The sequence below is a fragment of the Mobula hypostoma genome, chromosome 4, assembly GCF_963921235.1.
Source record: "Mobula hypostoma chromosome 4, sMobHyp1.1, whole genome shotgun sequence".
Classification (NCBI taxonomy): domain Eukaryota; kingdom Metazoa; phylum Chordata; class Chondrichthyes; order Myliobatiformes; family Myliobatidae; genus Mobula; species Mobula hypostoma.
The window spans coordinates 166,346,726-166,454,551 of record NC_086100.1 but is presented as its reverse complement, the minus strand read 5'-3'; the positions used below and the strand labels follow the sequence as shown (position 1 = coordinate 166,454,551).

Sequence of the window (107,826 nt, the reverse complement as noted above, 5' to 3'; positions counted from 1 at the left end):
ATCCAAGGATAAAAAATACAGGAAGTCCTCAGGATCGAAGAACGTTAAGGGTTGAATAAAGAGAATAAAATAGGTATGTACACACGAGGAAATTTGCAGATGCTGGAAATTCAAGCAAAACACACAAAAAATGCTGGTGAAGTATATAAGCGTTTGGCAGGTATAGAGAACTAAATACCATTGAAGAATATAAAAAGTAAGGAGACCTTAAAAATGAAATAAGAAAGCAAAGAAGGGTCACAAAATATCATTAACAGATAAGTTGCCATCCTTGGACAACTCATTCAGTTGATTAATATCCTCGTGTCAAATTTGATAACTTTCTTCATTGTCCACTATACAACCTATTGAAATGTCATTTGCAGATTTACTAATCATGCTTTGTACTGTACATATATGTTCTTGATATCTACTTCTTATTTATTTACTTATTTATATTTTTCTTTCTTTTTGTATTAGCACATTTTGTTGTCTTCTGCACATTAGTTATTGGTCTATCCTGTTGGCTGTGGTCTATCATTGATGTTAGTTTTTCTTGTATTTACTGTGAATGTCTGTAAGAAAATGAGTTTCAGGGCTGTACATGGTGACATATATGTACTTTGATAATAAATTTACTTTGAACATTGAGGTACAGGCCCAGAGCTCCTCATACATTAACCCTTAGTCTCAGAGTCCTCTCCAGTAGCTTACCTACTAAAGATGTTAGACCTACTGACCTATAGTTCTCAGATTTTTCTTTGAGCCCTTCTTAAATAAAGGAATACCATTTGCTATCCTCCAGTCTTCTGGCAGCTCACCTGTGGCTAATGAAGAATCAAATCCTAGCCAAGATCCAGCAATTTCTTCTCTAGCCTCCCATAATGTTCTTGGATTTACCACTCAGGCCCTGGAGATTTGTCTACTTTCATATATTTTATGACATCCAGCACCTTCTCAACTGTAATGCAGATTATCTCCAAGACCTCCCTATTGACTTTTGCTAGTTCTGAGTTCTTTGTCCGCAGTAAAAACAGGAGAAATATTCACGAAGGACCTCGCCTATCTCCTGCAGCTCGACACAAAGGTCACCCCTTTAGCTCGGAGGGGCCCTTTTTTCTCTTTAGTTACTCCTTTTCCCTTAATGTACCGATAAAGTCTCTTGACTTTCTGCAATCTTCTCTACCAAAGTTACCTCATGTCCCCTTTTGCTCTCTTGATTTATTTCTTTAATACATTGGTCCCAAAGTGCTCAGTCACTGTCACCTCAGTTACAAGAGTAGGTCGAAGGGGGTCTCTATTTATTGCCCAGGGAACTTGAACGAACGAGTTCTGCTCCATCTAAGCCCCTAACAGTACAGCAGCCTATGCTTTGAAATGTAAAATCCCTCACGTCTTGACCCAAAACAGCAACTAACCCTTTCTCCGACAGATGCTGCTCAATCCGCCAAGTTTCTTCACCAAATTATGTGTCGCTCCAGATCCCAATATATGTAGTCTCCAGTCTCCGGTCTCCTCGTTCCTATCCCCTCAATATCCTAACTTCTCTGCTCGTGACCGCAAAATAAAACTGCAGAGTCGTGGAGAAACGGAGAAAATGCTGGAGGAACTCAGCAGGTCAGGCGGTATCCCCGGCGAGGAATAAACAGTCAACATTTCGGGCCGACACCCTTTAACAAGACCCTTCATCACGGCCCGAAACTCTCCATGGATTCTGCTTGATCTGCTGAGTTCCTCCAGCATTTTGCGCGTGTTTCTCTGGATTTTCAGAGTCTGCAGAATCACTTGTGTTTAGAGAGTTGTCGACACATCACGGAAACCAGGCTCTCCTGTGTGGATTCTGCATACACTTCAATCTGCCTCGGTAAAGCAGCGGAGGTAATCACAGATTACACCCATCCTACACATTCTGTTTTCTCCCCCTCCCATCGGGCAGAAGATACAGAAGCCGGAAAACACACACCTCCAGGTTTAAGAACAGTCTCTGCGCCGCCTTTGAAAGCCTCCTTGTAAGATGGACTCTGAACATCACAATCTACCACGTTATGACTTTGCACCTTATTGTTTATCTGCATTGCATTTCCTCGGCAACTGGAACACTTTATTCTGCCTTTTGTTATTGTTTTCCCATGTACTATCTCAGTGCACGGTTGCGATGAAATGATCTGCATGCATGGCATGCAGAACAAAGTTTTTCACTGCCGCTCGGTACAAGTGACAATAAAAAACGAATTTACCAATGTATCCCTTCGCCTTTCTCATTCCACCAGTCCGTTATCTCTTGCTCCATTCTCCCCTCCTCTCTCGCTCCCTTTCAATCACGGTCTCCATCAATCTATCTCCATCCAGTGTTGGCTTCCAGCTCCCTCCCCCGGAAGTCCCGCCTTTGCTTATCCCGGAGATCCCGGGCTTTCCTGAGTCCTGCTCGCAGTGGGCGCTGGAGATCAGTGACAAATCGTGCTTTACATCGCTCCTCTCTGCTATATTGTGTCGTTGCCGCCTTCATGAGCAACCCAAGATGTCAGGGAAACATTATAAAGGGCCTGAAGTCAGCTGCTGCATCAAGTACTTCATCTTCGGCTTCAACATTATATTCTGGGTGAGTGGTAGATCGCAACAGTGCTTGTATCTTGCTACAACAGAGGGAAGTCTGTATGGTGCTGGGATGCTGGAGAGATGAGCGGGTAGAGTCTAGGAAACACTGGGACTGACAGCAAAATTTACAGCAATTGTTCAGAGACAGAGAGAGAGGACAAGAGAGTCTTTGTGTATGTGTGTGTGAGGAGAGAGAGGAACTGCGGGGCCTGGGAGTGAACCTTGCTCTGAGACGGTTAGTCGCGTTGGCAGTTTGGCATGTAAAGAAAGTTAAGTTCTTTTAAAATTACTGTATTGTATCAGCTGGCCCTCTACCGAATGTTAAAGGTGATTTTTAAAATCAATTACCATCATCAAGAACGCATACCGTGTTATCCCACGCCACATTTTGGGAAGCCCGATCACCTGGCTGTACTTTCTACTCCCAGTTTATAGGCAGAGCGGCAGTGGTGAGGATCAAAAGGGATGGTCAGGGGAGGTGGAGGAGCCCTTACAGGTGTGCTTTAAGTCGGTGGACTGGATAACATTCAGAGATTCATCTTCCAAATGAATTTGCCACAGTTGTCACTGACTTCTTGTGAATGAGTGTGTGCCTTGTGGAACATACTGGACATACCCAAATCAAAAGCCCTGGATGGACCAGGAGATTTGTCGTCTGCTGGGAGCTGGCATAGTGGTATTCAAAACCAGTGATCCAGGACTGTACAAGAAGTCAGGGTATGACTTACTGAAGGCTATTTCAAGAGTAATAAACAATTCCGATTGAGGTGAGACAGAATCGGATACACGTCAGCTCTGGCAGGGCTTGCAGGCTATTACCTCCTACAAAGACAAACCTAACATCATGAATGCCAGTGATGCTTCCCTCCCCGTGGAGCTCAGTGCCTTTTATGCGCACTTTGAAAGGGAGAATAAAACAACGTCTCTACAAATCCCAGCAGCGTCTGGCGACCCTGCGATCCCTGTCCTGGAAGTCGATGTCAGAGCACCTTTCAAGAGAGTGAACCCTTGCAAGGTGTCACGTCCTGATGAAGTACCTCTGAAAACTTTGCCAACCAACTGGTGTTCAAGGACATCTTCAAATTTTCAGTGCTGCAGATTGGAGGCTTCTACCTGCTTCAAAAGGGCAATAAAACGAGCAGGGTGAGCTGCCTCAACAACTGTTGTCCATTGGCACTTGCATCTACTCTGATGAAGTGCTTTGAGAGGTTGGCCATGGCTACGATCAACTCCTGCTTAAGTAAGGACCTGGACCCACTGCAATTTGCCTATGGCCTCAGAAGGTCTACTGCAGGTGCAATCTCACTGGCACTTCACTTGGAACACCTGGACAACAGTAATACCTACATCAGGCTGCTGTTTATTGACCACAGCTCAGCATACAACACAATTATACCCTCTAATCAACGAGCTGCAAAACCTGGCTTCTGTACCTCCCTCTGCAACTGGATCCTTGACTTCCTCAGCGGGAGACCACAGTCTGTGTGGATCAGAGATAACATCACTTCCTCGCTGACAACCAACATAGACTGGCACAACTCAAAGATGCATGCTTAGCCCACTGCTCTACCCTCTGTACACTAATGAGTGTGTGGCTAGCCACAGCTCAGATGGCATCTATAATAGGTACATTCAATGTCAGAGAAATGTGTACAATATACATCCTGAGATTCTTTTTCTTTGCAAATATCCATGAAAACAAAGGAGTACTCCAAAGAATGAATGACGGATAAATGTTAGAACCTCAAAGCCCTCCCCCAGCTCACCCCCAGGCGTAAGCAGCAGCAAAGCAATGACCCCCCCTCCCCCACCAGCAGAAAAGCAACAGCACCCCCACCAAGCATTTAAGCATGCAGCAAAGCATCAGCAAAGACACAGATTTGCAGTACCCCAAAGACTACTCATTGACCCAGTATTCGACATACCACAGGCTCTCTCTCTCCCTAATAAGGGAAAAAGAGGTGTCCCCGTTTCACAGCGAGAGGGGAGACATAACAAAACAAGTTGCTGACTTATGGTGTTAAAAGCCTGTTGCATCGGTTCTTCCAAGCCCTGTGCCCAAAGAACTCGGGTCTTGGGTCTCTGCTTTCGATGCTTTTGATCTTCCGTCCCCCGTGACACACTAGTTTTCTGCAGCGGCACCAACCTCGAGTCTGCCTGCTTCCAGAGCCACAAAATCCCGGAACCTTGAAGGAGTGCTAGTCTTCTAGGCCGCATCCTTGTCTTATCAAATAGTGTCTAGTCTCCCGGAGAGTGGGTCCCATTTCTATAATAAGTTTGCCGGAAGAATTTCAGATGGTGACGGGGAGGCGTACAGGAGTGAGACTGATCAGCTGGTTGACTGGTATCACAGCAACAACCTTGTACTCAACATCAGCATGACCAAGGATTTGATTGTTGACTTCAGGAAGGAGAAGTCGAGGAAACAAACACCAGTCCTCGTTGAGGGATCAGAAGTGGAAAACGTTCATTGGCTATATTTAAGAGGGAGTTAGATATGGCCCTTGTGGCTAAAGGGATCGGGGGTATGGAGAGAAGGCAGGTACAGGGTTCTGAGTTAGATGATCAGCCATGATCATACTGAATGACAGTGCAGGTTCGAAGGGCCGAATAGCCTACTCTGGCTATTTTCTATGTGAGCAGATTCGAGTTCCTGGGTGTCAAAATGGCTGAGGGTTTTTCCTGGGCCTAACATACCGATGCAATTACGTGAAGGCATGACAGCGACTATATTTCATTAGGAGTTTGAGGACTGGTATGTTACATAATACACTTGCAATTTTCTGCAGATGTACTATGTAACTTGTTGCATCACAGTTTGGTATAGAGGGACACTGCACAGGATTGGAAAAAGCTGTTGAAAGTTGTAAACTCGGCCAGTTCCATCATGAGCTCTAGCCTCCCCAACATCCAGGACACCTACAAAAGGTGATGCCTCAAAAAGGCGGCATCCAGCATTAAGGACCCCCATCACCCAGGACACACCCTCTTCTCATTGCTACCATCAAGGAGGAGGTACAGAAGCCTGAAGGCACACACTCATCATTTTAGAAACAGCTTCTTCCATTCCGTCGTCAAATTTCTGAATGGACAATGAATCCTTGAACACATCCTCGGTATCTTTTCTTCCCCTCTATTTTTGCAATACTATTTCATTAACTTTTTGTGTGTGTGTGTGTATGTATGTGTGTGGGTGTGTCTATTATATAAATAAAATATACACACACATATATACTTACTGCAATTTATATTTTTATTATTTTGTATTGCAATGTACTGCTGTTGCAAAACAACACATTTCACAATATGCTATGCCGATGACATTAAATTTGATTCTGATACTTTTGCGGATTCTGAGATAAAATTGATCTGTAGTTTACCCATACTGTCTTGTACTTTTATATTAATTATGTGCGGTCAAACTCTATGTCTTAGCAGGAATTAATTCAATGATAATCTAAAAGATAAATAATTCATTGATATTATTTAGAATGATATCATTTATAACCATTCAATTATTTAGAAGATGGAGATTAGACGGCAATTTTCCTGTTTGACATGTCATTCTGAATGTGGGTTGGGGAGTGGGATTAACTAATGCAGAACTAAGTGGGTCTGATGGCACTCTTCTGAGAGCTGTTAATAAGTGACTGGGCTGAATGACCTATATCACCTTATAAGCTTGTCTGATCCCTTTAAACCTGTCTTTATAAATATGTCTGTGTGACCATTTTTCCTGTGATGCTACTCTCTACAAACTGGGTCGGGAGCTATAAAGAATCTAGTGTTGTGTGTGGTTGTATGTGTGTAGCCCTGAAGGCCAAAAATGTGAATGTTTCCTGGAATGAACATGTTGATTCTATTATAGTTATTATTCTATTATAGATTTATTGAATATGTGCATAAGAAAATGAATCTCAGGGTTGTTTTTGGTGACATATTTAAACTTTGATAGGAAGTAAGAGTGATTTTCCTTTTGACACCTCCGTTATGAGTTTCTGCATGAATAAATGGGATTTTCCTGGGAAGGTTGATCTGATTTGCAGCTAGGGTGTGGATGTAAGTGTTGTAATAGAGATGAGAATTGGCCTGTCAGTTTACAGTGCCTGTAAATGTATTCAACCCCCATACCTATTTTCACCTCTTACTGTTCCATTTTCTAAATTTTATATATATTGAAGTAAGATTTTTTTGAGTTAATCTACAAAACATGGCTCATCATGTCAAATAAAAAGAAAATTCCAAAACCTGTCAACAGTTTACTAAAAATTAAAAACCAAAATTGTGAGGCTGAAAACTTATTCATCCCTGTTGTAATTACTATGCTAATTTTCCTCAGGTTCAATACTGTACATCACTAATTCACTCAATTTGATGTAGAAAATTGGAGGATCACCTGCTTTTGATGTATTCCTAAGAATAAACACCCTCTCTCTCTGTAAGGTCCAATAGTATAGTAGATTTTCAACAGGCCAAACCAAAATGAAGATAAAAGAGCATTCAAGTCAAGTCAAGGAAATGATAACAGGGAAGCAAAAATCTGGGGGAGGGCACATGAGCATCTCAGAGGCAGTGAACATACCTCAGAGCTCAGTGCAATCCATCGTGAAACAGTTGAAAAAATATTAAGCCACAGCCACAAAACCTAGGTCAGGCCGTCCCTCTAAACATAGTCGCTGGAGAAGAATGGCACCTGTAAGAGAGGCTACTGTGATGCCAACAGTCACTCTGTGTGAGCTGCAGAAGTCAGTGGCTACAACTGGAGATGAAGTTCACGGCACCACAATCTCTAAGGCCTTGCACAAAAAGGCTATTTATGTAAGAGTGGCAAGGAAGAAGCCCTGGCTTAAAAAAAACATACCCTTGCCTGTACAGACTTGGAAAAGATACTGTAAATATGTGGAAGTAAGTCTTGTGGTCAGATGAGACTAAAGTGGAACTTTTTGACCTCAACACTAAGGGGAACATCTGGCGTAAACCTAATACTGTGCATCAGCCAGTTAACAGCATCCCTACTGTAAACTCTGGTGGAGATAGCATCATGCTATGGGGACTCATTTCAGCAGCAGGGATGGGAAATCTGGTCAGGATTGATGGGAAGATGAATACAGAGAGATCCTAGATTTAAAAAGCTGCTACTCTCTGCCAGGAAAATTAAATTAGGAGGTTAGTTGTCTTTCAGCAGGATAATGACCCAAAGCACACTGCCAGAGCAACCATTGAATGGCTTCAAATGAGGAAAATTGATGTCCTTCAGTGGCCCAGTCAGAGTCCTGACCTTAACCTGATTGACCATCTCTGGCAAGACTTCAAGATTGCTGTGCACCACCACTCCCCAAATAAGCTGGCACACCTTGAGCAATTTTGCGAAGAGGAATGGGCAAATATTGCTCCACCATGTTGTGCAAAGCTAAGAGAGACTTATCCAAAAAGACAACTGGCTGTAATAGCTGCAAGAGGTGATTCAACTTAGTACTGGGCAAAGGGGATGAATACTTCTGAACTGCTGACATTCCAGTTTTTGAATTTTTAGTTTTTCATACATTACAATTTCCCCTGTTTTTTGGGTTCTACTGTGAAAAGTGGAGTATGCGATTCACAAATAAAATTCTCAGTTAAATTGATCAAAATCCCTGGTTGCAATGCTCACTTATGTGAACGAAGGTTTTGGGGGCTGAATACTTTTTCAAGGTGTGTAAAGAGCTCTGTTATAAGTTATTGTTTGTTTGGATGCAAGTTTATGGCTTTTTGCAGCTCTTTGAGAAATGCAGACAAGGATTAGGGCCGGAATTAGAATTCAGTCAGACAGGGGAATGAGTTGAATTAAAAACAATTGATGGTCTGCACTAAACTGTTCCCCAGTGTGTGTGAAGGCATTTGTTATGTACTGCAGGTGTAAGTGAACAAAATAAATGTAGAAATACTGGAAACACTCAGGTCAGGTGTTTCTGCAGAGAGTGAAGAACTGTTAATGTTTCAGGTCACCGACTCTGTGGCTGCTCCGTCTTTCCACAGGTGCTGCCTGACCTGTGCTTGGCTTTTATTCCAGACCCTTCTAATCTCTGATCATTTACCACAAGTGAAGAAATACAACTGTATCTTAAAAAGGACAGGTACCTTCAGGATAGAACTGTTAAAAGAATGATTGATCAGCTGGTACTTTGGAAGATCAAGCGTATACCAGTGGAGATCTACTAAGATGCTGAAAGATGTTTGATTGGCTAGGCACGGGGCAAATTCTTCCACTTCTCAGGGCACTTGATCCTTCCTAGGCTGTCCTGTTCTTTGGAGACACAAGAGACTGCAGATGCTGGAATCTGGAGCAAGAAACAAGTTGGCGGAAGAACTCAGTGGGTCAAGGAGGATCTGTGAAAGGAAATAGACAGTCAACATTTCAGATGGAGACCTTCATCTGGACTAAAATGTCAACAGTCTATTTCCCTCCACAGATGCTGCTTGACTTGCTGAGTTCCTTTGCATCTTGTCCATTGTACTGGTCTATGCTCGATATACTATATGCCGGTATCAGTAATCCTAAATAAATCTTTCATGGGGAAGCAGGAGAGTATTGTGAATGTGAGGTTCACTCCCACTCAGAGGGGTTGAGGACAGAAATGCTGTTAAGGATAATATGGATGAACAGATAAGGGGAAAAAGGAATGAAGGGATCAAATATTTGGAAGAGAAGTAGGGTTGGAGTATGCTTGAACTAAAAATATCAGCACAGACCACTGGGATTAACCATTTGTACTGTGTAACCAAATTCCTATGTTTATCAAGGATTCCTAGAACCCAGAATAATATCTATTGAGGTTTGTCACTGGAGTTCAGGATTGAACTCTGGGCTAATGATTGATCTTCCCTCCCTCCAATATAAATAAGCTTGGACTTCAGGATATTGATCATTCCAGTTAATATTCACTTATAATTTACAAAAATGTTGCCAGGCATTGGAGTGTTATTTTATTGCAGGTATATGTTATTGTGTTGTGACAGAATACTTGAAGCAGTATTCATTTTGTGAAAGGGTTTTGGAACGTCACAGTGATTTCTTTAGGTGGTTGGATTAGGCACCTTGTGACTCCACTTCAACAAATAATGATGCAAAAGTGTTTAAAAGAAAGTTGGTGGCATTTATTGCAGTAACTTAGAATTCAAAATGGTGTCGGTCTGATTGTTGATGTCTGTGTTGTCAAGAGGGTGTCCATTATTATGGGGAAATGCGGTTCATTCCCTGCAATTCAGTGAGATGATCCAGCACCAGTGTGTAACATTTAACCTGTGAGAACATGTCTCAGGTGCGATTGCCACCACCGCTGAAAGAGTTGCCATCAGAGGCTGCCTGGAGCTTGAGGCTGTGGGAGGGAACTAGTTTCATTTTATGAACGGGCCCATTGTTAAGTTACTTGGGAAGAGGAGCAGCTGAGATTGTTTTACTCAAGACTAGAGAAGTTTGTGGAGACTAATATGTTGCAGGTGATAGGACTTTGACAGTGAAAAGAATTTGTTCGGATGCAAAATGAGGGCATGTCCTTAAGATGCTTCCTGAAGCTATTGGAACATTCCCTGGGTTCCCTTTCCCATTAGAGATGATGCTGCATGTCTTCTGCCACCTACAAGGAATGTGACATGGAACGCTCCCCTTTCCTGCATGAGTACAGCTCTAGCAGCACATGGAGTTCAACGCCATCCAGGACAATGTTTGATCGCCACTCCATTCATCCTTTTAAGTCAGGCCCTTCTCTTCAGGATCACTGTGACTGCAGTGTGAACCACCTGAAAATGCATCACCACAGCGTCTCCCATTACTGGTAACTGGTTTACTTTTGTCTCATGTACCTAGAGTGAAGAGCTTCATTGGCGTACCACCCTGACAGATCAGTCAATACATAAATACGTTAAGTTAGTACAGAAGGGGAAAGGGCAATAACAATGCAGAATATAGTGTTACAGTGACAGTGAAAGTGCAATCCAGCTGCACAAATAAAGTGCATGGGCCCTGGTGAGATAGGCTGAGAGATCAAGAGTTAATCGTACAAGATGTCCATACAAGTGTCTGATAACCGCAAGATAAAAGCTGCCCCTGAGTCTGGTGGTGTGTCTTCGCCAGCACTTACATCTGCTCGATGGGAAAGGGGAGAAGAGAGAGTTACTTTCACCACCCAGTAAGGAAGGCTTGCGTTTATATAGCACCTTTTATTGATTTGGGTCAGTCCAAAATGCATTACAGCCAATAATCAGAGAAAAAGGGCTGCCATCTTCATGAGCAGTTACATCCCACAGGCAGACATGAGGTAATAGACCAGATAATCTTTCTTCAATTAAATAAAAGTTAAACTTTAGCCATAACCCAGAAATTACTTCCCAACATTTCTTTAAATTCATGGGGGTGCATGGATAAGGTGGATGGCCACAGATTTTTCCCCAGGGTAGGAAGTTTGTAACCAGAGGACATGGGTTTAAGGTGAGACATGAAAGATTTAAAGGGGGCAACGTTTTCACACAGAGGGTGGTGGGTATATGGAATGCGCTGCCAGAGGAAGTAGGAGAGGTACATGGATAGGAAAGGCTTTGAGGGATATAGGCCAAATGCAGACATGTGGGAGCAATTCAGTTAGGCCCCTTGGTTGGTATGGACTAGTTAAACATAAGAGCCTGTTTACCATGCTGTAAGTCTATGACCTTGTTTTTACATCTTATCCTCAAGAACAATGATGACTACCAGCACTTGCAGGTTCTCCAACCATCCCCACAACACCCTGACTTGGAAATTATCCCTATTCCTTCATCACTGCGTCTAAATCCTGGAGGTTCCTCCCAGACAACAGTATAGGAGCACCTTCACCAGAGGGACTGCAGTGGTTCACAAAGGCAGCTGTCCACTATCTTCTCAGTTGGGACCGAATAATAAACTTAGATCCCGGAAAATGGATATAGGAAACATTGCAAAATAGTACAGGCTGTGGAAATGTTGAAGAAGCCATTAACCAAACCATGACTGGAGTGTTTCTCTGATAATAAAAGACAAGTAGTGATGCGTTTATCGGAGGAGATATTTCATTGTAAATTACTGATCCTTCAGCAGTTCAGTGTGTGGCCAGCACTAGAGATGGGAGGAGCAGTGTGAGAGACTCAAGCGATCTCTATTGAGGTTTTGGCTCAGGATTGGATTTGGTGTACGTGGGTAAGTGAGAGGGAGGAACGGGGCTTGTTTCACATGGTACGTTCTGTATTGTGCCAAGCATTGTGGGCATGCTGTGTTGGCATTGGAAGGTATAGCAATACTTGCAGGCTGCCCTCAGCACAACCTTGTTGGCTGTTAACATAAGTGACACATTTCACTGTATGTTTTGATGTGCGGAGTCAGGGAGAGAGGATGAGGATTGTAGCTTTATGAAATCCTGGTAAGGCCCCATCTGGTGTATGGGATTAAATTTTGGTTAGCCCATTATAGGAAGGATGTGGAGGCTTTGGAGAGGGTGCAGAGGAGGTTTACCAGTCTGTGACATAAGGAGAGGTCAGATATAAGGAGGGTTGTTTTCTCTGGAGTGGCGAAGGTTTAGGAGGGACCTCCTAGAAGTTTATAAAATTTTGAGAGGCTGAGATGGACAGCCAATATCTTCCTCCCAGGGTAGAAATGTCAAATATTAGAGAGATTGCATTTAAGGTGAGAGAGGAAAAGTTCAAAGGAGGTGCTTATGTTGTTTGTATTTTACACAGAGAGTGGTTGGTGTCTGAAATGCCCCTCCAGGGGTGGTGCTGGAGGCAGACATAACAGAGGCATTTAAGAGGCTCCTAAATAGGCCCATGGGTATACAGAGAATGGTGAGTCAGAGACCATGTGCAGGCAGAAAGTAATTAGGCATCATAAGTTTAATTAGTTTGTGCAACATGTGGGCTGAAGGGCCTTCCTGTGTTGTCATAGAACATACAGGTCAGTACAGTCCTTACTCCATGATCTGTTTGATGCTTTCCTTCCAATTGGCTCTCCATTTTCTTTCATCCATGTGCCTATCTCTGAGTCTGTTAAATGTCCCTAATGTATTTTCCTCTACCACCACACTTTGTAGCGTGTTCCACATACCCACCGCTCTTTGTGTGGGAAAAAAAACGCAAAAACTCCTGCACATCATGTTATATGATTTTTAATTTGTCCTCCTTGGGAACAGTCTTTCTCCTCTGATCTCTCATTAACAAGGCATTTTCGCCCACAGAACTGCTATTCACTGGATTTTTTTTTTGTGTGCTTTTCTTATCATTTTCTGTAAACTCTCGAGACTGTTGTGTGTGAAAATCCCAGGAGATCAGCCGTTCGTGAGATGCTCTGGCGCCAACAATCATTCCTTGGTCAAAGCCACTTAGATCCCATTCTGATGTTTGACCATGTTTGCACATGTTTCTATGCACTGAGTTGCCACCACATGGTTGGCTGATGAGATACTTGCACTGGTGAACTGGCGTCCCTAGTAAAGTGGCTACTGAGTGTGTATTGGAAGTCAAAGAGGGAATGTCAGAACTTGGAGCCCAAGCAGGAGTTAGCAATGCTCTAGCTGTTCTGATCTCTTTGCACTAAAGTGGACTTGTTTTTGTTCAAATTGTTTTTCCTCTTGTAAATAATTGTGCATCATTTATGTTTAATGAATATTACGTTTTTCTTCTGAGTATTACTTATATGATGCTACGTGCCTGTTGTAAATAAGCTCCCATTGCACCCATGCATAGGAGTATGGCCATATTTCAGTAAACTCCACTTTGACTTTAATCAAGAGGGCCACTTCCCAAAATGCAGGATAAATTTGAGAAGAAATTTCTTCACCCGGAGAATGGTGAATGTTTGGGATTCTCCCCACAGGCAGACTGTGGAGGCTCAGATGCTGGAGCATATTGGAGATGGAGGTCGAAGAGATTTTAGACACTAAAGATGTCAAAATACATGGGGTTAGTACAGTAAAGGATCAGCCTTGAGGTTTCGGTTCCTGGGGTCCATATACCTCAGGGAGGGACTGGAGGGGATTAGAAAACAGGATCTGATGAGGATACAAAAGTAGTGGGAAAACGAGGATGAGAATTTTGAGAAGCTTCCTGTTACCCTGTATTTGATTGTAAATGCGGGAGGCATTGGGATTTGAGACAGCTCGCTTGTTGCTGACTCAACCCAGCACTGCCTTGTGTGCAGCGTAAGGCTTCAGGGTCTGGTAGTAGTTTGCAAGTGCATTGTGCTCTTGCATTAATGAGGATATTAGCAAAGCAAGCATGTACTCATTAACATTGGATTCAAGACTGTGCCACTCTGTGGTGCCCTGCTGACTGGAACAACAACCTCTGCAGCTCTGGGAATTCGAATTCTGATTTAACCGTGAGGGTGGATAACAGGAAGCCAGTTGCACAATCTGCATCAGCAGCCCTGACCCTGTATGAGGTTGCAATCATTACTGCAGCTTGAGGGCACACAGAAATCACGCTGGTGCCCATGTTCAATAAGAACAGAAGAGGAGGTAGGCTATTCGGCTCCTTCTGTCTCTTCAGCCTCTCAGCAGGATCACAATCTTTTGCTTCAGCCTCTCTCTCAATGTCGCAAAAACAAAGGAGCTGGTTGTGGATTACAGGAGGAATGGAGATGGGCTAACCCCTATTGACATGAATGGATCTGGGGTTGAGAGGGTAAACAGCTTTAAGTTCCTCCGCATGCACATCACCGAGGACCTCACGTGGTCTGCACACACCGACTGGGTGGTGAAAAGGGCACAACAGTGCCTCGTTCACCTCAGACAATTGAGGCATTACCTTAAACAGCTGTGATGTTTCTGCAGCTGGACCATTGAGTCATCAGCTGGGTCCATCCGTCTTTAAACGCTTCATCCCCTAACCCGGAATACCCTCGGGATGGTGGGACCACAGAAGGTGATCGGTCTTCTACCCCCGACGGTCAGACATCCAGCTACCATCGTCCCTTCACAGCCAAAGCCAACTGGATGCTCTCTCTACTGCTTGGGCCATGGTGTTAACGTCTCTCTTCCTCGTTCTCTCTTCTATCCCTAAAGCTGCCATCATCTTCCAGCATGACATGGCGGGAAATCCTCTTGCCCCCACTTCGACAGGGAAGTTCTACGTCTGCCAGCCTTGCCATCTGCAGTCTGCCACCAGGTCTTCGTACCTGACAAGCTTCCTCTCGTGAGCCTCTCAGCATCGGGTCTCCCATGGTACTGTTACCCCTATCACCACGAGCTTCTTTGCACTCTCTGACAATAGTAGAACGTCTGGTCAAAGTGTGGTCTGTACTATTGGTGGGACACCAGCCTCTTTTCAAGATCGACCTTCATCTCCCAGTACTTTGCCATGCTCAGGTTACCGTCTCTACACCTGTTTGTTGCTGCAGCATGTTCCCAGGTCCTGATGAAGTTGATGAAGTTTGGTTGGCTGTCCTTTTTGTGGTCCTTTTCCCTCTCTGTCTCCAAAGTGTAGGCGAGTGTTCTCAAAACCTGGTCGTGTCTCCATCTGTACCGGCCTTGGGAAGGGGCAACCTGGCATGAGGAAAAGATATGCTCTAGGTTGGCTGGTTTCTGGCACAGATGGCACGTTGGGTCTTCTGTAATTCCCCAGTTCCATAGGTTTGTTGGAGTTGGTAATACATCACACACAGCCCTCAGTAGGAACTGAAGTTGGAAAGATGTATATTTCCATATGTCATCCTGTGTCAACACTCTTTGTTCTGTTTCCCACTTTGTTCAAGTCCCTTGGCTCCCTATCTCCACTGCCCGCACATATCTAGCCTCCTCCTCTTTCTTTCTTATCTCCTGCTGGACCAAGTGCCGTCTGTCCTTAGGGTTGGCCTCCCTCCACCTGATTGTTGACTCCCATCCCAGGCCTTGTCTGTCCTTACTCACTATTCCGACAACGTCTCTGTGGCGAAGTTGGGACTCTGCTTCTTCTACTGCCTCTGCCGCCTTCCTAAGAAATTTCTACAGGGGCACAACTGAGAGCATCCTGACTGGCTGCATCACTGCCTGGTATGGGAACTGTACCTCTCTTAATCACAGGACTCTACAGAGAGTGGTGCGGACAGCCCAGTGCATCTGTAGTTGTGAACTTCCCATGATTCAGGACATTTACAAAGACAGGTGTGAAAAAAGGGCCAGAAGGATCATTGGGGACCTGAGTCACCCCAACCACAAACTGTTCCAGCTGCCACCATCTGAAAAATGGTACCGCAGCATAAAAGCCAGGACCAACAGGCTCTGGGACAGCGTCTTCCACCAGGTCATCAGATTGATTTACTCACGCTGGTTTGAGTGTACTCTATATTTCATTGACTGTTCTATTTATTATAAATTATTATAAATCACTATGATTGCACATTTAGACAGAGGTGTAACATAAAGATTTTTACTCCTCATCCTTCACATACATGTAAGAAGTAAAGTCAATTCAATTCAAAGTCATGTTCCTGCTCTAACCTGCATATCTCGTACATCCAAAAAATCTAACTCAGTTTTGCAGAAATCATTAACGGACCTGAACAGTTGCTGGGAAAGAAGCTCACAGAGATTCACCATCGTTTGGGTGAATGAAGTCTTAAAATCTATTCAACCTTTCTCCATAACTCAGGACCTTGATTCCCGGTAACGTCCTTGTGAATTTTCTCTGTACCCTTTCAATCTTATTGATATCTTTCCTATAGGTAGGTAAGTACACAATACTCTAAATTTGGTCTCACCAATACTTTGTTCAACTTCAACATAACATCCCAACTCCTATGCTCAGTACTTTGATTTAAGAAGGCCATTGTGCTAAAAGCTCTCTTTGTGACCCTATCTTCCTGTGATGCCACTTTCAAATAATTATGGACTTGTATTCCCAGATCCCTCTGTTCTACCACTCTCCTCATTGCCCTACAGTTCACTTAATGTCCTACCCTGGTTTGTCCTCCTAAAGTGCAACACCTCACACTTGTCTGGACTAAATTTCATTTGTCATATTTCAGCCCATTTTTCCAGCTGACCCAGATCCTGCTGCTCTAATGGCCTTCTCGCTGTCCAGTACACCCCTAATCTTGATGTCCTGCACAAATATGCTGATCTAGTTTATGACATTATCATCCAGATTATTGATATAGGTGACAAACAACAATGAAACCAGCACTGCTCCCTGTGGCACAATGCTAGTGACAGGCCTCCAGTCAGAGAGGCAACTATCTACTACCACTCCCTGGCTTCTTCCGCGAAACCAATGTCGAATCCAATTTACTGTCTCATCTTGAATGCCAAGTGCCTGAACCTTCTTGACTAACTCCATAGTGGAACTTTGTCAAAGTCTAATATTGGAAAAGTTCCCAATGTTCCACCTGCTCTGCTAGTTTTTCAACTGGTTTTTCTTCTCAGTTCCAAGAAACCTGAAATGTTACCAGCCTCTCTTTCCACAGCCTGACCTGCTAAATGGTTCTCTGTTTTTTTTTAAATTTCAGATTTCTAGCATTTACAGTTTTTTTTTCTCTTGATTCTTCCTTCACTGTTGAATAGACTAAGCCTATAATTTCTCAGACTTAGAATGACTGGGGATCCAATTGAACTTTGAGGCTGATGTGGGAGGATGTTTTCCCCAGGGTGAGATGTCGCAAACCAGGAATTACTATTGCAAATCAGTTAGGACTGAGGTGAGAAGGTATTTCTTCAATCAGTGGAGGTCTGTCTGTCTTAAGACCATGAGACCATGAGACTATGAGATATAGGAGCAAAAGTAGGCCATTCAGCCCATCAAGTCTGCTCCACCATTCAATCATGGGCTGATCCAATTCTTCCAGTCTTCCCCACCTCTCTGGCTTCTCTCCATACCCTTTGATGCCCTGGCTAATCAAGAACCAATTTATCTCTACCTTAAATGTACCCAATGACTTGACCTCCACAGCTGCTAGTGGCAACAAATTCCACAGATTTACCACCCTCTGACTAAAGTAATTTCTCTGCATTTCTGTTCTAAATTGACATCCTTCAATCCTGAAGTCGTGCCCTCTTGTCCTAGACTCCCCTACCATGGGAAATAACTTTGCCATATCTAATCTGTTCAGGCCTTTCAACATTCTGAATGTTTCTGTGAGATACCCACTCATTCTCCTGAACGCTAGGGATTACAGCCCAAGAGCTGCCAGACATTCCTCATACGGTAACCCTTTCATTCCTGGAATTATTCTCGTGAATCTTCTCTGAACCCTCTCCAATGTCAGTATATCCTTTCTAAAATAAGGAGCCCAAAACTGCACTCAATACTCCAAGTGTGGTCTCTCGAGTGCCTTATAGAGCCTCAACATCACATCCCTGCTCTTATATTCTATACCTCTAGAAATGAATGCCAACATTGCATTCACCTTCTTCACCACTGGCTCAACCTGGAGGTTAACCTTTAGTGTATCCTGCACAAGTACTCCCAAGTCCCTTTGCATCTCTGCATTTTGAATTCTCTCCCCAACTAAATAATAGTCTGCCTGTTTATTTCTTCCACCAAAGTGCATGACCATACACTTTCCAACATTGTATTTCATTTGCCACTTCTTTGCTCATTCCCCTAAACTACCTAAGTCTCTCTGCAGGCTGTTTCCTCAACACTATCCACTCCTCCACCTATCTTGGTATCATCAGCAAACTTAGCCACAAATCCATTAATCCCATAGTCCAAATCATTGACATACATCGTAAAAAGCAGCGGTCCCACCACTGACCCCTGTGGGACTCCACTGGTAACCAGCAGGCAGCCAGAATATTATTATTCCTACTCTCTGTTTTCTGCCAGTGCTCCCCCCATGCTTGTAACTTCCCTGTAATTCCATGGGCTCTTATCTTGCTAAGCAGCCTCATGTGCGGCACCTTGTCAAAGGTCTTCTGAATATCCAAGTACACCATATCTACTGCATCTCCTTTGTCTACTCTGCCTGTAATTTCCTCAAAAAACTGCAATAAGTTTGTCAGGCAGGATTTTCCTTTCATGAAACCATGCTGGCTTTGACTTATCTTGTCATGTGCCTCCAGGTACTGCGTAATCTCATCCCTGATAATCGATTCCAACAATTTCCCAACCACTGATGTCAGGCTAACAGTTTCCTCTCTGCTGCCTCCCACCCTTCTTAAATAGCCGAGTAACATTTGCAATTTTCCAGAAATCCGGTACAATGCCAGAATCTATCGATTCTTGAAAGATCAGTACAATGCCAGAACCTACTGATTCTTGAAAGATCTTTTTTTCTGATCTGCCATTGAGTCAGTCAAGGGCATCACAAGGGCCTACTAACCTATTAGAACTTCTGTATGCTGTGACCTCTGTCAGGACCTGTCCTGTTCCCCTGGAAGCCCTGTTTTCCTGTACTCCTTGATTTGTTCAATCGGAATAATCTCATCTTTGTGATCCATCACCTGATGCTGCCATCAGGTAGAATGTACAAGTGCCTCAGGACTTGCACCACCATTTTTTTCTTTATTCTTCCTTCACTGTTGTATAGACTAAGCCTATAATTTCTCAGGCTTAGAATGACCAGGGATACTTTTCAACTTTGAGGCTGACACGGGAGGATGTTTTCCCAGGACAGTTACCATCAGACTCTTGAACAGAAGTGGGTAGCCACAGTCATTTAAGGATTCTTTTAAGGATCCTGTTATATTGTTATTTCCTGCACGTTATTTATTACTATTTATTTATATCTGCATTTGCACAGTTTGTTTACAGTTAACAGTTCCTGAGTTTTACTGTTTACAGTTACTGTTCTATAGATTTGCTGAGTATGCCTGCAGAAAAGATTCTCAGGGTGTCCCTGAGGTTTGGCAGGAGGTGGTATTCAGACAGCATAGGACCCGGGGGCAGCACGGTAGTGTATTGTTTCTTTTTATGCTCTGTAGTACCAACAATTGGAAGATTGGGGTTCAATTTCTGCTGCTGCCTCTAAGGAGCTTGCACAGTGTGTCTTCCTGTGACCACATGGATTTCCTCCAGGTGCTTCAGTTTACTCCCATTCCAAAAGACTTGCGGGCCAGCGTTAGTAAATTGTGGGCATGCCGCCACTTGCGGGCTGCCCCCAGCACTTCCTCGGACTTTGTTGGTTGTTGGTGCCAGCAGTGCATTTCACTGTGTGTTTCGATGTACATGTGAAATAAAGCTAATCTTTAATCTTCAGAAGAGGAATTGGTGATCTATGATGCATTCCATACACTGTCATGCATGTACTAATGCAGGGGTGGGGGGTGGGCAGAAGGGATCATTTCAGGAGCTCACTGGAAAGTAAATGGTTGCTAGGGAAACTCGGCATATTGAACGTGGCCATGTTGAGAATTTGGTTCCTAACAGAGTTATTTTCACTTCATTGAATATATGATGGTAAATATTTCTCATTAGTAAAGGCCTTGATGTCTCCAGGTCTTGTCTTCTTTGTTGCTATGACAATGAATTGCTAGGTAAATACTTTTTTTCTGGAGGATTTCCTCTTTTCTACCCCACAACTGGTGATCTTTGCTTGTGGTGCTGTGGAATGAATGGAGATTGGCTTGTAGTCAGATTCAGGAAGTATGTGGATAGTCCATTCATCCTCGTGCCAGATTCTCTCTTGATCACAGCACAGCAAAGGCCCTTTGGCCCACTATGTCTGTGCTGAACACAATGCACAATTAAATTGAATATCTTTGCCTGCAGATGCCTCCTGTAATCTTAAAACATCTGACAGGTCTCCCCTCGCCCTCTGATGCTGCAGAGAAAATCCAAGTTTGTCCAACCTCTTTTTAGACTATACTCTAATCCAGGCCACATCGTGGTCACTTACTTTTGCACCCTTTCCAAAACGTCCACATCCTTCCTGTAATGGGGTAACCAGAATTTCACACAATACTCCAAGTGTGGCCTAACCAAAGTTTTATACAGCTGTAATATGATTTCCCAACATTTGCACTAAGCACCCTGATTATTGAAGGCAAGAATATTGTACCCTGCTTTTCCAACCTACTAACTAGTATGGCCACTTCTAATGAGCTGTGGGCTTGGGCCCCAAGATCCCTCTGTATATCAGAGCTGTTAAGGATCCGAACATTAACTGTATGCTTTGCCCTTACATTTGACCTGCTGTAAACTAAGGTGGGAAAGTCACCTTGGAACAGCACCATCTATACGTTCCCTTCCAGTGTGTGCTTTATCCTGACTTGGAAATGTATTGCCGTTCCTTTATCATCACTGGGCTTAAATCCTGGAACACACTCCCCGTAGCATTGTGGGAACACCTTCGCCAGGAGGGCTGCTGTGGTTTAAGGAGGCGGCAGCCCCAACTTCTCAAATGTGAGAGTGGTGAACCTCGTCAGTGGTCCCCAACACCCTGCGATTGAATAAAACAAAACCTGACCAGGGAATGGAGTTTAACTGAACTAAGCTGTGCTGAACACGAAGCCCAATTAAACTGACTCTCTCTGCCTGCATGTGATCCATATCCCTCTGTGTCTTAAATGCCACTGTCGAATCTGCTTCTACTATTAACCCTAGCAGCCCATCCCAGGCACCCAGCGCTCTCTGTGTGTATAAAAACAATATTGCCCACACAACTTTCCTTCTTTCACCTTAAATACATGTCCTCTCGTATTTGGCCTCTCTACTCTGGGGAAAAGACTCTGACCGTCTACCTTATCGATGCCTCTCATAATCTTAAACACATCTCTCAGGTCTTCCCTCACCCTCTGAAGCTGCAGACTGAACAATCCAAGTTTGTCCAACCTCTTTTTTTAAAAAAATACTGGTACTCTAATTTGATCTGACGCCCACATTCTCTCCAGTGAAACATAGAAACCAGAAGTAGGATGGCAAGTAGACCGTTTGGCACTTCAAGGCTCCTCTTTCATTGTGATTGTAGATGATTCTTTGTCTAAGTCCCATTTTCTGACCTGCACACTATACCCTAGATACTTCTTTGTGTTTGATCTATTGCTAACCTCTCGACATGGCTGTTATTTAACTGTTAGCTTGCTGTACCCTAAACATGTGCAAATGCATCATAAGATGCTGGAGGAATTTACCATATTAGGTAGCACTGTTGGAAGGAACTGGACAGTTGACGTTCCTCCACAGATACTGCCTGACTGGCTGATTTTCTCCAACGTCTTGTCTGTTGCTGAAGATTCCAGTATCTGCAGTCTCTTGTAGCTCTATGTACGAATGCAGGATGTTTTACTGTTAGGTCAGCCTTCTTTTCCGTTCCTTCTCCTGATGCTTGTGCACACCATCTGTTCCTCCTGTCTGATCTACGTGGGGACCTTCACCTTGTCAACCACATGCTTGTACACCCACATCGTTTTGCACAGTGAGCCCTTTGCCTTACCTGGAAGCTGAACGAGAACGTGATGAGCCGTTGTCAGGGAAAATCTACAGCCAAAATCTCTTGTTCGGGCTCTGTCAGGGCGAAGAGGTGGGGGGGGGGGAAGGAGGTGAGTGTGTAGACTAAGGGAGAGGCATAAAAATGCTTTGGGGCAAGCTGCCGCAGGACTGCCAAATGCTGTAACCGAATACTATTGGGAGTTTAGGATGATGTGTAACTCACTCAGATAATCTGACATAGTTCCCTGTCGTCTGAAAGAATAGCTTTTGGGTGTGAGGCAGATTTGTTTTGCCTTTTCAGAATGAAGAAGAGCATTGGACTGTATAAAGAGATGGATTAACTTCCTGTCTTGGAGACTTATAATAGTGGTTTAGGACAACTAGTGTACTATATTGCACTGTGATAAATGTAGTGTGGTGCATACACACAATGGTGATTCATCATGATTCAAAGAGAGCCCTTGGGGAATTGGATTCATTTCAACCACTTGACCAACTTTATCTGAAGTGCCTCGGAGAGCCTTGTAGAGATACTCTAGATTCTGTGCCAGCAAAACTTCTTGGTTTTGCACCTTCTGCAAAGTGAGCTTTTGCTAAAAATTGTCATTTATTGTCATATGCTCAAGTATTTGTATGCACAGGTGGCATTTAGCAGCAGCACCGTGGCACGTAACATCATAAAAGCAAAATTCACAAGAAAATCACTCCAGTTTAGTAACACTAGAACCAGTTTGAGCACTTTGCACTAAAATGGACTTTCTTTTTGTTTTTATTGTGTTCTTTCTTTCAAAAATGGTGTTTAACTTTTGTTCAATATTTAACAATAAACTCAACTTTGACAAAGCCTAAATTAAGTATAAATTTGTCATACATCTGGAAACAAAAAATTAAGTTTGTTCTAATTGTGTTTTTTTCCCCCTCAAGGAAGAATGACAAAATCAAGTTCCATTGTAATGCAAAGTGGTTAAGTGTTCAAGGTGTTCTCATACTGAGTTAATGATTAAAAAACTTTTAGTTCAAATCTGGTTATGGCTTTGAGTGTGTAATCCAGACTGACATTCCTGGCGATGATGCACTTGAATAAATAACTGGCTTCACTTTCTTGAGAAAGGAAAATCAGTGTAAGGGTTTATTATTGTCACATGTACAGTGAAAAGCTTTTGTTTGCGTGACATCCATTTGGATCATTTCATTACAACAGTGCATTGTGGTACTAGAGAAGGAAGGTAATAACAGAATGCAGAATATAGTGTTGTATTTACAGAAAGTGAAGTGCAGGTAGACAATAACGTGTAAGGACAGTGGTGAGGTAGATTGAGAAAGCACACTTCATCTTTTTTGTGTTCAGTACTCTTATAAGAGTGCAATAGAAACATGTGGACATTTATTTTGAGACTTGCTTTGTGAATATTTTTCTTCTGCTGCCTTCTATCCTTTCCATCAAGAATTAGTGTGCTCAAGTATAAAATGAATATGCAACCTCATAGAGTCATAGATTCAGTATGGAAACAGGCCATTTGGCCCACCAGGACCATGCTTACCATCAACTAACCCATTTGCATTAAATCTTACTGCAATGACACTTTCTGTTCTTCCCATGTTCTAATCAACCTCCCTGCTTAAACCGGGGAGCTTAGTACCATGGAGCACTAACTGGTAGGTACTTGCAGAGTGAATATTGATTACTTTTATTTGCCTCCTTCTTTATAAAGTTTTGGAATAAAGTTAGGCATGACAAATTGGGCATTCCTTGATACAACGGTGATGAAGAAGGTGTATGACGTGCTTGCTTTCATGAGTTAAGGAGCTGAGTACAAAAGTTGTGAAGTTACATTATAGTTCTATAAGCCTTGGTTAGGCCACGTTTGGGAGTATTGTGGGCAGTTCTGGTCACCAGATTATAGGAAGGATATGGAGGCTTTGGAAAGGATGCAGAAGTAGTTCACTAGGATGTGCCCTGGATTGGAGAGTATGATTTATGAGCAGAGTTTGGACATGCTTAGGTTGTTTTCTCTGGATGATTGGAGGCTGAGGGGAGGGGCAAAGATGGAGGAGATCACCAGTGCCTTTGTCCCTGGGTGAAAACGTCAAATCATAGAGGACATAGTTTTAATGGAGAGGCAGAAAGTTTAAAGATTTATTAGGGAAGATTACTTTTATACAGAAAGTGGCAGGTGCCTGGAACTGCCTGGGGCAGTTGTGAAAACAGATACAATAACAGTGATTGAATCATGAGCAGGCAGAGAATGGAGAGATAGAGACCATGTGCAAACAGATGGGATTAATTGTATGGCATCATGGTTGGCACAGACATCATCGGGGCCGAAGAGCCTGGATCTGTGCTGTATTGTTCTAGGTTCTTTGCAGAGGGACATATTTTCCCGCTAACTGTGTGTAGAAATGCAGAGCTGAATTCCTGAGTATTTTCTTGGGAACTGCAGTTCCCAGAGTTAGACTCCTGGCCTTAAATCATATGATCCTTGCAAATCCAAGCGAGGTCCATATGTTTCTGATTTGACCAGCCAGCTGGGGCTGTAGGTTCTTTTCCTGCCAAGTATCGAGAATGGAGCATGTGGAAAGTTTATTTGCAGAGGTTGACAGATCATGCATAATCATCATCTCATTTCTGTCAGCATTGAACCGTGAAGTGGAATGTTTAAAGCACGCATTGTGCTGATTCAACCCAGGCATAGAGATTGCTGAAGATTCAAAGATGAAATGAGCTAGTTCCAATAAGATGCTGACTGGCAGGCTGAGTATTTTCAGAGTTTAGTGCGAAGGAGATGTGACATTTCAGAGGATGATGCAGAGGAGGATTGCACTGTGAAAGGCATGGCCTTCTGGAAGAAATGGTAAACTGTGGTCCCACCTTTCAGACCGATGTGAATGATCCTGTTGCAAAGAAAAGAGAGGCATTTTGGCTAAGTGATGCTTCGATCTACACTTTGTCTTGTTTGTCATGTTGTGATCTGAATGTTGGTTGTGGCGGTTTGTTGTATGTCATGATCCCTGTGTTGCCTCGAAGTTCAAAGTCGAGTTTATTGTCAAAAGCACAAGCGCACGTATGCATTGGTGCAATGAAAAAATTTACTTGCAGCAGCATCAAGGGTACATTGCATCATATAAGCAGCTTTCACAAGATAAACATAAATTCAACAAATATTATACACAATTTTTACAAGAAAATAAAATTAGAACGAAGAAAAATAAAGTTAATTTTAGCGCAAAGTGATCAAAGTGACCATTGTGTTGCTAAATTGGAGTGATTTGAATTGGGCCACTTGGTTCAAGAACCAAATGGTTGAAGGGAAGTAGCTACTGTTGAGTGTGGTTGTTTGGGACTTCAGTCTTCGGTACCGAGTAGCTCCTGTCTGATGATAGTCACGTGAAGATGATGGTCGGGATAGGAGATCTTTGATTATGGATGTTTCTTCGAGGCGTTGCCTCGTGTTGCTGGGGAGAGATGTGCGCGTGATGTATTAGGCTGAGTTTGCACCACTGTGCAGCTTCTCACATCCTACATGTTCAAATTACCAAACTGGTCCATGATGCACCCAGCCGGGATACTTTCAACAGGACGTGATCTGTAGATCTGGGGCATCTCATTGTCTCCTTCAATCTGGAAATTGTGAGAGGTTATCTATACATTCCCTAATGTTAACTTATCAGATGACCTGCCCAGCATACAGATGCGATCAAAAGTGAGATTAAGGAGGTTCAGCTGGTCACTGAACACCCTAACAAACTTCTACAGATGTACTGTTGGAAGTATCCTGGCTAGTTGCACTATGGTCTGGCGCGGCAATTCGAATGCACATCAACATAAGAAGGTGCGGAGAGTAGTGGACCCAACCCGTCACCTCACCAGCACACTGCTCTCTACTGTCAGAAGCATCTTGATACGTGAATTCTAGCTGAATCTGGAGCTTGCCTCTCCTTTGGTTTGCTTTTGTGCTTCCCTTCAGCATGTCGGGGCCAGCTGTTTGTAGAGGTAATGTGCAGCCATAAACTTGTTCCCTTCACTGTGTGTGACTGGGCTGGGTCCAGACTGTCTCAGTGACTCTGGGAATCAAATGAGTGTGCATAATGAATGATCCTACTGGACTACCCTCGACGGTTGGAGTGGAGCAGTTCTTGGCAAGTTTGTGCCTGAGCTGGTGTATTAGGTTACACAGACCTTGTCGTAATCACACATGTTAACTAGGCTGCTGGCAGGTCTGAGGAGGAACATTGTTCAGTAGTAGGCTGAGTACCAATGGAGCATCGGTATGGAGCCTAGTGCTGTGGATACTGCGTTCAGCAGCTCCACACTGATCTGGTGCCTCCAGTGGGGTTGATGCTTCCGTGTATTGGATCTGGGCTACAGCTTCCAGGTAGTATCGCAGAGGGGCTGTTTTGTGTCCAGAAAGCAGAGTGACTGTCACTATCCCCTGTGGCTAATGGATGAAGACTGCTCAGGAGGCAGTGTGCCCCAACGTGGAGCTACCACTGCTTTTCACAGTGCCAGAGACATGGTGCTGCCTTGACTTTGGATTCCGCCTGCATAGAGTGTGCACGTTCTCTCTGTGGTCAGGTGTGGTGTTCCGGTTTACTCCGCCCTCTTGAAGACATGTAAGTTGGTAGGTTACTTAGCAGTTGCGGATTGCCCCTAGTGTGTAGGAGGGTGGTGGAATCTGTGGGGAACCGATGGAATGGAGGGAGATTAAAATGAAATAAAAGTGGGATTGGTCCAGATGGGTGATTGATGGTAAGCGAGGCCTAAATGGGTCGAAGGGTCTGTTTCTGTGCTGTATATGAATCTCTGTTCAGTACCACAGGGGCTCCGGTATGGAGTGGAGTGCTGCGGATATTGTGTTCAGCCGCTCCACACTGATCCGTGCCCAACAGCCATGCTTAATGGCAACTTTTGAAGCATTTCCAGTAATCCCCTGTTTGCAGCTTGAACTTCCTTCTTTTGGGATCTTTATGAGGCTGGTTATTTATATTTAGTTGCACTTCCTGAAAATTTTGTGTCCTTTCAGAATGAATTTTGAAGTGGTCATCTGGATTCGGAGCCTAGAAGCACAAATAAGTTAGTCTGAGTCCCCTATCAGTCAGAGCTGACCATGGTTATTGTGACCTAGCTGTTGTTACGTACCCCGTAACTGGGTTGCCAAACCAGCAGAAATGGATCACTCAGTTGGAGTCTGGAGTACTAGAACTAAGAAAGTTTTATTAAAGAAACAAGCAACACAGTAATCGAAAGGATAATAAATGCAACAGTTCAGCGATGATAAACACACATGTGCACAGAATTAAGATAACAGCATCAATCAAGCTCTATCGTTGTCTAGGGGTAAATGACCAAATTTCAAAATGACTCAAAGTTCAGTCCAGTTCAGTTCGCAGTAATCGTTGCCATGGCAATGGACAACGTGGGGGAAGAGAGAGATGGAACAGGAACAACTGATCATTCAGAACACTGCTTCACTCACAGACCGGCGAGATGGCTCACAAGCAACTTTTGGGCGGGTCCTTGGTGATGTCACCTGAGGTCACCGACTGTGACCCCTCCTCCAGATGCGGTCGATCCTCTGCAGTGAACCCGGCACCCAGGCAAGGGCGGACACACACCGGGTTCCCGCTGATCGTACCTTTCCACCCTGGCCGTTGTCTGGTACTTCTCACCCACTCGTGAGAGGCGCACCGCTTCCAGGGTCTCGTTACCTCGGGTGGCGTGTGTGTGCTGCCTTAGCGAACTGGTCCCTTTTTATCCCCCTGCTGGGGTATCGCCTGTCCATCACTTCAAACAGTTCAAGGTTCAAAGGGGGGAGCCGCTCCAGACAGCTCTCTCTCCCACGTCCCTTCATTACACATCTCCAGACGCTGCTCCATTGTTCCTTATCTCTCCTTCCCCTGAGGGCAGGTGGCAGACCAACTGCTGATGCCACTGATGCTAGCCCAGGCCAGCAAACATCTTAATTTTTATGTGTATTCTCGTCACACTGTCTAGATACGGAGAGCAAGCTGTTGCCCATGTAGCAAGCTCCCCCTTTCCACGCATCCGATAAACCCAAAGGAACGGCAGAGACCGATACATTTTGGTACCAGAAGTTGCCAGTCAGTGTTGAACTCAGTGTAGGACTGCCTTAGGGACTCCAGCTCCAGATTTGTCCCTTGGAGTTTACTCCCAAAGCCTTCCCCATGAGTGCGTTTAGCCACAAGGCAGCGGAGGTTTGAGATCAGAATTTTCCTTCTCTTAGATGAGCTGCCAGCCACTGCTGACAAGCACCCATCTGCCAGAAGCGACTGGTTTTAAGGCCCTAGTAACCCGCCTTCGCCCCTTATCCTGTCAGTAGAAATGGTTCTGCTGGGCTTAGTAACTAAACCACATGTGAAGGCCAGGACTTGGTTGTCAGGGGCTATTTGAGGTGCACGCCATTGGGAGCATTTAATAGGTAGTGGGAGCTTGTCCCCACTCTCACCCCCAGCTATGACAACCTGATAGGACTGACTGTCTAGTGGGCCATTTGAAAAGTGGCATGTTGACGGTGCGGCGTTCCCAATGGAGTGTTGAGCAATGTATGGTGCTTGAGTCTCTGGAGGTGAGCTTGAACCCACAGCCTTCTCAGGGTCCCCTACCCACTGATCCACATCTCTGTCAGCTAGGATAGAAGGTATCATAGATACCACTGTGGTCTTTAAGAGGCTGTTAGACAGACACATGAATATGCAGGGATGGAGGGATACGAATTGCGTTCGGGCAGAAGGGATTTAGTTTAATTTGGTGCAGACAATGTGGACCGAAGGGCTTATACCTATGCTGTACAGTTCTGTGTTGTATCTAGTGCCAGTACTGTGTCAGATGTACGTTTGTAGAATGCCAATACAATATTTCATGATGCCTAAGCCCATCTGTAGCTTTGACCCATCTGATCATTATAACAATTAGTTGTGGTGCTAAATGACCTGATGCTACAAAGCATGATTTGCAGAGTGTACAGCTGTTGAGGAAGTGTGACTGAATTCCCCAGTGTCACTATATAAATCTGCATAATATGGTTGAATAAAAACTGAATACATTTTACTCCAAGTAGTTTTAAAATCCCCAAACATAAGCTTCAGTGCAGCATTGTGGTCTGTGACGTGGAGCAAGAAAGGAGAGGGGATAGATTTATATTTAAATTTTACCACATTACTTTGAACTATTGTGCGTTTTGTTTACATGCATCTATTGTCTAACTGCCCATTAGTCTTTGGGACACACTCTCTCCAGAGGCCTTTTGGTAACGGTATATGTTCTAGCCTGAGGTTGATGAATATTTGTACCACTGGTGTTGAAGGTAGTGGAGTGGGTGGGTGTTGTGAATGGTTCAGAATCACTCTCTGTGTCTCTCAGTGGTCTTTCTTTCTCTTTAACCGTAGCTTCCCTTTTACCGTCACCAATCGAGATCCCAACCATGCTTCATCCACTTTCTGCTCCTTTATTTATTAGCATTAATAGTTATATCTGCATTGAAACATGGAGTGAAATGTGTTGTTTGTGCCAACGACCACCACAGTCTGAGGTTGTGCTCAGCACAGCCCACAAGCGTCTCTGTGCTTCCAGTGCCAACATATCATGCCCACTACTCATCAACCCTAACCGGTACATCTTTGGACTGTGGGAGATAAATGAAGCACCTAGAGGAAACCCCTGCGGTGGTGGGGAAAACGTACAGCTCCTTACCTTTTCCTCTGCCTGCACCCTTGAAAATGATGGTGTTTCCTTGGGCCCATCAGCTTCTGAATTCAATGGCTGATACCTTTTGCAACTTCTCTCACCTTCGAGGGATTCCACCACTAAACCTGTCTTCCTGATCCCTCTTGTCCAGCACTTCAAAGGCTCCTTGCCCTCGACTTCTTAATCTGCTCCTCAAAGTGCTCTCCTCTTTGAGTACTCCCCATGCAACCACAGGAGATGCAACACTGCCTTTTCATCACTCCCCTTCTCACCTCCTGGATAGTTCAATAGTCATTCCTTATGAAACGATGACTCATCTGCATTTCCAATCTGATGTGATAAATCTGATTTTCACAATCTGGCATCCTTTCCATTGGGACATCTGTGCTTGGGTTTGAAACATGTTTGAAGTGGCTGAGGCTAGGTTGGGTTTTGTATCACTTTGTACTTTTAGTTTCACCTCTCTAGTGCTAAGGTCAGAATCCCACAACCCCTTTGAATTTTCCTTTAACCCGTGTCCCTCTATGTGTGATTTCCTCCCTGGCATCCACTGGGTCAGTCCAAGTCGAGCCAAGTTTATTGTCATCTGCACAAGTCTGTGTATGCGTAGGTGCAATGAAAGCCTTGCCTGCAACCGCACTACAGGCACATAGCAGCTTTCACAAGAAACACATAAATTAATCATAAATGATAAATGATTTTTTTTACAAGTAACGACACAATTTGAACAAAGCAAAGCCCATTTTAGTGTAAAGTGATCAATAAGAATTTATGAAATGGGAGTAGGAGTCGGCCATCTGGCCTGTCGATCCTGCTCCGCCATTCAGTAAGATCATGGCTGATCTGGACTCATCTCCACCTACCTGCCTTTTCCCCATAACTCTTAATCTCCCTACTATGCAAAAATCTATCCAACCTTGTCATAAATATATTTACTGAGGTAGCCTCCACTGCTTCATTAGGCAGAGAATTCCACAGATTCACCACTCACCGGGAAAAGCAGATCCTCCTCATCTCCATTCCAAATCTACTCCCCCGAATCTTGAGGCTATGTCCCCTAGTTCTAGTCTCACTTACCAGTGGAAACAACTTTCCTGCCTCTATCTTATCTACCCCTTTCATAATTTTATATGTTTCTACAGGATCTCCTCTCATTTTATTTATCATCTCATTTCTATCTCATCTGATGTTCAAAGTGTTCATTGTGTTGGTAAACTCAAGTGATTAAGATTGTGCTGGTCACTCCAAGAACCGAATGGTTGACGGGACATAGCTGTTCTTGAACCTGGTGGATTTCAGGAGTCTCTGCTCTCTACCCGATGGTAGCTGTGAGAAGGTGGTGTGGCCTGGGTGTTTGGAATCTTTAATAGATGACCACCATGTTAGTGATCAAGACACTGAATTTACTTCCAGCCTGTTGATGAGTTAGGGGAAGGCAAAATTTGCAAGGTACTTCCCAGCCCTGACAATACGGGCGGTACTGTGGCGCAGTGAACAGAGATGCTGCATCACAGTACTAGAGACTCACGTTCAATCCTGACTTTGGGTGCTGTGTGTGAGGAACTTTCATACTCTCCCTGTGATTCCTGGGTTTTCCCAGGAAGCTCCGGTTTCCTTCCACATCCCAAAGATGAGCGGATTGGAAGGTTAACTGACTACAGTAAATCGTGCTTTGTGTGCAGGTGAGAAGAATAAGTTGGATGAGATAGAAATGAGATGATAAATAAAATGAGATTAAAGTGGGGTTGTAAATGGATGTTCACTGCAAACTTGGTGGGCTGAAGGACTTGTCTGCCTGTTATCTATCTCTCTCTCCCTGATTCTAATCTGCTCTCACTACTTTAATCTTGTGCCATCATGGCTGAGTTATCATGTGAATAATGTGAGACTGCCATCATTGAAAGTGTTAAGCAAGGAATCGTTTATAGGATTTGCCAATGCGTAGCTTCTTCAAATCAACGCTCTTTAGATAACAACCTGGCTGGATTCTTAATCATTCTTGCTTTATGATTTATTTGGTCAATCAGTGTCTTTGTAAACGTAGCTGAGCAAGTTGAAGCTATTCTGCTGTGTTTTGGGAGTGGGGATAAATCTGCACAATGCGAGTCACTCTTATGAAAACAGCACTGCTCCATGTCACACGTGGTTATAGAATCATACAGCCCTTTGGCCCAACTGGTCCCTGCTAACCAAGACAGGGACAAAACTGCAGGTGCTGGTATCTCGAGCAACACACAAACACTGAAGGAACTCAGCAGGTCATACAACATCTAAGGAGGGAAATGGGCAGTCGATATTTTGTGTTGAGACTCTTCATCTGACCTGAAACGTTGCCTGTCCATCTCCCTTCATGAATACTGCTTGACCCACTAAGTTCTTTTAGAGTTTGATGTGCCATGCCAATCAAAATGTCCATTTAATTTAGTCCCACCCCCAGGATTTCTGTGATGGTTACAGCTGGGAGCGGCTGTCACGTGTACTAATTCTGATTCATCCAACCAACTCTACAGCACCCTGGATTGAATCCAGATGAGTCTATTCACCACCTTTCAGAAGATTGTTTCATGTTGGCCTTTGGTCTCTGCTAGTTATGTCAGAGAACACTCTCTATGTGCTTTATGCTTCTGTATCTGTGCTGCTATGTGATCAACCACTCTAACAAGGAAAAAACTCCCATAACAGCTGTGTTGATGGTGATCAGAGAGCTTTAGACATTGAAAATGTTGAGTAGAATAGTCCTGTTGTTTTGTTACAACAGTATGTGTAGGGAGCTGTGGAATAGATGGTAACAGAGTCGATATTTACATCCATCCTTTGGGCCGGTGTATCACATTAAGTGAACTGATTAGAACATAGAAGCGGGGTTAGCCATTTGGTCCCTTTTCATGCTCGGCTTTTCTTTTATTTTTAAATGTAGCTACAATTTTCTGACTTATCCCTGTACCTATTTCCTTGTTCTTCAAAAATCTATTGAACTTGAATACACTCAGCTGATCTAATTATAACCTCGTCCACATTCCTGTCCATCCCTAGTAACCTTTAACCTTTAACTCCCCAACCAAGCAGAGTCCACTGCCAAGAAGGCCCACCAGCGCCTTTACTTCCTGAGAAAACTAAAGAAATTTGGCCTGTCCCCTAAAACCCTCACTGATTTTTATAGATGCACCATAGAAAGCATTCTTCTAGGGTGCATCACAACCTGGTATGGAAGTTGTCCTGTCCAAGACCGGAAGAAGCTGCAGAAGATCGTGAACACGGCGCAGCACATCACAAAAACCAATCTTCCATCCTTGGACTCACTTTACACCGCACGCTGTCGGAGCAGTGCTGCCAGGATAATCAAGGACACGACCCACCCAACCAACACACTTTTCGTCACTCTTCCCTCCGGAAGAAGGCTCAGGAGCTTGAAGACTCATATGGCCAGATTTGGGAACAGCTTCTTTCCAACTGTGATAAGACTGCTGAACGGATCCTGACCCGGATCTGGGCCGTACCCTCCAAATATCTGGACCTGCCTCTCAGTTTTTTTTGCACTATCTTACTTTCCATTTTTCTATTTTCTATTTATGATTTATAATTTAAATCTTTAATATTTAATATTTGTAATCCAGACAGCGGGAAGCACGGAATCAAATATTGCTGTGATGATTGTACATTCTAGTATCAATTGTTTGGCGACAATAAAGTATAAAGTAAAGTATTGTTTTTCAAGAATCCACCTATTTTTATTGTTACGTACCCCGTAACTGGGTTGCCAAACCAGCAGAAATGGATCAGTCAGTTGGAGTCTGGATTACTAGAACTAAGAAAGTTTTATTAAAGAAACAAGCAACACAGTACTGTAATCAAAAGGATAATAAATGCAACAGTTCAGCAATGATAGACATACATGTACACAGAATTAAGATAACAGGATTAACCAAGCTCTATTGTTGTCTAGGGGTAAATGACCAATTTCAAAGTGACGCAAAGTTCAGTTCAATTTAGTTCAGTTCAGTTCGCAGACAGTGGGGGGAAGGAGAGAGAGAGCAAAACGAATGAATATTCAAGGCTTCCACACACAGACCTTCGCAGTCAGCTTTCGTGCGAGTCCTTTGTGATGTCATCTGAGGTCACCGACCGTGACTCCTCCGTTTCCAGATACGATCGTTTCTCTGCGGTGAACCTGGCATCCAGGCAAGGGTGGACACACACCAAGTTCCCGCCGATCGTGCCTTTCCACCCTGTGCGTCTATGGCTTGATCCCGCGACTAGCCGTCCAAAAACTTCCCACCGACTTGTGAGAGACGCACCGCTTCCAGGGTCTCATTACCTCGGGGTGTCGTGTGTGTCCTGCCTTAGCGAACCTGTCCCTTTTTATCCCCCTGCTGGGGTATCGCCTGTCCATGACTTCAAACAGTTCAGGGTTCAAAGGGGGAGCCGATCTTGGCAGCTCTCCTTCCGTTACTCTCTCCCATCCCTTCATTAACATCTCCAAATGCTGCTCCATTGTTTTCCTTATCTCTCTCTCTCCTGAAGATAGGTGGCAGACCAACTGCTGATCCCACTGGTGCCAGCACAGGACAGCTAACATCTTAATCTATGTGTATTCTTGTCACACTTCCCCCCTTTAAGGATTTTTACTGGGGTAAAAATTACAAACATGAATACATTATTTGATACACACAAATACACATCTTTATCAGCTATTTGGCTAATACAGCGAACTTGAAGTTGTCAACACCTGACAGACAGTCAACCATCACATTTTCTGTTCCTTTTATATGTGTTATTAATAATCCCTTAGACCAGGCTCCAATTTAGCAAACTTCATAGTGGCCAAAAACACTGATGAATTGCGATCTACGTAACCTCTCATTGGGTTTCGTCCCGGACCACAATAACAAGGGTCGTCCCATTCCGACTTAGTTTTCTCTAGCAAGGGCTTAGTAGGGGGGGAGGGGTAGTAACCGCAGAGTTACTGCAAAACTTCCTGCAGTACCCCACCATCTCCAAGAGCCTTCTGAGGGCCCTCTTGTCTGTCGGGGTTGGGATGTCAGAGTTAGCCCGCACTTTAGCCTGCATCGCTGCCAGCTGCCCCTGTGTCACCACAATTCTCAGGTAAGTGACCTTCGTGTGGCCGAACTCATTTTTTTCAAGGTTCACTATCAAGCTGGCTTCAGACAGCCGTATTACATTGCCACTACACACCTCTGTGTTCGTCAGCCCTTTCGTCACTGAATTACTCATTCTATAGGAGTGTTGCTTGCTAGGCTGACCTAGTGTAACAAACACTACCCAACGTCCCAGTTCTTTGCATCGCCTCGGGACAATCAAACACACGTGTGCAAGTTGTTTAATTACTTCTCCTAAAGAGTCGCTTTGTTCGGGGATTAAGGGAGAGACTTTATCAGCAGAGCTGGCCAAAACAATAGCCTTCTCCTATCTGGTCGATACCATACTCATTTTTTCAAAATGGTTTTTTTCTCTTATCAGGGGGACCCTAGCTTCATTGATTTCCGCGCTAACACCGACTAGGTTTGTTAGCATATCAAAAGCCTGTGACCGTCTCAGTTCGCGTCGGCCATAATCAATAACATCCTTCCTCCTGGGCAGCCGGTAAACCTCTTTCATGATTCCACCAACTGTTTCCTCCAGCACCGCAAAATGTCCACCGGGGGGTACCTTGTGGGCCAGGTTAAAAATCTCATCCCCATAACTCTTTTGCACCACCCCCCATTCCTCATCTGCGGGTACGGTACTTGGTTTCCCTTTCTTCCTTAGCACTTCCTCCTCCACGCAATAGCCTACTGGTTCCCTTGTTAATTCTGCGTCAGAGGGAGCTGTCTCTGCCAAAACCATCAGCCCCTCGTCTCGCTCCTGCGCCTGCGCAAATTCCTTCCTGGCTAATGCTAAGTCTGTCTCAGCTCCCTCACTACCTCTTGTTTCACCACACTCCTTCTTTTCACTTTCTACCCCCTTCTCGTACAAGGCTGGCAGAAACATCTCAGCTAAATTTACTACCACAGTCCCGTGATGAACCTGTGAGTCCATGGGCGGGGCCTCAATGCTGGCAGGCAGACCTGTCAATCTCACGGCTGGGAACACGATTCCCCCGGCGAGGTCATTACCGAGCAAGACTTCCACGCCTTTCATCGGTAATTTGGGCCTCACCCCGATCGTGACTAGTCCAGAGACCAGGTTGCTTTGTAAGTGTATCTGGTGCAAAGGGACTGCCTCTGTCCCTTCCCCAATACCTTTGACCTTGACCTCCCCAGTTTGGGTCTCTGAGCTAAACTCTAATACACTCTTCAGTATCAGTGACTGACACGCTCCGTGTCTCTCCAGATCCGCACTGGAACTGGTTTTAACCCCTCCTTCACTGACACCAATCCGGCCAAGATAAACTTCTTGCGCCCTTCCTGAACTTTGGCAGACCTGTCCTGTCCTAGCGGTTTGTTTACCAGCTCGATACAGCCAGTCAAAATCGCCGTTTTTCCTTTTCCCGTCTCCTTCTTTGGGGCAAAGCACCTGGATGCAAAGTGTCCAACTTTCCCGCAATTATAACAGATGACCCCAGGAGACTTCCTACCAGACTGCTCCCGGTCTACCTTATCCTTCTCACTAGTCCCCGGCTTACTTTCTGACTTTTCTGGCGGACTCTCCCCGCCGTCCTGACTACCCTTCTGGTAGCCTTTACTCGAGGCAAACTTCATTTTATGCGTCAACGCATACTCATCCGCTAACTTAGCAGTTGCGGCTAACGTGGCTGCCTCTTTCTCATCCAGGTAGGGTCTCATACCCTCAGGGACACAACCTTTAAACTGCTCAATCAGAATCAGCTGCAGCAGTCTGTCATAATCCCCCTCTACCCCCTTCGAGGTGCACCAACGCTCACAATATGTCCGCATCTCACGGGCAAACTCTAAATACGTGCAGTCCCACTGCTTCCTCGCATTCTGGAACCTCTGCCGGTATGCCTCCGGGACCAACTCATAAATCCTGAGGATGGCCTCTTTCACCACCTCATACTTCTGGGCATCTTCCGTGGACAAAGCTGAGTAAGCTTGTTGGGCTTTCCCTTTCAGTACACTCTGAAGCAAAACAGCCCACTTATCCCTCGGCCAGTCCTGACTTGTAGCAACTTTTTCGAAATGGAGAAAGTACCGATCTATGTCGGTATCGTCAAATGGGGGAACCAGCCTAACCTCCTGGGTCACCCGGAACCCTCCACCTTGGTTCGGCACGGGCCCCTGCTCTGCCCTTATCCTTAACTTCTCCAGCTTGAATTCCCTTTCCCTCTGTTTCTTCTCTCGCTCCAACTGTCTCTCTCTCTCTCCTGCCTTTCTAACTCTTTCTCTTTCTCCCGCCTTTCTAACTCTCTCTCCTTCTCTTCTCGCTCCAACTGTCTGTCCCTCTCTTTCTCTTCGTGTTCTAACTGCCGTACCCGGAACTCGTGCTCGAGTCTCAGTTTTTCAAGCTGCACCTGTACCGCGTCTCCAGCAGGTTTTTCAATAGACACCACCTCCAGCTCGCCTTGGGGAAACACACCTTTAGATACATAGTGCTCTACGATAGCTCTGTGTATCTCCTCTCTCCTCATTGTCGACTTCCCCTTAGCAAGATTCAACCGTTTGGCCACAGCTACCAGTTCCGATTTCCTGGCATCCTCTAATGCCTCCAAGGTTGGCGCCTTTATAAATTCCTCAGCCTCCATTTCTGCTGTTTGTCTTTTCTTCCTTTCGGGAATTTTGACCCAATCAATTTACTCCGCCCCAAATTTAGCGTTCAAAATCATGGACGAGAACCCCACTTATGTTATGTACCCTGTAACTGGGTTGCCAAACCAGCAGAAATGGATCACTCAGTTGAAGTCTGGATTACTAGAACTAAGAGAGTTTTATTAAAGAAACAAGCAACACATTACTCTAATCAGAAGGATAATAAATGCAACAGTTCAGCAATGATAAACAAACATGTACACAGAATTAAGATAACAGGATCAATCAAGCTCTCTCGTTGACTAGGGGTAAATGACCAGTTTCAAAGTGACGCAAAGTTCAGTTCAATTTAGTTCAGTTCAGTTCGCAGACAGTGGGGGGAAGGAGAGAGAGAGCAAAACGAATGAATATTCAAACGGCTTCCACACACAGACCTTCGCAGTCAGCTTCCGTGCAAGCCCTTTGTGATGTCATCTGAGGTCACTGACCGTGACCCCTCCGTTTCCAGATACGATCGTTTCTCTGCGGTGAACCCGGCACCCAGGCAAGGGTGGACACACACCAGGTTCCCGCTGATCGTGCCTTTCCACCCTGTGCGTCTATGGCTTGGTCCCGTGACTAGCCGTCCAAAAACTTCCCACCGACTTGTGAGAGACGCACCGCTTCCAGGGTCTCGTTACCTCGGGGTGTCGTATGTGTCCTGCCTTAGCGAACCTGTCCCTTTTTATCCCTCTGCTGGGGTATCGCCTGTCCATGACTTCAAACAGTTCAGGGTTCAAAGGGGGAGCCGACCTTGGCAGCTCTCCTTCCGTTACTCTCTCCCGTTCCTTCATTAACATCTCCAAATGCTGCTCCATTGTTTTCCTTATCTCTCTCTCTCCTGAAGACAGGTGGCAGACCAACTGCTGATTCCACTGGTGCCAGCACAGGACAGCTAACATCCTAATCTATGTGTATTCTTCTCACATTATATAGAAAATATTCAAAGACTCCACTAGCCTTTGATGAAGAGAATTAATACCCAGGGCCTGGTATTGTGATCTGACCTCTTCTACACTCACTCTGTTGCAATCATATCTTTCCTTGCAAAGGGAGACCTGGCCTATTCATTCTTGATCCTGAGGGACTGTTGGACACAAAAGTGACCGTACCTGAGAGCACTTCTGATGGTCAGTGAGGCACTTTGAGGTGGCCCAAGAGACGGATATCAGTGTGTTGGTGCTAACTTGCTGGCTGCCTGGTGTGATGGGACCAATACTGGAACTCTCATGGTCAAAGACTCTACAACTCATGTTCTCAGTATTATTTATTACTTATTTTCTCAATATTATTATTGTTTGATTTTTTTTTGTATTTGCTCAGTTTGTCTTTTGCATTTGGTTGTTTGTTGATCTTTGTGTATAGTTTTCATTGATGCTGTTGTGTTTCTTTGTATTCCTTTGCAGGAAAATGAATCTCAGGGTAGTTTATGATGAAATATATGCACTTTGATAATAAATTTACTTTTAACTTTGAATACTGGTGAGCTAGCAGACACACTTGGGAAGCCAAAACTCCTGGCTTTGAGAAGGTCTTCACACACACAGTCAGGTCCGAATGACTGCTCAAAAGAACACACACGTTATCTTTTTTCCATTAATTGTATGAGGGGGAAAATGATTCGAGGTTTGTGGTAGGAGGAGGCTTGTTGAGCCAAATGATCTGTTTCTGTGCAACACACACAAAATACTGGAGGAACTCAACAGTTTGGGCAGCATCTGTGGAGGGGAATAAACAGTCGATATTTTTGGCCAAGGCCCTTCAGGACTGGATAAGAAGTTTGCAAAATCCAGAACAGAGAAGTCGGGGGAAGGAGTGTAAGTTGGCAGATGATTGGTGAGACCAGGTGAACGGGAAGGAGGGTGAATTGGGGATAAAGTAAGAAGCTGGAAGGCGATCGTTGAAAGAGGTAGAGGGCTGAAGAAGGAATCTAATATGAGGGAACGGGAACCAAGAAGGAAGGGAGGAAGTGAGGAACCAGAGGGAGATGATGGGCAGGTAAGAAGAGAAGGGGTGAGGGGGTAACCAGAATAAGGAATGGAAAAGGGGGAAGGTCAGAGGATTTCTTACAATTCCACACAGAGTAACGGTTTCTTATTCATCTCATGAATGTTAAATGGAAAGAGGGAGCTGATGGAAGTTTTGAGTCTCTAGCTTTGTGTTAACCAGATAATACAGAGGATCATTTTTGGGATTGTTGCCAATGAAGGAAGCTTGAAGAAGCAAGAATCCTTCCTTTTTTATTGTCGTTTTGGCTTTGGTCCAGAGAGGAATTCATATTTTCTAAGTTCAAAGTTGTCCCTTGAGGATGTACAAGTTGGACACTCTTTGAGCTTGTTGTAAACTCGAGCTGACAAAATGCTAATCATCAGGGATGAGAGAGTCGGTGCTTTACTGAGAGCCTGAAGACCACTTGAGGTGTCTCAATGTCTACAGTGCTATATTGTGTGTGAGATTAATCAAGTGTGCCTTTTACGTGCAGTGCAGGACGGAATGGAAGCCTGCAGATCTGTGTTTGCAGCCTTCACCGGTGAGATTTGTAGAGAGTTTCAAGTTACTTTCTGAAGAAAGGAAGATTGTCCATCTAACAGAGCGTGCCTTGAGCAGCTGTAGACAATGTAGGAATAAAGTTTTTTAAAACAATTTTCCATTACAGATGGAATTGGAACACTTTCGGGGAAAATACAGTACACTGCCTTGTCCGCAAACATTTACTGATGCGACGTTTACTGTCTATCCAATTCTACAACTCATTAAAGGTAATTAGTTTGTAATAGCGACAGGAACTACATAGTTGTTTGTTTTGAGGTAATGTGTATCACTGAAGTTCAACAGTGAGGAGGAGTACTTGGTCAGTTGGTACAAATGTAATTAATTCCTAGGAATTTTGTAAGTCCCCCTCGGATAGCTGTGGTGGGAAAGCAGTGGCCACCCACTTCTTTGCATACGATGAACTTGATAAGAGCGTGTGCGGAAGGATGCAAGAGTCCTTGTCTTTGTTCATCCACAGCAGCTGTAAAACACTCTGATCAATGGGCTTGCTCCCAGAGACACACTGAGATAAACAACAAGTGATGTTGGAAGATGGTCATCTTAGTGAAGGATGTCCTTCGGTCTGCCCACCTTCCAGCACAGGGAGATGTCCATCGGGGAATGCTGACTATTGACACACTACAGACTGCAGAAACACATGCTGCGAGATGTACTGAAACAGCGTACAGCCATTGCAGAGGCTTTTTGGGGAAGGATTGCAGTCTGGGCTCCTTCTTCTACTGCACATGAAGAGCTGAAGCCTGTTAAACATTGAAGTTGTCCATCACCCTGGGTGGCCATAGAAGTGGCAATTTTGCTATGGTTTAAAGAAATGAGTTAACACCACTTCATGTAGTGCATAGAACTTAGAACAGTACAGCACACTACAGGCCTTTCGGCCCACAATGTTGTGCCGACCCTTAAACTCTGCCTCCCGTATACCCCCCCCACCTTAAATTCCTCCATATGCCTGTCTAGTAGTCTCTTAAACTTCACGAGTGTATCTGCCTGCACCACTGACCCAGGCAGTGCATTCCACACACCAACCACTCTGAGTAAAAAACCTTCCTCTAATATCCCCCTTGAACTTCTCACCCCTTACCTTAAAGCCATGTCCTCTTGTATGAGCAGTGGTGCCCTGGGGAAGAGGCGCTGGCTATCCACTCTATCTATTCCTCTTAATATCTTGTACACCTCTATCATGTCTCCTCTCACCCTCCTCCTCTCTAAAGAGTAAAGCCCTAGCTCCCTTAATCTCTGATCATAATGCATACTCTCTAAACCAGGCAGCATCCTGGTAAATCTCCTCTGTACCCTTTCCAAAGCTTCCACATCCTTCCTATAGTGAGGCAACCAGAACTGGACACAGTACTCCAAGTGTGGCCTAGCCAGAGTTTTATAGAGCTGCATCATTACCTCGTGACTCTTAAACTCTATCCCTCGACTTATGAAAGCTAACAGCCCATAAGCTTTCTTAACTACCCTATCTATCTGTGAGACAACTTTCAGGGATCTGTGGACATGTACCCCCAGTCACAACCCTCCAATCCGAATGTACTCCCTCTACCACGGCTCTCTGCTTTCTGCAGGCAGGCCAATTCTGAATCCACCTGGCCAATTTTCCCTGGATCCCATGCCTTCTGACTTTCTGAATAAGCCTACCGTGTGGAACCTTGTCAAATGCCTTACTAAAATCCATATAGATCACATCCACTGCACTACCCTCATCTATATGCCTGGACACCTCCTCAAAGAACTCTATCAGGCTTGTTAGACACGATCTGCCCTTCACAAAGCCATGCTGACTGTCCCTGATCAGACCATGATTCTCTAAATCTCCGTAGATCTGATCTCTCAGAATCTTTTCCAACAGCTTTCCCAACACAGACTTAAGTATTGCCTGTGAATGTAAACGTTTTACATCATTTCTTATTTTGTATATATTTTTATTATGATTAAAGTTTATTTTTGAATAAAAATAGTTTATAAATCAGGAATGCAGCCACCCATTAATATATTTATCAGAATCAAGTTTGTTATCACTGACGTATATCATCCAATTTGTTTGCAGCAGCAGTAGAGTGCAAACAAAATATACTATAAATTACAATAAGAAATATAGACGTAAATAAATATTGAAAAATGAGAACAAACGGACCGTTCAGAAATCTGATGGTGAAGGGGAAGAAGCTGTTCCTAAAACTTTGAGTGTGCGCCTTCAGGCTCCTGTACCTGCGCCCTATAGCAGTAATGAGAAGAGGGCTGCTCCTGGATTTAACGAAAACTGTGGGCTAGTAAAGGGCAAAGTACGTATACTGAGTCCAGGGTGTTTAACTCAGCCATATATACTCAGATATTGTTATGGACCCAGTTCTCACAGTGGAAACCCCGCAGTAGCTGGCAAATCCAACCTACCAGTCTCCCAAGTAGTCATTCGCATGAATTGCTAATATGTAAGTTGTAAATGTAAGTTGTAGAGAGACACAACAGTGTGTTTGTCTAAACAGATTCCATATACACAGAGACCTCATTTTCTCCAGGAAAGGATTTAATCATCACTAAGTTAAATAAGGAAGGAAATTAGTTGACAATTTGAATATCGGGCTGACAGGAAAGTTGCCAGTTGTGATGAATTATTAAGGCTGAGTGGTGCCACAGCAGCAACCTTGAACTCAGCACATACTCAATGCTGGAAGAACTCAGCAGGCTAGGCAGCATCTGTGGGAAAAAAGTACAGTCGATGTTTGGGGCTGAGACTCTTTGGCAGGACTGAAGAAAAAAAGATGAGTAGATTTAAAAGATGAGGGAGGGGAGAGAGAAACACCTGGTAAGAGGTGAAACTGGAAGGGGGAGGGATACAGCAAAAAGCTGGGAAGTTGATTGGTGTAAGAGTTACAGATCTCGGGGGGGCGGAATCTGATAGAGGACAGAAGAGCATGGAGGAAAGAAAAGGGGGAGGAGCACCAGAGGGAGGTGATGTGCAGGCAAGGAGATAAGGTGAGAGAGGGAGAAGGGGATGGGGGTGGAGGCATTACTGCAAGCAAATCAGACAAATTTTAACACCATGGAACATGAGCTATTTTGGCAGGAGAGGAAACTCATGGCTGTTGAGAGGGGATTTGAGGAGCACCTTAAAGAGGAGAGGGATGGAGAGGGGTCAGAGTAAATTCTAAGTAAATTCTAAAGTTTGTCACCTACCCTAAGATCCAAATTATTGGTGGGCCCATTGCCCATTTAATAATAAGATTGAAATTATAGCAGTGGGTGAATAAAGTATAGCTCACCCAACCCACAGATCCCCGCTCCGCTGGTCTTCTACATTATATTGCTGCATCAGGGCATTCATAAACTACGAGAGAGACAGATGTCTTAAAATTAAATAATTGCCTTGCTTCATGTTGGGAATTCCAGGGATTGATTGCTCATCAAGTACTCCCTGATGGATGGAAAGATGACAGGTTTGGCAGCTACCATTGGAGATAACTGTTCATAATAAAAATTCTCAACCCATCCAATTCTGTCTTACCCGAGCAAGAACTGGACGAGACATAATTATATTAGCCTTTGGCAAGCTGACTGGATACAAGTTGATTTATGAGTCTCAGCATTTGGCCTGCTTTTCTTTAGAGACTGTCTTGTTTCAGAGAAAGGGTGAATAAGCATTTCAGTATAGGGGGGACTTGCTGAAGAAGCTTCCATCCAACCATTTTGCTTTCGGCCTGTTTCCAACTGTGAAAACTGGGTATAGTGAATAAGCAGGGTATTAGCAGATACTGTAAAACACTAGCATGAGAATAAAGAAGCACAAACTATCTGCAGTATTTCATAATTACTGCTTTGAAAGCCTTTAGTGTGATTTTTTTTCTAGTTTTTTTAATTGTTTTCAGCGATGCTGAGTTTTTAGACGTGATACTTAGTCAAATCCATTTTGAAAGCCCATGAATGCACTATCGACTGTGCTCTCTTGCAAGGTTAAGGATCAAGACCGACTGCGCATGCGCAGTCAGTCTTGATCCTTAACATTGCAAGTTCCTTCTCAAAAGTATTGGGACTGGTGTATAAATTGTGAGAGATCCCCTTGGACCAGTTGAACACCAGCTAGATTAGTCAGAGGAGACACAAGAAACTGCAGTTATTGAAATCTAAAGCAAAATTTACCTGCTGGAGGAACTCGGCAGGAAGTGCAGCATCTGTGGGGGGACGAGGCAAGGACTTGTTGATGTTTTGGGTCCTGATGCAGGGTTTTTCACCAGGAATGTTGATGATTTCTTCTCCCACCACTGTTGCTGCTCTACCTGTTGAGTTTCTCCTGCAGATTGTTTGTTGCAGTTGACCTGGTGATATTGTTGCTGCCTCTTAGCTTTGCAGATAATGATGAGTAGTTTCCTCCTCCGCAGCCCCTTGCATGTTTTGTCCCACCAGCACAGTTCACCGGAGAAGATTAGGCACAGTGGTGTACAAGTGGAGGAAGCCCTCTCTTAATTACTATCTCTTGCCCATCCTCAGGTGTTCTGTTGGGGCTCCACCAAGTGTAGTAAAATCAAACAAAAGTGTTGTTACAGGAATCCTGAAGCAAAAACTCAAAATGTTGAACATTAGAAGATAAGTTTCTGGAGTTGATTGACATATGCACAAGTGCAATGATAAACTTACTAAGCATAATTTACAAGAAAAATGTAAAAATTGTATATAATTTATACTTAATTTACACAAATAGAATAGAAACGAAGTTCATTTCAGTGCATAGTGATTGAAATGGTCTTGGTATTGCTAAACTCTAGTGATTAGCATTGTGCTGGTTAGTTCAAGTACTGGCTGATTGAAGGGAAACAGCTGTTCTTGACCCTGGTGCTGTGAAATTTCAGGCTTTTGTACCTCCCTTCTGATGGCAGCTGTGAGTCAATGGCATGGCCTGGACGGTAGGGATCTTTTGATGATGAATGTTTCTTTTTTGTGCAGAGTCCTCAACTCTTTGCAGCTTCTTGTGTTCCTGCATATTCGAATTGTCATACCAGAATACAATGCCCAACAAGTCGGGCAGCATCAGCAGAAAGAAAAAAAGATTTGCCATTTCAGTTTGATGATCCTTTGTCAGAACTGGGAAAGACGAAAACAAGCTGGTTTTAAGATGCAGAGAGGGTGGGAAGGATGGAGAGGACAAGAATACTTCATAAGATGGGGCCAGAGTTGCTCTGGTGAAAAGATGCCGATGAAGCCATCTCATTGACAAGTTGAAAGAGCAGGTAGTGTGAGAGCAAAATAAGTGTGAAAGCTATTAAATGCAGAGCTCTCGGAATGGCCCACTCGTCCGGCCTTAGCAGTGAAGAGAGAATAGTTGACCCAATGTTGCATGTGGATGGCCTACAACAGATCTAGTCAGCTCCCTTTCAAACAGAAAAAACAAGTTATCAGAAATTGTTGAATTCAGTATTGAGTCTGAAAGACTGCAACGCGCCTAGTAGAAAGATGAGGTATTGTTCCTTGAACTTGCATTAGACCACGTAGAACAGTGTTGAGTCCCTACTTGTTGCTTCTTAATCTACATACATTTAATTCCTTAAAATATTCATCTTTGGGTAATCCAAGCTTTTGGCTGTATATATTAATGTATCCTTGTGTAGTTTGGTATCATAATTTGTTAAAATAAATACTTCTACGAAGTGCCATTGAACACTTTACTGAGTTAAAGGCTCAATGTAGCTGTAAGCTGTGGTATCATTCTTTAGGATTATGCAAGAGATAAATGTGAAACTGCTCATGTTCTCTGTAATTAGACTGCGAAACTTTGTGATGCTTGTGTATGCATAACTTAGGAATCCCAAAGTTGCTTTTGTGACCGTCTTTTTACATGGAGTAAGTCTTTTGTAAAATGTCATGTGGTAATTACTATTCACCCAATTATCCAATCCTAAAAATTTATATCAGTTATTAATAATTCCTTCAGATCAATTTTTAATTGTGTTCTTTCTTGTTTAAAAAAATATAAAGTTTATTTATATGCCATCTTCACTGGGATCTCACCACCAAACACAACTTTCCCTCACCCCACTTTCTGCTTTCCGTAGGGATTGCTCCCTATGAGACTCCCTTGTCCATTCATCTCTCCCCACTGATCTATTGTATCCAATGCTCCCAGTGCGGTATCCTGTACATCGCTGAGACCCTCCGCGGATTGGGAGACCACTTCACTGAGTACCTATGCTCCAACCACCAAAAAAAGCAGGATATCCCAGTGGCCACCCATTTTATTTCTACTTCCCATTCCCATTCTGACATGCCAGTCTATGGCCTCCTCTACTGTCGCGATGAGGCCACAGTCGGGTTGGAGGAGCAACACCTTACATTCTGCTAAGTAGCCTCCAACCTGATGGCATGAACATTGGTTTCTCAAACTTCCAGTAATGCTCCCCTCACTTCACAATTCCCCATCTCCTTTTCCCTCTTTTACCTTATCTCCTTATCTGGCTATCACCTCCCGCTGGTGCTCCTTCCCCTTTTCTTTCTTCCATGGCCTTCTGTCCCCTCCTATCATATTCCCCCTTCTCCAGTCTTGTATCTCTTTCACTAATCAACTTCCCAGCTCTTTATTTCACCCCTTCCCTCTCTTCCCGGTTTCACCTATCACCTTGTGTTTCTTGAATTGAATTGACTTTATTACTTACATCCCTCATACACATGAAGAATAAAAATCTTTATGTTACTTCTCCATCTAAATGTGCAATTTACAGTAACTTATAAATAGTATTACCACATGATAGTCAATATAACATAGAAATACAATTGTATCAGTGTGAGTTAATCAGTCTGATGGCCTGGTGGAAGAAGCTGTCCCGGAGCCTATTGGTTCTGGTCCTTATGCTGCGCTACTGTGTCCTGGATGGTAGCAGGTGGAACAGTTTGTGGTTGGGGTGACTTGGGTCCCCAATGATCCTTGGCGTCCTTTTTACACACCTGTCACTGTACATGTCCTGAATTGTAAGTTCACATCGACAGAAGCACTGGGCTGTCCGCACCACTCTTCCTACCCTCCCCACACTCTCTTACTCTGACTCCTCATCTTTTTTTCCCAGTCCTGATGAAGAAGAGTCTGGGCCCAAAACATCGACTGTTTACTCTTTTTTCATAGATGCTGCCTGGCCTGCTGAATTCCTTCAGCACTGTGTGTGTGTGTGTGTGTGTGTGTGTGTGTGTGTGTGTGTGTGTGTGTTGCTTGGATTTCCAGCATCTGCAGATCTTCTCTTTGTGTATAATTTATATTTAGTTTGTTTTCTCGTGAATGCCACTTATCTGATGCTGTGCCCGTGATGCTGCTGCAGATGAGTTTTTCATTACATCTGTCCCTACATGTATTTGTACATATGACAGTATATTTGACTATGACTTCAAATTTATGTGGAGCTTTTCATCTTTCATCCAGCTAATTTATTATACAGCTCGTCTCATTGTATGCATTTATTTTGGGGCTTATTTTAAGACTGTATATTATGTAAAATTGCATCCTACAATGCTGTCTGAGAATTCATTAATACAAGTTGCTGACCTGTTAGTTTAGTGGTTTCAAAGCTACAGCGTGCCAGTGGTCCCTTTGAACTGAAGGTTATAACATAAGGCATGGGAAAAGGGGAAGTTCTCACCACAGAGATGACTACACCAATGTGGGGAGTTTTCTGCGAGGTTAGTGGTGACTGCCATCACTTCAACAGAGCCTCTGCACTGTTGAGTTTAATGCAAGTCTAATAGCAAGAGGCCCTGGTTCAGTCCTCACGACTGGTGCTGTCTGTGAGTCTTCAATTCTCCCTTAGACTGTGTAAGTTTCCTCTGGGTGGTCTGATACCCTTCCACATCTCAAAGACATATAGGTTGGTAGGTTAATTGGCCTGGGGTGTGTATTTTATTTAGAGATAGCCTTCCAGCCTAACAAGACTTTGCTGCCCATTTATACCCACATGATCACTTACCCTATTAACCAGTAGGTGTTTAGAACATGGAAGGAGACAGAAGAACCTGGAAGAAACATGTGGCCACAGGGAGAATGTACAAACTCCTTACAGACAGTGGTGGAATTGAATATGAGTCGCTGACACTGTAGTAGCTAATGTGCCGCTCCAAGGCAAGTGGTATAATTGGTTGAAATGGGGCGAGAATAAAAGTGAGATTTATGTAGTAGTGTAGATGGTTGTTTGATACTTGGCACAGACTTGATGAGCTGAAGGGCCTGTTTCAATTTCTTATATACACTGATGGGAGACTGCATTGTGAATAAAATCACATTGCAACCTGGAACACCAAATTCAAAGTTATTTTTTTGAAAATTTGTTATAAAATTGCGTAACATTCCTAGAAAGCTTTGCAGATTACATGAGAATACTAAACAAACAGGGATTATTGCTATGTATATCCCATGAATTTTGGAATCACTAGGATATTATGATGTAGAAGGAAGTCATCTGGCCTATTGAGTTTGTACTAGCTTTTCCAAAGAGTGATCCAATCCATCTCCCTCTCCTTTTTCCTCATTTACATGAAGTCATTCTGACTTTAGTCATCCCTATCCTAAATGAAGGCCACCATTGAACCTGTATCCCACATCATACTGGGATTGCCTCCTATCCCTTAGTTGGTAGCCTTTTATCTTGGAGCAAGGCGGTTGTAACCCCTTTTATACCTTGTTTGGGATTGAAAGGGAAATGGTTCAGCTATGTTCAAATGGTGGAGCAGAGTCAATGGGCCGAGGGGCTTAAATCTGCTCCATTGTCTCATAGTTTCACTCTGATTTCTTTGGCCATAATCTATCATGTGTGCCTAAGGGATTCTGAACCCACCAAAGTGGTCTCCTTATTTACTCTATCTGAATCCTCATGAGTTTTGTCAGTTTACTCAAATCCGCCCTTAAAGAGAACAATCTCTGAAACCATCTCAAACTGACGTGAATTCCTTCGTGTCCTTCAGTCCAAATCAGAGAGCCAACCTCCTCAGGGACTGGATTTTTGTTCTGTTTAGTTTTGGCATAATTTCTTGACTCTAACGATGTTTGTAAAGTTGAAGTTAAGTTTATTGTGGATTGAGCCTATGGGAATACTTTGGGAAAAACAATTTAAAACAGATCTGCTTAAAGCTGCAGAGTTGAGGAATTTCCTTGCCTTTCTTTCCCTGTATTTGCAGCAGTCTTTGCAGGAACACTATTTTTCTGTTGTATGTACATGACTCATCCTTTTATATGATCTTGGTTATGTCAGCTCGTTCAGTTTTTTAGCCATGAATCACAGTTATGCTGGTTCAAGTCTCATTCCACATCTTCGAGCACAAGTGTTTGGGCTAACATTCCAGAGGGTACCAGTGGAGAGCCGTACTGTTGGATGAGGTGTAAAAATATCACCAAGTTTTTTTTGTTTCAGATCAATATGAGATGCACAATTGGATTTGCCTGAGTGACCTGACTTCACTGAATGGAGGTCAAAGTTGAGTTTACTGTCATGTACACAAGTACATGTATGCATAGATACAAGAATATCTATGCATACATGTATCTGTCAGTAGAAACAGTTCTGCTGGGCTTAGAGGCTAAGCCACACGAGAAGGTCAGGAGTTGGACTGAGTTGTCAGAGGCTATTTGAGGCGCTTGCCGTGAGGAGCACTTTTAGGTAGTGGGAGCTTGTGCTGACATTGGAGAGGGTTCAAAGGAGGTTCATGAAAATGATTCAGGATTAAGAGGCTTATCATATGAGGAGCGTTTGATGGCTCTGGGGCTGTGTTCACTGGAATTTAGAAGAATGAGGGGTGGATCTCATTGAAACCTATTGAATTTGAAAGGCCTGAATAGAGTGGATGTGGAGTGGATGTTTCCTATGGCGGGAAAGTCTAAGACCAGAGGGCACAGCCTCAGAATAGAGCGGTGTCCTTTTAGAACCGAGATGAGGAGAAATTTCTTTAGCCAGAGAGTGGTGAATCTATGGAATCTGTTGCCACAGGTGGCAATGGAGGCCAAGTCATTGGGTATATTTAAGGCAGAGGATGATAAATTCTTGATTAGTCAGGGCATAATAGGAAATGGGGAGAAAGCACGAAATTGGGGCTGAGGTGTTGGGTGTAGAAACGATACTGCAGATGCTGAAATCCCAGAGCAACAAACAATCTGTTGGAGGAGTTCAGCGAGTCAGACAGTATCTGTAGTATCTGTGGAGGAAAAGGAATTGTCAACATCTTCCGATCCTATGTCACATCTTTGTAATGATTTGATGCCATTCTTTACCAGCAGAGCCATGCAACTCCCTTTGCCGACCTTCCTATCCTTCCGATATAATGTGTAATCTTCGATATTCAGCTCCCAAATACAACCATCCTTCAGCCACGATTCAGTGATGGCCACAAATAACAATGTCATACCCAACAATCTGTAAAAGTGCAACAAGATCATTCGCTTTATTTCTTAAACTCTGTGCATTAAGATACAACATTTTGAGTATTATGTTTGCCACCTTTTTGATTCTGTATCCGTAATGCACTGATACTCACCCTGCTGGCTCCAATTTTGTCCTATCATCTACCTGCTCTCTTGACAGTCTGACTACATGCTACCTTTGCTTTTTTACCATATGTGCTATCCTGAGTCCCTTCACTCTGGTTCTCAATCCCCTGTCAAATAAGTTTAAACCCTCCCCAACAACTCCAACAAACCTGCCCACGAGAATATTGGTCCCTGTTGGGTTCAGATGCAATCTGTCCCTTTTGTACCACTCATTCCTCCCCCAGAAGAGATCCCAATGATCCAAGAACCTGAAGCCCTGCCCCCTGCACCAGCTTCTCAGCCACGCATTTATCTGCCAAATCATCCTGTTTCTACCCTCACTGGCACATGGCACAGGTAGCAATCCAGAAATTACTACCCTGGAGGTCCTGCTTCTCAATATTCTGCCTAGCTCTCTAAACTCTCTCTTCAGGACCTCATTGCTTTTCTTTCCTCTGTCACTGGTACCAATATGTACCAAGACACCTGGCTACTCTCCCTCCCTCCCCAAAGTGATGGGGATGCGATCCGAGATGTCCCTGACCCTGGCACCTGGGAGGCAACATACCATCTGGGTGTCATGTTCACATCCACAGAATCTCATGTCTGTTCCTCTGACTATTGACTCCTCTATCACTACCACTCCCCCCTTCTTCCCCTTTCCCTTCTGCACCACGAGCCTATGCTTAGTGCCAGTAACCTGGTCTCTGTGGCATTCTCCTGGGACATCATCCCCCACAACAGTATCCAAAACAGTATACTTATTATTGAGGGGAATAGCCATAGGGGTGCTCTGTGCTAACTGCCTGTTCATATTTCCATTTTTTCTTCTGACAGTCACCCAGCTACCCGCCTCCTGCAACTTGGAGGTATCTACTTCCCTGTAACTCCGATCGATGATCTCCTCACTCTCCCGTACAAGATGAAGCTCATCCAGCTGTTACTCCAGATCTTTAACACAGTCTTCAAGGAGCAGCAGCTGGATGCACTTCACGCAGATGTAGGGTTTCCCAGGTTTCCACATTCGGTATGAGAAACACACAACAGCCATTTAAACAGATTGAAGGTGCTTGGAAGTAGGTACAGAGGAGATGTCAGGGGTAAGCTTTTTATGCAGAGAGTGGTGAATGCGTGAAATGGGCTGCCGGCAAAGTGGTGGAGGCAGATACAATAGGGTCTTTTAAGAGACTCCTGGACAGATACATGGAGCTCAGAAAAATAGAGGGCTGTGGGCAACCCGAGGTAATTTCTAAGGTAAGGACATGTTCAGCACAGTTTGTGGGCCGAAGGGCCTGTATTGTGCTGCAGGTTTTCTATGTTTCTATGTCTATGTTTACATTAAGTATCCCTGACACAGTAAGAAAAAAGGGAAACTTAGCAGAAAGTTACCCAGGCAACTTACCCAGAACTGATTCGTTTTCTGAGCTGAAGCCTCTTTTGAGGCAAACCGGGATGCTCCCACTCTCACCACTGACTCACTCCCAACAATGGCCGCTCCGCTTGAGCATTCTGTACTTCTACTTACTCTTCTCCGCGCTGTTCTTGCCGACGTGTGAGAAACCTCACCGTATGCCGCCCCTGCCTCTGGTTTGGCAGCTGGAATGACTCTGAATGCCCACTAAGCTCTCCTTTTCAAAGAGCGCAGTTGATCTGCAAGAAACCTCCTCAGTGTGCGCTGTTCCCACTGCTGACTGGGCGGCCGGAATGACAATCTTTTGCAAAACTGTGGTTATCAAGTTTATGCTCTCTAATGATGTCTTCTAAGGAACAAATGTATAAGGAAAGGAGTAAGGGACCAAGACAGCTTCCCTAAGCAATGCCAAAAGGTATGTCATATTGTTTAGAAAAATGGTCTCCAAGACAGACAAAAAATTTTCTCTCTAGGATATGTGAGTGAAAACAATTAAGTGTACCTACTGGAGGGGCTAATCTAGTTCTTAAGGCGATCTATGAGAATGTTGTGATTAATTGAGTCGAAGGCAGCACATAGGTCCAGGATAATTAGAATTCTGTGTATCCCAGATACCATCCATACAATTTCTGAATTAAGGATAGCTTTGAGACGTTTTGAGATGTCTAAAATAATGCAAAACTTTTTTTTTGACTCATTAAGACTTATGCAAATACAATTGCTGTGTATTTTCATAGCACTTGCAGTTCACCATTTCCTTTAAGTAGAAGGAAGCATTGGCGGGGGGGGGCGCGCGCGGTGGAGTGAGAGGTTTGCCTTTGATGTGGTGGAGATGTTTTGTGTCAGTTAGTTTGACCAAGGTTTTTCTTCAGGACTTTCCAGAAGGTGTTTGCTTGTGAACACTTGATAGTGCTTGGTTAAAGTACAGTGAGAACCAAATGGCATTTAGGGCATGCCTTGTAAATTTAGAATTAGAGTGGCTACATCAATCCATTTCTGAAGAACAAGAAGTGGTAATCTGAAGTTATTTGAAGCTATAAAAGTTTTTGGTAGGATAACATTGTAGTGGAGACAATATCCTTTAATACATCACTAATAAATCCAGTTGAAAAATTGCCTTCTACACAAGAAATTTTGCCTACTGATTCAGAATGTCATGGTGTCATAGAACACTACAGCACAGAAACAGCTCATTCGGCCCATCTAGTCTGTGCCAGCCTGGTCTTCTGCCTCATCCCATCTGTCTACACCCAGACCATAACCTTCCATACCTTTATCATCTGCATACCTATTCAAACTTCTCTTAAATGCCACAATTGACCTTTCATCTACCACTTCTGCTGGCGGTTTGTTCCACACCCGGACCAGCTCTGAGAGAAGAAGTTCCCCCTTGGAGTCCCCTTAAATATTCACCCTAAACCTATGACCTGTAGTTCTAGTCTTACCCCACCTGAAGGGAAAAAGCCTGAAAGCATTCATCCTATCTGTACCCTTCATAATTGTGTGTATCTCTGTGAGATCTCCCCTCATTCTCCAGTAGGTAAAGTTCTAACCTATTCAACCGTTCCCTATTACTCAGGTCCCCAATTCCCAGCAATGTCTGTGTAAATGTTCTCCTCCCATTGCTTTCTTTGCGACTAGCTCAAATTTAAACCCCAGGTGGGACCTCTTTGTGTTACTAACATTAGGGAGAAGGTATAGGAGCCTGAGGAGCTACACTCAGTGCTTCAAGCACAACAGGTTCTGCAGATGCTGGAAATCTTGAGCAACACACACAAAAATGCAGGAGGAATTCAGCAAGTCGTGCTGGAGCAATGGAGCGGAATAATTAGCAGATGGTTTAGGCTGATACTCTCCATCAGGACTTGGAAGGGACGGAGGCAGAAGCCAGAATAAAGAGGTGGGGCAGGGGTAGGAGTACAAGCTGCTGATGGGGAGACCAGCTGTGGAGGAAGGTTGTGGCGAGGGGAATGAAGTAAGAAGCTGGGAAGTGATGGGTGGAAGGGGTAAGGGGCTGAAAATGACAGAATCTGATGAGAGAGAACAGTGGGCCACGGAAGAAAGGGAAGGAGGCAAGGAACTCAAAGGAGGTTATGGGCAGGTTAGGAGAACAGAAGGTGTGAGAGGGGAACTGGTATTTTAGGGACAGCTTCTTGCCCTCCCCATCACAATTCTGAGCAGCACATGAGCACTCCCCCTTTATTCCTTCTTTGCACTCTTTATATTTGTGTCTCACAGTAATTTTTATGGCTTGCACGGCACCGCTGTGGCAAAGCAGCAAATGTCGCAACATAATAAACCTGATTGTGAGCTGCCAAGGCGGCTCATTTTTGGGATGTGGGAGGACACCAAAGTACCTGGGGAAAACCCACAGGGTGAAAAGTGCAAAGTGAACTCATTCAGAACCCGAAATAAGGATTGAACCTCAGTCTCTGGCTCTGTGAGACAGCGACCCTGTCAGCTAGTTGTGCTCCTGTAAATCCTTGCCCAGTAAAGGTTTGCAACCTCAGTGCTGTCATTTTTCAATGGAAGTCCAGCGTATTTTTAGTATGGGAATTTTGGATTACCATTGAACGGTTTGGTTCCAGTTTGTAGGTTGTACAGCTTTGTTGACCAGAGAAAACCCTTTAATCATCTTGAGCAACTAATTAAATGATCACCCAGTCATCTTCGCTTGATGGAACACAAGTTTAATTCTTTGTAACGTGAGCTGTACTGTCCTAAGTTTAACATATTGGCTCAGTGGGCAGCATTCTTGCCTGAGTCACGCTGTGGGTCCGTCTGCCACTCCCAATGCTTCAGCACAGGGGTTAAGCTTGAGTTTCAGCATAAGATAGAGGGAGCAATATTTGTTTGAATAGTCTATAACTTCATCTCCTCTCATGGTTGCAACTCTGATAAAGCATTGGTTGGACTGCACTTGGAGTATTGCGAACAGTGTTTTTTGAAAAATGGATGTGCTGGCATTGGAGAGAGTCCAAAAGAGGTTCACAAGAATGGTCCTGGGAGTGAAAGGGTTAACATAGGAGGAGCATTTGATGGCTCTGGGACTGTTCTCAAAGAAGGTGGGTGGGGAATCTCTTTGAAACCTAGCGAATATTGAAAGGCCTAGATACAGCAGATGTTGTTAAGATGTTTGCTATAGTGGGGGAGGCTAGGACCAGAGGACACAGCCTCAGTACAAGGACGTCCCTTTAGACAGAGATGAAGAGGGATTTGTTTAGCCAGAGGGTGGGGATTCTCGGGAATTCATTGCCACATTGCGACTATGGAAGCCAAGTCATTGGGTAAGTTTAAAGTGGAGCTTGGTAGATTGTTGATAAGTAAGGGTGTCAAAGGTTACAAGGAGAAGGCAGGAGAATGGGGTTGACAGGGACAATAAATCAACCATGTTGGAATGATGGAGCAGAATTGAGGGGTCGAATGGTGTAATTCTTTTCCTGTGTCTTACGGTCTTATGGATCCTATCTAACACAACATCTGCAGAATCTCTTGTGTTTCGATTTGATTGTGGTGTTTCAGAGGTTTTTAGACACATGAATATGCAGGGAATGGAGGGATAAACATAGATAGATCATATACAGGCAGAGGAGATTTAGCTTAACTCGACATCATATTTAGCACAGACATGTTGGGCCAAAGGGCCTGTTCCTTTTTTGTACTGTTGTACATTCCATGTTAACAGAAGCAGGAGTGAGCCATTTAGCCCATTGCCTTTGCTGCAATTCAAATGGCTGATTGATGGTAGGTGGAGACTAGGTGGGTGAAAGGGTCCTTTACCTTTCTATGACTCTGCGTAGAAGCAGATATGACAGTGGTATTTCAGAGGCTTTTAGATAGATATGTGAATGTGTAGGGAATGGAGGGGTATGGATAATATACAGGGAGAAGAGATTTAGTTTAATTTGGCAAGAGACAAGCAGAAGAGGTGTACATGATCTACATTTAAGTAATTTTCCACACCACAAAAAGATGCTGTTGGTTATAAAGCATCTGCTTGAGGATGCCTTGCTTGTTCTGATGAAGCTGATGTGGGAAGGACAGAGTCTACATGATGAAGCAGGAGATGAATGATGCTGTGGGCAGATATTTGCATTTGGAGTTGGTTTATTATTGTCAAATGTACTGACATACATTGAAAGGCTAACATACTAACATGCACTGAAAAGCTTTTGTTTGCATGCCACCCAGACAGATCTTTTCAAACATGAGGATATCGAGGTAGTACCAAGGGAAAGGCAATTATCAGGTGGACACTTTCCACCACTGAGGCAGGTCCTTTGTGTGCTCTCAATGAAGAGACTTCTTCCTCCATACCATTGTGCATTCTCCTTCTCCACCTCAGTCAGAAATAGCCAGAGACAAATGTCATGAAAACAGGCCCTTCAGCCCATCTAGTTTGCACTATTTACAATAAGCTTCAATTAATCCCGTTTAAAATTACCATTATATCCACTTTGCTTATCCCCTCCCCTCTCTAATTCCAGAATTCCCAGTGGCCAGTTAACCTACCAACCCATGTGTGATTGGGAAGTGGGAGGAAGTGGAGCACTTGAAGGGAGTCAGAACCCCCAGTCACAAAGACGGCGTGCAAACTCCACACAGACAGTTAGGGTTGAACCAGGCTCACTGGAGCTGTGTGGCTGCAGCTCTACAGGACTGTTGGCCAGAGAGATTCCCAGGAGTTGGTAGGGATGTTCCACTTCTTCATGGAGACTTATTCAAGATGAGGTAAATTGTGAGGTCAAGTGTTCGTCTCTATCTTACAAGAGATCTTGAAGGGTCCTGTAACAGTGAGTGTGGCGAGTGTGTTGTACCTTTTGCTGGATGGGAAGGGGGAGAGGTGAGTGTGACTGGGATGGTGGGGGCTCCTTGATTATGTTGGTTACTCTCTTGAGGCAGCAGGAAATCTAGCTAGAGTCAGCGGAGGGGAGGCTGGTTTGCCGAACTGTTGTCGTTGCAGACCTGTGCAATGAGGAGCCTGTTTCGCTGCTGTATCAATGACTCTATAAATCAGCAGTCCATGCAGAATACAGAGCTATTGTACAGAATATCAAGCAGCATGTTCTGCAGCAAGGAATGTGATGCAGCCATGACTGCAGTAAACCTCCTTTGCTTTGCAGCAGTTTGACAAGATCAGAACTATCAGACCAAGTGTGTCCAGTTGATGGAGAGGTGTTTGGAGGCAGGATCAATACATAGTGTTGTCTTAAGTAAACTGCTGTTGTAGGTGGCTGATCTGTGCTGTTGTTCATGAGTACAATCTCAGAGGAGGCAGTTCTTCATGCTGACACAGTGATGATGCCCGTATCAAGCTTTAATATATCTTGCCTCTTAGTGCTAACCATTGGAAAGCTGAGGTCACTAATTGCAAGGCTTAAAATAAAGGCAGGAAGGATCTCTGTGAATTAAGAGCAGAAAAGAAGGGCCAAGAGGGGAGTCAGGGCAGGGATTGGAAAAAAAGAGAATGGGGAAGGAGAGGGATGAATTACTGAAGGTTAGAGAAATCGATGTTTATGCCATCAGGTAGGAGGCTACCAACTTAACAGTAAGCTGTTTAAATGTAAATAAGCATTGAAGGAAAATCTGTACTGCGCTCCAGGGCCTGAAGTAGATGTATATATTTTGGACGAAGGGGTAAAAACACCAGAGGCAGAGGCTCAGCTAAAAATGGTAGGGTGGGGGGGGGCAGGGTATACAATTTTTAAAAAATGTATTGTGAAGTTAGTAGACAGTTGCATAGAAACACCTCAGTGGTTTCCTCCTGGAGCTACTGAAAGGCTTAGCTGCTGGCCATAATTTTCTAAGCTTCTTCTAACCAGAAATTTCACTGTTGCATTGGAATGTTCCATTGTTTCAGGATCCACCTAGAGACTGTAGAACGGCTTGTTTCACTTTGGCCACGTCAGTGGTGAACTCCTAAATCTACTATAGAAGGGGCAGTGGGGGGAGCCAGGAACCACACCATGTTTAAAATGTACCTGCGTAAGCATCTGCAGGGCTAGACTCAGCTGAGCTGTTCATTTCACCCTGCTCTGTTTTTGGCCTCTGAGGGCACCGTGGGCCAGAGTGTTGTGAGTTTCTTTAGCCTCCACTGTGCCACAGCACGGCCTAGTGATCTGAGTTCGCTTCTGACAAATGGAGTTGAATGAACTGAGGTTTGCTCCATAATTGTGGCTCAGCACTCTGCCCTTCTAAACCTCAAGACATTTGGTTAAGAGATTAGTAGCAGGAAAGATACTGGAATTGTAGATTACTTTGAGATTTAGGTCAGCAATTTCTCAGGTAAGGAACAGAAGTAAAAACAGTAAAAACAAGAGACTGCAGATGTTGGAATTGAATTGACTTTATTTCTTACATCCTTCACATGCACGAGTAAAGTACTTTACATCTCCATCTAAATGTGCAATGTGCAATTTATAGTAATTTGTAATAAATAGTGTGTACAACAGAACAGTCAATATAACATAGAAATACAATTGCATCAGCGTGAATTAATCAGTCTGATGGCCTGGTGGAAGAAACTGTCCTGGAGCCTGTTGGAACTGGTTTTTATGCTGCGGTATCGTTTCCCAGATGGTAGCAGCTGGAACAGTTTGTGGTTGGGATGACTCAGGTCTCCAATGATCCTTTGGCCCTTTTTACGCACCTGTCTCAGTAAATGTCCTCAATAGTGGGAAGTTCACATGTACAGATGCGCTGGACTGTCCGCACCACTCTCTGCAGAGTCCTGCGATTGAGGGAAGTACAGTTCCCATACCAGGCAGTGATGCAGCCAGTCAGGATGCTCTCAATTGTGCCCCTGTAGAAAGTCCTTAGGATTTGGGGACTCATACCGAACTTCTTCAACCTTCTGAGGTGAAAGAGATGCTGACGTGCTTTTCTCACCGCACAGCCGGTATGTACAGACCACGTGAGATCCCCGGTGATGCGTATGCCAAGGAATTTAAAGCTGTTCACCCTCTCAATCCCAGATTTATTGATGTCAATAGGGGTTAGCCCGTCTTCATTCCTCCTGTAGTCCACAATCAGCTCCTTTATTTTTGTGACATTGAGGGAGAGGTTGTTTTCTTGACATCACTGTGTCAGGGTGATGACTTCTTCTCTGTAGGCTACCTCGTTATTATTTGAGATTAGGCCAATCAGTGTAGTATTGTCAGCAAATTTATTTAGCAGATTGGAGCTGTGTGTGGCGACACAGTCATGGGTGTACAGAGAGTAAAGGAGGGGGCTTAGGACACAGCCCTGAGGGGCACCTGTGTTGAGGGGCAGAGGTGAGGGAGCCCACTCTTACCACCTGCCAGTGATTTGACAGGAAGTCCAGGATCCAGCAGCACAAGGCAGGGTGAAGGCCGAGGTCTTGAGCTTCTTGTCGAGCCTGGAGGGAATTATGGTGTTGAATGCTGAACTGTAGTCCAAGAACAGCATTCTCACATAAGCATCCCTCTTCTCCAGATGTATAAGGACGGTGTGTAGAGCTGTGGCTATTGTGCCACCTGTCGATCGGTTGTGTCGGTAGGCGAATTGTAGGGAGTCCAGTGTGGGTGGTAGCAAGCTGCAGATGTAGTCCTTGATCAGCCTCTCGGAGCATTTTGGAGCTACAAACAAAGAGCTGGAGAAACTTACTGGATCAAATTGCATCTGTGGGAGGAAAGGATTTGTTGGCATTTTGGTTTGAAATCCAGCACCAGGATTGAGAGTGGAGAGGTGAGATGGCCAGTAGAAAGAGGGGTGTGGTGAGAAAGGAAACTGCAGTGATTGGTGGAATGTGAATGTGAGACAGTGGACATGTTGGTGAACATGGCATTCAATGAGAGTGGTAGTAGGCACACTCTTTTCCCAAAAAACCTATTAGTGGTTTGGATGAAAGAACAGGGAGGTTGAAGACCAAAGTGGAAATGATCCCAAGTTAGAAGGCACAGCAAGTTCATTGTTTTGTGTTCACGATCTCCAAGTTGCAAACTTCCACACCAAGTACAATGAGTTGTTTTTAACGGCAGGGAGTTTACATTTTTTTAAAGAATTAATTATATTTCACTTGGCTATTGTGTAAAGCTCTAGAGTGATCCAATATCTGTTATATTATCTGCTGACGGAGTTTTCTGCCATCATCCTGGTACGTAGTGGTGTACATTCCACCTCAGGCCAATGTCAGGCAGGCTCTGGGGGAGCTGATCAAGGTAATGAGCAGGCATGAAACAACATACCCTGATGTTTTCCCTATCATTGTGGGAGATTTCACCAAGCCAGTCTGAAGAAGTCTCTGAACAACCATCACCAATGGAACCAGAGGAACCAACACACTTGACCACTGTTACACAACCATCAAGGACACCACCATGCCATCCAGTGCCCACATTCTGGAAAGTCCAATCACCTGGCTGTAATTCCCACCTGCTTCAAAAGGGTGACAATCATACCAGAGCCCATGAAGAGCAGGGTGAGCTGCCTCAATGATTATTGTCCAGAGGCACTCACATCTACTGTGATGAAATGTTTTGAGAAGTTGGTCATGGCTAGAATCAACTCCCGCCTAAGCAAGATTGTGTAATTTGCATACCGCCACAATAGGTCTACAGCAAATACAATCTCACTGGCTCTCCACTCGGCCCTGGATCACCTGCACAATAGCATTACCTACGCCAGCCTGCTGTTCATTGACTGCAGCTCAGGGGTAAGTTCAATACAGTCGTATCCTTAGTTCAAGCTCCAAATCCTAGGTCTGTATCTCCTTCTGCATCTGGATCCTTGACTTCCTCAGCAGGGGACTACAGTATCTGTGGATCAGGAGTAGCGTCTCCCGATGATATAGGATGTGGAAACCATAGAAAGGGTGCAGAGGAGATTTACAAGGATGTTGCCTGGATTGGGGAGCATGCCTTATGAGAATAAGTTGAGTGAACTCGGCTTTTTCTCCTTGGAGTGACGGAGGATGAGAAGTGACCCAATAGAGATGTACTAGATGATGAGAGGCATTGATCGTGTGGATAGTCAGAGGCCTTTGCCCAGGGCTGAAATGGCTAGCACAAGAGGGCACAGTTTTAAGGTGCTTGGAAGTAGGTACAGAGGAGATGGCAGGGGTAAGTTTTTAACGCAGTGAGTGGTGAGTGCGTGGAATGGGCTGCTGACGGCAGTGGTGGAGGTGGATATGATGGGGTTTTTTAAGAGACTTCTGGATAAGTACATGGAGCTTAGAAAAATATAGGGCTTATGGGTAAGCCTAGGTAACTTCTGAGGTAAGGACATGTTCGGCATGCTTGGCATCTGTGGGCTGAGGGGCCTGTATTATGCTGTAGGTTTTCTATGCCCTATGTTCTATATGCTGGGAAATGTGCCAGAACGAACCTAATTCTGATTCTGATATCTGTTCCACGCCCTCTCTGCAACTTGAACCCAACTCTCTTTCCCAGCTCCAAGCAAAGCACAATTGGGAACTTTACTTCCTGTTTCTCTTTTCACAGATGCTGCCCTGAACGGCTGAGTTCTTCGCAATATTTTCTGTTCTTACTTTGACCCGGTGACCCATTCCTTCCATCTTGTATCTTGCATCGACGCTTTCAGCAGTTGCATTTTGAGAGTAAGCTGCCTGATGTTGAGTGGTGATTTGAATAGCGCGTATTCTTTCACCATCTCAAGAGGCTGTAGAGGAAATATGAGAGAGAAGTCTATAATACTCAACAGACACCAGGAAATCTTCAAACTTAAGAGCCTGAAGTGCTGGCACTTAAAGCTTTCTTGTCAATGTGAACTTTTGTGATGTAGAGAAATTTGATTGCATTAAGATGGCTGGAATCCTGTTTATCCAATGTAGTTAGAAGATTATGCAGTAAAGTGTAGATGGTTTGAAATCACAAATCGTCAGTATCAGGCTGCATCCTGGACAGAGCATACGGTGTTCCTGTTGATTGGCTGTTCATTTTGATTTTCCAGAGATGGCGATCACAGGAGAGTCCATCAAGATGTAGTCTTACTTCCTGAATCCAGTGTTTTGTTCAGCATTTGCTCCGCGATGTGTGCACAGTTTAACGACCAAAGAGCCTGTTCTTGTTCTCTATGACTCAGCTGCAATATTTAGCAAGATCTTTATTGTCAGGATATGGACCCGCAAATTTATTGCCCATTTATGGTTTCCCTTGAATTGTGAGACTGGCTCCACCTCAGACACTGATGGGACACATTCTTTGAGTCTGAAGCCATGTCTGTCAATATCACAACCACCCCTGCTATTTCCAGATTCACTGAATTTAAATTTTCCCCACTGCTGTGGAGGCATTTGAATTCTAGTTGATCATTAACTATGGCAGCCTGTATTTTTAGTCCAGTAATTTAATGCATGAAGAACCGTCCCAGCCCGACAACCTTCAAGCCTGTTGAGTGAGATCTCACATACTCAGACAGTACGTACTTTTAATGTATTTGTCCAGTTTAAGGAGGAAATATTGGGTTAAATTTTTTAAAAAGTTAAAGCTGTTGCTGACTCCTAGACTCCTGGTGAAGCTTGTCGTGAGAACTACAGAAACTCAAGTGGGGATTGGGCGGGAGCCTAGGGTTCATACAGACCTCCACAAATGCTGAATGCTTGACCTATGAGCACCGTGTACATATGAAGGAATGTTTGTGAGATGACGGGATGGATTTATGGATGCTGCAGGGCTTGGAGGTATCTTCTGGGTGGAAACGGGGCATTTCCTTGTGCCTTCTTGCTCAACCTCACCCCTCACCCCCAAGTGGCAATTACTGGGGGCTGGGTGGAGCAGAGCAGAGCTGAGAGCTTTGAGCAGACTTGCTTGGTCATCGAGTCAGAGAGATTGGCTGGCAGCCATTCTTTCTACATCTGCTTGCTCTCCAGCCACAGCTGTTTCTATGATCCTCTCCCGCATGCTGTTTCTGTTCATTTTCATCTTCCTGATGGTTCTCGAGACTGGAACCGAGCATAACCTGCAAACTGTCTGTGGGGGAAGATCCATCAGAGGAGCCCTTACATTCTGTCGATTGGTTCCAATTTCCCAGCTAACCGAAATTCTGCTGTGACTGCCCTTGAAGGACAAAACACAGATGTCTGAAAGAGCGGAATCTGTGTCCTCCAGCTCTGATAGAGCCGTCTCTGTGGCAGGGTCACAGGATTCTGTGTTTTGTGCATTAACATCTGGCTCAGAGATTTGTCAGTTCATGCTGTGCAGAACATCCAGTGACGAAAAACAGTTGTGGGATGAAAGCCAAGATGCGCTGAAGGTTTGAGCAGCAGTCATTCTGATTTACAAAGCACCTATAATGTAAGCAAATGATGACAGGTGTTGCTGCCAAAGTCAAAGTCAAGCTTATGGTCATATGCATGAGTATAGGTTTGCAAAGATGTAATGAAAAACTTGCTTGCAGTGCTATCTCCGACGGTGCGTTAGAGACAAATTCACAAGAAAATCATTAATTAAAATCAATTATACAAGAAAGAACACAATTAGGGCAAAAATGCAAAGTTTGTTCTAGTACACAATGGTCATAATTTTGCTGTATTGGGGTAGTAATTAAAGTTTTGCTGATTCATTCAAGAATCAAATCTAGATGCAAAGGGACTTGGGAGTCCTTGTGCAGGATTCTCTAAAGGTTAACTTGCAGGTTAGATCAGTAGTGTGGAAAGCAAATGCAATATGAGCATTCATTTTGAGAGGACTGGATGTAAGTAATGCTGAGGCTTTCTAAAGCACTGGTGAGGCCTCACTTGGAGTATTGTGAACAGTTTTGGGCCCCTTATTTGAGAAGAATGTGCTGACTTTCCAAAGAAGGTTGACGAAAATGATTCCGGGAATAAAAGGCTAACATATGAATAGTGATCAATGGTTCTGGGCCTGTGTTCGCTGGAATTTAGAAGAATGAGGGGGGGGTTCTCATTGAAACCTATCGAATGTTGAAAGGCCTAGTTAGGTAGGATTCGGGGGGAGATGGTTCCTATAGCGAGGGATTCTAAGACCAGAAGGTACAACCTCAGAATACAGGGACATCCATTTAGAATGGAAATGAGGAATTTCTTTAGCCAGAGGATGGTGTATCTGGGCAATTCATTGCCACAGGTGGCTGTGGAGGCCAGGTCATTGGGTGTATTTAAGGAGGAGGTTGATAGGTTCTTGATAGGGTGTGAAAGAATACAGCGGGGAGAAAGCCGGAGAATGTTAAGAAGGAAATGGGTCAGCCATGATCAAATGATGGAGATGGGTCAATGGGCTGAATGGCCTTATTCTACTAAAGGAAAAAAACACATGACTGAAGCGGAGTAGTAGTGATATGGAACTTCAGGCTGATAATGAGCCTGAATCTGCCAGCTCTTGGTAAGTCGACTCTGTATGCCTTGACGCTGTATTGAGGGTCATGGTCTCAGTCTTTCTCTGGCTGATTCTTGAGTCCAGCCTGTTCATCGAAGGTACGCAGGTGCTGAATTTTTTTCTTGCATGTGCTGGTGTGTACATGATAGTGCTGTGAGGTCATCCATAAAGTCAAGGTCTCCTAAAGCAGGAAATACTCCACTTAATGACTCTCTGCTTTCGCTGTTTGCCTCATGACTCAGTCAAGCAACAGGTTAAACTATATCAGCCATATCACACAATTGCTGCCCCTAACTGTGCAGGTGAAGTTAGCATGGAAACTCTGGATGAGCTGGGCAATTTTGTAAGGGATCCAGTATGACCTGAGAACTCACCTGATGCTCTGCCTGTGGAGAGCCTATCAAAAGCCGTTAAAAGTCCACAAAATTTACATGCAGTTGGCTCTGTCACTCTGTGCAGTGCTCTGTGATGTTACTCAGCATGAGATCTGGTTGGCACAGCCTCTGTTCTTCCTGAAGCTATCTTGCTCCTTCCTCAAGCACACATTGACAGCATCTGTAATCCATTGGACAATGACTTTGGCGAGAATCTTGCTGGGTACTGACAGAAGTGTGATGCCATGCCAATTGTTACAATCACTTAGTGCTCCTTTTCTGGGTATTCGAACGATGACTCCCTACATCTGGTCTTTGGGTCCTTGTCTCTTTTCCCAGATTATAGTAAACAATAGTTGTGGGATGTCTGCTGCAACTTTCGGTTCAGTTTTGAACAGTTCACCGTTCAAATTGTCATGTCTGGAGCTTTGTATTCTTTAGTGATTTCATTGCAGCAACAATCTCTTCTTTCTTGAGTGGATCTGTGTTGATGTCGAGGTGTTCTGCTATCTCATCTGGTGGTGGTCTATTCAGAAATTCTGCAAATTACTCTTTCCAACATGCTGTTTCTCAGCTGTCAAACGCTGACCATTCTTATCTCTCACTGGATACTGGATCTGGCCTGGAGTTTTTCGCATGCCAATTTTGAAATTTTGTGTACATTTCCCTGGTCACCTCGAATGACTGCTGATTCAGCTTCCTCTGCAAGGTCCTCCATGTAGACACTCTTTTCCTTTCTTGCAAGACTTTCTTGTTGGCTTCAATGTATGCCTGTTGATACAACATTCACCTTAAGTCATGTTGACTTTGCATCCAGCACTTCCTTCTTAATTTTTTGTCTTTCTTCTAGGGCTGTCCATGTTTCCTGCTGTATCCATTCTTTGTTCTTCCTTCCAGCTCTGTATCCTAGACAAGGTTTGCTGCTCTCCTTGAAGACTGAGGCAGTCTGTTTCCACATTGTGTTGATCTTGTACACTGACGCATTCTCATTAAGGTCTTGCAAGTCTTGAAATCTGTTCTTGAGCTGAATGGTGAAGGCAGATCCGCAGGTGTCCTTGAGCTTCTCAACATCAAAACGACTTTATGCTTGCATTCTGGTACCAGAGATTCTCAGCTTGAGTTTCGTCACTGCTACAACGTGATCATAACTTCCAGTATCCATTCCTCTCTTAACCCCTTTCTTTCACTTCCTATGTGGAGAAGAAAAAGGAGAAGGATCTTCTCCACGTACCATTGATCACCAAATGGTCAATCTGGTTCTTGTCTCATCCATTGGATAAGCACTAGATAGTTCATGGCACAGAATTCCACCAGTCTTTCACCATTGTTATTCATCATTCTACATCCACGAGTGTCCATGACCCTAGTGAAGTGTAAATTGATGTTGTCAGGGTCTTAGCCCTGAGCTGAACTCCTGAACCTGGTGGACCAGTGGACCACTCTTAGTCTGGTATCTCCCCTTTGACCTGTTTGGCATGGATGACCCTACCAAGAGCCAAAGCACATTGCTCTCTGGGTCATTGAGGCACATTACCCTCCAAACTAAGACAAGCTTGTGGTCCTCTTGGAGGGTCACTGACTTCAATCACGTTAAATTATTTCGCAGCAGCAGTGCAGTGCAAAGACATAAAAGTGCTGTAAATTTCAAAAATAAATAGTTCAAAAGAAAAGAATGATTGAGATGGTATTCATGAGTTCATGAACCATTGAGAAATCTGGTGGTAGAGGGGAAGAACCTGTCTCTGAACCATTGAGTGTGGGTCTTAAGCCCGTGTGTCTCCTGCCCAATGGTAGTATCGGAAGGGGGCATGTCCCGGATAGTGAGGATCCTAGGTAATGGATGTCGCCTTCTTGAGAAACCTTTCCTTGAAGGTGTCTTGGATGGTGGGGAGGGTTGTACCCATGAAGGAACTCACTGAGCCTACAACCCTCTGCATTTGCCTCCATACCAGCCACTTGTCAGAATACTCTCCACCATACATCTATAGAAAGTTATAAGAGATATTTACTCTGATCTCAGTACCCCTCTGCTTGTTTTCTTTTCTAGCTCCAGTGCAAAGTCATCGATCAGCAATGTTAAATCCGTTCCTATCTCAACGGTTGCTGCCCAATCTTCAGTGTTTCCAATGTTTTCTGTTGTTAAGAATTATGCTGCACAGTGAGTGTCACAGTGGTTCAGTTGAAAGAGATGCAAATGTACAGGATAACATAAACAAAATGCCGGAGCAGCCCAGCAGGTCCATCAGCATCTACGGAAGTGATGTTCCGGGCAGGGGTCCTTCTTCAGGTCTGGAAAGGAAGGGGGAAGATGCCAGAATAAAAAGGTAGCAGGAGGGGAAAGGGGATAGCTAGAAGGGCTGTAGGGGAAGGGATCTGATAGGAGAGGAGAGAGTGGACCATAGGAGAAAGGGAAGGAGGAGGGGACCAGGGGAGGTGATAGACAAGTGACAAGACGTAAGAGGACAGCGTGGGGAATAGAAAGTGTTGCTCCTCCACCCTGAAGGTGACCTCATCGTGGCATAAGGAGGCCATGGACCTACCTGTTGGAACAGGAATGGGAATAGGAATAAGAATTAAAATATTTGACCACTGGGAAGTTCCGCTTTTGGTGGATGGAGCGGAAGTGCTTGACAAAGCGGCCCCCCCCCCCAATTTACAATGGGTCTCATCAACGTGGAGGAGGTCACGTTGGGAGCACTGGACACAGTAGGCAATTTACAGGTTCTGTCTCGAATCCGAGTGTGACATCTTCCTGCAGCTTTGTGGGTCTCCCCTGTGTGCTCCAGCTTCACACAGCATCCCAAAGGCATGCAAGTTGGTAGGTTAATTGGCTGCTCTAAATTGGATGAGTGGTAGAATGCCGGAGGAGTTGGTAGGAATGTGGGGAGAATAGGTTACAGGAAAACTGCTTGGGGAATAAGTTTACTCTGCACAATCCTAATGCATCCTTTCTAAGAAGATTTGGTAACCCAAGGGTAGGACAAAGAAAATTTTGAAGTAATTTAAAGGAAGACTGAGGAGGGCATGTTTGTGGAAGGAATTCCACAAGTGGTGGCCCAGGCAGCTGAGTTAGGTGACGAACACAAGGAGATGGATGATCCCAGGCCCTCAGAGTCTGGGGTGACACCAGGAAGTCTGTCCCCTAACCTTGATTTCCTTGGCTCCATTGTGAGCAACTGTGCCTTCAGCTACCTAGCCCCCAGCTCTGGAGATCCCCCCTACCCCACCCCCCCAAACCTCTCCAGCTCATTTACATTGTCAAGGCCTGATGCTAATTAATTGTCTTAGCTTTTTGTCAGATCTTGTTTGGTTCAATGTATTCGACGGAACTTGTGATGCTTTGAGATGCTTTCCGACATGGTGCAAACTACTGTTTTTAGTCTGACATTGTGTTATTTTCCCACGTTGAGAGCCTTTCATGGTGATGCCAGGAAGTGAACAGTTTCATGATTCAGAGAACTTTGTGGTTTGGCACCAATCCTCAGTGGAATTAGCAGGCAAGTCTCATCATGTTTCATTGATCTGGTTTGGGTTGGGTTTCCAGCACTGAAAGGTGAAAAGTGAAAGCTCGTGGCCCAACCCACATAGCCTTTTTAAAACAAAATTAGTAATGGTAGGCTTTTTATATTAGTAATGTTTGAAGTGGAGGAAGCAGGGAGAGAGATTGGAGTGCTGCAGCTTCAGAAAGAAAATATTCTGTGTGGGCAGATTAAGACCTGTGTGTGTTGTTCCTCATCAGCACCCACTCTCACTTCCAACCTCTCCACATTTTCAGAGTACGTGTGGAATTTTATTTTGAGCGCAGTTCTAAATTGTTTGTGTGGAAGGATGGCATTGTACTAGAATCTCAGCTTATTAGGCAGTGAATTGGCTGGAGATGCAGCTCATTTCCAAGGCTACTGCCAGTACCACTTAGGCCAAAAGGCAAGTCTTGTTGCCAATTCTGGTTCAGCAACGGTTTGAGGAGAAAATCACAACATTCACAGTCTGAAAATGTACTAGTCAGACCAACGCTGGCCCAACGTCCCATTACATGTAGCTCTCATCTCTTCCAAATCCACACCACTGTCAGAATGAAGAACTTTCTCCAGAAAACCCTCTCTTTCCTTTCGGATTTATTAATGGCAGTCTTACACTTATAGTCCCAAATCCTGCTCGTCACACAGAGCTGAAACATTTTCCCTTTCTAGGCTTTATAGATTTTATAGATAGTTTCAGAGTTATTGAGAAGTAACATGGAAACAGACCTTTTGGCCCACAAAGTCCATACTGACCATTAGCAGTTATCCAACATTTTTTCATTCTCCTGAGCTCTCCCCAGATTCTAAAAACTTTGGACAATTTACAATGGCCAATTAATCTACCAACCTGCACATTTATGGAATGTGAGAGAAAACCAGCGTACTGTGAGGAAACCCACATGGTCACGTGTTGAATGTGCACACTCCACTCAGAAGGCAAAGGAGGGCAGGATTAAACCCGGATCTCCAGAGCTGTGTGGAGACAGCTCTACTAACCGTGTCACTGTTGATCCCTAGCACTCTGCTTTTGTGTCTCCTTTTATGTGTCTTAACTGTGTAGTAGCCCAGGTGTACTCTAACAAAGGTTACATCCAAGTTCAGTGCAGCTTCCGCAGTATTTAGCGACAGTTTTAACCGTACAGGGAGAATAAACAAAAAAGAGGGACTGATATAGGCTTAGTGTACATGCATGATTTATGGAGTCTTTGAGCTGAAGGGTCTGTTTTTATGCTGAACCTCTCAGATTATGACCCTTTCCTCTCATTGTCACCTCTTCCTCTTGCTGTAGCTCCCACACCATTCCTCGTCCCCTGTGGCCCCACTCCCTCACCGGAGATTGGGTTGTGTGTGATCTGTGGGGTATCTTCATCAGTGTCTCTTCAAGAATCCATATCTGCTCAGTGGCTGGGGGAGCAAATGAAGACTCAGTTGGTCTTCCTCGTTGTAAAGCTTTTGGTGCTAGCAATCAGAGAGAGTGGCCTCAGTCTGTCCATGTTGCTCTCTGAGGAAGAGTCTGTGAGGTGAACAGTGATGCCTTGGTTTCAACTGAGCTGACAACCATTCGTGGTCCAAAAATCTGATGAGGTTCCATTTGTGGAGAGTTTGAATCTCGCTATTCAGATGAAGTCAAGAGATCCACTTAGTCTGCCTGTGGTTCAAAGCTTATTGTTGATTCACGTTTGGAAAAAACTGTTTATCTGGTTCTATTTTTGCTTTGGGACCAAGGAAATTTTCCCAGGGGCATAGGCTTAGGTTTGAGGTGAGATGGGAGAGATTTAATGCAGACCTGAGGGACACAGGGTGGTCAGTATAGGGAATGAGCTGCCCAAGGAAGAGTTTGAGGCAACAATGTTAACAACGTTGCAAGGGTACTCGCACAGGGACATGGAAAGGAAAGGCTTAGAAGGATATGGGCCAAGTGTATGCAAATGGGGCTAGCTTAGAAGGGCATCTTGGTCAGTATGGACTGGTTGGGCGAAAGGGCCTCTTTTCATATTCAAGTTTAAGCAGTGGTCATTGTTATTTCATTGTCTCCTGCGGCATTCTGGGATACCGTCAGTCGTCCCACAGTCTCCCGAATGGGGCAGAGTGTAAATGGGTAGGAGGATCCAGTACCCCATCTGTCAGGTCAGTCAGCATTGGGAAAACAGCCGCTATACGACAGCTCGCAATGTATCTTGGCTTAACTCTTGTGCTTCTAAACAATAATTTTAATCAATAAGTGCAGCCTGGATCAGAATCACTTCTTAGTTATTCCACCTGGGAGTTAGGGAGGTACTGCTCCTCTAAAGGTGCCCAGAGGTTTGCACCAGCGCTCTGTGATGAAATTAGAAGATGGGGAAGTACTGCAAAGGATCAGGCCCTTTAGCCTACAGCATTTTGCCGAGCTTACTAAACTAACGAGCAGCGTGATAGTGTAGCGGTTAGCATAACGTTATTACATGTTAGTGAACTGGGTTCAATTCTGCCGCTGCCTGTAATGAGTATGTACGTTCTTCCTGAGACTGGGGGGTGTCCTCCAAGTGTAGTGGTTTCTTCTCACATTCCAAAGACCTACAGGTTAGTGGTTTAATTGGTTGCGTGGACGTAATTAGGCGGCGCAGGCTCATTGGGCTGGAAGGGCCTGTTAAGCTTTCAAAGGTTGAAAGGTCCAAGTTAGTGTCAGAGAAATGTATACAATATACATCCTGAAATGCCTTATCGTTGCAACCATCCAGGAAAACAGAGGAGTGCCCCAAAGAATGAATGACAGATATATGTTAGAGCCCCAAATTCGCCCCCCCCCCAGCTCCCCTCCCTCTCAAGTGTAAGCAGGAGCAAGCAACAATCCCCCCTCCCCCCACCAGCAAAAAAACCATTGGCACCTGCCACTGAGCACTCGAGTGTGCAGCAAAATCACCAGAAAAGACACTGACTTGCAGTACTCCAAAGACTACGTGTTCACCTAGTATTCGACATACTACAGGTTCTCTCTCTCCCTAAAAAGGGAGAAACAGATGTCTTTGTTTCACACCGAGAGGGGAGACATAACAAACAACTCACTGATTTATGATGTTAAAAGTCCGTTGTGTCGCTTTTCCGAGCTCTGTACCCAAATATCTCAAGTCTCTAGGTACGCAGCCAAAAATCTTCCAGCTCTCATGACACACCGGTCCGGCACACCGACCTTCGACCCGCCTGTCTCTAGAGCTCCGAGGTCCTTGGCCTCCAAAGGCGAGCCGAACTTTTAGGCCACACTCTTGGCATGTCGGATAACGGCCAGTCGTGACACCCCAAGAGCGGGTACAATTCCCGCAAAGAACCAAAGTCAGCGTGTAACTCCAGGTCAGGGTCTTCAGTAGAACCCTAAAATGGAAAAATGGAGATATTAAAGATGGAAATAGAGTTGTTCCCGAAGATGCAAGCAAAGGAGTTGCTGTTTAGCGCCATCTTGACTAAGCTCTGCCCTCTGTCAATTACTGTAAATATAATGATACTTAATCTCTTCTGCCTGCACATGGCCTATATCCTTCTATCCTCTGAATATTTATTTACCTGTCTAGTAGACTCTTGTACATCACCATCGTATCTTCCTCCTCTGCCATCCCGGCCAGCACATTCCAGGCATTCACCACTCTGTTTAAAAAGTAACCTGTCCCACATATCTCCTTTGATCATTTCCCCTCTCACCTTAAATGCACACAGTCTAGTATTGGGTATTTCAACTCTGGGATAAAGATACTAGCTGTGTATCTACACCGATCATAATCTTATAAACTCTGTCAGGTCTCCACTCAGTCTGCTTCACTTCAGAGAAAACAAACCCTAGTTTGTCTGACCACACCTTTTATCTCCTGTCCTCTAATTCAGGTGGTAACATGGTCAAGTTAACACTGGAAAGGGAGGAATCAAGCCCCGCAGATGCTAGACATCTGAAATAAAACCCTGTGGGAACACTCGGCAGGTCAGGCAGCTTCTGTGAGAGAGAATCAATGACCTTATAGTACATCAGAGCTGGAGGCATGTCCTTTATCTCTGATATCCTCTGCTGATCTGGTGCTGTCTGACTTGCATTCTCAGTGTCTGTTTGATGTTGGCTGACAGTGGGTTGTAAATAAGATGAAGTGTCTTTAGAATGTAATATAATATGACATGTTTATGCAGTGACTCTAATGTGGCAGTCATCTCAAGGTCCTTCACAGAATTGTTTTCAAACAGAACTTAACACCAGGCCACATAAAGGGATATCAGGTTAACCGCCTCTCAGCTCCAGGGACCCAGGATTGATCTTGACTTCTACTGTCTGTGTTCTCCCTGTGACTGGAGGGGTTCCCTTGGGTACTTCGGTTTTCCCTCTCATCCAGTAACGAGCTGGTAGCTTAATTGGTCTTTGTAAATTCCCTGTTATTGTAGTTTGGTGGCAGAGAATCGAAGTGAGGTTGGCTATGCTCGTGAAAGCACACCAATGTCTTTGATTTCTGAGAAGACTAAGGAAATTCGGCATGAGCCCGATAACTCTCACTGATAGAGAGCATCTCATCAGTTGTATCACGGCTTGGTACCGTATATCAATTCCTCTGGCTAAGACTGCAAGCAATTGCAGAGTTGTGAGCACAGTCTATTATGCAAACCAGCCTCCCCTGACTGTCTCTGTCTTCACTTCTCATGTCCTTGAGAAAGCAATCAACATAATAAATATTGAACCCACTTCATTCTTTCTTGTCTCCTTTCCTGTTGGGCATAAGGAACAAAAAGGTGTTTCTATGGACTGCCGGGCTCAAGGACAGCTACTGTATTTCTGTTACCTGACTCTTGACTGGACCTGTCATATACTAAAGATGTACTCTTCATCCCCCAATCCACCTTGCACTTTGCTTACACCACAGTTTCTCTGTAACTGCAACACTATAGTCTGCATTCTGTTTTTCTTTTTACTATCTCAACATACTTGTGTATGCAATGATCTGAACTGGTTGGCAATGCAAACAAAAGCTTTTCACTGGACCTTGGTACATGTGGCAATAACAAACCAACACCAATAAGTTGCAGGGGTTCACAGAAAGAAGGAAACGGAGATGGGATGGTTGTGCTTGGAGCTGACATGGACCTCAAAGGACAAGTGGTCCTCTAGGTTGTGATATGTGTAAGATTGAACTTGAAGACAAACAGATCCTTGGTGGAAGAGCTAAGATATAGGGAAGAGAGGAGGAGACAGATTTGGGAGAGAACTATAGAGCATGATGTTCATCTGTAGAAGGGACGACTATAGATTGTTGGATTGTTGGAAACTGGGAATGCTCAGGAAGTTGGAACTGGATGAACACTGAGCTCTTGGTGTTTGTGGGACTGGAGGAGTTCTCAGAAATCGCGAGGGGCAAAGCCACGAATGGAGGCAAAGGAGGTGTCCAATCTTCCATGAAACATAAATTCTTAAGGGATTTAATGAAGATAACAAAAAATCTTTCTCCCAGCGCCAATGGCTATTACCTCGAATTAGGGGTTCAACAGTTTATTACTGAGGTGAGAATAAACTACTTTACGCAGAGGGCTGCAAGTCTTTCAAATCCTTCACTCTAAACAGCTGTGGACTTGTCCATTGACTAAATTCAAGTGAGTTGAGTTTATTGCCATATGAACAAGTGCGTGTGTACAATAAAATACTTGCAGCATTATCACTGGTATGTAGCGTTTTATAAGCAACATTCACAAAAAACATGTAAGCCCTGGTTAAGAACGTGTTTTATTGTATTATTATTGTTGTTCTGTTAAATGTTTCATTTTCTGCAGTTTTCTGTAAAACGCAGCGTGTTCTGTTAATTAAGCTTCACAGTGTTGAGATAAGGAATCGTTTGCCCAGTTTAGGAATTTTGCGCCAGCCAGTTTTGGGTTTGTCTTGATAACACGCTGTCCAGTGGGATGCCATGAACCATTTGAGAGAGCTCGGTGGCATCAGATTTCTAGGAGACAGTGGGTTGGCTTTGGGTCTTTTGCTGGCAGGGGCTGGTAGTGGAAGGGGGTGTGAAGAAAAGTACAAGGGAAGATGATGCCAGAACCCTGCCCAAAGGAGAGACTCTGCTGGAAGATATGCTTTCTGCAGATGAATGGTTCTAAGGAGGAAGTGCCAATACTTATGAGTTAGCCAGTTCATTCATAACGGTCTTCAGGGGAAGTTTGAACTGTGGCTGGTGTCTGTCACACAGAACGTGGGTTCAGTGTGTGACCAATTAAGGCAAAGCACCCAACTATCCAGAAATGAGCTACAATGTTTATGTGCACATTTAGACTGGTTTAACTGTAATGGGCCCTTTTTCTTTTTCTACTAACTGTTTGTTAAAGTTGAAATATCTGTAAATATACTTCCTCTTTAATTTTATGCCAGTGTAAGGTCCTGGCGAACGGTAACTTTGCATGGGGCAGAATTTGTATAGCATTCACCACGATTTCCATTCCCTCAGTGGAATATTCCAACTTTCCAGTTGGGTTGAACCCGAATCATACAAACCTTAGACCTGTGTTGCTTATTGAAGGTGGCCTTCTCATCGTTACCCATGCAATGAGAGCCATGTGGCTGGTTGCCAGGGTTAGCTAAAAAGCCTGGTTTACTATGAGCCACGGTGAGAGGGATAGACATGAATTGTATATAAATTTCTTTACAAGGAACAATTAGAAAAATATGTCTATTTTTGTGCAGATTGATCAAACTGGTGATTAAGGTTGTGCTGGTTGGTTCAAGAACTGAATGACTGAAGGAAATTAGCTGTTTTTGAGCCAAGTAGTGTGTAATTTAAACTTTCTGTATCTCCTGCCTGATGATAACTGCGAGAAAATGGCACAGCCCAGATGGTGTGAATCTTTAATGGATGCAGATACTTTTGCTGGTGAGGAGGTTTGTGAAGCTTCTTACATTCCTGAACATTCGAATTGTTGTACCAGATTAGGATACAAGCTGTAGAAGTTTGTTAGAGTGTGCAATTTAAAGCTGAACCTCTTTAATCTCCTAAGAAAGCACTAGCGTGCCTTCCTTGTGATTGCATATAAGGCTGAGCTTGTGAGATTTCTAGACTTCAAAGGATCTACAGTTGTGAGTGCAAGTGAACAGGGTAGCTCATTGGCCACAAGGTTATTGATCGGCAGAACAGCTCAACGAGCTGTGTGGGCTCAGTTCATCGTTCTCATCATCTCTCAGCTGCTTCATTGTTCCCATTTATTTACTCTGAGCAGCCATCGCTTCCACAATGACTCAAAAGGCATCCTCCCTGATGATAAAATTGCCTAATTGTTTCTGAATCATGTGCCCAAATAAACATTAAAGAGTAAAGATTACATCAACCTCTGTAAAATCCTACAAAATCATAAGTGGGAGGAAGCAGCTTCAAAAACGAATATTTTTTATAACATAAAAAATCCCATAACTAAAGTACACACAGGAAGGAGCTCATTGATAAAATTCACCAGAAGTTACTAGTAATCTGGGCAAACGGGCCAAGAAATGGCAGATGGAATTTGACTCAGCAAGCGTAAAGTGATGCGTATGAAGTTAAATCAGGGCACATCGTACACAGTGAATGACAGGACACTGGTGGGTGGTGTTGAACAGTGTGACGCCAGGGGAAAGTACGTAGTTTCCCCAAAGTGGTGACGTAGGTAGACAAGGTGGTTAAGATGCTTGGCTTCATCAGTTGAGGCATGGAACACACGAGTTGGGATGTCATGTTATAGCTGCTTGGGACATCGGCAAAACTGCACTTGGAGTATTGTGTACAGTTCTGGTCACCATGCTACAGGGAGGATGTGATTAAGTTTGGTAGGATGCAGAAAGTATTCAGAAAGATGTTGTTGGGACTGAAGGGCTTGAGTTACTGGAAGGGCCGGGACTGTTTTGCCTGGAGCAAAGGAGACTGAGCAGTGACCTTATAAAATCATAAGGAGCATAGATAGGGTCAGTAGTCACAATCTTTATCCCAGGGTAGGGGAATCTAAAGCTAGAAGGTCTAGGTTTAAGGTGAGAGAGGAAAGACTTAGAAATGGATCTGAGAAGCAAATTTCTCAGAGGGGTAGATGGAATGAGCTGCCAGAGGAAGTGGTAGAGACAGATAAAATTACAACATTTAAAAGACATTTGGAAAAGTTCATGGATAGAAAAGCACAAGTAGACATCTGGTATGGACAAGATGAGTCAAAGGGCCTTTTCTCATGCTATGATGATGATGTCTCTGTGCATCTAAAGATGGTAATAAAGCCACTATATTTGAAGGACCCAACTACTTTCCTTCTTGTTTTCCAGTTTTTGGGAGTGGCCTTTCTCGGAGTCGGACTGTGGGCGTGGAATGAGAAGGTAAGAGTCACTGACAACACAAAATGAATACAAGAAGATGCCCTGCTCTGTACATAAGAGCTGTCCTTCAATAATTAATGCTTAACGGAGAAAGTGGGTGAAAAGAGGGAGAAGGAGTTACTTTGTTGGAACTGCAAGGAGAAAGGATGTTTCTGTTGCTCTGTCCTCAAGGACATTTTGGTTCTTTGGCCACGTTGCACTGGGGGGATGCCCACTGTTGACCAGAGGCAAGCATCACTTTTTCCCTTCTCCTTCAGCATTGAACTTGGAGACCTCCAAGGTATGATGTTCTTCAACAACAGCACATTATATCAACTCCACCCTCCCCAACAACCCCCATCTCCCAATGGATATCCAACACTAACATCTCTGATTCACCTGCCAATATCTTTGTGTCCCACAATGCATGCCCAATGATTTGCCTTGTCCCTATGCCCAGAGTCCTCCAAGTGCCAGCTCTAGCACAAGCCTCCCAGACAACCAAGGACATCTTCATAAGCCTATGCCTCGAGAAGGCAAAGTACAATGTAAATCTATTATCAAAGTCACCATATACAATCCTGAGATTTATTTTCTTGCGGGTATATACAGTAAATCCAAGAACCACAATAGAATAAATAAAAGACTGCAGTGAGAACAGGATAGACAAACAACCAATATGGAAGTACAAAAGAGAAAATAATAATAATAATAAATAAATAAACAATAAATATCAAGAGTATGAGATGAAGAGTCCTTGAAAATGAGTCCGTAGGCTGTGGGAATAGTTCGTTGATAGGGCAAGTGAAGTTATCTCCTCTTGTTCAAAGGGTTGAGGGGTAATAACTGTTCCTGAACCTAGTGGTGTGGGTTCTGAGGCTCCTGTACCACCTTCCTGATGGCAGCAGTGAGAAGAGAGCATGACCTGGGTGTTTGGGCGGGGGGGTGGGGTCCGTGATGATGGAAGCTGCTTTTCCTGTGACAGCACTCCTTGTAGATGTGGTCAGTGGTGGTGAGGGCTGTACCGGTGATGGACTGGGCCATATCCACTACTTTTTGTAGGATTTTGCATTCAGGGCATTGGAGCTTCCAATTTAGGCAGCATTCCCTCATTAAGGGCCATCACCACCTGAGGCCCTCTTCTCATTACTGCCATGGGGGGTGGGGTGGTACAGGAACTGGAAGACCAATATTAAACTTTATAGGACCAGCTTCTTAGGTTTGATTAGATTTACTTATTAATCACATTATATCGTGTCACGTGGCCGGCAACAATGAATATAGAATTGAATTGAGTCAGGTTTTATAAAAACAATCAAACATTTATTAAACTCTGCTCAATATATAAAAAAACACAAACAAAAATCTTAACCGGAAGTAAACTGCTATGAGGCCATTTAACAAACTGCCACTCAGTACTAGTTCTTAAAGTGATAAATGTGAAAACAGTTCTTAAAGCGGTAAATTCAAACACAGTTCTTAGAATGGTAAATTCGAAAGTCCAAGAGATTTATACAGTCAATTAGGAGAGACTTTCCTGAAGTAAAGAATTCCTCGAAGACACAACGTCACGCCAGTCCTAGCCGGATCCTGCCTTGTCTGCAGGATTCACGACGACGGAAATAAAACGGTTTAAAGGCACAGACCTTCCCTCTGGATACTAGATCCTGCACAGCCTTTTCTGCCACTTTTAGCAGAGGCTATCTCATGCAGATCACTCTTTCTTGAACAAATTCAATAATGGTCTCTCCTTTCTACCACCAAACGACTTCTTCAGGTTCCTGTCTTCACTCTCCAATACTACTGAAAAAATACATCAACAAACCTGGCAGAAATTGGTTAAACTGCTGGTCCAGCACTTTTGTACCTCACAATAGAAGGTAAAACTCAGTTTTAAATCGAAACTGCGCCATAAGGCAAATACGCAACGGAGCAGAGTCTCTGGCTAACGTTCTAACTGGAAAACCAACTGCGTCACCCCAGGGGTCTCATTTTATACCCATGGTGAACATGTCATCACGTGACCTCACATAGGTGGGGAAATCACATCATGTGACCTCCAAAAGACCATTACATCATCCTGATAAGACAGTCACAAGATATCCGTGAGGTATGGATCAGCCTGACAAGACAGGCACATGGTGTGAGCAGAATTATCTGCAGCTTAATGTGATAAAGACTAAGGAGCTGGTGGTAGACCTGAGGAGAGCTAAGGTATCGGTGACCCCTGTTTCCATCCAGGGGGTCAGTGTGGACATGGTGGAGGATTACAAATACCTGGGGATACGAATTGACAATAAACTGGACTGGTCCAAGAACACTGAGGCTGTCTACAAGAAGGGTCAGAGCAGTCTCTATTTCCTGAGGAGACTGAGGTCCTTTAACATCTGCTGGACAATGCTGAGGATGTTCTACGAGTCTGTGGTGGCCAGTACTATCATGTTTGCTGTTGTGTGCTGGGGCAGCAGGCTGAGGGTAGCAGACACCAACAGAATCAACAAACTCATTCGTAAGGCCAGTGATGTTGTGGGGATGGAACTGGACTCTCTGACGGTGGTGTCTGAAAAGAGGATGCTGTCCAAGTTGCATGCCATCTTGGACAATGTCTCCCATCCACTACATAATGTACTGGTTGGGCACAGGAGTACATTCAGCCAGAGACTCATTCCACCGAGATGCAGCACAGAGTGTCATAGGAAGTCATTCCTGCCTGTGGCCATCAAACTTTACAACTCCTCCCTTGGAGGGTCAGACACCCTGAGCTAATAGGCTGGTCCTGGACTTATTTCCTGGCATAATTTACATATTACTATTTAATTATTTATGGTTTTATTACTATTTATTATTTATGGTGCAACTGTAATGAAAACCAATTTCCCCCGGGATCAATAAAGTATGACTATGACTATGACTATGTATGTAACAATCGAAACATGAGGGAAATTCATTTTGTCTCTCCCGTCAGTCAACGAACACTACCTTGCTGTTCCACTAGTACATCATTTATTTTTTTGAGTAACATAAAAACTATTTTTTTGTCTTGCACTGTACTGCTGCAACAAAACAACAAATTTCAGAACATACATCTCGAGGCCACCTTATTACGTACAGGAGGTGGGCCTCTGCAGCTGTAGCCCATCCACTTCAAGGTTTGACATGTGAATTTGGAGATGCTCTTCTCCATGCCACTGTGGTAATGCATGATTATTTGAGTTACTGTACCCTTCCTGTCAGCATGAACCAGTCTGACCATTCTCCTCTCACTTCTCTCACACCCATAGAACTGCCGCTCTTTTTTGTTTTGTTTTTCACGCCATTCTCTGTAAACGCTAGAGATTTTTGTGCGTGAAAATCCCAGGAGACCAGCAGCTACTCAAACCACTCTGGTGCAAACAATCATTCCGTGGTCAAAGTTCCCTGGGTCACATTTTATCCCCCTTTCCGATGTTTGGTCTGAACAACAACTGAACTGCTTCAGCATGTCTGCATGGTTTTATACATTGAGCTGCTGTCACATAATTGGCTGATTAGATATTTGCATTAACGAGCAGGTGTACAGGTGTACCTAATAAAGTGGCCACTGAGTGTAAGTCAGTGATGATAAACCTGATTCTGGAGTGATTCATGTCCTGTAATGTTTATGACTCAGCCTTTATGCCTCTTGAATATGCACTGCTCCACAATCTTGGTTGCCTGTGGATTGCCCACATCTTCTCTCACTCTATTCCCACCCTAACACCCCTGACCACCCATTTCTTTCATTGAAAAATTGTATTGATTTGTAGGTTAATATAAATGGTGACAGATGGCGATTATTGTTCATAATAGAAACTGTTCTGCATGATTGACAAACACTGTAATTGTGTTGTTAATTTCACAAATGCCAGTTCAGGTTGTCCACTATTGACTTCGTGGCCACCGCATATCTGCCAAAGGTGTGACAACTCTGCCATCAAAAGCTGACACTAGTATGGACTTCCCACCGCCCCGCAGTACCAAAGCACTGAAATAGTTTTTAGGCGTTGTGAATTTCTATCACCGTTTCATTCTGAGCTTATGCTGTTCTTGTATGGTGCTGTTAAAGGCAGTGCCATTAATTACCTGCTCGAGTGGCCAGCAGACATGGTCAGAGTATTTGGTGACAGAAAATCTCTTTTGAACGTGACCCTACTGGTACATCCACTTCCCAATGCCCCTATAGCCATCACTACTGATGCCTCAGGATATGCTCTGGCTGCTGCGCACGAACATTTGGTTGGAGGTGTGTGGCAGCCGCTTGCTTTCTTTAGCTGGTAATTCCCCCCACCCCCACGAAGAAGGAGAAGGTATGTGACTACAAGCTACTCTGTCTCTATCTGGCTGTCCGCCTTTTTCAGTTCCTACTGGGGGATGCCATTTCATAACATTCATTGACCAAATTGTTAGACCCCTGGTCTACATGGCAGGAATGCCACCTGGTTTACATTTCGGAATTCATGACTTATACACAGCACATCGAAGGGAAGAGTAATGCTGGGGCTGATTGCCTCTCAAAGCTTGCCGTCAATGCCATACCCATCAAAGTTGAGTATGCCGACATGGAAACTGACCAAGCTACCGACACGGAGCTCCAGGCTTATTGGACAGCAGTCACGGGCCCGTGGTTGGCCAACATTAAGTTCAGGGACACAGGGGTTTTCCTCCTGTGCATTGTCTCAGGCTTTTACTCTCGCCCCATAGTGCCTGCAAGCTGGAGGGATACTGATTTCTAACTCCATTCATGGTCTCTCACATCCAGGTGGGGGGATTTTCAAAAAATGGTTGCTTTAAAGTTTGTGTGGCACAGCCTTGGGAAGGATGTGCGAGACTGGAGTGCAGCCTGTGTCAGCAGGCGCAAGTTAATGTCACGTTCAGGCACAATATGTACCTTTTGAGGTATCGGAATGATGGTTGACCATGTAAATCTGGTCCTAGTTGGTCCTCTTACCCCCCGCCGGAGTTTCACGCATCCCCTCACCATGGTGAACTGTACCACCAGGTGACCAGAGATTGTCCCTCTAGCATCGATGACGTCTCTGGACGTGGCTCAGGTGTTTACCTAACACCCGGGTTGCTCGGTTCAGTACTCTATCTCGTGTTTCTTCCGATCGCAGTCCCCAGTTCATGTCGGACCTCTGGGCCGCATTGGCCCAGAACCTCGGTATTAAATTGCATCGCACCATGCCCTATCGCCCACTGTCCAATGGCCTGTGGTTCTGGTTTCACCGCTCTGAGGGCCTCCCCGACAGACAGGTGTTGGTACAACGGTCTTCCTTGGGTCCTACTGTATCCCAGAGAAGCCCCAAAAGAGGACCTGCAGTCCTCTACAGCTGAGGCCAGGTTATTTTATTCCTGACACTACGGCTGTCTGCTGGGTGCCTCAGCAGTATTTTGTCCTCCTCAGTAAACTCAGTTCTTTTATACCTACTCCTACCTCCCATCATGGTGTATATCACTCGTGGGTTCCAGTTGACCTACGTTCTATCTTGTTTGTTTTCGTCCGCCGTGATGCACATCAACATCTCCTTAAGCCCCCTAATGATATCCTGTTCCAGGTTTTGGAATGGGGAGAAATGACTTTTATTGTAGATAGGAAGGATAAACCTGAATGTATTTCTGTAGATCACCTTAATCCGGCCCACCAAGACCTGGATGGCTCCACTACCATACCCTCTGCATCATGACATGACCCTGTGCAAGTCAGCAGATCTTTGGACGTGCCAGATCCACCTGCTGCTACTCCAACTAATCACATAGGAGCCGAGCCAAGCACTTGTACAGGCTCCAGACAGATTCTCAGTGCTAGTTTTGGTCAGTTTTGGGGGTGGGGGGTGGTGGTGTAGCATAATGTAATGGGTGACAGATGACACATATTGTTCATAATAGAAACTGTTCTACATAATTCACAAACACCGTCATTGAGTTGTGCTACATTGTGAAACAGCGTCTGACATGATTGCATCAGTGTAAGGCAGCTGCTTTTGGTTTTGCTTGTAATGGGCTAATATGGACTGTGGGCCAAATGACTGTTCTCCTGGGCCATATGGGAGCCATACGGTCCTGCATTGGTCTCTTTCCACTAGCAAGTTGCTGGATAGTGGTGAGCAGAGCATCGGCTAGTTGTGTACCATGTCATCACCTGCTACTGCTACCTGGGGAGGAAGGTGTCAGAGGTAGTCCGTGGTCGAATAAACCGTGCATATGCTTGTCTTGGATGTTTTTCTTATGAACGCAAGGCCATTTTGGACTTTGGTACTGTAGAATACTGCAAGTTCGGTTCATTGGTGATACTGACAGCGGCGACGCTTCGTGGGCACGGTTGTTGTGTAGACGTTGCCTGTTGAATCTACCCGGGGAGGGGATGCTGAAGGCGGGGTGGCAGAGAGCAGAAGTGCGGCAGGTGTGTTGGAATCCGTGCTGGGTTGGAATCAGTGCTTCTCTCTGATTTTCACTCCCAGAAAGACAAGCTGGATTGTGTTAGGCTTCATCTGCACCGACACATAATGAGGAACTGTTGTGTGCTTGCTCTTGTAGAAACATGGCTACAGGACAACATCCCATGCACCATCAATCTTCAGGCCAGGAACTGGGCTTTATTTTTTTGTGACTGCATGTTTTTCTGCTATAGTAATTGGTTATGCTCTGCTCTGTGCTGTGTGTGACTGTGGGTACTAAGTTTTGCAAATTGGCCGCGGAGGAATGCTGATTCATTTGGCTGTGTACATGTGTATTGTTGAATCACAATTGGTACATGGAATGTAGGAAAATAGATGGTTATGCGGTAGGGAAGTTCTTGGCAGTTTCTAGAATAGGTTACATGGTCAGCACAACATTGTGGGCTGAAGAGCCTGTAATGTGCTGTAGATTTCTATGTTCTATATTCTTGTTTTCAGATGTTTTTATTGTGAAGCAACATCAGCTTAACCACAACCGACAATGTCCTAAAGTACAATGCTTCTTTTTCCTTTTCTTTCTTGTAACAACATAATGAAAATCAAATGAATGCATGTATAGTAAACAAGCAAAAAGCAAAGGAAACCCTACCACCCCATCTCCTTTCCCCTTCCCAGCCCTACCCTCCCCTCACTCCTCTCGTATGTGCTCTTTAGGTCCTACCGCCCCCCCACACTTAGTTCAGCTGTCAGTCTCTTCTAAATACAACAATAATGGTTGCCAGATTTTTTCAAATTCCTTGAGTCTGTCCTTGATAATGTATCTTATCCTCTCTAGATGCAGAGTATCCACTAATGCAGCCAGCCATTGTCAGAGTGATGGAGTTCCCTCCTTTTTCCAGAACATCAGTATGAGTTTCTTTCCATTAAGTATGCCATAGGACAGGAGTTGTTGCTGGGTAGCCTGGAATTTATTTCACCTGGCAGAAGTTCCAAAAGTTATTAAAATGGGGTCTGGTATTATCTGAACCTTTAGTATCTTTGATAGGACCTCAAATATTTGCTTCCAATACTCTTGTATCCTGGGACATAAAGCATAACTATGTAACAAATTTGCCTCCGAGGACTTGCATTTCTCACACATTGGGGACGCCTCTGGGAATATTTTATGAATCCTTACTTTTGAGTAATGTAGTCTATGTAGGGTTTTAAATTGTATTAAATAATGCCTGGCATTGATGGAACAGGAGTTAACATACTCCAAAGCCTCATTCCATATCCTCTATCTCTGTACCCAACTCCCTTTCCCACTCTTTTTTAATATTATCCATTGTTGTATGGCAATTGTTTTGTATGGCATCATACAGATAGGCGATGATGTGTTCTGTCCCTAAACAGGATCTTAAATGATTGTCTAATTTATCAGGTTCTGCTGTCTCAAAACCAGAAAGATGTGATCTTATATAGTGTCTTAGCTGGAGATACCTGAAAAAATGACTCTTGCAATCCGAATTTGTCCTGGAGCTGCCCAAAATGACGCAAACATCCCTTGTATGTATAAGTCTCCAATGCTGCGTATCCCTAATTCTCGTCATGCATCAAAAGCCCCATCTATACACGAGAGAATAAAAGAAGAGTTCGCTGATAAATGTTCTGAGTTTCAAATGCTTCCTCATTTGTCTCCACATCTATATGGTGCTATGGATAGTGGGACTGCCTCTATACCAGGCTTTATTTAACCAAATAGGGGACATAATCATTGCCCCTATGGAATATGGTAGGCAATCCTCACACTCCATCTGCAACCATCCGGGAAGTACAACTGTATCATCTATCCAGTATGCTATATGATTAACGTTAGCAGCTCAGTAATAAAAAAATAAAGTTGGGTAGTGCTAGCCCCCCACTAGTCTTATTCTTGCAGGGATGTTCTTTCCTAGTTCGATGGGCTTTATAATTCCATATAAAAGGTAGAATTATTGAATCTAATCCTTTAAAAAAAGGTTTTGGTAAGATAGCGGGGCAGGTTCTGAAATAGATAGAGCAGTTGGGGAAGAAAGATCATCTTGACTGCATTTACTCTACTCACTAAAGAAATTGGGAATGTCTTCCAAAATTCTATTTTCTTTTTAATCTTTTCAATTAGAGGGATAAAATTTGCTTCAAATGGAGAACTGTACTTTTTTTGGTTATTACAATTCCAAGGTAAGTAAACTTCTCAAGGGTTATTTTGAATGGAAATTGTTTAAGCTCCTCCTGTTCTTCTACTCAGTATGTTCTATGTTCTAAACTGGAACTTGAACTTTGGGAATTTATTAGCAGCCCCCAGTAATTAGTGGTGTTATTTAACGAATAGTCAATGCACACTTCACTTTGTCCCTCATAGTTCCCCAACAGATACAAAACAACGAACACAGAAGTTCGTTGTAGTGTTGTGTAGAGAAGTGGGAGGAAGTAGATGGGATAATAACTGAGACATTAATAATCATTTGGATAATTTCAACAAGTATATGTCATGAACTCTGTCTCCCACTTGGGGGTTGCGCAGTCAGTCCGAAGCAGGGCTTGTGAACACATTCTGGGATCAGCAGCCTTTGCATTTTACTGAATTAACTTTTTTTTTGCAATGAATGAAACATAACCTGAATTTTATTGATTGGGTTATTATTGCCACGTACTAAGGTAGTGAAAAATTTGCCTTGCATGCAGTCCATACAGATTATTTCCTTAGAACAGTGAATGGAAGTACAATATTGTGCTGAAGTCTTGGGCACATATACAGTATATCGCTAGGGTGCCTAAGACTTTTGCTCAGTACTGTAGTACAAGGGAAAACAATAACAGAATGCAGAATAGGGTGTTACAGTTACAGAGGAAGTATAGTGCAGGTAGATAATAAGTTGCAAGGTCATAACGAGGTAGATTGTAATGTTAGGAGTCCAACATATTGTACTGTAGTCAGGAACCATTTACTCGTCTTGCAACAGTTGGATAGAAGCTCTTCTTAAGCCTGATGCTACATACTTTCAATCTGTTGCACCTTCTGCCCGATCCTGTGGAATGCTCAGGGTTAGCAGGATCTTTCATTATGCTGGTTGTTTTTCTGACTTCCGAGCAGTTTTGGGCCCCTTATCGAAGAAAAGATGTGCTGGGTCCAGAGGAAGTTCACGAGAATGAGTCTGTGAACGAAAGGGTTAACATATGAGGAGTGTTTGATGGCTCTGGGTCTGTACTCATGGAGTTTAAAAGGATGAAGGGGGATCTCATTGAAACCTCTAGTGAGGTAGAGTCTAGGACCAAAGGGCACAGCCTCAGGGTAGAGGGACATCCATTTAAAATAGAGATGAGGAGAAATTTCATTAGCCTGGGGGTGGTGAAACTGTGGAATTGTTTACCACAGACAGCTATGGAGGCCAAGTCATTGGGCATATTTAAAGTGGAGGTTGACGGATTCTCTATTAGTAAGGCCACCAAGGGTTATGGGGAGAAGGCAGAAGAATGGGGTTGAGAGGGAAAACAAATCAGCCATGTTGGAATGCAGAGCAGACTCGAGGGGTCAAATGGCTTTATTCTGCTCCAATGTCTTATGGTCTTATGAACCTGGCACTGTGAGACTCCAGCTTTACAGCAATGCACTCTAACTTTCTCATTCTTGGGTATCACTTCCCCTTGCACACATCAACCCTCCTCTCCCCCCCCCCCACCCCCCACACCTCCTTTCGGATTCCAGTGGCTGTCAAAGATTGCCAGGAAGCTGACACCTAGTAGGCATTGAGGAGAAGCAAGTGTGTGTGTTTATGAATGAATGATACCCTCGGCCCAAACTCGACTGCATGTGGAGGGCTAGCTCTTGCTTATAGTCGGGTTATCAACATTTATTGTCCACATTGATTTATGACGTTCAAAATATGCATTCATAATTCTTTTGTAGTCAATGACTTTCATATATACTGTATATATGACGATGCCATTGCCATCGCCCTCCACCTGGCCCTAACCCACCTGGACAAAGAAGACACGTACATTCGAATGCTGTTGATAGACTTCAGTTCAGCATTCAACACAATCAATCCTCAGAAACTGATTGGAAAACTGAGCCTGCTGGGCCTGAACACCTCCCTCTGCAACTGCATCCTAGATTTCCTGACTGGGAGACCTCAGTCAGTCCGGATTGGAAGCAGCATCTCCAACACCATCACACTGAGCACGGGGGCTCCCCAGGGCTGTGTTCTCAGTCCACTGCTGTTCGCTCTGCTGACCCACGACTGTGCTGCAACACACAGCTCGAACCACATCATCAAGTTCTCCGATGACACGACCGTGGTGGGTCTCATCAGCAAGAACGATGAGTCAGCATACAGAGAGGAGGTGCAGCGGCTAACGGACTGGTGCAGAGTCAACAACCTGTCTCTGAATGTGAACAAAACAAAAGAGATGGTTGTTGACTTCAGGAGGACACGGAGCGACCACTCTCCGCTGAACATCGACGACTCCTCCGTAGAGATCGTTAAGAGCACCAAATTTCTTGGTGTTCATCTGGTGGAGAATCTCACCTGGTCCCTCAACACCAGCTCCATAGCAAAGAAAGCCCAGCAGCGTCTCTACTTTCTGTGAAGGCTGAGAAAAGTCCATCTCCCGCCTCCCATCCTCACCACATTCTACAGAGGTTGTATTGAGAGCATCCTGAGCAGCTGCATCACTGTCTGGTTTGGAAATCGTACCATCTCGGATCGCAAGACCCTGCAGCGGATAGTGAGGTCAGCTGAGAAGATCATTGGGGTCTCTCTTCCTGCTATTACAGACATTTACACCACATGCTGCATCCGTAAAGCAAACAGCATTATGAAGGACCCCACGCACCCCTCATACAAACTCTTCTCCCTCCTGCCATCTGGCAAAAGGCACCGAAGCATTCGGGCTGTCACGACCAGACTATGTAACAGTTTCTTCCCCCAAGTCATCAGACTCCTCAATACCCAGAGCCTGGACTGATACCAACCTACTGTCCTCTACTGTGCCTATTGTCTTGTTTATTATTTATTGTAATACCTGCACATTTTGTGCACTTTATGTAGTCCTGGGTAGGTCTGTAGTGTAGTGTAGTTTTTTGTTGTTTTATGTAGTTCAGTGTAGTTTTTGTATTGTTTCATGTAGCACCATGGTCCTGAAAAACATTGTCTCGTTTTTACTGTGTATTGTACCAGCAGTTATGGTCAAAATGACAACAAAAAGTGACTTGACTTGATATAGGAAAACATTGCATTTAAACACTGTGGTTTCGTGGAGCCGAATGTGGAGAGTAGGCCTTCACAGTACTACGGTTTCTAATGTTAAGGAGTAGTGCTGATTGCCCTGGTCTGCTTTGTCTGCCTCCTGGTGAAATGGGCGTACACTTGATCCTGTTCTTGTTTCTGATGTTGGATTGAGATTACACTGAGCTAGTTAAGTACTGCAAATCACTTACATGTGCTGTGGCTGCAGTTACTGACTTTGTGGTTAATCAAAGAAATCCCCTCCCAGCCAGCAACTGTGATACGAGTATTTTTTCAAAGCTGCATATTTAAAAGATCTGGATCCTTCCCTCCTACAATTTAAAGTGGTTCATAGGGCTTATATGGCCAAGGATAAGTTAACTCATTTTTATATGGCTATATCTCCCTACTGTGATAGGTGTAACAATGGAGAAGCTTCATTTATTCATATGTTTTGGACATGTCCAAGTCTTGGAAATTATTGGAAGTATTCCAAACTTTTTCTGTATTCTTTAAAGTAAATGTTAAGCCTAATCCTTTGACTGCCCTATTTGGGTATTGTTAGAAGGAAAGATATCATCCTGAAGACATCTGATCTGCACATTCTTGCTCTTATCTCTCTTATGGCTAGGAGGGTGCTTTTGTTTAAATGGAAGGATGCTGTTCCACCTAATTGTGCTCAGTGGTTATGGGATGTTATGGCATGCCTAAAATTAGAAAAGATTCGTTGTTCAATTTCTGAATCTAACCAAGACTTTCAAAATTTGTGGGGACTGTTTTTAAATTATGTTTATAATCTTTGACTTCTTGTTAAAGTACAGAAGCTGGTTAATAGCATATTTTATTATCTGATAAGGTTTTCTTTTTCCCAAACAGCTTCGACTTTGGTAGTGGGTTATAGATTTTTTTAGTATAAAACTGTTTATATTCTAATACACAAATTAATCTAATTTATATGAATGTAGAGTAAAGAGTTTGTTAATGTGATTCAATATACTGTATCTGGTATTATTATATTTTTTCTTTTGTTTCATAATATGTATTCTCTTGGACTCTGTATTTTTCTATATAGAAATCAATAAAAATATTAAAAAAGGTCTGGATAACATCACGGAAACAGGGCCTGTCATTGAGTGGACTCTGACTGTGCTGTAAAACTCCAGTAACTTTCTATCTGGTCACTTGGGTATCCCTTATGGTCTAGAATTATCTGTTACTCTGCACCGTGAATACGGAATGTGAGTTAGGCCCGGGGAGACCAGGAGTCAGGGATGTGGGGATGTTTGTCATGAAATAGTACAGCATGAAAACAGGTCCTTCGGCCCAACTCGTCCATGATAACCAACCTGCCTACCTAACCTAGTCCATTTTGCTCGTATTTGGCCAGTATCCCTCAAAGCCTATCCTATGCATGTGCCAAATGTCTTTTTAATGTTATTTCTGCGTCTGCCTCAACCATTTTCTTGGGCAGCTTGTTCTGTATACCCATCACCCACTGCGGGAAATCGCTAAGGTCCCTTTTAAATCTTTCTCTGCTCACCTTAAGCTTTTGCCCCTGCTAGTGTCCAGGACTGTCCTGACAAGCTGAAATTCACAAGTGAAATTCACTAGGTTTCTTCTAAAATCAATGGGTGACTGAAAAGTTGTACTTAAGTGTAACAGGTTAAAAAGTAAAATAGATATATGGAGTAATGTCCAATCCTGAAATCCTGCATTTTGACACCACCAAATTCCCAATGATGCCGGATTATTAGAGTTTTACCGATCATCTCAAAGGAAATAATCATGTATATTTAGACCATAAGACCATGAGACATAGGAGCAGAATTAGGCCATTCAGCCCATTGGGTCTGCTCTGCCATTCCATTGTGGCTGATTTATTCTCCTCCTCAATCCCATTCTCCTGCCTTCTCCCCGTAACCTTTGACACCCTTACTAATCAAGAACCTATCAGCCTCCACTTTAAATATACTCAATGACAGCTGTCTGTTATAATGATTCCAAAGATTTACCACCCTCTGGCTAAACAGATTCCTCCTCATCTCTTCTGAAGTGACCTCCTTCTAGTCTGTTTCTCCCCCATCGAGCTTGTACAAAAGGAAAAATGAATCAGACTGTGAGCATGGTGTTACAGTTACAGAGAAAGTGCAGTGTAGACAGAGCAAGTTGCAAGACCATAATGAGGTAGATTGTGAGATCAAGAGTCCTTCTTATCGTACTATGGGACTGTTCAATAGTCTTAGAATGACAAGAAGGATTCCTGATCTCACAGTCTACCTCCTTACAGCCCTGCAACTTATTGTCTGTCTCACTATATTCACAGTCCGATTTCTTTTTCCTTTTATACTACATCGATGTACTTAGATACTGAGTGATCTTTGGATGGCATGCAAAATTTGTCACTAACTCAGTACATGTGACATGGTAATGCCTTGCATTCATGTTGTATTTTCTTATGACATCAAAGAAGGCCAATCTTCCCATTGAGTCCATACCTGCATTCAGATTTTCCCCAATTCCATTCCTTCTCTATATCTCTGCAACCTGTACCTTCACACGCTGATTGTGCATCTTGTTTCTGGTGTCTCCTATCTACACAAGGAGTGACATGCAGTGGCCATTTGACCTTCCGACATGTGGGAGGAAACCAGACACCTGGGGGAAACCCTTGCAGTTGCAGGGAGAACGTGCAAGCTCCACCCAGTAGAATATTCCTGAGATCAGGATTGAACATGGGACACAGGAGCAATGAGGCACCAGCACAATCACTGCACCAACGTGCCTTTTCTTTTCGTGCAGTAATATTATATTTTCCAGTGTACAAAGCGGTAGGTCCAAAAACTAGGAATGTAATGAGACAGATTGTGCTTGTCATTTTTGGACTGTGTTACACTCGATGAGCTGTGTATCTGTTTGCTGGCTTGCAGGGAGTGTTGTCGAATATTTCCTCCATCACAGACTTGGGTGGCTTCGATCCAGTCTGGCTGTTCCTTGTTGTCGGAGGTGTGATGTTCATTCTGGGATTTGCAGGATGTATTGGTGCTCTGCGGGAGAACACCTTCCTTCTCAAGTTTGTAAGTGAATAATAACATTATTAGCATTCTCAGCACAGCAGGAGGCCAGAGTGTCCCGTGAATCCATGCTAGCTAAAGGGGGTATGGCTTAATCCTTTGTATAAACTTGATACTGTAGCACCAAAGTAAACAGACTACTTTCTCCATGCCCCCCATTTCCCTGAAGCTGCGTAACCTACCCACTCACATGCCAATCAACTCCCCTTTGATTCTTTTGCCTGTAAACTATTCTGACGGGTAATTTGCAGTAACCATCTTTGGATGTGGGAGTGAACTGGAGTGCCCTTGAGGAAACTGATGCAGTACACAGGGAGAACAAGCAATCTTCACATAGAGGTCTAGAGGTTAGGAATGGACTTGGCAAGTGGATCTATGAGACAGTTGCATTAACATGCTCCAGTCCACGAGAGTGAGGGAGGATTTAAATGAATACAAAAGGCACCAGTGTCTGAAGTCTCCTTAACTCTGTTCTCCTGTTTTGAAACAGTTCTCTGTGTTCCTCGGCGTAATTTTTTTCCTGGAGCTCACTGCGGGGGTGCTGGCTTTTGTCTTCAAGGACTGGATCAGAGATCAGCTCAACTTTTTTATTAACAAGAACATTAGAGCCTATCGAGATGACATTGATCTGCAGAACCTCATTGACTTCACACAGGAATATGTAAGTCACCGGGTAGCGAAAAGGTCTTGAATGAGAGCCACTTAGTGTGGCTAGTTATTAGGGGCAATCAGAGGACAGCTTTTCTGTTCACAAAACTTTACCACGTTCACAAAATGTTACCAAGGGTATGGAGCTTAGATTGTGAAGAGATGACAGATACTAAATCATAGAATACCACTGCACTGAAGAAGACTTATGGCCTGTCATCTGTACTAGCTCTTAGTGGAGGAAAGCTGTTAATTTGGTTCCCCTCTCTTCCCCATAGCCCTCTTCTCTTTCAGGTACCTGTCCAATTCCTTTTGAAGGCATTGATTGATTGTTCTGGGGTGCCCTTGCAGGCAGTGAGTTCTGGATTAAAAACAAAAAATACTATAGACACTCAGCAGGATAGGCAGCATCTGTGGAGAGAGAAACTGAAATACTGATTCAGAACTGGGAAAATGGCAAAATGAACATACTTGCACGAGTTTGATGGGTTCTTGATTAGTAAGGGTGTCAAAGGTTACGAGGAGAAGGCAAAAGAATGGGGTTGAGAGGGATAATAAATCAGTCATGATGGAATGGCAGATGAGACTCTGGGCTGAATGGCCTATTTTTTCTCCAATGTATGTCCAATACATTGTGCTCTTATGAGGGACCAAGTGAGAATGTGAATGCTTGGTAGTCTTAGCTGATCTGTCTGAATGCTTCAGATCAATACCCTTTCATTGGAACTGGAGAAGATAAAGAAACAAAATCAACTTTATTATCACTGGCATGTGTCACGAAATCTGTTTTCAAATTAATTTTTGTAAATGAAGGGCAGAAAGGATGGGGGTGGGGCGCAGAAACAAGCTGTGCTGGAAATGCAGAAGTAGGTGGTTGCTGGAGCTATGAAATAAGAAAGAAGCCTTTTATTTCCAATCTCCAGTGACTGTGGCATTTCTCATCTTGCACAGTTGCAGCTTTTCTTGTCTCTGTAATTTAAATGTTTTCTTAATTGTCTGTTTTCAGTGAAAGGTTGTCGATCTGAAATTAGATCTCTCTGTCTCCATGGATGCTGCACGACCTACTGACTGTGTCTGGCATTATCTGATTTTGGATTTCCATCATCTGCAGTTGTTGATCGACGGAAGCAGGCTGCACTGAATGTCTGTTGTGATTTGATAAGCATTGATCATCATCGTGGAATCATAGAATGTTTATAGCATCAGCCTGTCACATCCATATTAATCGAAACCTGGTTTGGGCACAGTTTTTCAAATATAACCAAGTCAGGTTTTAATGAAGGGAGGGTTTCTGCCTCTCGCACTCTTAGAAACATAGAAAACCTACAGCACAATACAGGTCCTTCAGCCCACAATGCTGTGCCAAACTTGTACGTACTTAGAAATCACCTAAGGTTACCCATAGCCCTCTATTTTTCTAAGCTCCATGTACCTGTCCACAAGTTTCTTAAAAGACCCTATTGTGTCCCTCTCCACCACCATCACCACTTGTGGGCATCTTCGATCTCCCACTGCCTCTGGGTGAAAAATATTTCCTTATCATCCCTCTATTGTTTCTGTCAGATACTTAAATCTATGCATCTACCTTCTCTTGTTTTTGGCCATTCTGCTAAGGAATTAAATACTTGCTTTAGCTTTATTTGTCATGGGTGCATTGAAACATTAGAACGTACAGTGAAATACACCATTCGCGTCAAATCAAATCAGCGAGGATTATGCTGGGGGTGCCTCACGAGTGTCGCCACGCATCTAGCACCATCGTAGCACGTCCACAACTTACTGACCCTAGCCCGTACGTCTTTGGAATGTGGGAGGAGACCGAGCATCCAAAGGAAACCCAGGGAGAACATACTCATTCCTCACAGGATGCAAACAACAGGAATTCTGCAGATGCTGGAAATTCAAGCAACACATAAAAGTTGCTGGTGAACGCAGCAGGCCAGGCAGCATCTCTAGGAAGAGGTGCAGTCGACGTTTCAGGCCGAGACCCTTCGTCAGGACTAACGTTGACTGTACCTCTTCCTAGAGATGCTGCCTGGCCTGCTGCGTTCACCAGCAACTTTTATGTGTGTTCCTCACAGAATGCGGTGGGAATCGGTGATCGTTGGCACTGTAAAGCGATAGCACTATTGGCTATGCTGAAGTGCTGCCCTAGGGGAAAGGTCTTTGCAATTTTATACCCTACAATCAATCTCTCTACTGCCTCATCGGTTCCAAAGAAAATAACCCTAGCAGCTCCAGTTGTTCTTCATAGGTGTAATTTTCCAGGCCTGGCGTTCTAAACTATTGTCCATGTTTAGATTTATACTTACACATTGATTGCAAAGTGAAATGCTACAGGTACAGAAGGGTTTCCTGCAGTGTGTCTGGTGTGAAGCTGATGGTTTGCAGCCAAGATAATCAACTCTTCTCTTCCCATCCCCAGTGGGAATGCTGTGGTGCTCACAGCGCCGACGACTGGAATCTAAACATTTATTTCAACTGCACAGACAGCAACACAAGTCGGGAACGTTGCGGTGTGCCCTTCTCCTGTTGTACCAAGGACCCCACGGTAAGGGTTTCTCCAGGGTTAAGCAGCAAGGCACTCCTTCCAATCAACAGGGAGGTTATTGAAGATTTACACAAAAGATTGTTAATGCCGGAGGTTTGAGGGTCAAGAGGGTTGAGAGCTTTGACTTCTTCTGAGTGAATATCACCAATAAGTCTGTCCTAGTCCAACCACGTGGACACCGTGGCCAAGAAAGCTCACCAGTGCCTCTTTGTCCTCGGTAGGCTGGAGAAACTCAATGGCTCGGGCAGCATCTGTTAGCGGGTGGTCGGGGAAGGAATGTCAATGTTTCTGTAATATCTGCAGCATTTCAAAGAGAAACAATGACAATTCCTTTCCCCTTGCAAATTACTGACTTCCTCCAGCAGATTATTACTCCAGATTCTTCAAACAAATATACTGCATCAGCTTGCATTGATATAAATGATTGTATGGTTTTTCTCACAGGCAGGCAGTCAAGCAAAATGCAAGATTAAGGGTTCAGCATTGCTTGGTCTTGAAGGTGGGCTCACAGGATGGGAGGATGAAAGGGTGTGTAAAAGATAGTGAAGTTTAGGAAGGAAATACCAGAGTTTTGGACCCAGCCATCTGAAGGCATATCCACCAGTGGTGGAGTGATGGGAATTAGAAGAGTACCGAAGGGCTAGTGGTGATTAGAGAGGCAAGGGCATTGGGGCTGGGCTGTGTAAGGCCAAGAGGAGTTTTAACAGCAAGACAGAGGCAGTGAAACGGATGAAAACGAATTGATCAACAAGATCAGAAATTTGCCAGTTGAAAGGTAGACACAACATGGGTCAGTCAGTCAGTACAGGTGTGAAATAAGAAAAGTGGAAATACAAAGTAAGTTCTAACTCGAGGATGAAAAGAAATTGCCTCCATTTCATTGGCCCTAATGCCCCCCCACCCCCAGGCGTCTTCTGCAAGCTCCACTGCTGATCCTCGGGCTCATGTTTGAGATCCAGTTACAGCGAATGCTGCATGTCCTCTGACATCGCTGTCTGCCCTCATACTGACCCAGCATGGAGCAGCACAACCTGGGAACAGGCCCTTCAGCCCACAGTTTCTGCGCTGTCCATGCGGCTGGTTTAAATCACCACTCAGCCAGGGCCTGTTGGTTCAGGACGGTAGCATGGAGTTTGAGTTTTTTTTATCAGACGTACTTTATTCATTATATGTACAGTAAATACAATCAGTGCATGTCTGTCTACATTCATTGTATTATTAATTGAGTACACTTCCTTACAATGCATCAGCACCACATATGTTTCCTCCTTAAACAATATATCAATGAAGTGTTTATGAGGCTGTTACACAGAGTCTTGCCCTTCAGTGTCAAGTGGAAATTGGACTCAGACTTGTAGTTCTCCCTCACCTAGCCTTTGCATGGGCTGCACTGAGCTTCAGTGTGTTCTTTAGCATGTGGCTCCTTCGGTCTGGAACGTAGATTTGCATGTGGACATCTCACACTGAAGGGCCGGTGTGTCTTCGATCCTCCAGCAGCAGTTGTTATATCTCTCAGTATGTGTCCCTGGGATCAGTCTGTAGATTAGAGTCCCCTTTCTACACCTTCTTGAGATGAATATCGACAAACAGCCTTCCATCCCTTGGCAGACCTTGGCAAGTACTAGGTGGTTAGCGATAGTCTCGTCCAGGCCACAGCCATCCTGAGGGCAGTGTCTGCTGGGAGTGAGGCTCCATCTGGACTGGATGCATCTTGAGCTGCTCGGCCACGTTGGAAATACACTGTTTATTAACCGTGCGTGACACTGGTTCGATGCAACACCATTTGAGTTCATGTTATGATGCAAGCAGATTTGCAGGTTGTTGTCTGCACACACAGGTTGATAGAATCTTCTATAAGTTACCCAACAATGTCAACATTGGCTAATTGTTTTGTGTCATTACCTTCTTTCTTTAGGAAGATGTCATTAACACCCAGTGTGGGTATGATGTGAGATCGAAAGAGGTGAGTGTGAAGAAAGGAGACAATCGAGTACTTTAAAAAAAAACTAGATGAATAGGTTCTTTAAAGTTCACTGTAGGTTTCTGTGTGTCTTCCAGTATGAAAACAGGATCTTTGGCACAGCTGATCCGTGCCAAACTAGATTCCCATCTAAGCTAATCCTAGTTGCCCATGTTTGGCCCATATATACCTTTCCCACCTATTTCTGTGTCCAGGTATATTTTAAATGTTGTTAGTGTACATGCTTAAATCACTTCCTCTGGCAGCTCATTCCACATACTGACCACTCTCTGGCAGAAAACGTTGCCCTTCAGGTTCCTAGTAAACCTCTCCCTTTTCAGCTAAAACCTACGCCCTCTAGTTCTTGATTTCCTATCCCTGGGGGCCGGGGGGGGGGGAATGCATTCACCCTATCTGCATCCTCTCATGATTTTATGCATCTATAAGATTACTGCTCATTTTCCTGTGCTCCAATGGGGGAAAAAGAAGTTCCAACCTGCTCAACCGCTCTCAGTAACTCAGTTCCTTGAGACCAGCAACATCCTCGTAAATCTCCCCTGCACTTTTTCCAGATTAAAGGCACCTTTCCTATAGCAGGGTGATCAAAACTGAACACAGTATTCCAGCTCCAACCTCACCACTGCCTTCAACAGCTGCAAAATAACATTCCTAACTTCTGTAGTCAAAGCTCTGCCTGATGAGGATCTGTGTGCTGAAAGCTGTCTTTCCTACCTGTCTGCCTGCAATGCTGCTGTCAAAGTACCGTGTACTTTACTCTGAGATCTGTCTGCTCTACAGCACAACATAGAACCCTAGAGCTCACTGTGCAAGTCTTACCATCACCTGACTTCCCAAAATGACACTCGCTTCATTGGTGGCATTGTGGATAGTGCCGGAGGTGGTCTTGGATTACAGTGGTACCCTGATAGGATGCAGAGCTGGGCTGAGAAGTGGCAGATGGAGTTCAATCCAGACAAGTGTGAAGTGATACATTTTGGAATGTCAAACTTGAAGGCAGAGTACAAGTCAATGGCAGGGTTCTTAACAGTGTGGAGGAACAGAAGGGTCTTGTGTTCCATGTCCGCAGATGCCTCAGATTTGCCACATAAGTTGAGAGGGTGGTTAAGAAACTGTGTGGGTCTTCTTTAGTCAGGGATTGAGTTCAAGAGCTGCGAGATAATGTTGCAGCTCTATAAAACTCTGGTTAGATCACATGTATTCAGTTCTGGACACCTCATTTTAGGAAGCATTTGAGAGCTTTTGAGAGGGTGCAGAGGAGGTTAACGGGGATGCTGCCTGGATCAGAGGAAAGGTCCAGTGAGCTGGGACAGTGGAGGATGAGAAGAGACTTGATAGAGGTGTAGAAGATAAGAGGCTAGACCGAGTGGACCGTCAGCACCTTTTTCCTAAGATGGCAATGGCTAATATGAGAGAGCATCCTTTTAAGATGATTGGAGGTAAGTATGGGAGGGGTGGGAACGTTTAAGAGACTCTTGGATGAAAGAAAAAGAGGGCTATGTGGGCAGGAAGGATTAGATTAATCTTGCTATATGTTGAAAGGTTAGCACAGCATCTTGGGTTGAAGGACTGGTACTGTGTTGTATGTCCCTTGTTCTAAAATGCAGTACGTCACACTTAACTGCATGTGTGGGAGATTCAGTTAGAGTGCAGACACTTCAGGTGGCTCTATCTGGTAATTCCAGAAAACCCTGTTGAGTGGGAGCTGTCTGGTAATTGAACAATGGAGCAGATCGTTGGAAGTGATTGGGACTTATTTAGAACCCTGTCTTCGGTAAAAGACATTACAAAACACAGTCGTTAATCTCTCAGACATTAGTACACATGACCGTGGAGAACTCGCACGCAGCAATTTCCCTGGAACTTTATAAATGCTTCATCTAGTGTGCTCTTCTCCTTACAGGTCCTTGAGCAACAGAATTATATCTACACTAAAGGCTGCGTAGGGCAGTTTGAGAAGTGGCTGCAGGAGAACTTGACAGTAGTTGCTGGAATATTTATTGGAATTGCATTATTGCAGGTGAGAGTTATTTCTGTATTTTCCTAGCATTCGAACCTTACCATAGTCTACTCAATCTCTGAAACATTTCCCAACCATACATCCCTCTGAGCAGTGCCCCACCTGGTTTCCATTGTTCTACTGTTGGGGTCAAGGCCTACTCTCTGGGAGTCTAACCCCAAACCCCTGCATCACCTCTTCGAGATGTTCTTTGTCATCTTTCTTTTGATCAACTGTTTGGACTTTATTACGGTATATGAGAAACCCACTGATTCACAGAGCAAAACTACTTCCCTGTAATTCTTCCTACATTGCCAGAAAGACTCTACCACTTACTGGGTGCTATTAACAGCAGCCATTTAACCTTCCAATTGCATTCCTTGGGATGTTGGAGGAAACTGGAGCACCTGGAGGATACCAGTGGTCACGGGGAGAAAGTGCAAACTCCACACAGACAGTACCTGGAGTCGGATTTGAACCCGAGCCTCCGGCATGGTGAGGCAGTGACTTAACTCACTGTGCCACTCTTTTGCAGTTAGTTCTGCCTGTGCTTTGGCATCACATCATGTTTGCTAACCCTCCAACTGTACGATATGGGGGCTGATTTGTGATGGAGTCTGTCCTCGGCCTCCTTCAGTGCCAGGTTAAGGTTAAGTGCTAATCAGAGGAATATTCCACTTAATCCATGTGGGCTGACCCAGCCTAGAGGCATGACCATTGATTTCTGGCACCCACTACCCTCTGTCCCTTTTTCCTTTTTTTCTTTTTCTCTCTTCTGATCCCGGTGGCCTTCATCACCCAATCTCTTTCTTCTCCATCTGTCTATCGCCCACACATTCCCCCCCACTGGTTCCCCTCCCCACCTTCCTGTCTTTAAATCTATGCTCCACCTTCCACCTATCACCTCCCAGTTTCTCACATTGTGCCCAGGCTCCTCCCTTCCACCTGCCAATCACTCTGCTCACCTGGATCCACCTTTTGCCTGCCATCTCTTGCTCCACCCCTTTCCCCAAAACCCTTTTATTTTGCTGACTATCTTTTTCCAGTCCAGATGATGGGTCTCAACTCGAAACACCGACTGTCCATTTCCCTAGGCAGGTGCTGCCCAACCCACTGAATCCCTCCAGTGCTTTGTGTGTGACAGCTGATATGCAGTCACAGTTTGTTGCCATTGATTTGTAGCTGTGTGTGACTCTTCTAGAAAAAGTTAATTCCAATGTTGCATAATTTACACTGATAATATTTTTCACATTAATTTAATTGGAACATCTGGAAAGGAAAACAACCTCCCCTGGTATCTGGGTAGTGCAAGATAACATCCCTGTGGTTAGATAACATCAAATCATTTCCTTGTCACTTATAAATGACCTTAATTTTGTAAGGTTTTACAGTTCCTATATGCGGGAAGGACTGGGTTGCACATTATCTATTAATGTAGTTTTGTCATTCAGGCTTTGAAACTTACTAGTACAGGTTTCCCCCGCTACCCGAAATTAGAGCGTTCCTATGAAACCTTTCGTAAGCCGAAATGGCATAAAGTGAAGAAGCAGTTACCATTAATTTTTATGGGAGAAATTTTTGAGCGTTCCCAGACACAAAAAATGACCTACCAAATCATACCAAATAGCACATAAAACCTAAAAAAAAATGGCACGTACACGCATGCGCACACACCTGCCCGCGCAAGGCTTCATGGTCATTGTAGTCTTTCGCAGGGTAAACACAGGTTTAAAGCAGGCGCCTTTTTTTTTATATAAAGTAGAAATAATGAATGTACAGTGTAGTTTCACTTACCAGAATCGGGAAGATTTAGCCAAAAAATGATTTGTAGAAAAAAAATCGGCACGTACGCACATGCGCACACACCTGCCCGTGCAAGGCTTCACGGTCATGGTAGTCTTTCTCGGGTTAAACACAAGTTCAAAGTGGGCGCCTTTTTTTGTAAAAGTGAAAATCTTTTTCAGATTTCTTTCGGTTAGCAAAAACAGGTACTAGTGTAGGTCTTTCGTAAAAGTGAAGTGGTGTGAAGCAAACTTTTGTAAACCGGGGGACACCTGTATGTAGCTCAGAAATATACCAGCAAGGGTGAGGAGAAATTTCTTTAGCTAGAAGTTGATAAATCCGTGTAATTCATTGCCACAGACAGCTGTGGAGGCCAAGTCATTGAGTATATTTAAAGTGCAGGTTGATTGGTTTATGATAAGAAAAGGTGGTCAAAGTTTATGAGGAGAAGGCAGGAGAATGGGTTTGAGAGAGACACGATTGAATGGTGGAGCAGATTTAATGGGCCAGTTCAGTTTCTATGTCTTATGGGCTTGTGCTGTGACCTGATTCTGCTGAGCCAACACAGGAGTTCTTAGTGCTGTCCTCAGTGTATAAGTATGCCCTGTTTAAAGTCAAAGTCAATTTCTTTGTCATACGCACAAGTACACGTATGCAGAGGTGCAATGAAAGACGTGCTTAGAGCAGCATTGCAGGCACATAGCATTCACTAGAAAAGCCATTAATTCATTAACCGTTAAAACATAGATTGCACAAAATTCAAACAAATAATATACATTTTAGTGCAAAGGGATCAAAGTGATCATAGAGTTGCTAAACTGTAGTGATAAGGGTTTTGCTGGGTGGTTCAAGAACCAACTGATTGAAGGGAAGTAGATGTTCTTCATCTTGGTGGAGTGGACTTCAGGCTTCTGTACCTCCTTCCCAATGGTAGCTGCAAGAAGGTGGCATGGCCCAGATGGTAGGGTTCTTTGATGGATGTTGCCTTCTTGAAGGCAGCACATCCATTGGTGGAAAGGGATGTGCCCACGAAGCACTGGTCTGACTCCTCTGCTCTCTGCAGCGTTTACGTTCCTGCACCTTCAAGTTCAAGTTAATTGTCATTTAGCCATACATCTACATGTATACAGCGAAACAAAACAAAGCATTTGAATTGCCACATCAGACCATCATATCAGAGACTGATGCAGATTGTAATTTGTTTATTTTCATTTAGTCAGGGAGCAGTTTGTGCTCCAAGAAGATTGAGGTTTTTCACTTTATCTTGTCACCTTTACTTGTTGAATTGTACCTCTGGCCTTGGAGGTAGTTGTGCCCCGAAAGGTTAGTTTTGGAGGGAGTGGGATAACCACAACAGAGGAGAGGTATTGTCCTTCCTCAGTGGGGGCGCTGATGTCTACCAGTTGTCGTTGTTTAAAGTGCTCTCACCTGCTTTCTTAATTTGAGATAAAAGATTCAGAGGCAGGCTGCGGAAGGTGAGAGGAAATCTTCCCAAGCACCTTGCCCAACATTGGTCAAAAGCAGAACCACGACTTACCTCACCATTTCTGCTTCATCATCCAGTAAGATAACGGCCATTCAAATCTAGACCCCAACACCACTTCCCCACTCTCTTCACGTACCCCTTGATTCATTGTGATTGAAGTGTCTGACAGTATCCTCTCGTATGTCCTGCCGAAGGGTCTCGGCCTGAGACGCTGACTATGCTCTTTTCCATAGATGCTGCCTGGCCTGCTGAGTTCCTCCAGCATTTTGTGTATGTCACTCCTCTTGTATGTATTCAGATTGTATTCTCACAGCTCCCTAAGAGGAGAATTCCAAAGCCTCACCATCGTGTGTGTGTGTGTTTGTGTGTCTGTCTGTCTGATGGTGCTACTGCTGATGTTTGTGCTCACTAGCCTGGCTGGTACTTGAAGCCCTCTTTAAATAAGGAATAAAATTAGCCACCTTCCAGTTTGCTAGGACCTCACTTGTGGGTAACACTGGTATAAATAAATGCCAGGAACCTGGCAAACTTCTTTGTGTGTGTGTGCGCACGCGCACACCTATCTGTGCATCTGCCTCTCTGCCTGTGTACAGAATCTGACAAGCTGTTGGGCTTGCATGAACCCTGTGCTTCACAAAGGAACCAAGGCTCCATGTGATGTGCACTTTAAGATGTGGCTGTGTGCAGAATGCTGCATTAAGCTTCAATCTGTGAGCAACCAGTCCCTCAGCAGCTCTCCCATGCCATACGGTTGATTTTTTTTTGCTAAATTGCTGCTACTGCCTAGAAAATTAATCACTTGAACAGACCCCAGCACAATGCTGAAGGCTGGGCAGAAAGGAGATGCTGATGAATTTGGGCCAGTTCACTAACTCCTACAAAACCCATGTAGAATAGGGGCAAGGATACCTTCTTATTTTCATTGCTGGACAATGAGAAAGGATTGGGGCTTTCTAGAAAGTAAAAGTCCACATGATTGTGGTCTTTCAAGGGAATTAGTTGTATCAATGTAAGGTGTTTTTACTTGGTGGCAAAAACAGAAACGGGATCTTAAAACCAAATAGAAAATTCAGGAGAAATGCCTTCAACCAGAGGTCAGTTGCTTTTTCTTCAAACGACTGTAACATTCATGTTTGCCTGAAACTTTGTCTTCTCTCTCTCCACCCCTCAGATTTTTGGCATCTGCCTGTCTCAGAACTTGGTCAGTGACATCGAAGCGGTTAAGGCCAGCTGGTGACTCTGTTTTAGACTGTACTGCGGCAGGAAACACAGCCGCCCTTGGACTGTCAGCAGTGTGCTGAACCAGAAGGTTTTCCAGAACGAGGGTCGGGGGAGCGGGAGGGAGTGACGCACCTGAACATTCCAGAAATCGGTGTTTCTCTCCCACCCTTACGCTGCCTGACCAGCCTTCACAAAATGTGATTGTAGTGGAGAATATGGCGTCTGTACCTGCTCACAAACTGCCACAAGGAGACTCACAATGAGATGGCGCACTACCAGCCTGTCTCTCTTTCTGCAGTGTTGTGTGTGGACACTGCTGTTGAGTGTTGTTTCAGCTGAGGAGGGTCCAAGATTCTCACATGTAGATTTAATCCCTCCCTGCATTGGATCAACCACAGGAAACACCATTCTTCCCTCACCTTGTGAATATTCCCTCATAATATAAAAATATGGATTTGATTCGATGATCTGTAATGCAGGAGGCCATTGTGTCAGGAGCTGTCTGTTGTAATCCCTATGTCTACAACATCTTACTTCAGTGAACCCTCAGTCCTTAATATTCAAAACTTCTTGGAATTTGAGTCTAAACGGCTGTTTTCTGGGAAGCAAACTGAACTAAAAGGCTTTGACAAAGAAGTCGATGGCTGAATTTTGCCCATCTCTGCAATTGTGGCAGTGATTTGAACTTGAATCTCGGCTGTGTTGCCTGCAGCCTAATGGTATGGACATTGAATTTTCCGATTTCATTTAACTTACAGACTTGTGTTCCTTTCCCATTCCCAAAAGTCCACCCACAGTCTATCTCATTTCTACCCACTTCATTATGGAGATCCACCAACCACTCCCATCCGGATTTCCCTGCCCATCACCCACTTATCAATCAAGCTGGGTTTGACATCGAATGTAGAATAGTTCAGCACATTACATTCCCTTCAGCGCGTGACGTTGTGCTGACCTTTTAACTTGGATCACTATAACACTTCCCTCCTGCATACCTCTCCATCTTTCTTTCATCCATGTGCCTATCTATGAATCTCTTAATTGTCTCTAATGCATCTGCCTCTTCCACCACTCCTGGGAGCACGTTCCACACATCCATCACTAAATATGGAAAAAAAAATACTACCTCTGACATCCTCCCTTAACTTGCCTCCAAGTCGCCCTAAAGTTATGCCCTCTCATATTAACCATTTCTGGCCAGGGGAAAAAGGGTCTGGCTTCCACTCTGTCAATGCTTTTTATCATTTTATACGCCTCTATCACCCCACCTCTCATCCCCTTTCTCTCCAAAGGAAAAAGCTTAAGCCTGCTGATAAGAATGTGCTCTAATCCAGGCAGCATCCTGGTAAATCTTGTCTGCATTCTCTCTGAAGCTTCAATATCCTTCCTACAATACAGTGACCAGAACTGTGAACACAATGCTCAAGTTGTGTTCTAACCAGAGTTTCATAAAGCTGCAACATTACCTCATGGCTCTTGAACTCAGTCCCCTAACTAATGAAGACCAACACGCCATATGCCCTTTTAACCACCATATCAACTCGAGTGAGTGTCAGCTTTGGAGTTCAATGGACGTGCATCCATAGATCCCTCTGTTCCTCCACACTGCTAAGAATCCTGCCATTAACCCTGTAATAGAATCACAAACGTGAGAAAATCTGCAGATGCTGGAAATACAAAGCAACACACACAGAATGCGGGAAGAACTCAGCAGGCTGGGCAGCATCTATGGAAAAGAGTAAACAGTTGGCATCTCGACCCGAAACATCGACTGTTTACCCTTTTCTATAGATTCTGCCTGGCCTGCTGAGTTCCTCCAGCATTGTGTGTGTGTGTTGCATTAACCCCTGTAAGTTCGACTTTCCGAAGTGCATCACTTCATGCTTTTTTTTGGATGGAACTTCATTTGCCACATCTCAGCCCATCACTACACGATCCACTACATCACCAGCCTTCATATTATTTGATGGACTATCCACTTCCTCATCTAAGTCATGCAGAAATCTTTCCGATCTCCCCCACCCCCCGCCCAGTTTCATCCATCCATCTGACCTCCCTTATCTCATTCACCTGTCACCTACCAGCCTCCGTCTATACAGGACATCTTCCCTCTACACTTTCAGCCCTGATGCAGGATCTTGGTCCAAAAGTTTGGCCAACCGTTTGCCTCCGTATATGATACTCAACCCATTGAGTTCCTCCAGCAGTTTTTCTTTTATTGTTCTTGAAGCACAAAATGAGTTCCAACAGAAACACAAAGATGTATAATTATAAATATTATGACGGTAAAGCTCTGAAGTACAGGCAGAATTTGTACATTACGTTTCGTGTCAAATTGATCTTTAGTTTCTTGGCTGTTTTGTTCCTTCAGGCATTCCCGGTATGACAATGGTCTCTCTTGTATATAATCTGAACTGGTAGCAAGGACTCATTGTAAAAGGAATGAGTTCTCCCCGTGGTAAATATTCAGTATTATTGTGTCTAAGACAGTTTTCTTCTAGCACCTTGTTAATTCTGCTTGCACCCAGCTTCAGTACATTTGATGCCTAATCAGCATGCTTAATCTGCAGCTTGAGCAACGTTGCATGGAAATTGGTGGGAAGATGATGCTGGGATTGTCTTGCTCCTGCACAGGAGTTACAGCTCAGATCATTGTAATCTGTGAACACTAGTGAGATTCACAGCGGGAGAAGGTGCTGTTTCATCGAGACATCGTATCGTTTGTGGATGTTGGTAATCAACTTTGAAATAATAAAAAAATTCCTTTTGGTATATTGACGGATATCAGTGCAAGGTTTTTTAAAAAAAAGATAAACAAATGATCATTAAGATCTGTCACTGTCACAGTGAAGTAATTGAAATGTAATCAAATGATGGTGGGTGTCTGGACTGCACTGCCAGGAGTGCTGGAGGGGGCAGAATACAGTGGACGCTTTCAAGAGGATCTCAGGCAGATGAATGTGCAGAGAATAGAGGGGATAGGACATTGTGCAGGAATAAGGGATTAAATGTCATTAGTTTAATTAATTTGGCATAATTGTACAAAAGAAAACAGATGACATCATGTAGTGTCCAACACGTAATCTGGTGACGGCCTCTGCAGAAAGGTATTACAAGGATGGGGAATTCTAGTTATGAAGTGAGTCTGATTGGGCTGCGATGATTTTCTTTGGAATACAGAGATGGGGGGGGGACGTCTAATTGGAGTTGAAAGAGCGGAATAGAAAGGAAGAACCTGTTATTCTATGAAGAGATGCAGTGTTGCCTTTATTATAAAACTGTAGTTTACAACCTGATTATCCTCAACATAATCTGTATAGAAGTTCTATATTACACTGTCTCTCTAAAACCTACTTTTTGGTGAGGCTGAATTTGGAGTATTGTGTGTAGTTCTGGTCACCTACCTACATGAAAAACATCAATAACTTTAAGAGTGCACAGAAAATTTACAAGTATGTTCCCAGGTCCTGAGTTATAGGGAAAGGTTGAGTAGGCTAGGACCGTATTCCCTAGAGTGTAGGAGAATGAGGGGAGATTTCATAGAGATATACAAAATTATGAGGTGGGAGGGGTATAGATAGGCTTTTTCTACTGAGGTTGGGTAAGACTAGAACTTGATGTCATGGTTTAAGTGTGAAAGATGAAATGTTTAAGGGGAACGTGAGGGGGAACTTCACTCAAGATGGTGAGGGTGTGGAAAAAGCTGCCTACGGAACTGCTAGTCGCAGGTTCAATTTCAATATTTAAGAGAAATTTGGATAGGTGCATGGATGGGAGGAGAAATGAGGGCTATACTCTGGCTACAGGTCGATCGGGCTAGGCAGATTAATAGCTTGGCACAGACTAGATGGGCTGAAGGGCCATTTCTGTGCTGCAGTGTTCTATGACTCTTTGATCAAGCTTTCAGATGCCAGACAATAAATCCCACTGGAATTAAAGTTTACCCTGGTTTGGTGTTCTACAAATGAACTGAAGAGCATCAGTGATAAACTTGTCTTCTGAAATTCTGTTTGACTTTCCTTTGGAACTAAACACAGTTTAATGCTTCCAAAGGATAAGTTTCTATGGGAATCAGAATCCACATGCACAACTTAATGTGTGTAGCCAGAGGAGATACTAATCAAAGATGAGAGTGCCATTTAAAAAAATACTCGTTTGAATGCTGCAAAGCGTAAGATTTATCTAGAGTATAGTAGTTTGTAAAAGCTTAATTTCATGATATTATAATGAATCTCTATTTATTCTAGTGAAGACACTGTAAACTGTGATCTGTACAGGAATGCTGAGCCGGTAATGGATAACTGGGATTCTCACATTCAATTCCATATTTATAGAAATCCTGAAGTTGCTGTCAGTATCTTATGGGATTGATTTTCAATATATTTTTGCCCTAACTGAGGAGCCAGTTATGGGACTGAGCATTTATCTTTTCAGTTTAGTGAATACATTGTCTATGTCTGCACTAACAACGCTGAAGATTAAAATTGTTCAGAAAGAAAATAATCTCCAAAATTTTTTTTGTAAACAAAAGAGTTAAATGGAAATTGTTTCTTGTTTAGGCTTCACCTTGCTAGATCCCTCCAGAAGGCTTAGTGACTTGATGAGGTCTTCAAGTTAGTTAGGGTCTAGCAGGAGTAGATATGGAGATGCTCTGAGCTGTGGGAGTCCAGAACAGACACAGTAAACTGATAAATCTACCTGGGAACTTAATCCATTAAAGTGAAAATAAACAAAGGTTTATGGAACACTTGGCATATTAACTATTATTCTTACCCAATCTGTGAGACTACCCTCCAAATACCTACTTTACCAGACAACTCTAATAAAGTCCCTCAGCCTTTATTTAAAAACACTAACAACGAACCTGGTATTAAATGCTCTTTGGTTCCTAATTTCTATCAGATTCTATATAGACAAACTTTGCTCCTGTAAAGCTTGGTTCCAAATTTTCAGGCTACATGCTGTGGTGCTGGACACAACAGCCAACTTCTCCTCATAAACCCTCTTCCTACAAAATCATTCCCAAATGTGAAGTGAGCACCAATGCACCAGGAATTGGAGAAGATTTTATGCAAGAGAATGACAGGAATGGCGTCAATGTCTAAGTACTAGTTAATCAAATTTGAGTTAGATTTAGG

The 107,826-nt window shown here is 44.0% G+C and overlaps 1 protein-coding gene across 2 annotated transcripts; it reads left to right on the top strand.

The window, feature by feature from the left end:
* Positions 1–2,374: 2,374 nt before the first annotated feature.
* On the top strand, positions 2,375–107,119 carry tspan5a (tetraspanin 5a). 2 transcript variants are annotated; one of them, XM_063046892.1, is made up of 9 exons: positions 2,375–2,578; positions 39,998–40,100; positions 76,261–76,311; positions 90,880–91,026; positions 91,514–91,684; positions 94,097–94,222; positions 96,138–96,185; positions 98,104–98,220; positions 102,639–107,119. In XM_063046892.1, the coding sequence occupies exons 1-9, from the start codon at positions 2,484–2,486 to the stop codon at positions 102,702–102,704; spliced, it is 924 nt and encodes a 307-aa protein (XP_062902962.1). In that variant the 5' UTR covers positions 2,375–2,483; the 3' UTR covers positions 102,705–107,119. The 2 variants fall into 2 exon arrangements, with proteins under 2 accessions (XP_062902962.1, XP_062902964.1); XM_063046894.1 differs by lacking the exon at positions 39,998–40,100 and having other exon boundaries at positions 102,639–107,118.
* The last annotated feature ends 707 nt before the right edge of the window (positions 107,120–107,826 follow it).

Bases quoted from the DNA above. Each gene is read 5' to 3' on its own strand.
- tspan5a (XM_063046892.1), top strand. From the start codon at position 2,484: ATGAGCAACCCAAGATGTCAGGGAAACATTATAAAGGGCCTGAAGTCA. The intron at 91,685-94,096 runs GTAAGTCACCGG...TCCCATCCCCAG, and splicing joins TTGACTTCACACAGGAATAT to TGGGAATGCTGTGGTGCTCA. The intron at 94,223-96,137 runs GTAAGGGTTTCT...TTCTTTCTTTAG, and splicing joins GTTGTACCAAGGACCCCACG to GAAGATGTCATTAACACCCA.